At 41.5% G+C, this 144,179-nt stretch overlaps 1 protein-coding gene across 2 annotated transcripts; it reads left to right on the forward strand.

Annotated features, from left to right (window-relative positions):
• The first annotated feature begins 9,625 nt into the window (after positions 1-9,625).
• fat4 (FAT atypical cadherin 4) lies at positions 9,626-109,108 on the forward strand. 2 transcript variants are annotated; one of them, XM_026183531.1, is made up of 17 exons: positions 9,626-15,189; positions 60,826-60,957; positions 66,422-66,683; positions 67,308-67,658; positions 70,072-70,994; positions 73,069-73,243; positions 84,051-84,231; positions 85,968-86,218; positions 86,443-90,792; positions 92,377-92,481; positions 92,883-93,190; positions 97,493-97,578; positions 99,185-99,364; positions 99,822-99,946; positions 101,941-102,158; positions 103,776-104,037; positions 106,824-109,108. In XM_026183531.1, exons 1-17 carry the CDS (start codon positions 10,087-10,089, stop codon positions 108,731-108,733), a joined length of 14,922 nt encoding a protein of 4,973 aa, XP_026039316.1. In that variant the 5' UTR covers positions 9,626-10,086; the 3' UTR covers positions 108,734-109,108. The 2 variants fall into 2 exon arrangements, with proteins under 2 accessions (XP_026039316.1, XP_026039324.1); XM_026183539.1 differs by lacking the exon at positions 92,377-92,481.
• The last annotated feature ends 35,071 nt before the right edge of the window (positions 109,109-144,179 follow it).

Here is a 144,179-nt window from a genome sequence, read left to right on the forward strand (position 1 = left end):
GCAAACTGAAACACTCCAAGTTGGTGACTTTTGGAGATTTGTTTCCCTGGATGATTGAGAATGCATCAAGATGAAACAAAAGGAAGCTCACCGCTTTTAGCAGCTCCCCCACCCCCCCATCCACACACCCCCACTCCCCTCCCTCCAGAATTCCCAGGTAACAACCCAATTTACATATGAATGACTAGCCAATTTAGCTTCCACTTGCCTGAAGCTAAAGCTTAGCTAAAAGCCTACCAGCCATTTGGCTGCTCTCCGGGTTTTAAAGGTAGAAAGGTAGAAGCCTGGGCCTTCCTAGTGTTAAGTGGTCTTGCTTTATTTGGCTGAGAGGTATCGGCTGTGTAGATTTGTGGCAGATTTTAATTGTCACCTGAACGTCTGTATGTTGCTGTTTTTACTAAGAATCAAAAACAGAATGCAAAAAGACTCTTATAGTGCTATCCTGGACATTTGTCTATAATTGTGTAAAAGCATCATTGTACATATACTAGCAATCTTGCATTATGGTAATTATAGTTTAAAGCAGTGCGGATCTCTAAATGAGAAAGGAATGAAGTGACATTGTCCTGTTTGTTTGTGGTGTGGTCAAATACAAACCAATACAAAAACATTAGGCCCAAAAAATGACAGTTGACATTTTCATTTTACAGTTAGGGACATGAGGTTGTGGACACTGGTTACATTTTTTGCCTCTGTATGCTACCATGGTGCATTTTAAATCAGGCAGTTAGGATTGGCGTGTAGACTTTCAGCTTTATTTCACGGTGTCAGACAAACGTACTGTCTAGGTATTGCAGCCATTTTTTACACAGTCTCCCATTTTCAGTGCCCCATATGTAATTGGGCTATTGACCAATAAGCAGTTTCTTGGCCAGTTGAGGTCATACTCAATAAAAATTTAACAAATGAAAGATGTGGAGTGGATTCCAACTGCTGTTGAGTGAAAAATTCATTACGAGGTCCAAAGTTACACTAATATGCAAAAACTTTAAGAGTGATGGTGTACAGATGCTAAATTTAAAATCTACATATACAGTGGCTTGCAAAAGTATTCGGCCCCCTTGAACTTTTCCACATTTTGTCACATTACAGCCAGATCTGGAATTTGACTGGGCCATTCTAACACATGGATATGTTTTGTTTTAAACCGTTCCATTGTTGCCCTGGCTTTATGTTTAGGGTCGTTGTCCTGCTGGAAGGTGAACCTCCGCCCCGGTCTCAAGTCTTTTGCAGACTCCAAGAGGTTTTCTTCCAAGATTGCCCTGTATTTGGCTCCATCCATCTTCCCATCAACTCTGACCAGCTTCCCTGCTGAAGAGAAGCACCCCCAGAGCATGATGCTGCCACCACCATATTTGACAGTGGGGATGGTGTGTTCAGAGTGATGTGCAGTGTTAGTTTTCTGCCACACATAGTGTTTTGCATTTTGGCCAAAAAGTTCCATTTTGGTCTCATCTGACCAGAGCACCTTCTTCCACATGTTTGCTGTGTTCCCCACGTGGCTTGTGGCAAAGTACAAACAGGACTTCTTATGGTTTTCTGTTAACAATGGCTTTCTTCTTGCCACTCTTCCATAAAGGCCAACTTTGTGCAGTGCATGACTAATAGTTGTCCTATGGACAGATTCCCCCACCTGGGCTGTAGATCTCTGCAGCTCGTCGAGAGTCACCACGGGCCTCTTGGCTACATTTCTGATCAGCGCTCTCCTTGTTCGGCCTGTGAGTTTAGGTGGGCAGTCTTGTCTTGGTAGGTTTACAGTTGTGCCAAATGTCTGGAATCATGTATGATTTTCATTCCACTTCTCACGTGTACACCACTTTGTGTTGGTCTTTCATGTGGAATTCAAATAAAATTGATTCGTGTTTGTGGCTGTAATGTGACAAAATGTGGAAAAGTTACTTTTGCAAGCCACTGTAAAAAGCTAAAATCCACTAGAGGTAACACTATATAAAAAGCTTATGTAAACCCCAATAATGTTTCATCTGTCTAACACTAATGATATGAAGAGGAAGTCCAAGTAGTAACCCAAAGTTACTATTCCTATAGCAGAATTCAAATACAGATGTAGAATTTAGAATAGGTTCATTATTTTTATTCATTTTTACATAACTCATATCGCTGTAAACATATACTTATCCGTGCCTAATGGCTGGGACCCACTAGAAAATAGGATGGCAACCTCCTTGCAACTAGGAAAAAATCATGGTTGTTTGGTGATTGTATGACATTTTTTTCATTCTGCAACCAATTACAAGTATTTGCGATGGCAATTTTCAAGTTATATATAAGTAAAGGGTAAATGGACTGGCTCTTATATAACCCTTTTCTACTCTACCGGACCACTCAAAGTACTCTATACAACTTGCCTCACTCATCTGTTCACACCCCTTCATACATATATATAGGTGCTTTCCATCTAGCATTCGCATTCACTCGTACTGTGATGGATACAAAAGAAAGCAAAAGCAAGGTTGCCAAGCACCTAAATCTAGTTAAATCATTTTCCCACAGCAACAACATTTAGAGTTGCCGTTTCACATAATTTAGGTTCTGGTTGGAGTCTGAACGTAAGCAATTAATATGAATTTTGATTGTGTCACAGGCACCAGCTACTGTTTTTCTAGTATTACCCGAGCTTCAACCACCCCCATGCATTTCCACCAGAAAGATTGGTGCCTTTCCCAAAAACCTGGCACCAGCTTGAAATTAGGTTGCAGCCTTTGACGTCAATGGCTACTGCATGACATTCACAGATTTCATCCTGAGATGCAGTCATTAGATTCTGTCTGCTATGGTTTTCTTCCCACAGAACTTATCCAAACTTCTGTTATTAGATTGGTCCTCAAGAAGCACTAAAGCAGATCTGCATCAGTCAAGTACCGACAAAGTGGTTCTATCTTAGCAGCTAAAGATCTAGTTGATAGAGGGCAAAAACAGAGCTAAAAGAGTGTGGATGTTAGACTTGCATTCACCAGTTTGCCAGAAACGTAACTAAAACTGAGCCAATATATTGCTCCATAACAACTAGATGCATGAATAAGCTACTGTTTGCCAAGTTTTGTTCACAGTTTTGATTTTTATGACCCCTAAGTGGCAATTTTTTTTCTCTTATAGGTTAAAAAGACAAAATAAGGATATGTAGTTGGTTTCCAGCATAAGGCGCAACCTAAGAGTATGAGTGAAGAGCAAGAGGTAAGTGGAGTGGTGGTAGCTTCTTTTGTTTCATGAAAAGACTAACAAAAAGGTGCATTACTGAGGTCTGCCACTGATGTTATGTGATAAAGTTTAGCTCTTAGGTAGGCTGACCATATTTTCATTTCAAAAAAAGAGAACACTTGGCCCAGTCATGAAGAACTTTAATAATACTGTTTGCTTAAAGAAAATTTTAACATATTTGAATTATGCCTTCTATGTGCGGATAATGAATGGTAAAATAAAAAATGTCATATAGGCTTTTACAAGTCAACAATTGCAAAAAAGAGGACAGCTGGTCACTCTATCTTAGGTAAATTTCCTATAGTTATTTAGCACGATGAAAACCACACATGCAATATAAATATAAATTTTCTTAAACTCCAGCATATATCATTAACCCACGCTTTCCCCATCTGACTAAATCTGGTATGAAAATATTGAAAAAACCTCCTGCACACTTCATCGGTGAGGTACACTGCAGTTTACAGTCCTTCACCCCACAACGAGACATTTTGGTTTATTTGGCAAATGCTGGTGAAAATGACATCTCATTTCTCACTACCCGTTTATTTCCTCTTCCTGATATTTCTTCTTGACGAGCAAATAAGGGAGATGGAAAATGGGATGAAGTGAGCATGCGAGGAAACAGCAGGCCCTCACATTAGACTCAGCAACAAGGAGTTACTGGGAAAACTAGCAGAAAACCAGGACGACAATTTAAAACCCAGAAGCAAGTTAAACAACTACAGACATGCAATAGATCGGCTGTCAGCATTAATGCTTGGCCGTTTCACACACTTGTTATTAGAAAAGAAGGCAGTGTTGTTTTGCTGGCTCTGGCTTCCCCGAGGCATACAATAACCTTTTTGTAGCTCGCTTTTTAAAAGCCTATTCAACTCCAGCCCCTGTTGCCTGCAACCGAAAGCAATGATTTGCTTGTTTAAAAAAAAAAGTACTATTCTACTTCCCTCTTCAACCTGGTTTCTCTACATTTTAGCAAGGATGAGACACGACTGACCCTAAGGACTGCAATCAAGTGTCGGTGAATGAAAAGATGATGATTAACATTCCATTATCTGTCCTAATTTTTAATTTAACTCATGTTCAAACTCGATTGCGCTTTTTGCGTCAGTTCATCCAGGTCACATCCCGTTTCTGTACCCTTCAAGGGAGACACGACGCAGTGCGTGAATGGCTGCTTTGGATTACAGCAGCCCTTCATCTTCTCACTGATGCCTGCGTTTGATCTTTATGACCGGGCTTTGACTTTACAATATGTTGATAGATTTTATGAGAGTAGGCACTGTAGTTGCACTGAGCTTTTTTAAGAGTGAAGGAAACAGCCTTTGAACGTCTGAAGTAATCTTATTGAGGGGATTTCACTTTTCTGACATCTGCCTGCCTGAGCTAAATGTTTGGCTAACAACAGCACCAAGTATAATTTCATTTCACTTTTATTTTATCTTTCTCCCAGACTTATTTTGCATGCAGCTATCTACAAGGCATCAGAAAAAAAATTAAACACTCCATAAGCGCTCACCATTTTATGTCTAATTATGATCACAAAAGTGCAGATGCCAGATTTTTGCATTAATGAACTAGTAGAACTGGTGGTTAGATCCCTGCATGGCTTAACTTGCCCCGCGCATGTGGTGATTTCCCCAAGCAGAGCATTGGCCCTCAAATAGTTTATAAGGCTCTACTTTATGTTGGAAAACATTCAGGAGAGAACTGCTTACTAAACAGTATAGCTGGATTTCATTAAGATATGACGAAGAGCGACCTGTATTCATGTGTTGTGTCTTGTCTATTTCTTTCCTTTAATGTCACCATAGTACAAATGTTGAGCACAAAGACACAATTTGCTGTTTGACTGAGGGAGCTAAAGGAGATCCTGAAGATTTTTATTTTTTGGAATGCCAATATTTTTCCAAGTCTGATCAATTGTTTGATTCAGCTTTGTCTTGATTGTTTCTCTTTGGATTCAGTACATTCAGAAAAAATCTACTTAATCCATGTAGACCTTACCACAGAGTTCATTAAATTGGAAAAAAAAATCTGGATAAGCCATATGGAATAATCATCACCTTTCAAATCAATTATGCCTAACCAGTTTTGTTATTTATGGTTTACTTTACTCAAGCATAATTAACATTTCACATATCATTGACTAAAAATTCCAATATTGGAAGAGGGATAGATTTATCTCATATAAGGTAATATATACTCATTGCCTTTAATATTCCAGTTGGCCCATTGTAAGCATTGGAAAAACCCTAGGTGGCGTACCCCAGATGTTGGATTCAAACCCAGGACTTTCTTGCTTTAAACTGGACGGATGGATCAATGGATGGATAGATGAAAAATGGTCAGATTTATTAAAACTAGGCACATGTATGTGTTGGTTTTGGATAAAAAAAGTATGTAATTAATTTCTGCTGCCCTTTTTTTCCCCCTTACGGCGCCACCACATCAGATTAATCTGCATATTAGAGCCCAATGCTCTTCCTGACACAACTGTCCCCATTTATGATGACTTGAGACTGACACTTGAGAAGACTAGCTCACTTGTTTTGGTTAAAATATTAATACATACTGCAGTTTAACCATGTCTGACAAATTCATGCAAATGGATCTTTCATTTGACCAAAGCAGCTGACAGCCACAAGGCAAAAACCTTAAGATAAATAACATAAGCAGATGAGTGTGCTGGCATAAAGAAAATTCGGAGAATATCTTCAAAAGAACCCAGTCATATCTTCTTTTTAATCTTAATATGATATGATGGCAGGATACAAAGTTAAGTTTTGCTACTGTATTTGCATGTGGTTCACTTTAACGTCAAAATTAGGCCTCGGATCAGTGACGGCGCATAAGAAACCCATCAGTCAGTATAAGGGAATTAGCTCAAACATAACAACAACTTGATATTTCTATCAAAAGCATCCTGCAAGCTCCTGGCTTAGCTGGTGTAATCAGGTTAGCTAAACATCTCCCGTGAGGAAGTAATCTACTTTGATGCTGCCCGTCTGCTACCGAAACATTAAATTTCTGTCAGGCTATACAGTCTGAGCAGCAACCGCCAGTCCAGCCCACTCTGTAATTCAATTACATATGTTGACTCATGTCCTACTTAGCGTCCAGGCAGTCAACGGCCTGATTACGGAAGCCACAAATTGTCAAATACCAAACCTGAATAAACATTTATGTCTCTCAAAACCAGGAAGGTTGTAATTATGCTCTGTAACGTTATTTCAGAGGACATATGAAGTGTGGTGCAAGAGTTCAGCAACAAACTTCATTTCTCAGATCATCTGCATGGAAATTTGAACAGCTGCTGCAGTTCCAATTCTCAGTGAACTCATTGGACCCTGAACTCTTCCCAGAAGCTATAAACATTTAGCAAATAGAACAACATCAATCCCTGCAAACACAGTGTTTGTTTGTAGGATTGGTTACAAAAATTATTTTGTATTTTTTTTAAAGTATCTGGAATAAGCTGGATTTTTTTTTCAATTTCAACTGAGATTTTCTACCATCTATGTCATGCAGTTACTGAATGTACAGTATGAACACTGATAGATATCCGAAGTGACCATAAAACTTTTATATACAGCACAGCACATGTGATGTATGCAAGTTAGCCACAATATTAGAACCGCTAACTGAAGTATAGGAAATCATTTAATTACAGTTTATCAGCGCAATCCCACCAAAGCTGGAGCGACCAAATCCCAACAAACTAAATATAGAGCAGAGTATCTTTTTGTGGAAGAATATGGGAAATTCCTTATGATGACAGGTAAACACACACAAACTATTTAGACAGATCAATCATGCTTTATTCCATCAGAATATTTTTTTTTCTTAATTGTACCCTAAATAACTGCAATTAGTATTAGTGGAGGTTAGACTTTTTTTGATTGTCTTAAGCAATAGTCTTTGTACACGTGTGTGCTCCCTTTTTCTATAACAGTAATTGTTAAACTGCTAACTGTTACTACTAATGTTAAAGGATTCACTCGGCTTCAACATCACTCTGGGTTCTTGGCTAGCTGTCGGTGCAGATGCTTACAAAGAATTGAAGTTGCGTTAGCAGCATAATGCAATTGTTTCTATCCAGGATGCAGTTTGCACTTCACAATCGGGCTCTCATCTTTTTGTGCAATAAAAATAAAGTAACACTAGCGTCTATGTCCCCGCTGTAGACTGTTACACTATTTCCTCCTCTGGCACAGGGACTGGACAAGCTGATTGCAGAGCAAAGGCAAGCAGACTAACTATTCCAAGAGAACTTAATCAGTTCCCGATTCCCATCCGTAGGCCCCACCCCACAACCCACGGCAAAGTCCCCACTTACACAGGTGCTGTTTCCATGCTTGTGAGCCATTTTGGTAGCAACTAGTGTACCTGTTCACAGTAATGGTTGCTTTTAATGTTGAGATTGCTCAGTGTATATACATTGGTGGCAATCTTCTTCTCTTAAACTATGCATACGGGCCACATAAATTGACTGATTTTTATATAGTGCTTTTCTACTTTAACTGAGCACTCAAAAGGCTTTAAATTACATGTCTCATTCATCCAGTCATACAAACACTAAGTGCTTTCTAACATCGGAGAACAACTAGGGGTTCAGGATCTTCCCCAGGGATGCTTTACAATGCAGACTGGAGCAGCCAGGAATCAAACCACCAGCCTTCCAATTAATAGATGATCTGCTCTGGACTCCTGAGCTACAGCCAGTCCCAGTACAGGGAGACATACATGCGAGTTTGGTCTGAAGGGAAATAGACCATAAAAATAAGAAATAAAAATAAGAAATGCAATTTCAATATTTTGCCTCACTGTTTCTCCATTCAGTCTGTCAACTCTGCTCCCTCTAACCAGGAAAACACAAGGGTTTGTCTCCTTGGTGTAACCATGTTACTTTTGTGTGCTGACATTAATGGTTTGGAAAACCACTCTCATGACACAATTCATTCTTAAAAACTTCAAAAATTGTGCTCTCCTTCTCTGCAGTTTTCACACTTTGAAAAGCAAACCACTGAGCCAGACAGGATGGCTCACTGGCGCCTTTGGCGAGCTGGTTCTGACCCGTGGGCCGTATGTTTGACACCCACCAGACTGATGGAGCAATTATGGCGTGACTGAATGTAATGTAACATAAACTTACACAGCAAAAACTCTATTTGTGCAGTTTTTATACAAACAGCAACAGCCTGCCTCCTGAATGACCACATTTCCAGTCATGTATCTGCCAGTAATTACAAAATAAGTATTAATGTTCTGGTTCATGAATGTAAAATAATATGCTGTTCATGTTGTCATTAATTTACTTATTTGTAACCCTTAATTTATCCAAATGCTGTTTAACCATTCTATAATTATTACCAGTCTATACTATCTGAATTATATTTCTCTAAACAGAGTCATTGAAGATGGAAAATTTTGCTTTAATATTCTTATTTTTGGAGCATTTTTGATGTATTGGTTTCCACAGTGAATTAATTCAAGTGTTGCAACCCTCTTTCTGAAATATTAAAATCAATTTGTGTACTTATTTTATATATTTTTCAGGAGTGGCTTTGTCCCGTATTCACTATAGTGTTACAGTTTGTTCGGAAGTACCATAATCTGGCCACTAGATGGAGCGACTCACCTATGACTTGGACGCTCGCTGTACCTTACATTATATGCAAATATCTTACTTGATCGTATGATTCAGTGAAGAAAAAAACTTACTAATAAAGCTCTAATAAACTCTTAATTATAACATCTTTCGAAAGAACGTGGCCTTAATATATATAATATAAATAAGAATTATTTTTTGTATGTTAATAGTTCTTCTGCAGTTCAAACGCAATATGTTATTTAATAATGATTCATCTGAATTGTCATTTTAATTCAAGCAGCTACTTCCAAAGCAGCTTGTGAAATTTCGACATTTCTTTAAGTTCGTGCAGACTTTATTGTGTTTTGTTCACCATCTTTATATTTGAAATCGTTTATACATTCTGAAAATGTGGTCTGGCATGTCAGAGAGGACTTTACAGCGCCCTGAATGGTTTTAAAATGATTATTTTGAAGAATTTCACCTCGTTTTATGCAAAGAATTTGTTAAACTATGCCTTTACTGTATACATTTATATTCTATATAAATAGTTTATGTGGTGATCACTGTCTCCTTTTTTCTGCAGAAAAGATAATATGTCTCATATTATTTGACAATTAAGATCTCTTGGGGCATCCTTACCTGTCGTGTTTGACTGACGTCCTCTTCCACAAGCGGGGATAGCGAGCTGTACTCCACAATAGAGGAGGAAAGGCTGTGGGCGGGCAGGCAGGAGCACCGCTATCCAATGGGACTGGGGATGGGAGGGAGTTTGGCGAACTCCGGCTTTGTTCTAACTTACTGGGACTCCAGCACAATATGACTGAAGCGTCTGCACCGTTATTCTACGGGACGGTGCGTAGGCTCGCTCGCCTGCATACACTTAACACCGCTGACTTGCGCTCCAACTTTGGATAAACTTTTTTTTTACGCATCTCCAAGGAGTCGGGAACTTTTATTTTCTTTTGTCTTTCATCGGATTGTCTGATTTCTTCTTGAAAATTCTATTTAAAGAGTTGAAATGAGACTTTCCTGAGCTGCAGGAATCATTCTCTCCGTTTAGAGGATCTTTTTGCAATTAAACGGCGCGGTGCGCAGGATAAAATAACACTTCTGGAGCACTTTGGTACACTGACTAAGCGTGGAAAGAGTTTCTCGTTGAGTTTTGTCTGCACATTTTCTGGAATACAATGATTTAGTGACTCGTCCAAACTCAGTAAAGTTGATGCATCATAGGCATGAACTCTGTCTGAGAAAGGTGGACTGGCTAACTGACCATGGCGCTCACAGGTATGGGCTCAGGCCGGCTTCATTTGATTCTACTGATGTTATGGACTCTGTCGCGGTACTCAGCATCCAGCCAAGTCCGTCAAGAGTTTCAAGTCCTAGAGGAACAGCCCATTGGCACCTATGTGGGCACGATAGGGACCAAGCCCAGCTTCACGTACCGCTTCAGCGAAAATCACAAACTTTTTGCAATTAACGCCACCACGGGAGTCATTTCCACTTCATCTGTGATTGACAGAGAGGTTTTGCAAAGTGATGTCATCAACGTTGTGGTGCTGTCCAGCCATCCCACCTACCCTACTGAGGTCAGGATAGTAGTTTTGGATATTAACGATAACTCCCCGGTGTTTCCAGACGCGTCAATTGTCGTGTCTTTTAAGGAGGACGCCAGCAGCGGCAGGCAAGTGATCCTGGACACTGCTACAGATTCCGACATAGGAAGTAACGGAGTCGATCACACCACGTACAGAATAGTGAAAGGCAACGAGCAGAGGAAATTCCGCTTGGATATTACAGTCAATCCTAGTGGAGAGGGGGCATTCTTGCACCTTGTTTCAACCGGAGGCTTGGACAGGGAAGTTACTCCCTTCTACCAGCTCCTGATTGAAGTCGAGGACAAAGGAGAGCCGAAAAAGTTTGGCTACATGCAAGTAAACGTCACTATTCAAGACATAAATGACAACCCCCCGATTTTTGAGCAGGACCAGTATCAAACCAGTGTTTTTGAGGATGCAGCTGTAGGTTCAAGCATCCTGCAGATTACAGCATCAGATCAGGATGAGGGAGCAAATGCCGAGATCAGGTACTTTTTAGATGATGGGACACCTTTCCAAATTGACCCCAAAGCAGGTACTATTATAATAAAAGAAGGTTTGGATTATGAGAGTAAAAAAGAATATTCTCTGACTATTCATGCTGTAGATAATGGGGTGCCCTCTCTGTCAGGCAGAACAGAAGCCACTATCAAACTTTTAGATGTGAATGATAATGACCCTGTCGTGAAATTCCGTTATTTTCCCACTACTTCTAAATTTGCCTCTGTAGATGAAAACGCACAGATTGGCACAGTTGTGGCTTTGCTTACCGTTTCAGATGCAGACTCCTCTACAGCTAATGGTAACATATCTGTTTCAATCTTAGGAGGCAACGAGCAGAGGCACTTTGAAGTGCACAAATCTCCTGTGCCCAATTTAAGTCTGATCAAAGTGGCCAGTGTGTTAGACAGAGAGAGAATTTCCTCATACAACTTGACTGTGTCTGTGTCAGACAACGGTAAACCGATGGCTAGGTCTTCTTTTGCTAGTCTGGTTATTTTTGTGAATGATATCAATGATCACCCACCCATATTTCAGGAGACGGTGTACAGAGTAGATATCAGTGAAGATATACCAAAAGGCAGCTACATTAAAGGGGTTTCTGCAACAGATGGTGACTCTGGGCAGAATGCCAACCTGCGCTACTCCCTTGTGTCTGGAAATGCTTTGGGCTGGTTCTCCATCAGTGAAAACAGTGGTCTGGTAACCAGTGCTGCTTTGCTGGATAGAGAAATAGCATCTGAAATTGTGCTCAATATTAGTGCCAAAGACCAGGGGCTGCAGCCCAAAATGTCTTACACTAAACTGATAGTCAACATCACAGATGTGAATGACCAAGTGCCTACATTTACACAGAGCACCTATCATGTTTCACTGGTGGAGCACGCTCCGGCCGGCACAGAACTGGTGGTGCTGTCTGCCTCAGATGACGACCTTGGGGCCAATGGAACTATCCGGTTTTCATTTGATGCAGAGACGCCAGCCAGCGTCCAGGAGCTGTTTCGCCTGGATGTCGTGTCAGGGCGATTAAGCACAGGCGTGGAGCTTGACAGGGAGGATCAGGCCTCCTACTTACTCCACATCCAGGCAGCAGATGCAGGCAGCCCCCCTTTGCACTCTGTAGGAAAAGTCAATATCACCCTTTGGGATATCAATGACAATAGGCCAGTTTTCTATCCTGTACAGTATTTTGCAAATGTGAAAGAGAACGAGCCCTCTGGTTCTTATGTAACCACGGTTTCAGCCACAGACCCCGATTTGGGTAGGAACGGCACAGTCAAATATATAATTACAGCTGGAGACTCTTCCAAATTCCGCATTAATAGCAATACAGGCAAAATTACCACACTGGTGCCCCTGGATAGAGAGGAGAAAACTGCTTACCAGTTGCAGGTGACAGCAGCAGATGGTAGTGGCCTGCGCTCACACACACCGGCCATTGTGACTGTAACTGTAATAGACACACAGGATAATCCACCAGTGTTCAGCCAGAAAGTGTACAGCTTTGTCATGTTTGAAAATGTAGGTGTTGGGACAGTTATAGGGACAGTGTCAGCAACCACAGTTGATTTAAATACAAACATTTCATATCTGATCACCTCAGGAGACCAGAGAGGGCTTTTTGCTGTCAACAGTGCAGGTCAGATCACAGCATCAAGCCAGATAGACAGAGAGGAGCAGGGCTTTTATCAACTCAAAGTTGTAGCCAGAGCTGGGGAGATCACAGGAGAGGCCTTTGTTAACATAACTGTAAAGGACTTAAATGATAATGCTCCTCATTTTATTCACGCTGTGGAGCATGTGAGCGCAGTGGAAAACTGGAGCACAGGTCATGTAATATTCCAGGCCAAAGCTTCAGATCCTGATGAAGGTGCAAATGGCATGGTGGTCTACAGCCTCAAACAAAACCCCAAAGGACTGTTTCATATTCATGAGAAGCATGGCCTCATCACGCTGACCGGGCCGCTGGAGATCACGACAAGTTCCTATGAGATTGAAGTCATTGCATCAGACACGGGAGTCCCTCAGCACACCTCCAGCCTCATCCTCATCGTCAGCGTATACGACGTCAACGACAACTCACCTGTATTTGACCAGCTCTCATACGAGGTCATCATCCTGGAATCTGAGCCTGTCAACAGCCGTTTTTTTAAAGTGGAGGCCACTGACAAAGACTCCGGTCTCAATGGCGAGATTATGTATGACATCGCTGGTGGGAACACAGGTGATGTGTTTGGCATTTTTCCAGACGGGCAGTTGTACATCAAAGCGGAGCTGGACAGAGAAATCCAGGACAGATATAACTTGGTGGTTACAGCCAAAGACAGGGCTGTGGAGCCGCTGAGTGCCACTGTAAATGTAACAGTGAGTCTAGATGACGTAAATGATAATCGTCCTCTCTTTAACAGCACCAATTATGTGTTTCATTTTGAGGAAGAACAGAAGAGAGGGTCGCTTGTTGGGCAGGTTTTTGCTGAGGATAAGGACTTTGGCCCAAACAGTGAGGTCAGATACACATTTGAGACTCCACAGCCCAACTTTGAGCTGAATGCCATCACAGGGGAGTTGACGAGCACTTTGCAGTTGGACCGGGAGTCACTCATGAGACAAAGAGGCGCCGCTGTGTTCAGTTTTGTGGTTGTCTCGTCAGACCAGGGTCTCCCCAAACCCCTTAGAGACCAGGCCAAAGTGCAAGTTTACATACAAGACATCAACGACAACCCGCCCAAGTTCACCAAAGACATATTCCAGGCCTCCATCTCTGAATCAGCTCAAAACATGACACAGCTGCTACGGGTCTCTGCCTCAGATGTGGATGAGAACAAAAATGGACTGGTCCGCTATCACATCGCTGAAGGCAACGAGGAAGGCCAGTTCACAATCGATAGTAGCTCTGGACAGGTGACTTTGGTTGGAAAACTTGACTATGAATCCACATCTTCATATTCACTAAAAATCATAGCTGTTGATGCTGGGGCTGTGCCCTTATCCTCCTCTTGTATGCTTAGCATTAGCATCTTGGATGAAAATGATAACTCTCCCATCTTCCCTAAATCCTCACTGTCGGTTGACGTCCTGGAGAACATGAGGCTAGGGGAACTGGTGGCCTCTGTGACCGGCACCGATGCAGATTCGGGTCAGAATGCAGACATAACGTACAGCATCACAGCCACAAACAACCATGGCACTTTCAGCATCAGCCCTAACACTGGCAGCATTTTTTTGGTTAAAAAGCTGGATTTTGAAACGCAGTCATTTTACAAACTCAACATCACTGCAAAGGACAATGGCAGAACTCCCCGCTCCTCATCCATTCCTGTGGTTATTCGTGTCAGGGACTTTAATGACAACCCTCCCATATTTACCGCTGGAGACATTTTCAAATCCATCCCTGAAAATCTTCCTATCTCTGCCTCAGTTATGACCATTACAGCTCAGGACACAGATGCAGACATAAACGGCCAGCTGCAGTACTCGATTATTCAGCAGATTCCACGGGGAAACCACTTCAGCATTGACCCAAGCACTGGGCTTATATACACCAGCAAGGAAATTGACAGAGAGTTCTCAAATCTCTTTGAGTTGACAATCAAAGCCACTGACCAAGCAGTTCCAGTTGAATTTCGTCGCTATGCCCTGAAAAATGTAACAATATGGGTCACGGACATTAATGATAATGTTCCCACTTTTGTGTCCCAGAATGCACTTGTGGCTGAGCCTAACATAGTCATCGGCTCCATCTTGACCACAGTGGTGGCCTTTGACCCGGACGATGGTGCGAATGGGGAGGTGGAGTATGAGCTTGTGGAAGGTGACTCGGACACTTTCATCATGGACAGGTACAGTGGGGATATTCGCCTGGCGTCCCAGCTGGTTCCATCCCGACTCATGTACACCCTCACAGTGTCAGCCACGGACCACGGCACTGACCGCAAGACCTCCAGAACTGAGCTGACCATCATCCTTCAAGGAGTGGATGGACCTGTTTTCTCCCAGCCCAAATACATCACCATCCTCAAAGAGGGCCAGCCACCGGGCACCAACGTCATCTCCCTGGATGCCTCGAGTCCTAGAGGCTCTGCAACCAAAGTGGAGTATTTCATTGTGGCGGTGCGCAGCGGCGGAAAAGCTGTGGGTCGCCTTTTCACCATCGGCCGACACACAGGAGTGATACAGACAGCTGCAGAGCTGGATCGAGAACAGGGGTCTGACCTCTACCTGGTGGATGTGTACGCCATTGAGGCAGACGCCAGCCAGCCGAGAACACAGCGTGCTGAGGTAAGGACACTGCTGACTTTTCTATTCTCTGCAGGTACTGGAAAGCCACCTTATATTTTGCACTATTGGTCTACTTGATCTGTTTGGCAGGAAAAGGGCATGAACTCACCCACTGGCACTTGTTAGAGACATTTGGATTAAATAAATGTAATAAGCAAAGTTGGAGGGTGGGTGACTGTCCAAGTCACACATAAAACAGAGCCACCAATTGCATTTGGGTGTGCATTCATTTTCTTTTTTTTTACACACACACTTTGCATTATATTAAATCATAATTTTGTTGGACACGACTAAGAAAACCTTGTTCTTTGGCACGATAACTTTATTGTTCTCGTTTCCAAAGCATTCTAGCCATAACAATTCATCTTGAGTGTGGCTCCTCTAATATTTGAGTCTCGGAAAGGAAATGAGCATTGCATGTCTTCTGCGGAAGCTCCTCTAGCGCTTTCCTGAACTGAAATATTCTTATCAGCAGGTTATGAACTGCACAAATCAAAGAAAGACCACTTTTTAATTTCCCTACAGTTGACATAATTCATTCAAGGCTGCTCAATTTCAAGACCCACAATGGTTTCTTTTGTGTGTGAAGCAGAAATGAAAAGGAGAGCCATTCATACGGTGTTCCAGTACAGGTATGCATCATCAGCGCTGGTATTACTTTGAGCCTTTGGGCCTAAGGCTGTTTTGGCACTGGGGTGGTCTTTGGGTGCCTTTATACCACCAGAAATCGCTCCACAGGCAATAAGTGACCATTAAAATTAGTTGACCTCTTAAGACTTTGTAAAAGGATCAGGACAGAGAGAATGAAATTTAAGCTTTCCATTGATTTTCTTTGCATTATGCGATGCACTGTTTTTAGGTTTTCTCTGAAGGAGATGGAGTTAATTCTCTCAAGTGTCATGTGGAAACCCTAAGGCCAGTTTGGTTGACTAATACCTAGCCGCTAGTCAAATTAAAAGCAAATGTGATTCTATATATGTTTTTGAAATTTTAGCCAGGGCTTAAAATACCATGTTGTTACAGACTCGATGACACACATACCTCATATATTTAAAGAAAAAATGTGTTTCGTGTTAGTGCATTTCTGAGGATGCCTGATGCAAAATGATTTAGGAGTTTAGGATTAGCAGTTCAAGCTTGATGCCTTTTCAACCAAGACGCATATTGAAACTGAAATCCAATACAGCAATCTGTTATTTGGAGACAAACTCACATATTATTGAAATCAAGGATTACTTGGCAAAATCGTGTTAGCAGAGTTAACTTAAAAGTTTGCCCAGGCCAAATGGGAATATCAAATGTTCTCTCACTTTGCCTGCAGCAAAGATGGCAAACTACTTTCCTGCAGACTCTGCTGTCGGGCTAATGAGAGAATATAGTGCTTCACTGCTTCATTCCCAAACGTTAAACTCTAGATTGGTTTCATGCTAAGTTTGAACTTTCTCACCCCTTGGAGAGATGACTTTACCATACCACCTGGCCGAGTAGTCAATCTCTCCCGTTTGAGAAGCGTGAGATCTAATAACGTAGTGGAATTCAAATGACCGTCCACATTTGGATACACGGGCTGGTTTTTGTGCTGCAAGGCAATAAGCAGTCGGTTTTATGACCACATTTTTTTAACAGCACAGATGAACAGGTTCTGTTCAGACTGTTTGGGTCTCCTCTGTCAATGGGACCTCAATGCACAGTGTGGTACAACAATGTAAACCTTCTGACTTAGACTAATGTTTTTCCAGTGCAGTGTTTATACACCAGATACCCGGTAGCAACTTGGGGAGTATTTCCATCCAAGAGGTTATGACCCTTTCACATTCTCCATTTCCCATTTTCCCCATTGATTGGATGCATGAGAGAAAGCTGGCATTTTCTCCTGCACTGTGCACCACGTGTGATGTTTTGGAAACACTTAAACACAGAGAATCTAGTTGGACATGCTTTATCAGTGGCTGCAATCTCAAACAGCTCGGGATGTTTGTCAGTAATTGTTGGTTGGTGCCTTCTGGCAAACATCTGGGTCATATGTAATATCCAGTGAGGTCTTCATTTAACCAAACAGCGATTCTACTTAAAGTTTGTTAATCGTATTTTTGCTGTTGTCATTTTGCATTTGGAAATGTTTTTCCTATGACTTCATTACCCAGAGATCTGAGTTTCTTTCTCCTGTTTCCTACTTTGGGTAAATATGCTGGGGAAAACATGTCTTGGCGGCAGCTTTATCTATTGTTGATGAATTCATTGAGTGTTTAGAAGGATGTTTTTCATTTGAGTCAAAGTTTTGATTCATCACATCCTGGAATGTACGTGTTTACAGGCGAAGAAATATGTTGGTTCCACTTTGGGCCATCGGCAACATGACAGGAGGTGTTTATAAGCTAGACGAAACACCTGCAATTAGGGTTTATATGTTAACCGCCAAAAGTAAAATGGCCATTACATGCAAATGTCACCTGCCATGTGGCAGTGGGGCTGCAGCAGACTATTGTTTATTATTGTTCTTTAGAATGGCAAAAGCATCCATCAAAATGACCCAGAAACCGTGTCTTGTATATTAAAATCATATTTCGGCATTACTCAGAGTCATAGCCTTTGATCAGTAAACGCTAAGTGACTGAACAGTTTGCTGGTTCTTAGAGGAGAAATGAAACTGTAGTTGCAAAAGCAACTCTGTCTATCTCCACTGTCTGTATTGTACTTTCTGGGTAAAATATGTCTTTGTACCCTTTAAATGAACTTAAGCATCCTAGACATGTCACACAGCTTCCATTTGTGTTGGCAGTTTTTGCAGACTTTTCATTGCCACCTTTCAAAATCTATTTTTTCTTCTTTTTCAAGTTGCATATTTGGTTGGAGCATTCCTTTGCATAAAGTAGTGAATGCTGTTGTAGAAACCAGAGGTCTTACTGGTCTCTGTTTCTTATCCTCTCTGCACACTCTCCCTTCATCAGCCTCCTCCTCACATTCAGATGCATCAGCCCCTATACAATGTAGTGCTACAACTGTTTTCTTAACTCACTGTGAATCAAAATGAAGTGCTGTTTTTTGGACAGACCCTCAAGTGCCACGTCAGGCCTTGCCCCCTCCTCCTAAAGGCATTGTTCCCTCCTTAAAAGTAAACACAGTCGCAGTGTTGAACAGGCCTTCCTTTGTTTTACTTTCGCGGATAAAGTGTTGCGCTGCCCCGGCCGCGATTCGAGAGGCTTTTATTATTTTTTTGTCTGTGCCAGCGTCTTTCTTTGGCAGATTTAGGCATGTGTATGGATGCCCCTGTCAGCCAGCTTTCCTCCCCTGTCTGCACCACTGAGCGACGCACAGTCAATCTGTTTGGGCTCATGAAACTGAGGAAAGAAAAGAGTGTTTTGGGAGGGTTGTGGACATGTCAGACGGTATTATTGGGAGTTGTGGGAATAAAGGAAGAGGTGGGGTGACGGGAAGCGTTATTAGGAGGGTGTTCGAAGTGCCAGACACAGGGACCCTTGCAAGGACATGGGAAGTGAGAGGCACAGTTGTGGTCCAGGATCATGTTCCAAGCAGGTTCAAGAAAGAGGGATCAGTCTGCTAGCAGGTTTTGGACATCATAGTCGGGGAATGCAGTCAGATACTAGGCTCAAATTAGTGTTGGTCTATTGTTATGGATAGTTTGAACTCCATTACTGTAGATTCATCATCCCCTCCTCGTTAAAGCTGTATATCTTCATGTCTTTACATCTCATTTGTATCTGCGTGCCTGTTTTGTGTCTCTGAGAAACTGCTTGTAGTCTCACTGTCAGATTCATAAATCTCAATGGTAGCAAAATGTCAAAGTCCTTTCGCTTTCTCCATATTTCATGATGCTGAAGCTCCTCTAATGTGAATTCTGAGGGAAATGTGATCAGAGGCATCGTTGGGGTTGTAGAGAAGACAAAAAAAGCCTCCCTGAAATACAAAACCTGTAAAGCCATCCAGGTCAGCGAGGCAGGAGAACAAGGTCACGTACATGATGATGTGATATGCATGCTGGTTCTTCTTTGTGCATTCGTGTCGTTTTGTGAGTGTAATAAAGGCTGAAATATTGATGACTACAGTTTCCACAGAAAAGAGGGAATATTATTACCGATAACTCCAGCTGTGCATTTAAATTTCCTGCATCAAAAAAATAGGAAAAAATGCTTTCATTAGATTTGAGTCATATGCAAGTTTAGTATGAAAATTTCATGTTTCTCAGAAGGCACATTTTACAAGAACTGGATGAAAAATGATGCAGAACAAACTGCATCCTTGTGTATTGTAATTCATGCTTTAATTGCGATATTTTGCTTGTGCACATGTGCTTGAGAGAGGGTGGTAATACACTATTCTAGCCATTACCCGGGTTGTAATTCACCCCGTAATCTGGCTGGACAAGCGATTTAAAATGGTGACCGAAGAGGTGACGCATCTGCTCAGCTCTCCTGGTAGGTGGTCTCTTCGGGTTTTGGGTGAACCTGTGAGTGAACTGGTGTTGGGGAGTGCTGGTTGTCTCAGAGCGTCTATTCGTTTTAACGAGACGCAATCGCTATAAAAGCTGAATAAACATTCACTCATGCGTAGACGCCTGCAAGCAAATGCTGCCAGAAACACACACACACACACACACACACACACACACACACACACACACACACACACACACACAATCTCACACAGACTCATGAGCAGAAATATGAAATGGTAGCAACAGTCAAAATAATTGTTTAATTTTAATTAGTATGATTATGTTACTGTCAAATAAGATCATTGAGAGCTCTTTTCTGCGGATTCAAAGTCAAATTTATGTCGGCCTTTTATTGTATTGAACTGTCTGTTTGCGTTTGCCTTTTATTTTGTGCTTTGCTGAAATTTTGCTTGTTTTACGTTCTTACAGATGCTTGTATTAGTGATGAAGATCAAAAATACTGTGCTATACATTTTTTTCTGAAGAGCTCTTGTACGCTAGAGTAGTTGCTACAGCAGGCCTCCTCAACATATGACTTTTTTCTCATAACACACACTTATGAAACTCGGGCCTGAAAGGTCAAGACCTGGATCATATTGTTCTGCTGTGCCATGTTCTATAAAGTTAAGCCAACCATCGCATTAGTAATGAAACGGCTAAAGTAACCCTTTTTTTGGCACAGAAACTGGTAAATCCCACAACTCACTTTCAGTTTTTCACCTGTTAAAATGAATAAGGAGTCAGATTCTTTAATCATGGTATAATCATAAATGAATCTCCATGTGTTGTGTAGCAGTTAGGCTTGAAACTTTCCTTTATGTTATAGTTGAATAGTTAGAGTTAGAGCTGGATCAGGTAACTCTGAACCATCCATTAGAAAGGCGGCTGTGGGTTCAGGCTCCTGGGGGACGTCCCATGATGCACTGAGCATTTATTCTCCACTTTGTCTTTTCACTCACGTTGTGTATGTATGCCACTACTGCAGCGGTCCCCAACCCCCGGGCCTCGGACCGGTACCGGTCTGTGAGTTGTTTGGTACCGGCCGCGAGAGTTGAGGCTCAGGTGTGAAATATGTGGTTTTCAGGGTTTTTATCGGTTTTCAGCGTTATTTTGTTATCGTTTTTATCGCTAACTCGGTTTTCCTGGGTCTCTTCACGTGTGTTATGAATAACTCTTCTTTTTTTCAGTTTCACTAGTTTTATTTTGTTGTATTTTTCCGCGACACCTTAAAGGCCGGTCCGTAAAAATATTGTCGGGCATAAACCGGTCCGTGGCGCAAAAAAGGTTGGGGACCGCTGCACTACTGCATGTCATTACCTTTTTTTAAAAAATTAATAGTTGTGTTTTGTCCTTGTCTCTCTACGCTTGTATTTTTTTCACTTTGTCCTTCCCCTCACCTTCCAACCATTAAGAGGAGATGGCTGCCACTCCCTGAACAGGGTTGTGATCTCTTCCTGTTAAAAGGGAGTTTTTCGTCCCTACCATGCCAAGTGCTTTCACATAGGGGAATGTTTGATTGTCTCTAATATTTTAAGGTTTTCCTTGGAATATAAAGTGCTTTTCCTAGCTCATAAAAGTTCTTAAATGTTAAATATTGTGCAAAAACAGATAATTAAAATAAAGTTCAATCAAGAAGTCAGGAACAGAGTCATATTATGTATCTGACCTGCAGTTCAACTCAGTCTTTTGGTATTTGGGAATTTGCAATGGTGCTTTGGACACATGTCGAATCCAGTAAAATAAACTGACATCCAAGTAAACGACATCACTGTTAAGATTTCACTGGCATTGTCTGAACTTTCTAACACTCATTGTATTGTCTTCTGCGGGAAACTGAATTGTGCTGGTGTGGTAACCCTGCCCTGTTCTACTCTAAACAGGTTAAAACAAAAATTATTTACATATTCTATTTAAAAGAAAAAATGGCTAACCGCTAAATTATGTTCGTGAAAGGAATGTACGTGTGTATTAAAAGAAAAATCTTTAACTCTGCAGTTGACTGTCCGCAACTTAAAAAAAAAAACCAAAATAAGTTTTTCCCCCTGCTCTGCCTCATGAAAAGTCAATGCAGGACCTTCGGTTAGAATAATAAATGAATGCGGCCAGAGCTGTGCATGCTCTGCAGAGTTTTGCATCATTGCGTTTATTTTCACTTCAGAGATTCATTTCTCTTGTTGTGTGACTTTGATTGTCATGCCTCATTTGGGAGGGGGTCATTCCTCTGTCTTAAGCACACATGCTCGGACCAAATGTGCGACTGAAATAGTATTAATCTCCGCTGGGAATGCCTTTCTCCTTTGGTCTGCAGGATCTGGCGTGATCAAAAGGGAGACCTTTATTGTTTGGTACTGTAGCAGGTGGGATTTCTTCAAGTGCAATCAGAAAGGTCGATGTGAAGCTGTGATCTAAAGTTTCCAACCTTTCCAGTCACTCAACCGCAAAAAAGTTAGATTGGGAGTAGCTGAAGTGGGAATGATCAGGTAGAGCTATGATTTGGTTTGTACATTTTGCCTGAGCAAGTGCTACATAAGGATATAAATCTTTGAGAGTATGACTACATCCCTGTGATTTCTTCATCACTCCTCTCTGCTCTGCTCTGACTGTGAAGGGACCATAAAATATACCCAAGTCTCTCCAGCTGAAAAAAAAATGTTCCACTACTTTCACTTGTAAAACGAATGGAGTTTGAGAGAGAGAGAGAGAGAGAGAGAGAGAGAGAGAGAGAGAGAGAGGCAGAGTGGTGGGTTGATTTTGGCACATATTCTCAGTGGTAATAATGGATCCCAGCTACAGAATGATTTGTTCTTCCACGTGACTTACCGAGCTCTCTAGCATCAACAAACACTCCACATGCAGAAATACACACAGCAAATTTCCATTGTTTTCAGAGCTCAGACTTGACTGTGGTGCCTGGTTGACCTGTTCGTCTGCTTTGTGTCCCAGAAAAAACAAAAAAGAGCTACTTGCTGCTCTTTTTGCTCATCTCACTTCCCTCTCCCTCACGTCCATCAGTGGCACCCCTTGAGTGACATTTGGTGCTTTTGGCTCACTCACAGATCCTCACATCTTCAGGGACATCAAACAAAAAGGACACAGAGAAGACTTCTGCTGTGCATGCAGAGTTCTCACGTGCACAGCAGAAATGCATAGCCCTCATCTCCCCTGCTTGCGGTAAGATGAGTGACCCGCAGGCAGGAAGGGGTATCTCCCACAGCCTGGGCAGATAATTTAGGATCTAGAGATGGAGGGAAGTGAAAGGAGGAGGGGTAAGGGGAGTTAAGGTTGGAGCTGGGAGAAAGGGAGGGAGGAGTGGAGTAGGACTTTAGTGTCAGGAGAAGGAGACAAGCAAAAGATAGACTGGCACCAGAGAGCAAGAGCTTGTGTTATTGTTATCTCCCATCTTATTTTACGAGTTTTCCATCAAGAGAGTCACTGTAGCTCATGCTCTGCGTGCGCCACACTTTTAACTTTATTAAGAGGTTAACCATACCGTGATTTAGAGTCTAAGCAGAACTTATTTTTTTATGTTTTGTAGCTGTGTTGTTGTGATAATATTACTTTTCAAGCTTGCAAAATCTTTGCAAGCTTTGTCTTGCTCAGTCTGCTGTGCAGGTCTTAACTCAAAAAATAAGCCAAGCTGCGGTTGATTTGCAGCTGTTTTCAATTTTAGAATTGAAATATTTCAGCTCTCAAAATGTCCCTGCATGACTTTTCCGGCACTCAATTTCTGTGCAAGTTGTTAGATTTTTAGAATCATGCAATGGAGTGTTAGTCGTAATTCTGTTCGTGCTCTTCATTTGACAGCTTTTTGGACGTTTCTTGGACTTTGAAAATCCGCTGACCAATCTAATGTGATCTAATGGGTTTTCCCCCCATATTATAGCTGATTTTAATGTTTTGTTTCTTTTTGTTTTCTAATCCTTTCTTTTTCTCCTCTTAGAATTGTGTACTGTGAATATTATGGAGTGCTACTGAGGTCATTACAGACTCACGCTGTGCAGCCAGACATTGTTTAAAACCACATCATAAATCAATATATCAGCCTTAATTTGATAGAAATGTGTACAATGTATTTTTTTTTAATAGCTTCAGCTGAGGAACCGAAAGAACAGCCTATGGCTGAGTGTTTAAAGGGTTGGTTCACCTAAAAAACAGAAATGTTATCGTTATTTGATGAACAAGTTAAAATAAGCCTAGAGAGAGATTAAAAAGATATTTATGTTTAAGGTTCTACTTAACTGACAGGTGCCTCTTATCGGGTGTTTCTGGGCAGATTGATTGCTTCTGAACCACCTTACAAACAATCAGAAAACTCAAGCTGCTTAAATTCCCCATATACATCCTCCTCCACTGGGTTGTTTTGCTCAAACGCTGTGGTTGTTTGAGCACGTAGTCGAGTGCAACGTCCCGGGAAAATTGCTCGTGGTCACCAGGACAATAACTGGAGAGTATGAGCTTCACTTTGTAGGATTATTATCTCATTGAAGGAGATTCTTGGATCCGAGTTGTCTCCGTGCTGGCGCTGGTGCGCTGTATTTCCAAAGCAATAATCTTAAAGCATCTTTGATGGTGAAATCTCACAGAGTATGCTGGGTGCACGCTTCGCCTTCAAACGTTTCCGTCTTGCACGGCATACTGTGTGGCTCTGCATGGCAGCTAGCAAATGCTGGCCCTCGATAGCAAACAAAACACAGTGTTTACACAAATTTCGAACAACTGATCTGCTGTCAGAAACAGAGCAGCAAGAACTCCTGGCTTGAAATAGCTAACCATTTTGGTGAGCGCGGCCCTGCTCTCCCCTCCTTGGTTGGTCAGTTTAATTGAAACCAGCTGGTGAGGGTTCTGGGTAGCGATGCGCAGGGGTCGACTCAGCGTGACTCAGGCTTTTACCTGAGCTGCCCCCCTTTTGCTTTGTTGTCAGACAAAAGTTATGTTTTAAGTTTGTGATATCTCATGCAGCAGACTAAAGGAAAGTCTGACTGTTTTCAGCTCCTAAACGAGAGGGGAAAAGCTGTGGTTCTGGTTTCGATTACATTCGTTGACATTGTGCTATTTTCGCTTTTTTTTTTTTTTTTTTTTTTTTTTTTGCCCACTCTGTGATTTTCCTATGCAAATGGATGAAGTGGCCTAATTTCAGCAGGTTCTTTTGTGTCGAGGTGTAATTTAACAAACTGCTGCTCTCAAAGTTGACTTTATGGTCTTTCCTTTCAAACACTGTTGTTGACTTTGTATACATTTCTTAGTTATATGTGTGTTAAAGTGCAGATACGTGCCTGATTGCTCACATGCACGCGTCCGTATGCATGCCTTTAACCTACTGTTCTTGCATACTTTTTACCAAATTTTTCTGAAGTTATCCTGCTCGCTGTCTCTGGCACTGACATGTAGTTCACTGAGATGGGAAAAAAAAAACTAAACAGCCCACTGAACAATGAATCATCCGAAACATCGTCTAAACTTGGCTGGCCGGCTGTTGACAGACAGATCATAATGAAGTTTCCCTCCCACGACACTAAGATCTAACGGTATTACATAGAGGGTGATCAGATATTACATTATGTTTCTATCTGCTCCGGGGGTCTTCTGCTATTGAGGGCTTCACTTACAGTGAGGCGTGCAGACTGAGCGCAGATGCCTGTGGGTGTATGAGAGCAAAATAGCAACAACTCAACACTTACAATTCAAGCAAATCGAAATCTGCTCACGTTCTTCTTAAATAGCCAAAAAGATCTATTATTCTTCTCATTGAGTCTTTTTTTTTTTTTTAAATATTTGAGTCTCTTTGTAATCATTGTAAATGCCATACTGAGGTAATCAAAACAAATATTTATTCTAGGAAAATGTGAAGCAACTGAAGTGAGCTGAAAACAGTGCCAGCTTGCTCTCTGCGTTGTCAGTTTCGTTTCACTAGATGAAGGACTTTAAAAAGAACTGCACCTTTTTTGCACGTTAGCATTTTGGCGCACGTTTTCATGCATCTAACTGATGAATTATCAAATTATCAAGGCTATGAATAAGCTTGGACTTGACTCCTGGAGTGTTTGTTTAATGATCAGTCATACTAGAGTACCAGCGTCTCACCTGGAAATACCATCAACGACCTGCCCAGCACCCTGCTTCACACCCAGTGTCAGCTGACATTGGCTCCGGGGCCCTGGTTGGATAAGCTGTTAAGAAAACAGATTGATGGAATTAATGTAAAAGTATAATTGAATCAAGGAAACTGACATTTCTGAGAGCATCAATATATCCAGTGTGTGCCTGACGGCTTACTTAATGAACTCTGAAATCACATAACTGAGCTGTTCAAAGGTGCAGTGCTTTTTTAGAGATATCTACTATTAAAGACACTTACATTAGTTTGCATTTTATTGAAATATGTCTCTTGTCAGATATTAAAGTTTATTGAAATGCAATATACAAGTGATGTCTGCATTCTTCAGGCGCGCCAGCTAGCTCAGTGCTAATCCGTCCTCCTGCAGATTTACACATGATCCTGCACAGGTTTCGTGCCATTCGATGCAGCTATTTGATAAAGACTCAGTGATCCGATGAAATGCGACACTCTCAGGATCCTTCCCAGTCACTCTTGTGACCTTTGACCCCACTTGGCAGAACTGGAACGGAAGCACAGCAACATCTCTTGGCAGCTAAACAGCCAGCTATGTGTCTGTCACAGTGTCTGTGTGAGTGGATATACTCTTATAGAAAGTGCGATTGTGTTTCATCAGGCCGAAAAAACACTTGTGCGTATGTGTGTGAGAGCATGTTAACATGTGACAGAGTCCTGCAGCGTGGTAGACTGGCAGCCTGAGCATGAACTCTGCATGCTTTCTTTATGTCTCTGACGTCTGACAAGGCTGAGGCGCTGTTGGTAATGATGTGGTTATTACTTCCCATCATGCCTCACTGCAGGCCGGGCCGTAAAACAGTGCGGTATATTCACTGTGTCCCTCACCGACTGCCTACTGTGGCCAGCACTTTGTGGCTGTTTTATGAAGCGTTTTCCACTTAGGGATACACTCATGGGACCTCGTTCACCAAACTGCTCTTCAATGTGATATCATCATGTTGTGTAAAAGATACAATTATAATTTTATTTGCTTTTTTGTCATGTCTTTGAGACAGTATTTTAAAATTTGATAGCTGGGAGATATTCTACATTAATAATAAAAAAGATACATTTCACATATGAAAAGTTTGAATATTTTGTTGATGTGTTGTCTAAAGTCAAATGGCAATGCAGTCTTCAAAGGCTATTTGCTAACAAATATATAATATAAATGGTTGCTTATAATAGGGAACAGACACCCGACAAAGAACTGTCAACTGATTTTGCATTTTTCCTCACTTATGTCCCTCAGTTTTATAAATCCATAATCAATAATGAGAAAGAGAAGTATCACAGGAAAAGTCTAATTTTCAGGGCTTCCGTTACCTTTTTTCCACCTGCGTAGTGCCCAATCTTGAAACTTTTCCACAGGTTTTGACAAAAAACAAAAGACTGGTGCCAGTGCCAGAAAACTAGCACTCGGCATGCCACCACGGCAATTACTGGGCCCAAAGTTGTAACCACTTACATTAGTGGCTCTGGGAGGGGCTACTGCAAGAATTTAAACAGTAATTCATAGATGTAGACTCCAGATATCCATCTTCTGTGACTTTATTCCCACAAAAACTACTCCAATTTCTCCCATATAACACTACATAACATTAGGTGCTTAAATCGGACAAAATGTGGGCTTGTCTAAGGTAGAGCTGGCACCACCACTGGTGGAAATTAGGCGTATTGTTAAATTGACTTACATGTGGTCATATCAAGGGATACACTATGGAGGACAGCTTCAAGAGCTGAGTGCAACTAGAGCAACTTATTCACTGAAGCTAGGATTATCTTGTTATTCTTATGACAACATATTCATGCCTTAAGAAATGTTCAAAGAAGATTGTAATGACACATTTTTTTATATTTAATGGCTTTATAGTTTTTACAGTGTTTTCTTTGTCTCGCTTGAATTCAGGGTATTCTCTTTTGGGAATTATACTCTCGCCGTGGAATGCAATCAGTAAAAGGGGCTGGGCATCGGATTTCAAATTGTCTTTGAAACTCAAGATTTATTCACAGGCTGCATACATAACCCCCGCTGCTGAGTTGCACGAGCTCTCTACTTAGGCTGTGAGGAAACCGTGGTTGCCCCGGGCCTGGAGAAATGCCAGCTGTGGTCATATGGAACCAGTTTGAATCTCTAACTGTCAAATTCTCTGCGTTTCCCCCAGCATATAACTTCATATAGAGGATGCATGGACATGGTGCTGTTTGGCATTAACAAAACAACGACGTCAGTTTCTCACAAGAGTTAAGATTGTATCCAGCTTACCTTAATGATGTATGGGGTGCATTTGAGAGTGATAACATGATCATTTTAATTTTTTTAAACCTTAAACTCACTGCACATTGCTCGGGATAATCTTCGGAATGAAATAAATTTTAGAGTTCACAGTGGTGAAATCCGTTAAATTTGCACAATCTTGAGTTCAGTATCCTAAATTTATGCTAAAAAAAAAGGCAAAAGAAGGACCAGCATCCCTTCTGCGCCATTTAAAATCTTCTTCAAAAAAGTATTTGTGTCTCCCTCATTAATCTTCCTCGTCTCGCAAAATTAAATTCATATCATTATGACACAAATTAGCCCCCTACAATGATTACCCTATTGTTGTGTTGTTTACATTGTTATTTTTCCGCTGCTCTGCATACATCAGTTCGCTCCGGTTTTAATTAATTCTTGCACAGAAATGAACATGGGAGCAGTCCCGGGGTGATTCATTTAGGGTGTATATGATTAGGACCGACCTCGAAGATCAGAGGTTCTTTTTATTCTGTGGCATTGATGCTAATTCATTTACCAAAACCCCCACAAGTCTCCTCCTTCTCGCAATCCTTTCCTGTCGTGTTGAGGTTTTATTCTTTCCGATCATAAGAGTCCCAATTCCACTGCGCTGTTTGTGTTGGATGGAAATGAGGTCTGTCCATTTCTTTAGGGATGGGTAGATCAATGGATGGGGGTGGAGGGTAGAGAAGCTAGTGTGCAAGCTGTCTCTCCAGGTCTCCATTGAGATGAGATTACATCGTTGGTTGGTGGCTGCAAAATGCAGCACTCTGCTGGCAGACACCAAGCAGGACTCACAGGAGTCTTTTCAAATCTCACCATTGTTAGCGAGGGATTATTCTTTGGGTTGTTATCCCATTATGCTGTAATGGTAGCAATTTTCTGCTTAGGAATTTGGCTTTTTCTAGGGGGAAATACATGCCAGAATGTTTTTAAATCAAGCATTTATCATGTGCAATTTGTAAAACCTGTTAAATTGTATTTCCACAAAGAGTGACATTTTAGACAACTCTGAGTTCTCTGCTGGATTTATTGGGGAAATATTTGTTTACACTGATATCCTGATATCTTGCATTTCAGCATTTTCTTTTAGTTTAGCTGAAACCTTATATTGTCTTACAGAAATACTGTAAAACGGGACAACGGTCAGGTTGTTTTTAAAGTTCCTCTCTGCACAATGCTGAAGTCAAATTCTTGAAATATTTTGGGTATTAATTTTTTTCCTGACGTTAGGGAATTGTCCTTTCTTTAATATGGGATGGGACATCAACAAGGCTTTTCAAAGTAATGCTCTTAACAGGTCATTAAGCTTTTTTTTAGTTTTTCTGTAAGTTTGCCCAAACACTAAAACCTTGTGTCTTTCACGTCTGATTAGTGACACTTTAATAAAGTCGTTTAAAGTTCAGCGGACTGAATTTTCCACCTTTTCTAGTGTTTCTATGGTCACAGGGAAACGACCTGCATTCAGGCCTGTACGCAATCTTTTAAATGCAAATCCTTTAAAAGTAACTGTGTAATTCTGTCTATGGGGACTCTCCCAACTTGGCTGTGAGAGAAAGTGTTCTTTTTATATAAGGCAACCACGGCTGTTTTTCTTTCTGTCTTCTTGATCTGACAGCAATTGACTAAGCCAGTCCTTAAGGCATGACAAAAGCTTGGCAAAATCTTTACATTTCTTTTCCTCCTCTCTCCCCCCTCTCTCCCTCGCTCTCTCTTTTCTAACTTTTCGTGGATGGGCCAAGGTAGACAAAGCCTGTCTTCTCTTCCACTTGATTGGGTCAGAAGGCTGAGGTTAAATGTTTGGTTCAAAATTGTCTTAGCATTCCCAGCGTCATGTTTTTTCTTTCCTCTTTTTTAATGGCGCTCGGGGAAGCTCGGAATACTATGTCGAATCGGCCACAATCAAATCATTTACGGTGAGCTCACAACGAAGGAATTAATGCATTTTATATGAGGATGCCGAGTCTGAGGTGAAGTCCCCTCAGCAACATGTGAGAAAACGCTCTCTCTCTCTCTCTGTTTTACTTATTGAAATTATAGCTGTCACCCATTTCACAAGGAGGAGAGCTAAGGGGAAGCAGGTCATTGACTTGATTTTCATGGGAAGGCTGATTCGGCCATTCAGGGTCTGATAGGTCCAGTATTGACAGCCCTTTGCGCGAGGGGAGGGGAGCATGCCGCCTTCATTGTACCCACGGTTTGCTGAGGAAAAACAAGAGAACGCCTGGGAGACAAAGACCTCAATGGGAACAGTAGCCCCTGTGTCCCCTTGCTTCTGACTGCTGCTGCTGGGAGGCTTGTGTCTTCCATTCTGGCCTCAAGTGCTACTCCCACCCTCTCTCAAACACCCCGCCACCCACTTCTCCCGCTCTTTTTTCATCCTGTCAAGTGGCTGCAGAGGTGTTGCCGTTTTATCCTCTGACCCTTGACACCCTCCCTCTGAGTCGTATCGTCTCTGGGTGCAGAGGTTGTTTGTCATCTTCATTGGACGAAGAGTACTCTTCAGATCTATTTGTTGCCGACCGTGCTAGGAGCATTACTAGGGTTCTCAAGTGGGGCTTTTGCTGTAACTGGTCACAGGTGTAGGCCCAAAAAAACAAGACCATATCGCACCCTTATTACTTCAAATGTTGTACTGCACTTTCTCAGATCCTCAGTACTGCACCAAGTTTGTGGTGCACCAGAGGAATGATTGTCGATATAGCAAAGAACACAAATACATGCAGAGGTTTTGTGTCACTCCTTCTTGCTTCTTACCTTTCATTAACCTATTTCTTTTCTCAATAATGTATGCAGTCAGTGGGTGTTGGCAGCAGTTGTCCAGCTGCTGTCATTTGTATTCACTTCAAATCCTGCTCTCAAGCCCTTGCTCTTGTATTAACAAGTTTGTGTCAACCAGAGAGCCTTGGCCAGCCATCAGAGTGTAGTACATTGGTCTAGGTTTAAGGTTATCGGGTCAGTCTTATCGAGCCCTCTCTTTGAAGTAATCCCTGGCTCTGCTTCCCTTCTGATAAATACTGTATGTGGGCTTTGTCTGGGCAGGCGTCCAGCATGTGTGAAGGATGGAATATTTGCTGGTAGTGCTTACTTAGAAGTGTTCCAAAGCCCCAGCTAATATATTACCAAGGTTTGCCAGATATAATTTTAAACCTGACTTGGAGCTTAAGAACGCAGTTGTTGGGTGAAAACACATTTGAGCTCCTCTGAGTTGTTTCTACAGATGCAGAACTCAAGCTAATCAAAACAGTTTTTATTTTCCTTCAGTCTGATATGATCCTAGGTTTCGTCATTGTCACTCATGCTTACTTATCTCATGCTTTTTCACAGCTAAATCTGTAATCTCTCACACCAATTAAAAGAACACACTCAACAGAAGGTGTTATGCGATTACAGAAAAAGATGTGGGTCAGAAGCTAGCTTTTACCAGGGTTTCATGAGCAGGGAAATGAAATACGATTGCACTTTAACCCTTCCCGACTTGGCATCCAACCTTTAGAGCACTTTCTGACCTCTAACCTTTGGGCTAACCCAGGAAATTGTCCCGACTCCCTTTGACAGCGAGTAAGTACCATCTTTCCGACGTTTGTTGAAAAGAGTATAATGGGAACACAATGGAGAGTAAAATCATGCTGTGGTGACAGTTGGAGATCACAGCCCATGAATTTTTGGTTTAAGACATCAAAATGATGATAAGCCAACTGGTAACCATTAGGCCTGTATCCTTCAATGAATTTCGAGAACACACACATCTTGGCTCCCTTCAGATTTTTCCTTTCTTTTGGTTACCGCAGTGGATCGGCATGGTAGACTTTGTAGGGGGACTCTATCTTCCACACATCCCACACACCCTCCTGCTCCCTTTCCCCCTCAATCTAATACTGGCTTCTTTTGAAGTGAGGATTTTCTGGAGAAGTGCTTCAAAGCCCCTCCCCGCCACCCCACACCCAAATCTGTCTATTGAAGTATGAGGGCCCCAGCTTTCATATGGGGATATGGTCCTTCGATTTTGGGTCGTGAGCTCTTTATCGTAATTTACTGTATCAGGGAGTGCTTCTCTCCTGGTATGTGGAGATTGAAAGGAATGGTCATGTGCTGAACTGATTAAGAAGTTAGCAGTGACCCGAGGTTAAACCCTTTGAGTGGAAGGGGGGCTGGGGGTGAGAATACAAAAGACGAGTTGGAGTGGGCATAGTGGGTGGAAAGAGGTGGTAAAAGATGGAAAAATTATCCCAGTTCCAACTATACCACTCAAGAAGTGAAACTTTGCAGGAACTAAGGTCAAGGATTCTTTTCACTCGCTACTCCCAGTGCCTACACCCTTAAAGAATTTGAGATAATGCCATTAAAACTAACCTTTCTATTGTCACAGTGACTTGTTTTGGTAAGGACACATTTTCCTTATCATGTTCCATTAACTTGACATTACCTCACTCTTGTCTCTCCCCTCTCTGTAGCCTCACTCCTTTTCACGATTCAAGGCACCACCAGACTGTTTTTGTAGCTGGCTTGTCTCTTTGGAGGACCGGAGTAAACTGAATGGTGACAGCTTTGCCTGCCAGGCGAGTTGTGTGGCGCAGTGTCTGTATTGAGTCTAGGCTTGAGTTTTTTTTCTTCTCCCTCTGCCTCTCCCCTTTCTGTGTTTGATGAGAATCAGACAGATTTAGCCGAGGTTTGAGCAAGCACAGAGGCCGGCCGGCTCTCCGCGCACCACTGCTGCCATGCTAATAGTGGCACAGCCTGGGACCGCAGAGATTATCTGTTACCAGGCAGAGATGTCACAAACCCAGGGGGTATTTGTTGCCTTCAAAGAGACGCCTGGTCAATCTTTCCCCTCGTTAGTTATCACACTGATTCAAATGAAAACAAAAAAGGGCAAAAACAGGGGAAAGAAGTTGTGAACTGTGACACATCTCATCAGCCAGCATTTCTAGTCTTTCTTTTTCCATCCCATTATACAGTCTATTGACTATCCTAGAAGTTTTTATTGCAGGATTTCCGCTTTTCACTTTGACAAATAATTGAGGGCTGATGTCCTTCCTGGCAACGGATTTAAATTAAAATGCTCTGACCCGTTTTGATGGTTAACTTAACCCAGCTGAGCAAAGCTCGCTCCAGCAATCAGATGTAACGGCATATTGCGTTTAATTTGGAAAAAGTGTGTTAAGGAATCTTTTCTTTGAGCCTAAGTTGCCTTAAAGGGAGGGCGGATCGGAAACTTTCTATGCCAAATCGGTGGTCAAAGTCACAGTTTCTCTGCTTCAGCAGCGTGACAGTAGCCTTATCGAACTTTAACAGCTCTCCCACAGAAGTGAAGATGTCTCAATGCTGTCTTTGTAGCAAACTCTGTCAGTCAGTGCTCAGTGAAGACCGTGCAAAATTGAGCTAAGTGGAATTAATGAGCGAATTTTACCCTGGAGACCTGAGCTGCCATTGTCTTTGTTTGTTAAAATGAACGTTTTCACTGCAGTCCTCTCACCCTTGCATTGGACTTGCCAGGATTGCTTGGGTCCAACAGGTAATTCCCAGACATTTCCCCTTGTTTGGCTAAGGGAAAAAAAGGAGCATCCACCCGTACTACCCATCCATGTATGTAAAAGTCATTAGCCATCGGGAGAGGAAAAAAATAGAGAAGAATTGAGGTTGATGTGTGCAAGAGTGTCCTTAATGCTCATTACTTCATTCAGAAAAGATTTGTCACATCTTGGGAAATGTTTTAAAAATGGAGACATTAAGAAAAAAGGAGAGAAGTGGCTTGTCAAGTTAGGGTACATTTTCTACATTTGTCTCAATGCATTTAGCTTTCAGTAATGGAACAAAGTTTACTCAAATATTAGATGTCAGTTGCCAGGATTTCCATTTAACTCTGCATATGTCTGAAAAAGAAGCAGTACTTTTAATTCTGCTAAAACGTGAACTTCCTTAAATGAAGCCGTCTTGAAGTTTGGTTTACATAAAGCTTTGACAGTTTGGCATAATGGAAAGTTCAGTATGTCTCATTGGGTTCATGTCCATGATACTCATATCTCATATCTCTATTCTTTTTTTTTCAGCATGCACTATACATACTCATTTTTGATGATGCAACATGTGTGTGTGTGGCAGTTTCAAAGCAAACTAATTGAGCTATCGGGACAACAAAAGTGACAAAGAAGGACAAAAAAGCCTGATTTCCAAAGATTTGTTCTGGCCAGATCTTCCTGTAGTAGTAAATCACATCCTCGTTTTCTTCTGGGTTGCATTATGGTGTGTAATTTAATGAATTCTTACAGTATCTGATAATTTCTGTGTCTATAAGGAGATAGCCATGTCATGCATCACTACTACAAAGCATTTTCTCTACAAGAAGAAATTAAAAATCCAAAGATATCTGCTTTATTTTCACCTAACATAAAGAAAAGCAATAAACTGTAACAATTTCAAAGCTGTAAGTAAAAGACATTCTGAATTTTTGCAGTAAAATTGGTGATTAATTGGTAATAATTGAATTTCTATGAATGTGTAAGTATTTGTGAATGTGTATTGGCGAGGGGCTTTGTGGGTCTTAGTGGGGATCCTCTCGGGCCCCATGGGAAAATGATAAAAGCCTTGTGGGCACTGAATCACCGGCCTTTGAGGATTTCCACAGGCCTGAAAGGCAACTGTGATAATTCAGGGACAATCCTATCCCGGTGGTCTTCCCACTGGCATCCCTTAATAACTATATTAGCAATTAAGAGAGGACGCTGAGCTGCACTCGGAGCCTATAGATTGTCCCGTTTTCCCTCATCTCGGTCAGCTGTGGCAAGGCTTAATGGGCTGTGAGAAGACATCATCCATGTACTCTTTAACCCTCATCCATTATGGTCTCACCATAATAGATAACAGACTTAAGATAATGTCACTTGACGATATAACACTATATGCGGTGTTTATTTTCAGTTGCCGTCCCTCGACGGTTGCTCAACATTATAAATGAGCAGATTGTAGAGCAGCTGAGGGTGACTTAAATTTAGAGTTTGAGGTTACAGATATGGGAATTTCTCCCCTGATTTCAACACCTTCAAGGAGGGTGAGTGATGTGGGGCCCAGGCAGGATCTCATGACGGATTCTGGGTAGCATTCTTCTAGACAGGCATTAATGTAATGTAATGTAATTTTACCTAATTCACCAAGAGGATAACCCAGCTTTCATTCCATAATCATAGTAAACCTCACATGTGCACATTTCTCGGGGATGATTTGCAAACCTCCCCTCACAGCCCAGTGATCTGTCAGCTTACCTCTTTATGAATCTCCCCTGAGGGTTCATAGCATGTTTGCATAGAGCTGTTGTTGGATGAAGCCCACATGTAAGATACATAACTGGGCGCTATCATATTCAGTGCATACTTAAAATTTGAGCAAGCCTTAAAATGTTACAAATGTTTCCTAATAAATCTGTATTATATGTCTTATGTGAGAGACCAGTGATTTATGCCCCACTATTACCTTACTGGTTTGTGTCATTTAGCTAATTTTTTAGTCTTTGGTTTAGTTTCCAAAATTGTGCTTGTCACTACCGTTTATTTTTGGGTCGATGTACATCTGTAGGTAATATTTTGGTACTTCATTATGTTACCCACCCACCACAGAAATGAGGCTTTAAATATTGTTACATACTTTGTTTTTTTTTTAAAATTTAGGTTCATTTTGATGGTAGTGTCTTTTCTTGCAGGTTTTGTTAATCTAAGGGAAACTACAAGACAAGCTCAAGCATTTTTCTGTCCAAACTACTGACTCAACTTCATAATTGTGGCAAACTATAAATAATCCATAAACTGCAGTACTTACCAGTATATACATTGCCTCATACAGAATTGTTGTACTGTATTTGAAAAAGAGTTATCTTGTAAAACAACAAAGGAAAAACTCAAAAAATACAAACATAATTTTATCTAACGAGAAGTTATTCTACATTTTGCATGCTCTGAGATTTACTGATCGGGTCCAGACCCTAAGGCTTGGAAACAGTTTTGAGTTGATTATTTACGGCATTTTATCGTATTAAATTTCTTTCCTTCCTTTATCTTTCAGTCCATCTAGATAAAATATGTGTGTTTTATATTCCTAAATCAATACTATGACTTTAATTTTAATTGCAAAATGGTCAACAATAATAAGTAAGCACATTTCTCAGCTGATGGATCCGTGTGAGTCACAACCATTTCTGTGTGAAGAACTAAAGAGCTTGTGTGTAGAGCTCAGGTTGTATCATAGCGCCTGGAAGAGAATAGATGCTGTGAATTATTTGCTGACAAAAAAAGCTAAATTTGCCATCAAAGTTTAAATAAGTTTCTGTGTAAGCAATTCTTTTTTGGTTTTTATTAATTCTTTTTTCTGGCATTTGCTACCTCGATTTGCCTCCTCTTACCGCACAGCGTTTCTGAAACCCTGTGGTCAGCGAACGTTAAGAAGTTATGGATAAGCATACTGATTCTGCTGATGAGCAACACTACCCCCCCCGCCCCCCCCCCCATCCTTCCTCTATTCTGTCCTAATAGGAAACAGGGGAGATTCATCCTCCAATCTGCTGTCCACCCTCGGAGGCCCATGATTGGGGATGTGTATGGTGGGGAGAAACCAGGGATGACAAATAAAGGCTGAACTCTTGAATGGCAAGGTTCTGCTTCCCGTGGCTCTGTTTGCAGCGTGGACCCCGGAGGCCATAGCCCCTCCACCCGGGGGGTTGTCAGTTACTGATGGCACTGTTGTTGGTTCCAGTGTGAAGGGGGCCGAAGAAGCCCCACCACAATCCCACTTGTTAAATAGCATGAATTAATGAAGTGGCAGAGCTGGGAACTTCCTACCCCTGAGCGACTTGGGGAAAAAAAGAGGGCCACTTCCTTAGCATTTCTATGGGCCCCCAACTTCTTTTCATCCTGTCGGCTTTTTTCCTCCCCAAAACCCTCACCCCCACCCCACCCTTCTACACCCTCAAAAAGTTTTTTTTTTTTGAAGTCCTTTAATCCTCGGGATTTATTCCGGGTTGGTAACAGCAACTGATAAGCAGCTTCAATAAGCAAAAAATAAAATGGCTTTTGCAGAGTCGTATATGTAAATGCAAATGTGAACAGTGGTCATGGCTAACGGCACGGAAAGTCGAGATGAAAGAAAGTTGCAAATGTGAATGTTTGTGTTTCTGCTTCTTCTTTTTTTTTAACTCCCTGACTGAAACGCATCCTGCAACTATTTTTTCTTGTAGCTCATTTTACAGTTCATGTTCCAACTTTGTCTCAAACTTTGTCTCTTCTCACACCAACTGCGCTTCTTTAAATATCCTTTCATAAGACTGCAAAGAATAGAAATTGCCTCAGCAGCAGGACACCATTCCCATGGAGCACCGGTCTCTATTTTTATTGCCAGCCTGCCTTCTTAATATATGTAATTTATGAAAGTTTCTCAGACTTAGTTTCTGGTTTATTAGCCTTGTGTTACTTGTGATGTCAGTTTCTACACACCTGATTTACAGACAGGCAAAGACAGAGTAACACTTTTATAGAACTGTAAACTGCTCTGGTGATGCTGATGAATAGCAGTACTACAGTGCCTTTAGTGTTGTGCATGACCACAGGGGCAAAATCCCCTACAATTACAGATTCAGAACAATATTTATCAACTCTTAAGTAGAAAACTCCAAAGAAAAATCCCACCTTTTTAGATATGCGTCAGGCTGTTCTAGATGAGACTGCTATTCTTAATGGTCCGTGAGGCTCATACTTGTTGATTTAATGCACACTTGAACTGTAAAGGTTCACACAGAGCAAGTGTAGGATTGCTTTGAGAGGCGACACACATGGATCCAAACACGCGGACATCTCTTGTTCTTTCATTTTGAGAGTCAATTTTATGGAGATAGATTGGCCTTTAGGCCACGGCTGCACTGAGACCTGGCTCGTCTCAAAGTTCTCTCCGGCAGTCCCCAGTGAATCACTCGGACTCAGGCCGAGGCTGCTTTGCAGATAACACAGATCACTTTGAGGTAAAGGTTGGTTGGCCGCCAGTTCCCTAATGGGAGCATGTTTATACTTTGAGTTTTTATCTGCTGTTAAGAGTGCTCTGCCATACAAAGGCTGGAATTCCTCTCATAAATGCTTGGTACCGCAGCGCAAATCATGTGAATAAAAAAATGAAAGGGCTCATTCGTCAAGGTGGGTGGAAAGGTAGATGGATGCCTATTGTTCACATAATGAAGGGGCTTCGATGTGCGATGATATCTCCTCCTCTGCCCAGACATTTACGGAGGGTCCACAGCCTCAGAGCCTTGGTTTGTTTCCTTTTTTAGGGGCAAAATACTTTAAAAACTGTGATCCTGAGCTTTGATAGGGAGTTTTCCACAATACCTTTCTTCCAAGTGAGCACCACTTTGGGACGGCAGCTGCTGCAGGCAGAGTAACTGATGTAGACATGTCTGGCTGCACCAATTTCGAAGGCGGCCATTTAGTGTTGTTATTATTGAGTGATTATAGTTGGCTGTTTTGGTAATACACAATTATTGTTAATTCATTGAATGTTATTTCAAGCGTATTCAGTCTATTTTCAGCTTCATGTAGAAGAAACAACTTCCATGGTTGGCAAATAAACATTAACACTCTTGTGCACAAAGCCAAATGACTCTTGTGTGAACAAAATGCAGTTCGGCCAAAATTAGAATCTGAGTCACTTCACTTACTAAATGAAATAAGCACAAGAGAAATTTGTTCTGGCAACACTGGTGCATGAACACATAGCCATGAATATAATTCCCTGGACTGGACTCCACTACTTATTTATAAGTCCAAAGTTTTAGGATATGAAGGAGCTTTAGTACTAGTGCTAGTTAGCTTTACCGGCTAGTTTAGGTAGCTTTTAAATGTAGCCATTAAAATTCAGAATAGACTTAAAAAAAGAGCTGGCAGTGTATTCAGTGGATTGTTTTATACACAGAAGAAATAGTTTTTAGTTGTACTTGGTAGATATGTAGTGCTAAAATATCAGATTTAAGTGAGCCTAGTAGTAGTTAGCCTATATTTATTAGCATAAATATATTAGCATCTCTTTTTGAAAGTTTCTCTTGCTGTAGCAGTCATGTGTCAAGCTAACATTAGCGTGTTAGTTAAGCTTCTTTAACTATGTAAGGTGACAAGTACTGGGTGTGACTAATTTATCTCAAAAACTTTCTCTACAACCAATTTAAATGTAACATTTGAGTTAATTAAGTAGTTTTGAAGCACTAATGCACCAGGCTTCCTAAATTCTATTCCTATAAAACAAAACGCAGGCAGTGTTCTGTTCAAATAAACCTTGCCAGGCACGACACCAAATGTGCTCAATTCCCTGACCGGCTTGTTAGCTATGATATCACGACAGCACCCCAGGTTGAAATAATGAGCAGGTCATAGACTTTTTACCATAGACAAAACACTGAGAAGTGACCAGCTTCGCTCTGGGCTCAAAGGTCTCCCCGTCTGGTCCGCGCAACGTGCCCATTATCTCCGTGCTGTAGTTCCCTGTGAAGGAACCCCCTGCAGTCGCTGTCTGACTCTCATCCCCCACCGCCACAAAGACGCGAGGATCTGCAGGTAGCGATGCTGAACTGGCTCCTGTTTTTTCAATTAGGGCCTCTGTGTGCACCCCTTTGAGAAGTTTATGAAATTAACCAATTAGGACCTGCAGGGTAGTGAGATAGAGACAAGAAAAGAGAAAGAAAGAACCTTCTCTTTTGCTCCCTCTCTCTTTTCTCACACACACTGCCCACTCTCCCAAAGCCCAGCATGGATTAATCACTCTGTCTGGGCGAATGAATGGCCGTTCACATCGCCGAGGCCTGTTATTTACAATTAAGTAGTTAGACAATAAAAATTACGCCACAGAGTCTGCTCAGTCCTCAATGGCTTGCTGTGAAGTACTTTGTCATTTTATTTTTTTACCCTTTCTCATAGTTTTCTCAACTGTTCACACCCCCTTTATCATCTCTGATTGGTTCTGTTTTTCTGCTACTTTCTTTTTTACTCTTTCCTCTCTCCATCTACATTTTGCTATTTTTAATTCTTTTTCTTTGTTCTCTCCTATTTTTCTGAGAAGAAGCAGAACCAGATAATGAGGCGAGGAAGGGTCCCGGCCCATTAGTTTCCGATGGAGGATAGCATCAGATTTGTATGCCTCTCATGTTTTTATGGAGTCGAATCACTTGAGTCAAATCGCTCAGAAGTAAACATATTGATATGCTGACTCATGTAACCGTAGACACGTCAGAACATATCTGCACCGCAAATACTCGGCATGTGTTTACTTCTCTGTACCCCTGTGTATATATTACCAGCAATTGTGCAGTGCTGGCTGCATATTTTTAAACAAAGTTTCAAGTAATTTCTTTCACTGAGAAATAAATACAGATAAATTGCTACTTCTGAGTGTAAAGGAAACAAGAAAGAAAAGCAAGGATGTTGGGAGCTTCAGATGAGTGGAAACAAATTCAAAGCGCTGCACTTATCCACAAATTCTTCAGAATGGGTTCAATACCGCAGAAAATGTGAATTTTTTTGGATATTTTAATGTCTATTATACGACGGATTTTGTTAGTGTTTGAATTTCTGAAAGGCAAAAAAGAGAGATTAATGAGAGATTTTATTGTTCATCCTGGCTGCTGTGCCATCATTACTTCTATTGTATGCATGTGTTTTTGGTAGATCTGCATCCGTTTGCAGCACTGCTCTTCACTAAAATTTTCTGAATTCCATACAAGCAAATGACCATATAAAAGTCATTAATAATGCATATGCAAGTTGACATTCATTGAAAAATGTGAAGCAAAAACAATAAGCTGACTCAGAAACAGCGAGTCACGGCACATTCAATTCTACCCGTGCATTCACATACATACGACCATATGTCTACTCACACGGAGTTATGCAGACAACAGTGGCGGTCAGAAGACAAACGGCGACTTGTGTCCAGCATTACGGTCACTCATATCCCCCCAGAGAGTCAGCGTTTACTACAAAACAAATAACAGGAAGCGGCGCTGGCAGTGCTCCGAGAATTCCAACAATCCCCACCCTTGTGTTTCGTTCCTTCCCTTCTGCTGCTGACTTAACTTTATGACCTCCTTCAGCCTCGTGTCACCTCGGTCAAATCTGGCCCAGAGTGGTTTGACACTAGGCAGTGGCACTGGGTATTGTTTCAGTCACATTGTGACTCAGAGGCTGTTTGTTTGTCCAGTCACAGTATAATTTAGAAGCAATGACCAAAAATGGAAAAGAAGTGGACGGAGTGTGTTTACGTGTACATACATTGTTCTTCATAGAAATGGCGCTTAAAAAAAACCAAAGCAAAACAAAAAAGAGAAACTATCTGAACTCTGGCTTGTTGCAAGCTTTGTGTGTTTCGGGCTCAGCTGCTCTTCGTCAGGGTATCATTTTCCTCTACTATGCTGTATTTATTCTAACTGCAGAAGTAGAGTTTAACTTGGATATGCTCACTTCCATCTTAGATCTCGCTCACTTGAGGCAACTTTTTTCCCCCCATGTAGTGTTCCTCCAAGTAATTTGTAAAAGTAGTCCACTAAAAGCTTTTCTGCCTTTGAAGCTCATGTTCTGAAATGGATAAAGACGCCATTTGAAAACTGTCACATTTCCTCTGATTAAATTACTCCTGAGATCACAGTAAATGGATGAGTTAGTGGTTACTCTGTCTACTATAAACAGCCCTGTGATTGATAACTGAGCCAGCTGTTGTCCCAAAACTTTCAAATAATATTTTCTTAGAAAGTAAGTGCAGCATTTAAGCTGTTATTCCTCGCTGTTAATCTTCACACGTATAGTATGTCGTATATGAGCATATAGCTTCCAGTGGCGAATACAGTGGGCTAGGTTGTAAATCCCACATACTTGTAGTCAAGCTGATTAAGAGACATAGGAGCCACAGTTGGTTACATTTTGAATTAAATCTGGCTCAGCCCTGTTTATCTTCTAAATCTGGATGCTGGAGAACCTTTAATTACTGTCAGTAGTGGTTTAATTATTCCATTTGTTCTCATGTCTTATGTCATGGGCAGCATATATACATTTGTGTCACTCTTGTGGAACACATGAAAAATGATCTTGATGTAGTACCCATAAATTTGACATCCCCCCTTACTCACCAAATAGAGCCTGATCATCCTCAGAAAAGCTAATCATTATTTACTCCGTATTTATCCTGCTTTGTATTTCATTTAAACAAAAAACAGGCCTTTTCTGCCAGAGTTTTTAATCATAATGTAAGAGTATGGGTTTGAGAGTCTTGATGTTTCATCCTTAAGCATGAACCAACTTTGGACAATGTCATCAAGATAGAAATAAACAGCCTGGCCGAGTGAAGGCGGGGAGGTTTGGAAAACTGATTACAGGCCTTCGATTTCTAACCCACATTTGCCCAAAGAATCAACATATTTACTGTATAGCATTTCAGGAATAGATGAGAAGAGAGAGCAAACACACACACACACACACAATAAAAATAAAACGAAAGAGTGTTTAACAGAAAATAGCATCACTCGATAGGATTGCCAGCTACAGAGCATTTGCCAATAACAACATTGAGGGGAGTCTGTTGCAAAAAGGAGTGCACTCCTTTTGGGATAGATTACATTTACAACCTCTGTTGTAAGAAAGAAGAAAGGAAAAATATAACCACTGTCAGTCTTTTGGAAGCTATGGCAGCATGTTGCAAACACTCTGCTTTTATCTGCTCCTGAAAGCAGCGATACCACATTTAGAGTGTTTGGGGGTACGTTTTACCCTCTGTGCATTCGCTTTACTTTTGCCTTGGTTTGACTTATTGGGGATATATGACGTCTGTAATCGCTGTTTGTTTTCATGCGTGTGTGTGCGTGCCTGCTGGTGTGTGAGTGTAGGTGAGATAATGCGGCATACATCAGCTGGGGCTTAGATTAAGTTTAGAGCATGTTGAATGATTCACTTCTGGGTTATCTTAATTCTTTAAGATAATGTGGACAGTTCTCAGACTCCCACACTCTCGCTGCTCCACTGTCCCCGCTGCCTTGGATCCTACCTGTAATGCAAATTAATGGGAGCAATGGGAATTTGCCATTTATGCAGATAATTGGGCTCAGAAAGCAGCAACATTTGGACAGCAACTTGATCCGTTCAATCAATTAAATTTTCCAGATTGAGCCAGAAAGCTCACATATTACGCAGCACTCACCAGGCAAGAATTACGTTCACATTTGGGTTTGATTCCCATGCATATGCTACATTGGCCTCAAATGGCTCCTAGTCAGGGCTCCAGCCAATGATCTATTCTCCAAAGACAAATGGCAAAACTGTATACCACTTATTTTCTTAACCCTAGCCAAAGTATAATGAACATCTGCAAAAATTACACATCTTAATAAGATTTTCCAAACAGTTCTCCATGGTTTGTTTGACGTCACTTCACCTCGTTTTCATCCCGTTTTTACCTCGAAATTCACAGTTCCTTTAAGAAGCAGGCGTTCCCACTCTCAGTGACAGACATCATTCATTAGTCGCCCATATTTGTCCATGCTGTTCAGCCTTCTCTAAACAAAGGAATTGAAGCAAACACCCAGGAGTGTCTAATGGTCTCTCCAGCTGTTGATACACTAATTGCGGAGGCCTCAGCTCTCAGCGTATCTATCTTAGAGGCTGTGATGGATCTTTGAGAACAGTTGCAGATCAAATTGGTCGGCAATGAGACGACGCATGCGGGGTTAGCATATATCGCTCCCCATTTTTGATAAATCATTTCCTTTCAAAAACACAGCTGCCTAGTCAAATTTGGGCCCGTTTTTTCCCCTTTTGCGCTGACGCCCCAAGAATAATGAAGAGGTTTTTATAAATGTTACTGTCCAGCACACCTGAAATTGCTCACAAGCGCTGTATGGGATGGATTATCCATGTGTGACTCTGCAAGACCGTTTGACCATTCTCAACCATAACTCATCAAGAAGTTGACATGCCCTGAAACCCTAAAATTATTTTGTAATAGAGATGTGAAAATGTGCAGAAATGTGTCAGAAAATGACTTGTTTTGTTGTTGTTTTTTTAATTATTGAACACTACACTTACAAAAGATGAGAAAATACAGGATAGCAAGTATAAGTATGTTGAAAAATCATACATTTGGGGATCTTTGACTCTTTGTTTCTTTGTCCTCGTACTTGAATTCCCACATACTTGGTCCCCTCTGGTATGCAGTAATAGCTACAGAGTGTAAAGCACAGCACTTGATGCCATTCGTCATTGTTTGAGAGGTTAATCCCAAGCACCTCACAGTGCCACGAGACCTTTATAAACTTGGCAGTGTGCATGATATACTCTAATCTCACAGTTATGTCTGACCACAGTTACAGAGTGATACAGTGAGGCTGGAACCCATGCTTATTCATCAACACTGGCAGGCATCAGGCATTCCACACTGAAATATTGTGTAGTGGGCAAAATAGGAACCAAAGCAGAAAATAATCCAGAAGGGTGGAGCAAGAAGACGTAATGATATTCCATGACTGTGGTCCCAGCCTCGACAACCAGCCTCTGCAATACTGGATGGCAAGAAGCAACCTTTTAAAAGCAACCATGCTACATCACTGGTGGTAGAGTAAGTCGCAAGTTTGTCAACCAGCAGAAAGTGGTTTGTGGCTTCTTTGTAAGCTTTCTCACCACGTTGTTTTCATTCGCTGTTTTGTTTCTTTTTCATTGTACTTTTTCGCTGCTTGGCTTGGTTTAGGCACCCAAATGTTCTTCATTAGATTAAGGCAATACAATCCATTGGTTGTGTTTGGAAAAAGATTCTGATCTGGGTTAAATCATGACACCTTACACCATAAACATGTTGAAAAATGATGCTCGCAAGTGCTTTTGAGTCTAATGCAAAGGGGTCCTTTATATTCGGAGCGAGACCCATCTCACTATCTCCAAAAACTTAGTGCTTCGTGTCACTGACACCAAAGGACATCTTGTGTGCATCTGTTTAGTCCCAAATGCCCTGGGGTTAGGAACAGGCTGGCTTTACACATGAGTGGGTATCCTACTGAGTGTATAGAATAGTCCAGCTATATTATAGCTTTCACTCTTCTATACTTTCACACATTCAGAATTCAGTGAGGGGTGGATGAATCTCCTGCTGTTTCATTGATGTGAAAAAAAGACAAAAACATTCAATATATTCTGTAGGTGGTGCTGTTGCTGGAGTAACAGAAAACTATTTAGAATTTTGCCTGTCAACAGTACACTCACGAAGAGATGTTGTGGCTCTTACATTTATCTATTGAGTGAAGATGGGATGGATGTGAAATGCAGATAAAACTGGGAGAAGTGTGTCTGTAAAAGAAACGTACTGAGTGAGAAAGTCTGTTTGTCTACGGTCAGCAGATAAGTAGAGGGTGAATTAGACACAGTTTTGCTATGAAACCGATAGGCGTGCACTTCGCATCTGCTAATGCTATCAAATAACCCTTCGTCTGCTCGCTGCTCACACCTAACAATTCTCTCGTTAAATTTCCATTCCTGGATCAGTCCAAACAGACATTTCTCACAGTGATCTTTGTCCGGTTTGGAGCCTTAGTTTAGCAGAAAACAAACAAACCACTAAGTTGTTGGTGTGAGATTATGTCAAAATCTTCTCACGGTGCGACAAAACCCTGAGTCCATTTGGTGTTTGTTTCACGTGAGCATGTTTGGCTTTCAAATAATGAGCCCGATCTTTAAAGGTACTCAGCAGGCTGGGGAGTGCCTTTGACAATTCCATTCCCCGCCTGGCTGACCTTAATCTGGATTAGTTGATTTTCTTTCCTTGGATTAACAGCTTGTGGTTCAATTAAACATCACGCAGCCCAATGAGTTTGAATCATGGCTTTACACAGTGCTGCAGGGAGCTTTAAGCGTAACTGAAAAAGCTCCAAGCTCAGTGTTTCCTCCGTGGGAATCCAGACCTCCACTGTCCGGCCAAACCATCTGGCTTGGAGAGGTTTTTTTGGTCTACCAAGTCTAAGGGATGCAGTGCTATGTAAAGGCATTCCTAGACAACGTGGAGACATACAGAGCAGCAGTAGCTAAAGAGTTAGAAGGACTAGTTAGAAAGGGAGTTAATGAGAACATACCTTAGAAGTATTATTGCTTGAGTTGAACCATTATGGACAAAGACTTCTTTTTTTTTTAGCAAGCTTTAGGTTCAACCAAACCATGTTAGCCTACAGAACACTGTGTAGAGTTTGCATGTTCTTCCTGTGGTTGTGTAGGTTTTCTAACTTCCTCCCACAGCTAGGACATTTATGGTAAGGCTTGAATAAGAAACACTTGCTCAATGTCAAGCCTTTAAGTGTCCTTGAGAAATCAACTCATTCAAGCTACATCAACTTCAATAAAACTTCCGAGGTACCAACAGTAGATGGCTGTGTTAGCACTGAGCAGCTGAATGTGTGTAGATTTATGAGCGTGAAGCAGACTGTACTTCAACGTCTGCACAGCAAAGCCTCCCTGGGTAGAAAGATGAGAATTCAATGGTCCACTGATGAACCAAGCTTGGTGTCAGATGGAAATTATATCACGCTAATAGAAAATAAACCTCTTGCTGTGTGACAGTCTGGTGTGCTGAATTTCACACAGTGAAGCCATACAGTAGTGTTTATTGTCTTAGAAGTATTCTTAGAAGTATTGTTCTCAACTTTTGAGCTATTGTTCTGTCAGGTAGGAATAAACAGTTGGGGTTCAGAGCTGGATTTACTTGAAACCTTAGCTGCGTGTCAGAGGAACCTCAAATGCAAGAGGAGCTCTTGTGTGCTGTGAAAAAATAGAAAGTGGAATCAAGAATAGAGTGATGTGCATGTGAGCATAGTGGATGGTTTTGAGATACACAGTAAGACTTAGTTTGACTGATAGTGGACGTGGTTAATATATCTTCTGGCATTTTCACAATAGCTTACAACAGCTGAGATTTTCTGCCTTACTTTGGATGTCAGATCCTATTTATGGTTTAGTTTACAATTAAATTATTTTTCAAATGCCAAAATAATCAGCTTAAGAATTATTTGCACATCTGTAACAGGACATGTACTAAAAAATTAACTTTTATTAGGGAAACTTGGCTTAAAGTCTACGCTGTTTAGGAAAAGACTCCTCCAATAAATTAAGCATATATAGTTTAGAGGTGCTGATTTACCCTTAATGTCTTTATAAATGCTGTTGTTTGCATACACCCACTCTTGTATACAAATGGATGTTTCTGTTATTGAGCCTACCCTAATTAGATGGACAAAATATTCAAGATTAGCCAATTTAAAGGTCGCATGAGAAGGTATTACTTCCTCAATTTGGTCTTTTTCCTGTTCAAACAGGATGCGCAGGCAGGATATAGCACAATGAAGGATCAATCTTGAGTCCAAAACAGTCTAAAATGGGAGGTTATGATGTTTTAGCGTATGTCTAGAAGTGGAGGATGAGATCACCGCTATAGAGTAAGTGGTTACTTTTATTCGAGGCGCCGAAAGGTCATAGCAGTGTTATTGCAGAACGGTTTGTACTCTAATAATGTCTGCAACTTTTTTTGAGGAAGAACATCCCCCATATCCGGATATTTAGTGCATCGCCTCAGCTTATTGGTATAACACTACGCTGTAGAACAAACCCTGCAGGACAGCTGAGAGACAGACTGAAATAAAGTGTGTATATGTGTGTGTGTGTGTGTGAAGAAGAGGCTAAGAGGAGGGGAGCGTAAAGGGAAAAAAGGCGCAGAGAGGGGAAACAAGAGGCCCGATTGACTTTAGGGCCTCACTTGTCTTTTTCTGCCTTCTCAATTGCTGCCCTCATTCTCTTTTTCCACTTTCTAAGCCCCCCCTTTTCTCTCAGTCCCGTCAAGCCAAGTGGCTGATTTCATCCATGCATGCCATGCCACGGCTATGGAGGGGGTTGGATGGGTGGAGGTGGAGGTGGTGACTGCAACTGTCGGTGACTAGATCATATGTGACACGGTAAGCCTTTTTACCCCGCCTCAGCCCTTCTTAAATCCTCTTCTCTGCACTGAGTGACAACAACCAGACGTTCTCCGGCTTAGACGTTAGGAGCTCTTTTCCCTTCTGCGTTTCATGACGTGCAACTGTCAGTCCGGCATTTCGACTTTTTGACATGCACCGCCTGTTGCATGGTAGTGATACTGACGCAGTTTCCAATCACACGCTTTGCCCAAATCCGCAATGAAGTCATGAAAGGGGTACTGACAGTTTGTGGGTAAACTCTGGCTTCGTTATGGGCTCATCTGTGACATCCCGTTCGAGTTTCCCAAACAAAAAAAAAACCCATATCTGATGTATAACATTGTACATGCCCAGGATCAAATCTTGCCCACTGTGTATTTGTGTTTTCCAAAGCCACTCAGTCTAAACATATCTCATAAAGATTATGGTTCCGAGGGCAATCCGCCTTTCCCTTTGTTTAAAATGTTGTATAAATGTTGAATTAATATGCCACTTCTCAGGCTCTGTTTGTGTGCTTGCCTGGGTGAGGAGTGAGTTCTGGACACGCTGTATATGTTATGTTTCATCTCCACATTGCTTGCCACAGATATTGATAATGACATTTGAATTTTGTTGTTGCTGTCTTTGCTAGACTAAACAATTTCCCCACTAGTAAACATCAACGTTTTTTTTCTTGTTCACCGTTGTATGAAGTCCTTTGTTTGAATGCTTGCTGATTGCTGGTTTCACTTCCCAAGTAAAAAGAAGAGAAGAACAGCATTGCTCTTTTGTTGTCTGAGTATTTATTTCTGTCAAATTCCCAAATACCCACAAGTCCTGTTGTCTGGGCAGTCTGTCTCTTTTTTGAGGTAAAAGTCTGGAGGATTTATTTAAAGCAGCAAGTGATAGAAATGAACAACAGAAGTCATGCGCTCTCCCTATCCTTTTTGTCTTTCCCCCGATCGACAAAATGCTTGTCAGAGCCGCAAGAAAGGTCAACTAACAAATGACACCCTTGTACTAACGTGAGCTTTTGACCCCAGAGTAACCAAGAGCTCCCACAATGCAACTTCTCAGCGGAATTAATAATAACCTCCTGACCTCGTGCTCTGACCCTCTAAACCCTAGAGAAAACCTAAAGGTGTTATGGATAATAGTAGAGACAGCTAAAACTGACGAGGAGATTGAGAAAAAGAGTCCCAGAGTATGAGGTGCTTCCTCTCACATGGGGCGTGTATGGGGCCTTTATGAGTTGACAATTAATAGCCTCTGTAGGCGTCCTGAAAGCAGAATTGAGACGAATTGTCTCTTGGCTATTCAGCTGCGTTCAAGCGTGCCGCCAGACAAAGAAAAAGAAAGAAAAAGAAAAGAAGAAAGCAATGGCTGTGAAGGCAGATTACCCATAAGGCTGTTTTTGAGACATTTCCTTTTTGTTTTCCAGACATAGGCCCTATGGGAAGACCCCATGCACTCAGACGCACACACCACCCAGAAAAGTGACCATTTCGAAAGCCAGGCATCTGCTAAAAAGGCGCCACTTTAACATAGTGATCTTTCAGCGGCTCTTCTTATTGCGAGCCGTAGCTTCAGAACTGGTGAGAGAAAACAGATCATATCGAGGCTGACGTTTGTTTGTTCGTGCCTGACGTCTAAAGGCAGAAATTATATTCACTCGTTTCGGTAGCCGCAGAGCGACATGCTATATACGTCAGTTGCTTTAACTTTACAGACGGCGAAGGCAGTGATGTTAAGGCCGGGCTGTAAATCAAGAGGAGAGTGCCTCAAATTATGTTGAACTTTAAAGGAATGAGAAGCAAGGCTCTTGCTGCATGGAGAAAGTTTTGGAGCTCATTGGTTAAAAAAGCCCCAAAAACCCAGAGGATGAAACTGGGAATTGCCACAAACAGTGGGAGATAATGAAATATGCAGGCAACATGGGAAGGCCGTTAAAGGCTTTCTTTTTTTTTGTTTTTTAATCCACTAATGATGTCTTAGAGCTCTAGAATTCGTCTTTGGCCACAGGATTTCTTCCCATGCTGCTTTGTCGTGGGGGCTGAAGCGCATACAAATGGCTTGTTAATTAAGATGGATGGTATTTCTAAAAGGCCCATCTTCATCATAATAATAGGGAGTTAAACATGTGAGGCCTTGTAAGACCTCTATAATGTGGAAGCGGAGGTATGTGTCCGGAATAAAGGGGGGAAGGGTGGCCATCACGCATGTATGAATGAGCATGTCACGGCCTCCTGTGTGATCGGTGCAGAGTCTGCATTTTCATCTGTGATTGTATCTGTGAGTGAGAAGAAGAAAAGAGAGGCAGAGCTGTCTCCAGGCCCTCCAGCCCGTTTCCATGAATGACTTCAGCAGGGGAAACTGTCCCTCATTGTCAAGTTATTTGGCAGAAGACTTTTTTTACACCACCTCATGTTAAATTCATCAACATTTCTCCGTCAATTTTTTTCCTTTTACCCCTCAGAATGTCTTCAGATCAGGTTTTCTTGCCAAGCTGTTTCCTGCTGAGGCCTAAATGACCGAGGCAGATGTATAATACACCAAAATTACATTTCATGGCAGTGAAGCAGGAATAGGAATAAGGTATTTATAGGATCAGGAATAACACGGTCAAATATGTGACGTGGAGCTGTGATTTTAAGAGCTTTATTAGTGTGGTCACTGGGCAACTGGTGGTCACTATTTTTTTAATGTTATTACATGATCTGGTCAGTAGAATCAGAATAGAGGGCAAAGGGGCCACTGTTATGGCTTTTAGCAGTCGATTTTACAGTGAGGCTGAGGCTTAAGTGGGATGAGTTACTGTGTGATATTTTTGTGTTGAAATTGTGCCTTTTTTTACAATAATCGACAGGACATGATACATTTAGCTTAATTTGGTATACAGATGACTTTTCCAGGAATTTGCGTACTTTAGCTTTAAGACCAAGAGCAGGTGGAAACACTGATATAATCAACGTATATACATTAAGAAAGGTGTTTGTTTTTTTTTAGGTCGTTTCCCGTTTTTTGGTGTTTTTTGATAGAATGCAGATGTTATGCAGCTAACAGAAGTCCTAGGTGGATGGATAAACTTGCTTGTAGTTACAATACGTAACTCCCCATAAAACCACAAATTGCCGTTTTTACATTTCAGTTTGTGTTTCCATTTTATGGTCAGCTCAGCTAACCGCTGCCCGGTTCAGGCTCCATGCGTAACACACAGACGTGAGAGCGGTGTGTGTCTTATCCAATGCTCGGTAAGAAGGAAAATCAGATTTCCCGGAGCGCTATACACTGAAAATTCCCCATATTTATCTTCAACGTACTAAATGGCGTTACATTTAAGCATCACACAAGAATAGAAACATCTAAGACCATCAAAATGTGAAACCTAAACGTCCGCCCATTGTTCCAAATTATCACTTAAGCTACCATGTTATTTTTCATTTAATCAGCAGGACCTTGGGTGGCAGTCAGGCTTCCTCCTGGAGCACAGGTCAGCCACAAGTTGACTACTAGAGCTCCCCCACATTCACACACACACACAAATATATCCACTCTACCTACCCCCACTCTGCTGCTCCTCTGCACTAATGTTTTCAGGGCTTTTTCACATAAACAGGGGCTGCAGGGGGTGCCTGCAGCTTTTCACACAACAATCCAAGTCCTGTTTTGGATTAAAGCCGGTTTCTACACCACCGCTCACATAGACACGCACAAAACCATATGTGTACTTATATTCCTGACCCTTCCACTCATGCACTTTTTTGTGTTTCGTTCAGTTGATTTCTTTTTATCTTTTGTAACTTTACTTGCAAAACAGTTATTAAATATAGACCCTCTAAGTCAGTGGAGGGATACATGCTCTGTTACTAACAAACAGGTAGATGAAACGTCTGGGAGGGAAATTTCCTTTCATCTTCTTCCAACACGTCACCATGATGGAAGTCAGATCTAATGGACAGATAATCTGATCAGTCCTAAACATCATTAGCATAGGCTAATTGTTTAATTATCCTCAGAAGTAGCAGACTGCATTGGGGATGAAGGGGGAGAGTGTCATCGCAGATTTGATTTATTAATAATTAGGTCAAATCCAAACAGAGATCCTTCGTTAATGTGTTTTTTCATTCCCTCAGCTCCTGTAAATCTTATGCATTTATCAGTGGGTGACAGTAACAATGAAACTGATGCCATAATGGTCTTTAAAGCCTCGCACAGACCTTCCAGAAGTCTTGGAAACCAACGCTGGCTTTAGAGAAAGATGCCTGATATCTACTGTATGTCACTCAGATTGAGCATTTATCTGTAAAAATCTCACTACTGCGAGGTCTGTGATTACGTGCATTACTTGGAACAATTTTCCAACGGCTCCAGACATATTGAAGCAAATTTGCGTTATTAGAGAAAAATATTACTTGGTCCTTTTTTTGAGCACCGCATTGAAATAATAGTTTGTTCATCTAAAGTAAAAAATGTACAAGAGCCTTTACTGAAGAACCTTCCCATTAGGTGTGTTAAGTAGTTTATGTAGTAGTTTGTAGGCCCTGTTTTTGATGTTCTAAGTGATCCATTTGGCACACACTCTGTCTTCATTACTGTTAAAGAATTTAATCTGTGGCAAAGCATTTGACTTTACTGCAGCTACAGTACGGGATGAAACATGAAGCTTTGTTTTTCCATTATTTTAAATCAGTTTATGGATTACAAGCTCATCCACAGGCTGGGAAATATTCTCAAATCTCTTACCCTTTGCAAAAATGTGCTGTCATTAGGAGCATTTTTAAACAAAGCAGTATGTTAACCCTTAAGAAGTAAACAGTAGGACTAGATGCATTATTTTGCTCTGAAACATAGTGCAAAGTATCCAGAAATGATACTGAGGCTGATGAAAAAGTCACTGGTCACAAGTCGTTTTCTATTAAGCTTTAGGCACGTTGAGCCATTTCTACAATAATTAATGGCTTTTTTTTTTTACAGAAATCAGTCCCAGAAATGGTTAAAAATCTGAACATAGTTGTGTTTTTGATCTATTTTAGGGGTAACAAAGTGCTGTGTTTCTCATTTGCTCTGCTTTCCATGGTCTGCACGGCTTGAATGCCGTGATTGGAAGTAATTGTAGCGAGAGCGAGTGAGAGTGATAAGGCCATAGACTCACGCAGAGTCAGTGGCACCAACACCGAGACAGGCGGCCATTATGGTCTCCTTCCATTTTTAAGAACTCCTTCAAAAAGACAGACAACTGATAAAAACAAAATACATTTCTTCTCTTATATCTTCAAAGCATACTTCTCACAAATAGGCTAATTATTTTGTTTTTTAACTTTCATCTCACCAGAAGGAGAAAATGCTTGTTTTGATGTTCTTCTAACCTTTTAATCCATGGATACAGAACGCGCTGCAGTTAATAGGCTATGGTAATTTCAGCGATGGCTTTGAATTGTACTCCAGCTTCAAGGAGAGCGAAATCTTGTCTCTACTCTGATCTTGCGCAAGGTCTAATTAAACTTTCCATCTAACTCTCCCAGGTAGGAATAATGGAGAAAGAGTTATGGCTGTTTATAGTGAAGAAGAACCCCTGTATGCGCTGCTCGCAGCCGGATACAAGACCATTAAAAATAGCAATCCATCACAATTTTTTTTCACTCTGCTGTGTGCAAAGATGGCCCAGAGCCTGGGTGAAACAATACGCTGGCCCACATGACCTGGAAGGTTATTTGTTCTGTTGGATTATACAGTATATTCCGCTCGAAACACTTGGAGGGAACCTCATTTGGCAAGAGTTCGCAGGGGGCTTGAAGAGGCCTGCTGTAGACAAACAATCTTTTAACAGTTGGTGAAGTGGTCCACCGAGAGCAGAGTGATCCCTTTTATTAAAACCACTTGTCCAACATCGTCTCTCCCCTTGTTGGTTGCTTATGGCCGAGGTGCTCTCTGATCATTTGCAGACTCTCCTGGGTTTTTTTGTGTTGTTTTGTCTCTCATTTTATTCCTTAGTGTTGTTCTTTTTTCTTTTTTTCATGGGACTGCAGAAAATTTTAGGGGGGACTTGAGGGGGATATGATCGTATCCTGACTTTTCCCTTACACTGTGCGTTGAGGTTTGGCTGACATCCAGCTTTGTCTGCTTTTTCCCGGGCACGTTCCCATCTCCAGCAAATTCCTGTCTCCAGGGCGCGCATGCACTTTGCCGAGCCTGATGACTGCGGTTGGAAGATGAATTACTCTGCAGGCCTTTGTTTGACAGATGGAGCCAGTTGCGATTGTACACGTGTTAAAGAAGCCGTACAGAAGAGCTCCATTTGACCTTGTCTTAATTATTTAGTTGTGTTTCCTTTTGTTGTTAGAAGACTGAACCACTTTTACCAATATCCTTGACCCACAGAACTCGTGACTTCTTTAGCTCCATAAATCTGGAGCCAAGAGTCTACGATGTTCGGTCTAAACAGCTGAAATAACCACAAGAAGAGCTAGAGGAGGAAGTGAAGATGAAGTGAAATAATGCTGGTCTTTGTCTGTGTGTCTCTAGAGCTGCGGGAAATGTATCATGTTGAATGTGGCCTTCTATCATTCAGGTCCTCTTTACAGTTTCTCTTTATACATAGCAGGGAATTCATCAGATGCACATGGATCATGCCATACGGTTTTCAGATTAAGTAAGGCAAACACAGACACGGGCCTGGGCTTTTTCTAGACGGTCGGTAATCCATTTCAGTTCAGAGATGACAGATTCCTTCATACAATACAGTGCCCCTTATATAGTGCAGGAAGTGTGGAGACTCCATGATTTTCCAGTATGTTGCGAGTTAGTTCGAAGTTCCTGGAAGTTTGATGCTTTGTCGAATCAGTTGTGGGAATTGTTTCAGATGTCCTTACTGACCTGCCTGGGTGTGGTTCCTCAAAGGTTTCCCAGTTAGTGGTTGGAAGGGATGTAACCTCTCAGAATATGAGAAGGCTCACTGATGACTCTTCTGCTCCTTTTTGGAAACGCAGCACTTGAAGTATTTTTCAGCTTCTGTTGAAATACTCAGCTAACCGCCACGAGCTGTACCAACCTTCAACTCTTTATAGTCCTTGCATTATACCAGCTGAAGTGTTAGATAAACAGAACCTTAGACGTCCATCACGTCGCTCTAAAGAGACAAACATCGATGGAATTCATTTTGGTTATTTATTTCTTACACGTCATCATAATCAAAGGCTTTTAGTGTCAACTCTTTTATGGCTTTGCAAAAATCTCTTTGTCCAATTTAACAGTTTCGACTCGGCCAAAAAAGCCTGAATAACTTTAACAGCGTATGATTCTGGCTCAGACTCTGTGATGAAGTGGAGTATTTTGGATTGCTTTGTGATCCCAGTTTTTAACACATTAGGCCCAAGTTGATCTTCGTGCACATCAGTGAAAAGCGGATGATGCAAAGTGGAATCGTTCAATCTCAGAGGCCGAGTATAATGAGCACGGGAAGTCGGTGCTTCCCCCAACCCTTGACCCCAAGTCGTCAACAGCATCTAATGAGACATTTAATCATTTTGAAATGATTATTTCCAGCAGGAGGCGCACCCAGCTCCAGCAATTTTTTCTACTTTTTTTAACGATCAGATGATCTCAACATTTACAGGCCAACTGTTGCATCAGTTGCACTCAGAGGTCACATTTTTTTCAGCGAGGTTGGAAGAAACGTTTGTGCTAATGATGTGAAGTTCACCCTTTTCACTCAGAGGTTCGTGGCGTTCAGTGGAGCAAGCATGCACTGCATTACTCATTTTTAATGCACACCATTGCTCACTTAATTATCAGACTCTCTACTAGTTATTAAAAACAACTGAGTCGCTAACTGACAAAATGTGTGTGCAGTGTACATGGGACCGGACTCAAATAATACATCTTTTGCTTCTACATTAAATCTCCCCTCTGCCTGTGTCTGACTGTCTGCAGTGGACCTGGCAAGAGAGCAAGTATGAGATTTTTTAAGTGGGAAACATATGAAAACCTGTGCAACTTCCACTTTTTAGATGTGGTGAAAATGGCATTCAAGGACGCAGGTGATATATATATATTTTTTTCCAGCTGTAACCACAACTGGTTCCTTCTCATTGTGGAAAATAAAATGTGGTGGAATCGAAGACGTGTTCTGGTATATGCTGTTACGCTTGAACTGAATTCCTTTACTTTGATATTGCTTTTAATCTACGAGCAAGTATTTCTAAAGATGGATAAATGTGGAGTGTTGGTACCTGGAGGCAGCCTCTCGTGTTGAGAAACTGAAGCAATATGGAACTGCAGCCAGAAGCTGCAGTTCCTTGTATTTCCACTTTATGTCACGCTCCAAAAGTCAATCGACCCCCACTATGTTAAAATTCCCAAATGTACAGCAGAAATAAGCATGTCTACAACCTTATGCCAAAAGCAGTTTGGGTTTCTATGGCTGTTTTATCTCTTTATAGTAACTGTATAGGGGTTGAAGTTTTTTCTTATAAATGACTGATTAGAATTTATTAAGACCCAAAGTTAGGGCCTTTTTAGCTACTGGGTGTTTGTTAGGCTTCACCTATTAGGCAGCTATATGGTAAGATTCACTTACAAGCCATCCAAGTTGTTGATTTTATGCATTTTTGATATATTGCTTTGCAATAGTTTTTAGTTTTAGTGTAAAGTGGTCATGAGCAATAGTTTTCTAGACTTTCTGAAAGAAAACACTTGCAGTGGAAATCTACCAGTCATGGATTTGCCTCGCCACAGTGCGGACCTCAACATTATTGAAGCAGTGTGCTATCATGTTGACAGAGAACAGGACAAAAAAACACCCAAAAAAGGCTTTGAATATCCTACTTAAGGACTACTTAAAGAAATTACAAGAAAGTTTAGGCTGTGTTGAAGAATAAAGGTGGTCACTCCAAATATTGACTTTAAAGCTCATCAGAATTGTACAAACTCTGTTTCCATGTATGTACCCACATGCTTCAATAAATCTCTGCACCTTTTTCCCATTTTCGTAGCAAAATGTAAAGAAATGAGGTGTGGCTCAAGATTTTTGCACAATACTGTGCAGATTTTATTTGTGATGATTTTTAAAGTTTCAGTTCATCATCTTTAATCGTCCCCAGTGTTCTGTATTGGTAGAAAGAGTAATGTTATATTGTAACAGGGACATTTGTACTAGAAATACACATTGCTTTTGAAATACTGAAATATATCATTTTAAAGCTCTAAGAAAAGCAAATTTGACAGTTCCTTCACTCGATCTGTGTTGGACTCGCAATCAAAACAGAGGTCGGTGAGAAAAACGTCTCTTGTGGTTTAAGGTGAACTTACTCTTTAAATTTCAACTTTATGCGCAAGAAAAGAGATTTGATTACATAACATGAGCTCAGACATCTAAATTTTTCCACCTGTCATTTCTGCATGCATCATACAAGCTCTGGGAATTTTAGATGAATTTATCACTCCTGAGCTCTGGTCTCAGGCTCTCGGACAAATACTTTCCATAACTTACGGTCTTATAATCGACAGCACTCAGGAACCGCTTGACACCTGAATCATTCATACCTCTCCATAAATAATAAAACTCTGGCAGCCAGTTAGCAGCACCTGCAACTTGAAACAGTAGTTCGTGAAACACAATCTTTGCCTTGTAAACTAATGTGTTTCACCTGCCTGGGCCACGGCATCTGGGTTAACCGCCTGCTCGCCATGAGCAGCAGACAGGTAGAGGGAACAAAACCTCTCTTCCTGCCTCTCTCAGCCTCCCTCTCCTGACCTCGCTTCCTCTTCCTCCGATGAATTTTTCACCAGAGCGCTTTGATATGTTGCTGTCCCGTGGGAGCCTGGGTAATGCAAACTGGAAGCATAAGGCGTAATTATTTCTCAAAACTGCACTTCTACCCTAATTAGTTCACTCCTCAGAAGTGGGCCTTGCATTATTTACACATCAAGGGGACACACAGGGTTGGAGATAAATATTCATTGTTTGTTGACTTTGCCCCGGTCCCTCGGCTCGGGCGCAAGTTGAGTCGAGAGCCGCTGTCATTGTGGTTGTTTATGAGACTTCTGTATTGCCGGTGCCCGGGACATAATCTGTCTTGTTCTTCTGTAATTATCTCCACTCATGCAGACAGACAGACACCAACTCAGAGTGGGTTTAATAAGTGGACAGCATCCTGGCATCCAGGCAGTGTTAAGCGACTGGATTCATTCTAATTGTGACCTTGCTCAGACTTGCCCTCGCGGTGTCACATTAGTGAACAGCAGAAGAGTATTTTATTCAGTCAGGCTGTGACACTATTTCAGCCATATCCCCCATCAGGCTTTTTGTTCTGGGTCAACTTTAATTAAACTTTTCCCAAAAGGCGTCAGTGGCAGCTGTTATGAAGCGCTTCCTGTTTCTGTTGGTTGCAAAGCAGATTTGTGGGACATGTGAAGGCCGCTTTTCCTGTAAATAGCCCAGTATGAATAGACCGCTGTGTTTAAGCCCCCCACCTCTGTGGTCATACGGCCTTGAGGCCTGTTGTCTGCTCTATAAATGCCCACTGGGAAACTCTTGTTACCTCAAAAAAAAAAAAAAATGCGGCACCCACTGTAGACTTTTAACAACTGTTCTTTTCCCATTTCTTTATATCATCTCAGTAATGCCTCGCTGCGTGCGCGTGTGTGTTACAGTGATGCCTGGCACAAGAATTACCATAATCACTGTCAACATTAATGGAGATCCTATCACTGGAGAATTTAAACACGGCTTTTCCATATTTATAGAAGCAATAAACAGAGAATGCGCAGCAAAATGTCTGTTATGATTCAAAAGCGAGCCATGTTTACTGGCTTTGAAATGCATATTTGGGTTAGTAGATGAGGTGGAAGGGATAGCAGTTTAAGTTGTGGGATGCGAGTGGAAATGTAATATCACCACGCTAGACGCAGAACATCTGAAGCCATAAATGTGTCACTCTCACTGTCTCCAGGGTTCCCACTTTCCCCCTCAGACGGGGTCATGTGACTGCTCATACTGTGCTCCTATACCATAGATGGCCTGCATTTGTATAGCGCTTTTCTAGTCCATAGAAAAGCGCTATACAAATGCAGCGCTTTACACTACATTCAGTCATTCACACACACATTCACACACTGGTGATAGCAAGCTACATTGTAGCCACAGCTGCCCTGGGGCACACTGACAGAGGCGAGGCTGCCGGACACAGGCGCCACCGGGCCCTCTGACCACCACCAGTAGGCAAACACGGGGTTAGTATCTTGCCCAAGGATATTTGGCATGCAGCCAGGATGCAGCCTGGGATCGAACCACCGACCTTCTGATTAGTGGCTGACCTGCTCTGCCACCTGAGCTACAGCCACCCATGGTTGAAAGCAAAGCAGTAAACTTATTTAATAATAATAATAATAATAATAATGGATACTTTATTGATCCCCATGGGGAAATTACTTGTTTTTCTCTGCATTTGACCCATTCACTCAGTGAAGCAGTGGGCAGCCCACTAAGCAGGCGCCCGGGGAGCAGTGTGTAGGGACGGTACCTTGCTCAGGGGTACCTCAGGGTAGCCGTTAAGTGGATTCGAACCGCCGACCTTCCGATCATGGGGCGACCACTTTACCTACTGAGCTATCCCTGCCCCATTTAGATGCACAAACCACTGAAAATCCATAATGTGCATGTCTGTTGCTTCTACCTTGTTGGATTTCATTCAGTTTTTTTTGTAAGAAGACCTGGCTCACGGTTAGCATTCTAAATTATCGATGGAGTACCGATTGCTTCTTTATCATCTGCGTTAAGCTTTATCAGTGCGCGTGCTGGCTAAGTTGAGCATAAAAGATCATCAATTCAAGAGTTCCTTTACTATGAACAAACAACTTGTCCAATCAAAAGCACAACAACAAACATTCTTGAAAGGGACGTCCACACATGGAGTATTAGCTGCAAGCCGGGATGGTGGCGGAGGGTTCTCCACGTGTGGTCACAGAACGTTTGTGCTCCACATGGTCTTGAGTGAATGAGCAAAAGCCAACGGACGCTTTGATTCACTTGAAATCGTATAATTTCTATAAACAACTGATCTAATCATAGGTTTCACTCTTCCCACTGTCGCATCTGTATTAGATTTAATTTATTAGAACAAGTATTTCAGTGTGGGGGGGCAAAGTTTTTCCACATGGGGGGTCCGTGGTCTACTGTAATGTGTGTTTATTTTGGTTTGTAAGACTTGAAAGTGAAAATCCCTGCGCTGCAGTTAGTTTGCTCTACTGTTACATTTGCTGCGCGTCTCTGCGGAAAAGAGCCTCAAGTCAATTTGTAAATGATACAGTTTCCATGAGCTCCAGTGACAGTGGGGTATATGAGGTCTACCATAGACCCACAATGCACTTCTCTAGATATGTTGGTTTACAGAAGCTTATCGTGGGTTGGTGTCGCACCTAAAGCAGCACCAACTTTCAGAAATTCACTTTTTCTTTGAACTATATTTATCATCACATTTTTATAGAGCATTCACTCTCGAGCAGTTATATAGTTCTGTCAGTTTAAGATGTGACTTGTTCTGTTAGTAGATCGAAAAATACACGAACTTTGGATGGGAGAAAAATTCAGGCTTTCTTGTTTGCAAGCTTTCACGGCAAGACTCGCAGCTGATAATTTCACACTTTTTCCTCTCTATACCCCGTGGAGCCAGAAAATGATAAATTTCCCTGCTAGTGCAGCTTCTTCATCTTCTGAAACCCGAGACGACTCAGACGGGGTTTTTTTCTTTACAGCGATCTCAACAGCTGTTGCAGACAGACTGTAACAGGTTGGCAGTACTTTAATGGAAAGTGTGCTGTTTATTCTTCCTCCACAGGTGGAGATCACGCTGCAGGATGTCAACGACAACCCGCCCGTTTTCCCTAATGACATTCTTGACGTGACCATCGAGGAAAACGTTGGAGATGGCTTCAAGATAATGCAGCTAACAGCCACGGATGCGGACGAGGTAATGGCTCGGTGTCTTTGTGCTTTTCTTTGCCCGTTTTCCACTTCACCGCTTTCGGAATAGATATCCTGGAAGCGATTTGAATTAAAAACGTGCTCTAAATTTTTGTTCCTACAGTGTCAAAACCACTAAAAATTCAAATGTTTTTTAAACATCGTTGTCAGTTGACCATTTTCATACCAAAATTGCAAATATTCAAGGCAAAAAGAAATGGAAACAGTCTAGACTGCATGTCCCTGATTGATTATGATTGTGAATTCATTATTATTCTGATAAGGGTAGTATTTATTTTTACAGCAGTTCTTAATTTTACAGTCGCTGTCATTGGCAATAAAAGTCATAACCTGGTATATGGAAAATCTCAGCAGTATATTACCTCAGGATTAAAAAAACATTATTGTCAATTTTCTGGGTTTTTGCTGTGATTTAAAGATGTTGCCTTTAGCTGTGGGAAATTGTAATTTTTACTATCATCTATAGATATTGCTAATTATTTGATTAAATTTCATTAAAAATAGGGAATTGCCTGTTGTAGAGTACAGCGTTAGTTGAGTTCAAGGTCAGATGTGCACGTGCTCGCGACTCCACACAGTGACACAAAGCAGCCAAGACAGTTTGGGAAAGCACCATCCTTGCCTGCCTCAACTCTTACGCACTACCACAAAAGCATAAATCACCGCTTTGTAGCAATTAATGTGCTTTCCCCTAAGACACACGCACATTTAGAGTCTGCTCATTTTCACCCTTAAATGTTGATGTTATCTGAGATGTCTTGAGTCCGCTGGTGTCGCAGAAACATCGATTGATTCTTCGTCCTGTCATCCTGATAGTCCCTCCGCGGTCCCCGTAGTTCACATTACATCAGCAGTATCACTCTGAATTAGTCAAAGGCTCCATCTTTGGCTGCTTTCGGCAGGATACGGACATTAAATCCTGCCGCGAGCAAAAAGCAGGCCCTGCCGGCATCTCAAAGGTCTGCGGTCCCTCGCCAAAGCCAAAGGACACAGTTGAAGTGAGTGGAAAGACTCGGGCCATAGAGGGGCGAGAGATTAGAACGCAGGAATATGGACTCAGATTTAATGTTAACTTATGAGGCCACACGTTTTTATTGCACAGCTGTTACCTCGCTCCCATCTCTTTGCTCTGAATGTGAGAAAAGTCATACAAAGTCCCACTTTATGCCATTTCTCTTTTGTCAGAATACTATATTGACTGTAAATCTCGGACCTGGAGGCAAGTCAGTCTTTTCAGTAGGGGGATTTAAGGACTTTATTTGATTATTTTCTTTTTTCAGTTCCAAACTATTCACAGTTTTGATCTTGAAAGGCTTAGCATATGGTATTGAAATCAAATTGTGCAGTTGTTCACTTTTTCCACATATCTGAAGTTAAGAGAAGCTTGACCTGTGGTGCTTAGGCTGAAATCGAAGGCTTTTCGGTAATTTGTAGAAAATTAAGAGTTCATTCTTACAAGCACGCATATGCATATGAGCCGTGCTTGAATTACCCACCTAAAGAACTTGAATTCAAGAGAAGTCACATTTCGCTTCCAAGCAGGGATTCAAATGAAAAAAAGAAGCACTTAAAGAGAATGTAGAGGAGCCTTTTTAGGAATTACAGATTCTAGTGATGTTTACTCCAAACTTCAGCGCTGCCATGAATAGGCTGCTAAATAGAAGCCTGTGCTTCATTCCAGCTCTCACTCAGAGCCAGATATGAGGCCAGCCAAGCTTTTGCCCACATCCTTACGCAGGAAACTTAAGTTGCGCTGACACTAAGCGTACGGAACGCATTGGAGCTCTTGTTGAGAAAGCCACATGTGTGAGCCAGCGCAGAGTAGCCAAGAGTGCAAGCTGTTGGCCAGCTGACGGGCTGAATTCAGACATCATAATGATCCCATCCAATTTAACAGCGCTACATGTGGGATTCATGTGTGAGGGTATTAAAATGCTGTTTCTACCCATCCGCTTTTCACTGTGCCCATTTCCACCCCAAAAAAGGAGGAGGGGATTGCAGTGGGGTTGAAAGGAAATCAATATAAAACGCTGCTCTTTTGTGTAATGCAAGTTAGGCCTCTCTGAGAATGTTTCTCACCTCATTTAAAAGAAATATGCAGCCATTTGTGCTTTTGGAGAGACTGTGAGCATTTTATTAGAATTCTGACCTTATGTGGAAAATATGTCACAGGTAAAAAAAAAAAAGAAAAAAACTTTATTAATGAAGAAAAATGCAACAATAGGGGTTTTAGGAGAGATCCCTGCAAGGAAGCACAGGCTCCAAGTGAACAGTAATGCATTCCAGAGGCCTAAAAACCCACAACAAGGAGATTTCTGGCTATTTTGCACACTTGTAGAATGGATTTACACACCAGCAGCACAGACTGTTGGGTCATCCTTACCTCTCTGTATCTGTAGCTGTTAGTGACAACACATTGCTTGTTTTCCAAGAGTCTATGTTATGATTGGCTTGCTGTCTTGGTGCTGTTGCATACAGGAAGCTTGCTATCCCCACCGGCGCTGTCTGCTTCGCACCTCTCGCTTCTCATAGGAACTGCGTGCTCCCAAAAGCCACTCATCTACTAAATGAGTTTCCTTCTGCCCCTGCCTGGTGCGCTTCGCTCCCTGGAATGCTGCTGTTTAATTGGCCAGCCTTCGTTTTTTTTTTTTTTCCTTTTCCTCCGAACAACCCTCCGTGTCTTTGGAGAGCCGTAAAGTAGTCAGACTCTTGAGTGGAGGTCAAGAGGGCGAACAGTGTCGATGTGAGTGTGTTTGAGTGCGTGTAAAGATTTTACGAAAAGAGAAAGACATGGGATTGTTCAGCAGAATCAAACAGTTTTAAAAGAGAATAAACCTATTTTTAAATGCATGTGTTTATAGTTTTTGTTGGTATGTGTGTGTGTTGGACTGAAGCCTAGATGGACCCCCATCTCGGCCTCTCCCACCTTCCTTGCTCTGCCTTTGAACCCTATCAGAAAATTAATTGGCAAACCATGGTGTTGGGTTCCGGACTGCGGCCCAGGTGGCTAATGAGGTTGCCAGATCTGGAGCCACTGATTGATGACAGCAGGGTCCTTCGATGAGCAGAACCTCACTCCGTCCTCCTCATCGCCCCCATTTTTTATTGGGCCTGGATCTCAGACCAAGTCTGGTAATGCAATGAGAGACGAGGTCAATAAGACGTCAATAAGAGTTTTTATCTATCATAAAAAACAGGCCATGGGAAAGAGATAAGAGCAAGTAAGAGAAGTTAGCCCTGTGATTATATTTACTCTGTGTGTTAACTGTCTGCTTTTAGGCACAAGGCCTAAAAGCAGACAGTTAAAAAATAAAAAGTTAGACAAGGGAAGAGAATATTTTATAGTTTCTTGTGTTTTTCTTCTGTCAGACATGGCCAAACAGTAAAATCTCCTCTACATTCACTTAAAGTTTTTAACCTTTCAGAGTTCACTGATTTAATGACAGGATCACTTTAAAGAATCCTACAGTAAAACATTACATTTGCATTTGACTATGTACTATATGTATAAATAGTTTGTTCAATCCCACATGCATTTTAACAGTGAGCCATTTAAACTGTGATTACCTTTCAAATGTCTTTCAACATCAAAAAGTAAATAACAAGTTCCAGAATTCTTAAATCAATTGAGGGATACAATCAATAAGATGTGGCTCTGTGGTGTAGAGGGGAACACACATATCAAATCCGGTTTGATTCCAGGAGGAGAGATGGACTCATGTATTCCTAGTGCCAGTCCCAAGCCCTGGATAAATGGGAGGGTTGCCTCAGGGAGTGCATCCAGCATAAAATCTGTCCCAAATTAAGCATGCAGATCCATTCCCTGTGGTTTCCCCTTGAGAAATAAGGGAGCAGCTATTTTCTTACACATGCAATTATATGCATTATAATACTGTAATTGAAACCAGTTAATGAAATAAACAGTTATAAATAAATATTGTTCATATTAACAAATGCAAGTTCACTATCTGTTCAATAGATTTGGAAACGTTAAAAACCAAAACAGTGATCTGATCGACTTGAAATTCTTTAGTTTTACAAAAATATTTGTCTGAAGACTGCTTTACTGCCAAAGAGAGGTTGAATCTGTAAAACATGGAGGAGCTTTATACCACAACGGCCAACTAACACATCATTCTCCAGCTGATTTTACCATGAAGCACCGCTGCGTACATACAGTTTATTTCAACACAGCTTATTCACTTAGGCAGTAAATGTGTCAATACGCATATAAAAACCAGCTTAATGCAGCACTTCTACCCTATAAGCCTTTCCATTGTTCCAAGGGGATCAAAAAGCATCACACAAACATCAGGCATAGCTGAAAGAGTCTCTTTTAGCTTAGCTCTTAACCAACTGTAACCGGAGCCCTCGCTTCATCTCGCTGAGCAGCAGTAGCTTTTTGATGTTGCTTTTGCTTTTTTGGCAGAAGACACAGAGTGAGACAGTTGTCTGATCTCCTATTGTCCCCAGCACAAATGTAAACGTCAAGCTCTGTCGTCAGCCTCATTCACAGGTCATAGTGCATTCAGTCCCCGTCTCTGATTCCAAAGCCTCTCGCTATAGTGATCGCATGTGTTATGGCGCTTGTACTTGTCCGATGTAATAGATGATCTATTAGTTGCATTTATAGACGAACACTATACCCCCCAAAAGTTCAAAGAGGAAGCGCAAGTCTCTCGTGAATATCACCACTCAGCTCTTGTGTTTCTTCGTATTTTTTTCTGACTCGTTTGACCTATAATCGTAAAAAAGGCCATTTAGGTTTATCAGCTTTCCAAAAATCTATTATTCCGTGTCATTTATGCTTATAAAGGGGTCCTCTGTGTTGTTCAGCAATGTTGCCTTCGTCCAAGAAAACCTGTTCCTTCTGTCTACACTGCTAGACATTTTCTCTTAACATAAAATCTTAATGGTAAAGCAACAATATTAAGGTCCTGATAAGATGGGTGGATTTCTCATTAGCATGCTCAAAGCTTGTTTGTTTGTGAAGGTCAGTGAGATGTAATCCCTTCAATTCAGTGTTTTCCCACTTGTGCTTTATTTGGTGTCACTATCTTGATCTGTGATCTTCTTCATGGCCTTTTTGAAATCACAAGACTCCACTTTATGGACTGTCTCTGTGGAAAAAGGCCATGTTAGGGGTTTCATTCATGCTAGACAAGCAGATATTTTGTCCTAGAGACATGGCATGCTAACATGTAATAAACAATCTAATTTCCTAGTAGATAGATTTGCTTTGATGCCTGATGGTCTTCCTCCTGTATCTGAAGAACTTAAATTTCAATCATGGTTCAGCACAACAAATCAAACTGTTTTTATAAATCCTCACTTGCAAGTAATGAGTTTGGGTTTACTAGGAACCCAACAAGGAAAAATCATATTGGAGTGAAATAGATGACTCTATCCCAACTTGTTGTTTGGTGTTATCGCATTCTTTTTAACCTCAGGGTCCCAATGCTCTTGTGACGTACACGATCATCAGTGGGGCAGATGACAGCTTCCGTATCGACCCTGAATCCGGAGATCTCATCGCCACCAAGAAACTAGACCGGGAGAGACGTTCAAAATATTCCCTCCTGGTGCGTGCAGACGATGGAAAGCAGTCATCTGACATGACGCTGAACATCACCGTCAAGGACGTGAACGACCACACACCAAAGTTCTCCCGTGCAACGTACTCATTTGATATCCCTGAAGACATGGCGCCCGGTAAGATGTCTTTAAAGATTCAAGATTGCAAAGGCAGACAAGCAATGTTTGATCTCATTCAAAAGCCCTTCAGACTAGACTTCTCTGTTAAGCTCATCAGTTACAAATTATTGGGGGTAAATTCTTTGTAGTATTTTTTTTTCCTGTGCATCTTCCTTCAGGGGGAAATCATGAGTTTAATGGGTCAAAGTGACAGTAACTGATATTTGATTTATATGGAAATCTATCAGCAACAAGCAGGATTTACTACAGTACTGACAGTTCTCTGGCCTCGCGTCCTCACTCCTTTCTCCACTTAACTCTCAAGAAAAAGACGCATAACTTTGGTAATCAAAGATTAATGAGGGTGTCATTTAGAAATGTTTCATGTAAAGCTCTAATAAAACACTTAATGATTAGCTGTGTGCTCAGCCTCAGCTGTAAGCTGAAAACATCAGCGACTGCTTTTAGTCCAAAGCAGAACAGGCCAAGACATTAAAAAATCATCAGTTATTTTAGCAACTGGCGCAGCAATAACTGAGTCACTGGTATTAATAAACCTCTCTCTAACCCCCTGCAGTTAGTTTTTTTTCGAAAGGGCCATAAAGAACTTCTCGCCTCTGTGTTACAACTCGTGTCTCACAGGCTCCATCGTGGCAGCAATCCTGGCCAGCGACTCTGACTCAGGGGTGAATGGAGAGGTCACCTACTCGCTGGAGGAAGACGACGAGGACGAGACGTTTCTCCTGAACCCCGTGACGGGATTTTTCAACGTGACACGTCTGCTAGACTACGAGACTCAGCAGTACTATATTCTGACAGCGAAGGCTCAGGATGGTGGGGGGCAGGCCAGCACAGTCAGAGTGTACTTCAATGTGTTGGATGTAAATGACAACGCGCCTGTTTTTAACACTACTGCGTACAGCACGTCTGTCTCTGAGATTTTGCCGCCTGGATCCAGTATCATCACCGTGGGAGCCACTGATGCTGATGATGGTATGTATATATAAGAATTTACATAGGATATGGTAATGTGCTAACACCTGACTAGTACTTTTGAGCTCATCCAACCACAGGACCAGCATATCAGTCTGAGCAGGTTCACATGAGCACAAATGTGAATGAGTCTGGAGATGTTATGATGAGCACTGCAGTATGTTGCCAGCGTGACTGGTTTGGTAGTGGGTCAGTGAAGGTGCCCTTCAGACCTCCACATGCTAGCCAACAGTACCCTGACTTTTGTTAGGTAGTAGGACAAAGTCCCAGTGTCAGACATTATACTGGTGCAGTGGGTTCCTCCTGGTGCAGGATAATATCTGGTGGCCAGAGTATCTAGGCAATGGTGAAGGATGATGAAGGCATTGATCCCAGTGACTGGCCCTCACGTTCCCCAGACCTGAATCCAACAAGCACCTGAGGACACATTACTGAGCAACATTATGACAGAACTTGGATGAACCTGCGATTTCAATATTTAACCTTGACTTTGGCTGTGATTTTGAGTCTAGGTCTCAAAGGGTTGATGATTTTTTCTCCCCTGATTGTTGGTATGTCGTTCAATATTTGGAAAAAAATGATAAGATTTACATCAGTAAAGATTCTTTCGTTTGTCAAATCAAGGTGTGATTTAAGTATTAATTTTACATATACTTGTATATATAGTGGAGTGTATATATAAACACATACGCTGCTCACGTCATTGTGTGTAACCATATTAAATATGACAAAAGGGCAGGGATACCTCAGTAGGTAGAGTGGTGGTCCCCTTCTAAAATAAGCAATGTGGAATTTTCCCATGCTTTGATATATAGTGTTTATAATTATATATTTTTTTTCATTTCTTGTAAGCTTAGTTTCGTATTAAACATCACTTATCAGACAAAATGAGAAATACTAGTGCAGCTGTGGCACTGATTTCACTCTATGCAACAGTTCAGATGACTTAAAACTGATATGCCACTAAATGTTTTGCTACATTTGGAACTATTTGGCACTTGTTGAAGATAAATATGTCTGAAGATGAGCCTTTTTTAACTGTACTTGAAAACACAGTCGTCAAGTTAAGTCCTGGAAGTATTCCGGTGATGTCAGTGTACTTAAAAACGCTGCTCAGTGGGCATGTTTAAAGCAGTAATGTACTCTCATCGTATAAATCAAGTGTGAGCTAGCCTTAGTAGATTAATTTAACAGAGGCCTGTCACTTTGTTATGACAGCTGGTTACACAGAAGCTCTCAAGCCTACATTTTATTTTTCGTTTTTATTTTGAGTCGCACATAATTGATTTGATGAAATACAACATCTTCACCATGTGATTAAGCGGCTGGAGTTATTTCTGCGTTTCAGGTGGTGGGTTTCATGTCTGTGAAGAAGCGTGTGGTATTTGAACGGCCACCGCTACTCTCCTCTGCTGTAATTATCGCTTCACCCGGGCCTAATGTGGTTATTGTGACCTACATTCCTGGGAAATATGCTGCCTAGTTCTCAACCAAAGTCTGGCTTCTTTCTCCACTGTCCACATAATCTGACCACGTCGTCCTCTCAGATATATAGCTGCCGCTCTGCACTGTCAAAACAAAACACCGCCATTGTTAGCGCTTCCTAAGCCCTGACCCCTGACCCCCAGACTTTGGCTCTAGACAGCGTAGCCAAAACTCAGATAGAAGTAGCACTCAAGCTTTTGATAAGAGATTACTTGTAAACTGTAAATGCACACAAGAGTGTGGGAAGGTGGCGGCGTTTTCCGCATGAATACCCTGTTGAGTTGAATTACAGATGCTCAATTTAAGCTTGTTTTAACCCCCACTTCCAGAGCGGTTGTACAGATTAGGCCAGATTTCAAGGTTGGATAGTTTAGTGCATCCATCCATTCATTCACAGACATTGTAGTTATGTCGCTTAAAATAAATATTTCAGTTCAGAGGGATTTTCCAAAACTATCAGTTGAGGAAGTGGTTACAGTGGTATTTCTTTCTGATAGCAATCTGTCATTTTACATGAATAGATTGTCTACTCGGATGATAAGAGTAGCACAGAGCTGTTGCACATGCACAATTTGTGGAAATGGAAGTTGATAATGTATATAAGTGCCTAATTCAAAAACATGGAGAATATCTAACAGTTATATCTAGAACAATGGATGTCAGTCAGAGTTATCAGTATTTGACCTCCACCATGCTGTCCTTTCTGTTCAAGGCCACATCAAATAATTTCATTTAAACTCAATTTAAAAAATCAGAGTGTAAAATGAGGTCTTTTAATTTGAAAGAAGTAACTGCATGGAAGATGATATTTAGGTATTTTCAGTTATCATATTGGTTTGGTGCAGAAAATCTAACAGATTAATCTAACTTTCACCTTCCTGATATTGTTTTTATCTTCTAAAGACCTGCATCTTGCCATGTTTTTCAGGCCAGAATGCACAGCTCCTCTACAAAATCGCATCTGGGGATCCCCAGGGCCACTTTGTCATCACCAAAGATGGGGTCCTCCAAACTAAGAAGTCTTTGGACAGGGAAACCCAGTCTTTCTATAACCTGGTAGTCACAGTAAATGACCTAGCCCCACCTCCCATTACCCGCTTCACCAGCACTGCCCAAGTGTCGATCATTCTTCTGGATGTCAATGACTGCCCACCGACCTTCACTTCTCAGAAGATGACTTACATCCAGGAGAACACTCCAGTGGACACAGTCGTGTTCACGACCCAAGCCACAGATGCTGACAGTGGGCCCAACAGCTACGTGGAGTACTCCCTCAGAGGCCCGTTCGGTAACAAGTTCAGCATTGGTACAATAGACGGAGATGTCCGGTTGATTGGGGAACTTGATAGAGAGGAGCTTTCCAACTACACGCTCACAGTCGTAGCTACAGATAAGGGCGAACCGCCTCTCTCTTCGACAATGGATGTGACTATGGTGGTTTTGGACGTCAACGACAATACCCCGAGCTTCTCGCAGAATATCTATGACATCGAGATCGAGGAGAACATCTTGACGGGGACCGATGTCATCCAGGTGTTTGCTAGCGATGCTGACGAAGGCACCAATGGGCAGATCCGTTTCTCTATCTCTGGGGGAAACACCAACTCTGATTTCCGGATCGATTCTGTCACGGGGGTGATCTCAGTGGCCAAACAGCTGGACCGAGAGGCGCGTTCATCCTATTCATTGGTGGTCCAAGCTGCAGACCGTAGCAGCAGCCCCAGGGTGGACCGAGCAACAGTCAACATTGTTTTACTGGATGTTAATGACTGCTCACCTGTTTTTGAGCTCTCTCCTTACACTGTCAATGTTCAAGAGAACCTTGAGAACCTACCGAAAAACATTCTGCAGGTTAGTTTTTGGGCTTTATTTATTTTCATATGCCAAGACATTAAGTGAAATTCACAGAAAGGTCTTCCAGGGTGAAAAAAGGTTCTAACAAGCTTAATGCCTCAACCAAATTCGTAGTAGTTAAACTAACTTAATAAGTGCAGGTGTGTGAGTGCTATTAGGGCACTAAACCACTAAGTTTGGTGATCTTATTTTGCTAAATGCTGCAGCAAATACTTGGGTGAAATGATAAAGAAATGATATACAACTATCATTTGTTCTGCTCAATTAGGGCTTTATAGGATTTCAGCGAAATATGAAACTCAGCTAAATTGCATGACGAGACGATTAACATTCTAACCACCCTGATGACTAAATGAGCCATACATAAAAAATGGACTGGAAACGCAGATTTCCGGTGACAGAGTAAATTGCACTTTCACTCGTGTACCCAGTGAGGAAATGAGGATACAGTTATGGGCCCAGGCGCAGTGGGTTTACCCACAAAATGTAGCTATACCTAACTGATACATGCACAGGAAAGCCCACAATGCATCTGGGCACACCAGTGAGTAGTTGCAGCAAAGTACGATTGGCAAATAGTTTTATACTTTAGAAACCATTAAATAGATGTCTGTCTGCAATTCCCACAGCAGCCCACAGTGTGTGACTCTGGTTTTCTTCTTGGTGGATTCCCTTTGAAAGTCTGATTCGACAAAGTGAATAAGTAATGATCTTCCTTCCCTCAGCAATTACCTTCATGGTGCCGCTGAACACCGTGAAGGTAATTAAGCCTCAACTGTGAGATTCAGTGAGGTCCGTGGTTATGCTGGGTTACTTGCAGACAGGGTTAAATTGATGCAGCTTTGTAAATCAAGCTCCCTGGGATTAGAAAAAAAGGAAAATTGAAGTTTGTTAACAGCTTATTTTTGATTTTAAGAATATAAGATCTTTTAAACCATGTAAAACGGTCTATTTGCTCAACACACTGAAATGTCAAGATTATTTATACAGACCAAGAAACTTTTATCTGTGCGTACACACAAAACCTGTACCTGAACCTAATTTTACAGAACTTACAGAAATAGATAACTTTTACCATTATCCTGTACAAGACATATAGGTTGAGAGGAATTATTCATCACTAACCTCATTCAGTTAATTTAGCTGCATATAAATCTCAGTCAACATGTTTTATTGCTTTTCGTTCATAAGAAGAAGGTGTTGTATCTTCTTTTAAAAGGGACACTGTTTTACTTTAAGTATTTATATTTTACAGTTGTATTTTTCTTTCATTTGCATTCTGATAATGTGCCCAAAGCCTGGAATAAGAAGTTATTTAATAGATTTAATTATGTGGTTAAAATGAACTCGTCTCATAAAGCTGCAAAATTGAAAAGTTAACACATAATAAAACACATACTAAACACATAATGAAAAATTAACAATAATTACAATCTTTTCTTACATAAAAGAAGAAATATCAAATTAAAATAAATGTTACAAAATAAAAAAGTGTGTTTACTGAAGTAAAAGAGTATTATTAGTAAAGTTTAGTTCAAAATACTGACTAATGAGTCTCTCTGTGTGTTGTATCATTACTAATAGAGTAAGTTTAATGATCCAAATGCAATTACAGACTTATTTTAAATTCATTGACTGCCATATACTGACTAATCTGTTAGCATATGGCTCATCTTTTTCCCCTTCTGCACCTCACGTTTACATATCTTATATAAATCCTACATTTAAGATGTTTCAGCCTGCCCACAGACCACTGTCTCTGCAAGCTACTTCACAACCCACCCTATCAATTTCATGTCTGTTTTGTCTCAGTTCTTACTTAGTTCAATTTTATCTAATGTTCTCATGATAGTAGTAACAGCAAATCAAATCTAAAAAACAAATGTAGTAAAAAGCATCATGCGATTTCTCACCGTAATTGGAATTATGGCTGGAATTTGTATAAAAAACGAACACAAACTTAAATTACTTTAGAATGATCCATTTTGTACTTTTCACCTTTTGCTTTTTGTATTTTTTTTTACATTTTTTCTGTTTGTTGTAAATAAACATATTTTTTCATGATTTCCAGGTTATTGCTAGAGACGATGACCAAGGTGCAAATGGTCAGCTAAGCTACATGCTCAGCGGCGGGAACGATGAAGGCGCGTTCACCCTGTCCTCCAGCGGTCAGCTGAGCCTGACCGAGACGCTTGACCGGGAAGTGCAAGAGAAATACATCCTTCTGATCACAGCCACCGACTCAGGTATGACTGCATTAAAGGTTTCGAGCCGCGAAGGCAGCCGATAGCATCTTGAAATGTTTGGCGCTTTTTAAGCAAAAGATTATTTTATGCAGGCTCAGCCGCCTTATGTTTCAGTATTCCAGAATCAATTGTTTACATCTGAACTCATTCCACGTGTAACGTGTTCAAGTTATCATCCATGATCTGGTTTATCTAGTGAGCTCTAAGTATTGCATATGTCCCTATATGGACATTGTTGAATTTAAGCAAAGCACAGGCAATATTTTGTAATCAGCCTGCAAAACACAGCTGAAAAAGAATATTGTCATGAAGTAACAGCAATGTCAACAAACAGCATTTTGATTTCATAGTCTGCTCCGAGGTCTTTTTGTGTGGCACAATAACCCAAACAATCTGGAGTTTTTAGCTTGCAAACTAGTGGGTGTTTTTTTTTTTTTTTTTTGACCTAATCCACAGAAGTCTTTTCAGCGGGTTCAATTGAATAGCATCCTCTGTTTATTTGGATACTGCGGTAGAGCTTGTTATAGCCAGATAAAAGGTTAACTTGTTATTGCATAGAGGCCAGTTAATGTGCAGTTAAAGCAGTACATGCATATCCCCGTTGCAGCCAAATCACATGGTATCCCAGTTAAATATATGTTTCCCTGAGCTCCTCTGGTGCGGCCGTCATGGTCTCAGGGTGGTTCCGTTTCATTCCTGGATTGACCATGTGACCGTTCATAATGCTGTGTATTTTTGACTTTATGCAGAGACTTTGGTGAGAATTGGCTCGGTGTTGCCTGGAGTATCTTGTTTTGAAAAACACTGAAGCAGTATATTCATTACCTCATCATTTAATCATTGGAATATTAGAATATTTATTATAAAATTGTCTATAAATCAAGTAAAATCAAGTCCCTGCTCAAACATCTTTTTTTTTTGTTTTTGTTTTTTTTTGTTTTGTCAAAGTAAGCTGTTGTGAGATCTGTGCCACATGGAAAAAGTTGCTTAACAAAGTGAACATGCTAATTAAGATTTGATCTCATTTGTACCCTTCACGCTGCGTCCATATTTAAAACCCTGACAACAATTCCAAAATATTTTGACAGGACATCTCAGTACAATGCCAAGGCAGAAAGAGGGATTTGGGGTAGAATATCTAAATATCAAAAACACCATAATCATAGTACAGTCCAAATTACCCAGCAGCATTTTCTCACATTTTTGAGGCCTCAGTCAGTGGAGGGAAATGTTTCTCCCAGGCGCTATCTGTCAGGAAATGTTTGAAGGTGGATGGGGCAGACATGTCTCCAAGTCTGCCGTCTAACGTGACCCATTTGCAACCGCACGCATTCATCTTTACATGTTAAAGCCCGCTTTTGTCTGTCGTAACATAAAGAACATAGAGAAAAATAAATCCAGAGGATTTCTTATGCAAAGGCGTCCTATTCTTTCAGAAAACGTCTCGATTGTCTGCTTGCTGAAAAACTGGTGTCATGGTTGTTATGTAAAATCCAAGGGAAAATCTCCCTGCAGCCATTGTGCCCTAAAAACTTGATTATGACTAAGAGAAACTGCTACATCCCAAACTTCTTCTTTCTTTCTAACTCAGCTTTTTTCTTTATACATTCTATAAATAGATCCTAGTCTTTTTCTACACGGATTTCTAGAGCTGTGTCCCTGTGCATTTTTGATTTAGTGGTCCCTTGTCATGTGAACTCATTAAGAGAACTCCTGTATTCTCCCTCTGTTGTGCTAACGGCGAAATCTGTCATGAAATGGTTGGAAACAAAGGCGCCCACTGGGTGCTTCTCATAATGTGTTCTGGCTCGTGAGAAGAACACAATTTGGTAAACTTCTGCAATTATTTGAAAGTCTGTGCTCAGCCCCCACAACTTGTGGCATCCATACAAGCTGCGTAAAGGTGTTTTACAAGGCATCATGTAGAGAGGAAATCTGACACAGAATATTTCTTCTCCTTTTTTTAAGTCTCCCTTCCTTGTTTATGGGAATTTGTTTTGTTTCTGCATTTTTGAGTTTACTAGTTGTGCAGATACATGAAGATATTTGGGGTTTGGAGTACGCAGACCCGGACTGTTGTTTTTACTCAGCCAACATCTGGGATCAGCTGCAGGCAAGTCAGATTTTCAAGCCACTGCTTAGTAATGTACAAGTTTTGCCTGCTCGGAAGAATGCACAACAGTGAGATCTCCCACAGAGTCGCAAATGCTTTTGCAAAACAATGTTGCTGTTATGGCTTTAAGTAGGCATCTGTGGTTGTGGAGAACATATTTTCATGCACACGGCAGTTTGTCGGGTTTGAGGTGATCTGATCAGCTTTAAAGTTAACCCTAATGCTTTTGATTAATATAATCTATTTTCTTATATTGTTTTTCCTGAATCCATGAATTTTTGAGACAGTAATATAGCCAAAAGCTTCTTTTTTCATACTGGAGTTTCTTGCTGTCTGCCTTGCTTTGTTAATCTCTTGGATCTTTTTAAAAGTAGGTATTCCCACTTGAACTTCCTCTTTTTCAATGTTTTTGGAAACCCTTTCAACTAATAAAAGTTATAAAAACTGACCTAATTTGATTTACATTAGCGATTAACTGATTTGTTGCGTGCTTATGCTTGTGTCTGCAGATTAGTAGACACGCAATGATTATTTGTTCATACATATGTTTTTTTGTGCATTTGTGTGTTGCCTTCGAGTTTGTGCAAGTCTGCGTGTGGTGGTGAGAGCATCCTCGGGGCGCATTGACATGCAGAGCGTTTGACCACATTTATTAAAGAGAAGGCACAGTAAATCCCTTGGCCCATGCCTATTATGGCGGATACGAGCGCATAGAAATCCCATGTCTTTCACATCCCTCCAGCACATCGCTCCATAGTGCCGCGCTGTTTGTATATGGTCTTTTGGCTGGTGGGTGAGGGGAGAGTTTTGGGGGGCTAAACGACCGCTTAGCAGATAAAGAATTTTAATGACCATGCCTATTTAAAAGCAGAATCCTTTATGCTCTTAAATGGCTCCCATGAATCTGGCGTGTAAACCCTTCCGTATTCTTGAGTTTTCTTTCCCCTGGACTTGTTTGGTTGAATAATGATCTGTCAATCTCCAGCCTGTCGTCAGGTTTTGAGCAAAAAACAACAGAGAAAATTTAATGCCAGCATATATCCATCAGTCTTTGTCATATTAGGCAAACATGGACGGAGCAAACAAAGTCCTGCGCGTACGCTGATAACGTGGCGTTAAAACGTGGCCGAGACATCGCTAGATCACTGTCCAACACTTGCCATAAAAAATCTTTAATAGGGTCCATTTCTGATGGTTTCACCCAGTCTGCAGTCTAGTGGCAACAAAGGACTTGGCCAAATAAAATATCAGGTTCCTCAAATGAACTTTAACAGAGCAGTAACATTCTGGATCAGCTCTTAAAAAACTCTGCAGTAACAATGTGGTCTTGCAGAGTTTTTTCCTATCGCCTGTTTTCTCTTTTCCACTCTCTGGTACACACTAACATTTGCAGGATCTGAATGTTTGTGTAAATAGCTTTGGTAAGTTGTGGAGGAGGGAGAAGGCGTGTATTAAAAAGGTGGTGTGGGCTGAATGATTGGTGCTTCGGCCTGGCAAGATCCACTTTTTAATGATGTTTATTCACCGAGGAGCCTGGCTACCACATCACTTTCTCACAAAAATAAACCCATCAGAACTATATGTGGCCATTGCTAACGCACTTTTTTTTGCTTACTGAAAATCTGTGTAATATGTATGTGAATATAAGTGCATGCTTTCGCTCTTAAACACTTTTCCAAAGTCATATTTCAGCTTTATGTGGCCCATGTATGAACATTATAGAGTTGTGTTATGAGCAAGTTATTCTGGCAGTATAAGTTTTCCACCTCTCACACTATGTTATGATCTGCTGGTATTGCTGTGTCACCATAAAATGGAAAGCAGTCACTGAATGGTGCACAGACCCAGTGCTAGATTGGGATTTCCAAATATTCTTCAACACAGCAAATAAAAGCACCACAGTAATAAAAACACAAAAGGCAAATCACTTCATTAAATTTCACCACGGGCCCTAAACTATGAAAAAAAGCTCCGCTCTGTGTCTGTCGATAGGGTTTTTGTTTTTTTTTTGCATGCTTGCAAACCGCCAACCCGTATCTGTAACATATGTGGAAGAAATTATGCAAAAGCATTCAGACGCAGCACTCCATAAATAACCAGGGAGCTGTATAAGATTCTAGGTTTAATTTGATGGATGCCACTGACATTGCCATATTATTAGGAATATTCTAGCTCCCTTTATGCTGGGTAGCAGCTTTGAGTGTTCTGCTGAGATATCCCTTTCACTCTGTTGCTTGTTAACTGTGAGAAAACCTCTGTTTACTCTGTTATGTTTGGCAAACTGTGCAGTGGGACAGCTTGCACCCTGCTCTCGGCTCCACGAGGTCTTTCATGGGTGCCGGACAGGGTTGCATTAAAAGAAGCTTTGTCGCAAAGCAACAGGTTCTCAGAGGCAGAAAAATGTCAATTTTGGCTTGTTGGCAGCCAATTCTCACCCCCCCTGAGTAATGATGTGTTTTATTTACGCTGTCCCTTAAGAGCACAATCTAGCCGCAGTCCATAAACCGTAATTAACCGTTTAGCCTTAAGCTTCAGGCTACAGATGGGCTGTCTCATAAATTTACACATTCATTCGTCTTCCCAAAGTCAACCTGTCCTCAACTTCCCACTTTAATGAACCTGGCTGTTTGGACATCCCAGCTTTGTCCTTCCTCATTTCTTTTTTCGATAAAACATCAGGCAGTCGTATATTAAAGGAAGAGATTATCTCTTGTGCCAGCACAGACACTCAAACCTTCTTCTTAGCACGGCTTAAGCTGAGCAACTCGGGGTGACTCGCAGCTTTTCCCAGGAGGTGAGCGCTGCTGTCTCCTTCAAAACCCCCCGTGAGGCTCTCACAGCGCCGTGCACCCTCATAGCAGCTGCGGCGGTCAGAAAACACATAGCTTAATCATCATTAACACGTGTATTTGTACCCCCTCTAGTTCAGAAAGTATGGCCACAGCACCTTCTTAAAGGTTAATGTGATTTGTCCAGCGGTAATGTACACTAATAAGGTGCTTAGACCCTGCCATATGTTTTTGCTAGACAATGCTTTCTGACTTGAGAGGCTTATGGGGAAACCTCTCTGTGGATCTCTTCGATGGAGGAGGCTACAACAGATGGTCAGTTGGTCTACTTTAGTCAGAAAGCTTGTTATTTTGCACACTCCTTCCTTGGGGTTATTCTAGGCTTTTCCAGTTTCCCCCAGTTGTGATTCGAACTGAAAGAAAGCTCTTAGATGTGATCTCAGATGCAGCAGTGAAATATTAGTGGGAAGGTTTAAGTGTCAGTGCCATTGCCAGTTTAACAAACACTTTAAGTTCTTTTAGGGTTATTGTGAAATATCAAACAGAGGACTCTGTTTTAGTTGTCACTGATCCAGCTGTGTCATTCCTAGATCTGAAGGGGATGCGCTGCGTTTAATTAAATGGTAATGGTGCATCGAGATTCAATTAAAGCAAGGAGGAATCGGCTCGAGCACTTTGAGCGCCCCTTTGTGTGCACTGACGCCTGTGTCTTTTTCCTTTATCCTGTAGTGCAGCGGTCCCCAACCCCCGGGCCTCGGACCGGTCCGTGAGTCGTTTGGTACCGGGCCGCGAGAGTTGAGGCTCAGGTGTGAAATGTATGGTTTTCAGGGTTTTTATTGGTTTTCAGCGTTATTTTGTTATCGTTTTTATCGTTTACTCGGTTTTCCTGGGTCTTTTCACGTGTGTTATGAATAAATCTTCTTTTTTTCGGTACCGATACTAGTTTTATTTTGTTGTATTTATCCGCGACACCTTAAAGGCCGGTCCGTGAAAATATTGTCGGGCATAAACCGGTCCGTGGCGCAAAAAAGGTTGGGGACCGCTGCTATAGTGTAATGGCTGCTCACGGATAAAAACCTTTTATCTGAACACCATCGGTCTGATGTCTTGCATTGGAGAAAACCCTTGAACAGAAGGCAGAGTTATCACATCAGAACTTAGTGGCTCTGGTACAAAAACACCTCATGGAAACATGGTGCCAGAGAGTTCACTATTTTCTTTACTGATTGAGGCAGCACACTCCTCTCGGCTCAAACCTCGATTCCTTCTGTGCAACAATAAATAATACTAGTGGCAGTAGCTTTGAAAGCAATTTTCTGTGACATTTGAATGAGATTTTAATGAGACAGTGCGTAATAATGCGAGGTTTTACTCACCAGAAGTGTAGTGTCAGGGGGGGGGGCAGGTTTGCTTTCCTAAATGACTTGAGATTAACCCCTGAAATAGGATTACGCTCATGGCACAAACATCGGCAAGAGGTAAGGTAGTGCCTTGATTACCTTATCTGTCTTATGGCTCTTAAGGCATACTGGTGCTATGAATGCAAACAAAACTGATCACGCTTTCCTAATATCAACTTGAATATGCTAAATATGCTGGTACATATGTTGTTGAATATTGTCTTGGATAGTTTTTGTTTCATGGAGGCTAATAGCATTAGATTACCTTTACAATGTCTTTAATGTCTGTGGTTAATGCAGCCCTATAAAAGTTTAAAATTTACCTTAAGAACTACTGCTCACATAAAAGAAAGGGTCTGGGGACAGGACTTGCCAATGGAAAAAATATTTGTCTAACCGCAGTGCATGGCTGCCACTGGTAGGCAGCTGACTTCCCGCTGCAAGTTTCCACCAGTTCTCTTTCCATGGTAAAATGATGTCATTTGTCGTCCAGCGGTGGGCCAAATTGTGCTCTGCCAGATCCAGGCAAATTTCCTCGCCATATCCCTGCCGTGCACGAGGTGACACCCGCCTTGTCTGCAGTAATCTAAATCATTGACCCTGACACTCTTCCCTGTGCTTTGCCAGATTCCAGCGAAGACTGTTTGGAGGAGATGCTGGCATTTCTCAGCACTCTTGGAGAGCATTCCTCTCCTGTTGAGTCACTCCCTCCACAGAAAGAAGAACTGGACGGAGATTATTTTGTACGTTTAAAAAAAATGCTCTGGGATTGATTTCTTACTATTACAGGTACAGGATGCAGAGGAAATTTAAGAATCGGAAACAGATGATGACTTACTCGACTGCAGCGCTGACCCTGTTATTTAGTCTGCCGTCATATGAATCTCAACAATGTCTCACACCAGCCATAACTATTTGAAACAACTGTCATCTACATACATTTGCATACCTGCCAAGATATAGTGTTCCTTTACTAAATCTGTCATCCCACGCAATGTAACAAGATAGATCTGAACTATTTACACATCGAACAGGATGCTTGGAGGGGGTAACAGCTGCCAGGGGGTTATGTGATATCAGTTAGCCCCATGAGGCCAAGAAGGCACGTTCAGAAACTGCACGGAGTTGCATGATGCTGTGAGAAGTGATACACCAAGAAAGATGTGAAAAATCCTCAATTTGAGCCCATGCCTATCATCTGCTGGGTCAACGCAGGTTCAGCTTTGGACAGAGGAGCGTTAGAGGGGGTGGGGTGTCTCTGTTCTGTGCTTGCTAAGGATTAGCTGGTGTAACAGTGCCCTGGGCCCCAGAGTCCCTGATGTGTTGGGTGACAGAGTCTTTGAAGGTCCCAACAGAGAAGGCTGACCGTTCACAGGCAGTAAACAGGTTGTGACATCACATCCTGTGCAAAAATGAAATGCCTAAAAGGAGGGCGGTGTGCTCCACATACACATAGATGCACACAGTCGGTGCTAGCGTTTTAGCTTGGCTGGCTTCCTCTCTTAGTGAGGGGAACAATGCTATTGAAATGCGACTGCTGCGCTCGGTCGGTATCAGTTAAGTTCAGAAAAATACTGCGGTGCGCTTGATATTCAAAAACAAATCATTCCTGCATTGACTGCATTGGTAGACAAAGCCACTTAGCTCTCAGAGCCTCTTATCAGCCATCAGCAGCTCCAGCCTGTACAGAACATCTTTGATCAACAGCAGTCTTAGCGAGTTGCTGACTGTCAAACACACTTTACTTACCACCTGCGGCTCCTTGCTGGTTAATTTAAAGTGATACAGACGCCTTGCTGACTTGGATCGCTCCTCAATTAAGAGGATCACCTGAGGAGGAGCGAAAGCTGCTCCAATCTATTGCTATAACAACCTCCTGAATGATGATTCATGTCAAATGAAACTTGCTGAGACAAACGATACCTCGGGTCCAAGTATAGGCGGATTAGAAAGCTACAGTAAAGCATGATGTTAATTAAATAATCTTGCTGACACATGTTGTGGTTATTACATAATAAGTCTGCGATGAAGCTATATAGAGGGGATTGGTTTACATTTTATGCTCAGATTATGTTTCCGCCACTGTTAATTCTTTGTATTTGGCACCAAATTTGTGGTCAGATGTCCCGTGTAACTAGCTGCAGAGAATGTTGTTTATAAGCGGATTTTTCATAATCACAAATATTTGTAAAGGTGGAAATACAAAATTCAACATTGCCTATGTATGGGTATAAACACGGGAGTCAGTATAGCTAGAGCAGCAGAGGGCTCTTCAGTGATTCGCTTTGGTAATGAGTCACTAAAGATTAGTGTTGTATGGTTTCTGGGTCTCTTTTGGGATGAAATGTGTTTACTGTCACCTCTTTTTGTGTCATTTATTTTGCTTCTGGAATTCAGCTCTGTTTATTCTGAATGCCAATGTTAGCCACTTCTGTTCTGACCAGAAAACCTGGGTGCATTACAAGCCTGAGGCCAAATGTCTGTTTATTATCATAAAGCCAGGCAGTGAAGTGATGTTACGGTAAACTATCACAAATCTCGTTTTTTGAGGAATCCCCAGCCCTCCTGAAAGAAGTGGCTGCGGTATCCAAGCCCCACAGTAATGTTCAAATTTGTTGATGTTCACAGGGAAAGATCTCTTTTGTGCTCTCTGCCCGCAAGGACCCAGAACTCAGTGTCAGCAATTCCCAGCTGTAGAGCCTGTGGAGGATTTTCTTTGTGCTCAAACACACAAACACACACACTCTTAAGTAGTTTGAGCATAGTTTGCAGGGAGCGCCGATTTGCATGTAATACACAGGTCTCTAAATTATATTGCTTTTAATACTGATAAGGTAGTAGCAATTGATATTCAGTTTTATTTATATAGCGTGAAATCACAACAACAATTGCCTCAAGGCTCTTCATATTGTAAACTAAAAAACCCACAATAATACAGAGAAAACAGAGAAACCCCAACAATCAGATGACACCCTGTGAGCAGTCGCTTTGGTGACAGTGGGAAGGGAAAAACTCCCTTTTAACAGGAATAAACCTCTGACACAACCTTTTAGTGGCGTATAAATATGACTGAAAAACATCATTGTGTCAACAGCACTCTCGGGAGACTGCAGCAGCAAAGATGTTTCATCTGACTTCCAAATGAGAAGAACTGGTGCAAAATATAACAGCATGTTGGCCTGATTTCCTCATATTTATAACTAATCCATGCTGGCTGCGCAATAAAGCCATAGAATCCCTCTAGCTTTCTTTCTGACCCTCCACCCCTCGGCACCCACTTTTCTCTGATTCTTTATTTAAGAGCATTAAGAGAGAATCTTGGTGGCCACCATCCAAATGTTTTTTATTATCTCTTATTAATCCAGGCCTCCACGGTACACAAGTTCAAGCATCTGATGTTTTGAGCAGCTGAGTACACAGGGACATGAGACACAAGATCGGGATCGTGTATGTTTTTATTTGGTTGTATTATAGTTGACATATTCACACAGATTCCTGAAGAGAGCTACAGGAGGGAACAACTACATGTAAGAGGTGGGAAAAATAGCTCCTACGGCTTTCACATCTCAGCTTTTTTCAGTCCTCAGGTGCTCTCTGTCCTTGTATTATTCATACTGTAAACCATATGGAAATCATTAAGAACTCAAAATAGCATCAAGCTTTTAAGGATGTCTCCAGATCCCATATTGTGACTTTCAGTAACAAGCCTGAAAACTCGCACTTATGTTTGGAATATAGATTAGCCAGTTCGCTGTGCCTTTTAGGGATGGATTATAAAGGGCAGCTCAAGCAAGGCAGATGCCTGAATGTCTTTTTTCTGTTCAGGTTTTTCTGCATTGCGGCTCGTTTTCATCTGCTATTGATTTAAATCCATCCCCCCGGGTCGCAGCAAACCGTGTTTCGTCACCTGCTCTGGGAAAAAAAAACGGTCGGATTTTTGCTGAAAATAGCACTTCTTCTCGCTCTAATATCTCGCACAGTGCCGCGCACCTTAAAATAGATACCTCTCTGTGGAGATTAAATCGGTGAGCGTCCAAGACCCCAGGAAGGACGCCTGAAAGATTTGGTTTCAGAGACATTGAGCCCCTTTGATGTGTTTTTCACTGATGTGCGTTGATGTGACAGTACAACCCGTGGAAAGTGCATACCCACGACTAAAGACATTTTCTTGAATTAAATGCAGCAGGAACAGTGTGGTCGAGCCTTTGCAGGAATGTGAATTGCTTCAGTGTGGATCTTGCTGCAAATGACAAGTCGTGTACAATAAATCATGTGTCCAAAGTCAGAAGGGGACTTAATGGCACTCACGTGTCCCCACAAAAACAGAGTTTGTAATTCTGTCACTTGGAATAATCTCCATATTCGGTTTGCTGAAAGGTTAATGAGTTGTTTCTGTCCCAACAAGTGAGTCAGTTTCTCCTTCACTTCTCTTTAAGGTGATCACTCAAGGAGAAGTAAACTGCTACTGTCAGTCATGTTTCTTTTTTTCTTTCTTCCATCTCCAGGCACTCCATCACTGAGTGGGACAGGGACGGTAACAGTTATGGTGGATGACGTTAACGATAATGTCCCCGTTTTCACTTCTTCTATCTTTCACACCACCATCATGGAGGATGCCCCAACTGGGACAGATGTGCTTTTGGTCAACAGCTCTGATGCAGACGTGGGAGTTAATGGTGTTATAAGGTATTCTTTTTCATTTTCAGTTGTTTATTCCAACCAGACTCCAACTTATTGCAGTCAGTGGGACCCCTGGTATGCTGTAGATATTCTGATCATTCAAAGTGGGAAATGGCTCTTTTGAACAGGATTCATAAAATGAAACCACTCAAACATATTCAGATAGTTGAAGTTTGAAATTCCCTGAACTGACTTGGAAAATCCGAGTTTTCCCAAAGATCTTTTTCTAAAGAACATGAAATATCAAATAGAGTAAAATAAAAACATTAGTGTCCACACGTCACTGAAGCCACTTCTTATAAGATGTCACTCTATATGGTCCCAGGAACTACTGAGTTCCACAGTCAGGCCAGCTTCAGTTTGATTTCATGCTCTGATTTTACACCCTGGTGTGAAAATACCCTTTTGGGGCCATACAGTAAAACTCTTTAACTCACTTCCAGCTCTGTAAAATTCCAGACCAATGTTGCAATGGATGATAGAAATTTAGTCACGGAGTGTAGCGTCATAGTCAAAACCCAAAGTCATTGTTTTGGGGTGCGATTTTCAAGCTTTTTCACACTCACAAGCCCCTCCAGGGGGAAGCTTGTAAGAGTTTCTGGCCAGTCTCTCTCAGGCCGGACACTGACTCAAGTCCAGCCCCCTCTCTTTCTTCGGCAGCCCCACTGGGTACACATTTGGGGGTACCGCAGCGTGCTCCAGTTTCCCAAAACATAGTAATGAGGATGTTAATTGTCTATGACAGAACGAGATGTACCCATCAGGGGTTCGGGGCCCAGAACTGGTTACAAATAGTTATTAGTTTTGATTTTCACAGCCCGTTAAATGTAAGTCCCGAGCTTGGACTTGTCTCTGGACTATGTTCTGACCACAAGCATCTGTGGACAGTTTACATTGTTTTCAATGTCCAAATAAGCTTTGCACCAGCACTGCATTCACACATTGTTCTGCAATTTGTCATCCCATCTCTGGAGGGGGATGCTTTTTCAAGAAACCTTTTCAAAATATGCACTGGTGTGTACATGTATGTGTCAGCTTACATTTATGTCTGGGTCCTGCTGGAGACTCGGGAGATACAGGGTGAAACCTGATATTTGTTTGAAAGCAAAAGATTTTAGCCCCCTGAGTGTTGACTTGATATTATGTATGTTTTGTTTGCTTTCTATACCATGTATTTTTATAAATATTAAAATTCTTGTCATTTTTGGATTACACAATAACAAATATAACAATGAGGAAGATAAATCAAATGCATGATTCTGGAGAATGCAGCCTAGACCCCACAGAGCATGAAAGCAAATGGACACTTTAGTTAAATATGTCACTGATTTGATGTGACCGCAGTGTAGTGTGGGGACCATCTCTGACCATATTCCCCCCTCACTGTGCTAATGTGAACCTTGAAACAGTGCCCTCTATAGGCAACTTTGTCGCACTGAACAAGGTGCTTCAGTCAGTGCAGAGTAGCAGACTACATAACTACAGTCTATATATATGCAAGTATTTGATGTCAGAATCAGAATACTTTAATAATGCCCAGGAAATTATGTGTGGATGAATTCAAAATTGCTGTTTCAATAAAGAATAATAAAAGATATCCAATAACACCAAATGAATAATATTGATTTGTATTAAAGATGACTGCAAAATTCCTGATACAGCATCATTATCATCATCAAATTGCTATGCAGTCTTTGTTTTTGTTTTTCACTAAAACATGTCCTTCTGTGTTTATCCTACAGCTACAGCCTGACCGGAGGACGCGGTCAGTTCTCCATCAACCCAGCTACAGGACAGATTATCACCAGCTCCCTGCTGGACCGAGAAGACAGGGCCAATTACCAGCTGCTGGTAGTGGCAACAGATGGAGGCCAGCCCGAGGGCTTGTCCAGCTCTGCTACTGTGTCCGTGACAGTGGCCGACATTAATGACAACCCCCCACGTTTTCACCACCACCCCTATGTCACCCACATCCCCGCATCTACTGCAGCAGGTGAGCACATGCATTAAAAGGTGCTAAATAAAAGTTGTGGTGTGCACCTTTTCGCTCTGTCATTGTACTGTGTTATTAGGCATAGCTTAATATTTTAACTATGTCAGAAAATGCTAAAATTAACTAAAATACTAAAATAAACTCTATTTTTTAATGTCTACATAAGTAATTAGTCTGCTAAATCACTGTGCCAAAGACTCATTCATTCACATTTATGTCTTCAGGGTCCTTGGTCTTTGCCGTTACTGTCACTGATGAGGACTCTGGTTCAAACGCCCAGCTACACTACTCCCTGATGGGCCGCAATGCTGAGAAATTCAAGATCGACCCAGTCAGAGGTGCCATCACTGCCAATGAGAGGCTAACTGGAAATTCAGAAGTTACACTTACAGTTCGAGTAAAAGACGGCGGAGCCAATCCCAAAACAGATACGACTACCGTGACTGTTCGCTTTGTTACTGGAGGAAACTTCCCTGTCATTAAGTTGAGGGAACGTGCGTTCACATTCCCTGAAAGCCAGCCAAGCAACCACATTGTTACAACTGTGACCGGGTCTTCTATGAGAGGCGGGCCGCTGTCATATTACATTGCCAGTGGGAACCTGGATAATGCTTTTCATATCGACCAGCTGTCAGGCAAGTTGTCTATCAGACATCCACTGGATTATGAAAACATACAGAAGTATGTCCTCTGGATTGAGGCCAGAGATCAGGGCTTCCCACCTTACTCCTCTTATGAGAAATTGGAAATAGCTGTGCTGGATGTGAATGACAATCACCCAGTATTTGATAAGGATCCCTTCCATGCTGAGATACTGGAGAATCTTCCACCCAAGGGGGTGCTTATGGTCTCTGCCGTTGATCTGGACAGTGGGCCAAATGGACAGCTGGAATATGCCATCATTGAGGGCAACAAAGAGAACAGTTTCAGCATCAATCGAGCCACCGGTGAAATACGAACCACCAGGCCACTGGACCGGGAGAAGGTGGCTCTGTACACTTTGAAAGTCAAAGCCACTGACCGCGGTTTGCCACCCAAAAACACAATAGTCAAAGTACTAATCAACGTACTGGATGTGAATGACAATGCCCCCAGGTTTTCCAAGATCTTCAGTGCTACAGTGGCTGAAAATGCCCCTGTGGGTTACACTGTCACCAGAGTCACCACCACTGACGAGGATGCCGGTTCAAATGCCATTAGCCGATATTCAATTACAGATACCAGCCTTCCATTCAATATTAATCCAAACACAGGAGACATAACAATTAGCAGGCCACTCAATAGAGAAGACACTAATCACTACATTGTCAAAGTGTCTGCCCATGACAGCGGCTGGACAGTAAGCACAGATGTCACCGTATTCATAACTGATATTAATGATAATGCCCCCAGATTTAGTCGACCGTCTTACTATCTGGACTATCCTGAGCTCACAGAGGTGGGCTCTCTGGTCACACGGGTGTCCGCCACTGATCCCGACGAGGATTTCAATGGCAAAATTTTCTATTTCATCCGATCCCAGTCAGAGTATTTTAGAATTAATGCCAGCACTGGAGAGATATTTGTAAAGCAGCAGTTAAAATATCAGAACTCAACAGGTGCTAGCAGTATAAATATAAACCGCCACAGCTTCATTGTGACAGCCTCGGACCGAGCACTCAAGCCTTTGATGAGTGAGACAACAGTTATTGTGAACATTGTAGACAGCAATGATAATCCCCCTGAGTTTAATTCCCCCAGCTACTTTACACCTGTCACTAAAAGTGTAAAAGTTGGCACCCGACTGCTCAGGGTTGTAGCTCAGGACAAGAAAGATTTTGGCCTTAATTCCGAGGTAGAGTACCTAATGACAGGTGGAAATAGCTCTAGTAAATTCAAACTAGATAAAACAAGTGGATGGATTACTGTTGCCTCTTCGCTTACATCAGATATGAATAAAATTTTCCAGATTAAAATCACTGCAAGCGACAAAGGAAATCCTCCGTTGTCTGCACAGACGACAGTGAGTATAGCAGTTACGGAGGAAAACCACCACACACCCGAGTTCTCGCAAAGCCAAATCTCAGCTACTGTACCTGAAAGCCTTGCTGTGGGAACAGCAATAAGGACCCTGTCTGCAAGAGACAAAGACAAAGAGATGAATGGCCTTATCACGTACAATATTACTTCAGGCAACGACAAGGGTCTGTTTGCACTTAACAGTAGAACTGGAGTGTTATCCTTAGCTCACCCTCTGGACTTTGAAGAAAAGCAACAGCACGAGCTTAGGGTTTCAGCCACTGACGGTGGTTGGATTGCAAAAACAAGCTACATCTCAGTCACAGTACACGTGACTGATGTGAACGACAACCCTCCTGTGTTTGATCCTGATGAGTACTTCCCCATTGTGCAGGAGAACGTTCCCAGTGGCACCACCGTGATCAAACTGAATGGTACAGACCTTGATTCGGGAGCTAACGCGGTCATGGCTTATGTGATTCAATCGTCAGACAGTGACCTCTTTGTTATTGACCCGAACACGGGCATCATCACCACCCAGGGCTTCTTGGATTATGAGGCTAAGCAGGTCTACCATTTAACAGTCAAGGCCTTCAATGTCCCAGACGAAGAGCGCTGCAGCTTCGCCAACGTCAACATTCAGCTAAAGGGAGCCAACGAATACGTGCCGCGCTTTGTCTCCAAACAGTACTACTTTGAAATCTCAGAAGCTGCTCCAAAAGGAACAGTGGTAGGGGAAGTATTTGCCAGTGATCGAGACCAAGGAGAAGATGGAGTAGTTTACTACCTCATTTTTGGTAGGAGCAGAAAGAAGGGCTTTGGCATCAACAAGAGGACGGGCCAGATTTATGTCACAGGTACTCTGGATCGTGAGAAAGAGGAGAAGGTTTCACTGAAGGTGTTAGCCAAGAACGCAGGAAGCATCCGTGGGGCAGATATTGATGAGGTGTTTGTGAATATCACTATTCTTGATGCAAACGATCCGCCTGTTTTTACTAATGAACTTTATGATGTCCAGGTCAGTGAAGGTCTCTCACCCGGTGGTCTGGTGACTTTTGTGAGTGCTGGAGACTCGGACTCTGTCCCAAGCTGGAGCAGATTTTCCTACTCCATAGCTCCTGAGTCTGATAAAAATATTTTTACAATCAACGCAAAAACTGGCCAAGTGTCTGTGGCTGCAGAGCTAGACAGAGAGACAATTCCTGTGTATAATCTGACGATTCTCGCTGTGGATACTGGCACACCTCCCGCAACCGGAAGCACCACGGTGATTGTGAATCTTGAAGATATCAATGATAACGGCCCGACTTTAACTAAAACCTACGCTGAGGTCATGGAGAACCAGAGAGCTGGCACTGCAGTCACAACATTGACAGCCTCTGACCCAGATCTACCACCCAACCAAGGCCCCTTTCTATATAGCCTCCTCAATTCTGGCTCTGCCAAAAGCTACTTCAGTCTTAGTCCAGCTGGAGTCTTAACCACAAGTCGGGAGATTGACAGAGAGCAGATTAGTGATTTCTACCTCTCTGTTGTGATCAAGGATTCTGGCGTGCCGCAAATGTCCTCCACGGGAACAGTTCACGTGAAAATAAATGATCAGAATGACAACCCTTCAGAGCCCAGGTCCATGGAAATCTTGGTCCACTACTTTGGAAACATGTTTCCTGGTGGTTCTTTGGGAGACGTTAGACCCCAAGACCCGGATATTCAGGACAGGTTCCACTGTTCCCTTATACCTCCATCTTCAGGTCTGTTTAGTATCCCAACTGGAACGTGCAACCTCAACTCTAAAGCTCGCTCAACAGATGGAACGTTTGACCTAACCATCCGCAGCAGCGACGGTGTCCACGGTTCAGTTAGTAACACAGCCAAAGTCCTCTTCGTGGGCTTCAACAATGCTACGGTGGATAACAGCATACTCATCCGACTCCACTCTGACGGAGTCAAAAGCTTCCTCACCAACCACTACCTCAGCTTCCTACGCATTGCCAACTCTCAGCTAGCAGGACTAGGCACAGGGGTGCTGATTTATGGAGCATTTGAGCTCAACAATCAGACTTTCGTGATGGCAGCTGTGAAACGTGGCCACGGACAATATGTCAACCCGAGCGGCGTGGCCACATTCTTCCAGAGTATCAAAGACATTTTATATAGACAGAGCGGGGTGCAAATAGATGCGGTGGACCATGATCCTTGCACACGCAACCCGTGCCAGAATGGAGGCAGCTGCAAGAGGCGTCTCAGTGTCGGGCCTGATATTAAGACAGAAGAAAGCGTCCCAGTGATCCTTGTTTCCAACCACCCCCTGCAGCCCTACGCCTGCAGCTGCAGGCCAGGATACACAGGAGCTCTGTGTGAGACGGACATCGATGAGTGCCAGCCATCGCCCTGCCACAATGGCGGCACCTGCCATAATCTGGTGGGGGATTTCTCCTGCACCTGTCCAGAAGGTTTCACCGGCAAGGCCTGTGAGAGGGATGTCAATGAATGCCTTTCCAATCCCTGCAAGAACGGGGCGTTGTGCCAGAATTTCCCAGGCGGTTTCAACTGTCTCTGTAAATCCGGCTTTGCAGGTACTACACACGCAGGAGTCACATTTTATGTTTGACCTTAAAGCCACTCGTGTTAGGCTTGGAAAAAAGCACGCGGGGACACGCACACATGCGCGCATTAAAACTCCCACAATACTGGAGTCACACAGATGACTTTAGGTCCAATGAAAATATTTGCTTCTGAATGTTTCCAGGAGGTGTTGTAGCCATAGCATACAAGCATCACTGCCAAAAACAGTTTGATTTTTGGATTGCTGTTTGGGGGGCGGGGGGTATCAGCTGTGATGCATATCAGCCCGCCATGTTTGCTTTAATAAAGAGGATGATGCGAAGCTGACCGTAGTCAGGACTTGAGTCTAGGCTCCACACGCAGTTCACCACTATCGCATTTCATTGTGTGTGTTCATGTGCATGCAACTCTGGCCACACACAGATACATTTCTGATCCAACTGTATACACAGGGATTTCTTAATCAAGGATTTCTCATTTGGCAGGGTTTTGAGCTGCATGACAAATGAGCAGCTTTATAACAGATCCAATCAGGCCTTTTAATTTGGAAATGTAATGAATATGCTTCATTATTACCCTAGATAAAAAGGGAGTGGATTTTAAGTGGAATTACATTCAAGGTCATTTGGACCTGTATGTTGTTCAGCCTCTGACTGTAGCATCTGAAAGGCATTTTCAAAGCGGGCTGTAGCAGGCAATTTGCCTCAAGTCAAGTCATTACTGTCCTTTTTTATTATGATGATAAAAAATGAACACAATTCTTTAGGTTTCATCAAGATAAATGACCCTCCTGCAGAAAGGCACCTATTGACTTACAGTAGTTTGCATGCCCTCCTGGTGAACTCTCAACTTCCTGTTTCCACAACTGGTGTTTGGCAGCAGAATCTGTCTCCATTAAGCAACTTGTCTCAAGATTTACAGCATAAAATGCATTTTCAAAAGTTCATTGTCAATCTTTTTCTATTTAACCACTCATGAACCGTTTGTTCTCTCGGAGCCAGTGTATTATTTGTATTATCAACGTCGCATTCCTTATCGTGATGTTTAAACTTCATTTATATGTTTGTTTGTATGTATGGTGGCCATTTGTATACATTCCAACTATTTGCCTTTCTGCCCTGCAAAAAAAAAATCCCACACAAACAAAACAAAACCAAAACCAAAAAAAAAACAGCCTCGTCCAAACATAATTTGCAATGAGTTTGAAAATCTGATTATTCCTAGTGAGAGGAATCTGCCAGTTGAATGAGATCATTTCGTTTTTTTCCTATAAAAGTTTCAAGATGTTGTTTTTGGTCAAATGATATCATCTTGGGCAAGCAATGCTATTTCCAAAATAGCTTTGTGAAACTGCACTGAAACAGGTGAACTTACAGTTTTCACTTTTATCGTATTGTTGTTTGAGCTTGAATGAGATTTAAAGGTGTAGTACGTAGTTAAATGGATCTTTTTTTTGCAGTGCATTTCTCAGCTGTGAGGCGATGAAAGGCGTGCATGACTTGGCCTGTGGGGAAAGTGAACTGTGTTCCCTTTGGGGTTTTCCTGTGTTGTCTGCCACCCCATCCATTTTAATTTGTGTTGTTCTGTGAACCCAGGCAAAACGTGTGATTCCATCATCAATCACTGTGAGTGTAACCCGTGTTTTAATGGCGGGTCCTGTCAGAATCGAGTGGATGGATATTACTGTCATTGTCCATTTGGTAAGTAATAGTAGGAAACTTTCAGGGTATTACAGAGTCCCGCTAAATTGAAAAGCAAGATGGACAAATTCAGATGTGCACTCTCCCAGCAGCTATTTCATTCTTAACCTTTGATTTCTTAAACAAATGTGGAAACTGTCATTTCATTTTTTGTCTCCATTTTTCATGTGTTGTATTGCTGTCCTCAGTAGTAGTCTCCAGTTGATGCAAGAAAAAAAAAGTCTTTTGCAAGACTGTGATCGCACAGCTACGATATCTGCTTTGTTACTTCTATATACAAAGCAGATAATGCTGCTTGATAAAGATTCTGTTTTATCTGTAGATATTTTTATCACAGCAGCACTGTGAATCATTCATTGGCTTCCTCCATGATTCCACTTTCGGTCTGTTTTTTTCCTCAGGGGTTTTCGGCAAGCACTGCGAGTTGAACAGCTATGGCTTTGAGGAGCTCTCCTACATGGAGTTTCCGTCTCTGGATCCCAACAATAACTACATATATATCAAGTTTGCTACCCTGAAGAGCAACGCGCTGCTTTTATACAACCACGATAACCAGACCGGAGACAAGGCGGAGTTCCTGGCTTTGGAGATCTTCGAGGGACAGATGCGCTTCTCTTTTAACTTGGGAAGTGGAACTTATAAATTGATGACCATGATAAAAGTTTCGGATGGGCAGTTCCACACAGTCATTGCCAGGAGAGCTGGGATGGTAAGAATTCCTGTTTTTTTACGATAGAAAATATCTCATACTCTAAATGTTTCTCATCATTCGCTCTTGCTTTAAGTGGCATATTAGTTTTTATGGGTCTAGCAGCAAAAACATTTAGGAAAATCAGAAAATGCTGCATAGTTGCAAAGGGACTGCACATTCAATAGCATTTATGTCCTGAGCTTTTATAGCTGAAGCTGACTCCAAATTTGGCCTTATATTCTTTTTTGCACCATCAGATGATAATTAAACTTCCCCAAACCACGGGTAGCTCAGCTTATGGTTTTCATGGTTTGTAATTATATTTTATTGCTAGTTGTGATTTACAATACCAGGATCCAAAATGGCCATGAAGGTTGAAATCCTGTCTCCTGTGCTCTGAATGAGAGGCTTCTCCCTGCCAGCAATGCAGTGGCAAGGCAGGAGGAGGAAAAAAAATCCAGCTAGGCCCTGTCAAGCCTTCTATAATGTAGCTCTCCTGCTGGACTTCAAATCTGTCATTTCCCACCGTGCACTGGGAGTTTCATAGGAAGCTGGTAAAATCGTTAAATTGTCAGTTTTGAGATGGTGCAGAGTGACGGGTGTAAAGGAATACAGCACACGTTGAAAGCTGTGATTCTGTCTGCAAATGGTACCCGGTGAATATTATGCGAAGGTGGTCGTGTTGGGGCTGTTGAAGAATGAGAGAGAAATGTGAGTGTGTCACGCCTGAAGTGCCAGCTCCCTTGAGCGGTGTAAAGTGAACCTGATCACCGTGTTTGCAAAAGGTGCTACGGGTCATTTCGGTGGCCAGGCTTGAGGTCTGTTCTGCGTTCCTGCACCTAAATTCTGAGCCAATCCCGAAAGCAGACGCAAACCACGGACACGGTCATGCACTGCTTCACCGTGAAGGCTCCAAGTAATCAGAGGGAGCAGAGAGTTCACAGATACTGCAACCATCTCAGTTACTGTCATCTCTGCAGGAATTAGTTTTAATTGTCAAATACCATAAATGTTAGGCAAATTGTCTCAGTCCAACGAGTTACAGTGTACGAAGACGTCAGTTTTAAACCACAGTAATGGAAAATGTTAATAGTTAAAGGTTCAGTGGAGAGTTTAAGGAAGGATGTAACTGTTTCCAGCTTTAAAGCATCCAAAGCATCGGTGTCAAAATTCAAACAGCCATATTGCCTTGTTCCAAGTGAGTTTATCTTAATGTCGCGTCCTTTAATATATAATCTACAGTACCATTAACTGTATTTAGCAAAAGCATTTGAATGCAACATCAAAGTGCATTTCATAAAGTTTGACATGTTTCTCTTTGCTTCTGTATTCGTGGTTAACACTGCAGCTATTGGTCCAAGTGCCATAAACAAAGAAAAAGAAAAAGTCATTTCTAGTGTAAAATGTGAAATTTCTCAACTGTTACTCATTAGCTCCCAAACAGAACCATATCCGTGTCAGATTTAGCTTATTTTTTTAACCTAATGAAGGCCAACTGGATTAGAGCTGTTTTTGAGAACAACTACTTCTTTCGGCTGCTCCCTTTAGGCGTTGCCACAGTGGGTGATTTGCCTCCATCTCACCCTATCCCTGGCATATCTTTGTGTCACAACAGCCTTGTGCACGTCCTCCTTCTCTACATCCATTAAACGTCTCTGTGGTCTTTCTGCCTTCCTCCTGCCTGGCAGCTCCAACTACAACATACTTGTCCTCGTGTTGCCATGCCGGACCATCTGCTCTGCAGTCTGAAAAGCTGATCAATTTCATTTTGCAGAGTTTGTAGTAATCTTTGAGGGCATGAAAAAAAGAGGAGTAGTGGTTGAAACTATAAACAGAAATCTCCATGGAGATTTGAGAATACAAAAAAGGAAAAACCTTGGATGAGTCATTCTTGTCAAAGATGCAGTGTTTCTGTACTCTTAGATCACATTTTGGTGGTGAGTAGAAGAATAATAAGCATTATTTGGATTAAATTATACATTAATAACAATTACAGTGATATCGTGTGAGAACAAACTCAAATCTTCTGACAATGATGTTTCAAATTCAGTTTGACAGTTTAGGACTGCCGCTGATTAACACCAGCAGCAAATCATTAAGTTTTGGATTAGGTGAGTTATTTGTCCTAGAAACAAGCACAAAACAAATGTTACTCAGCTCATGTACCACAACAGAGAGTAAGGTTGTGGTCCCACCCCCCCACCCCCCACCCCATTGTATTAGTCATGGGGAAAACAATGATCTCCTGTGGTGCTTTCTTCAAATTTCCTCCAGTGCTAGCCAAGCTGAAAAATACACTCCTCATTTTTTGGGGGATGCATTTGCTCTTCATTTCTAAGGTTTCTTTTGAGAAATTATTCCTCCTGCACAGTTCGTGACAGTTGACAGTGAATGCAGAAGCATGACTGCAGTGCCTTTGATCACAGGAAAAACATTAATAAAATGTTTATGTGGTTCTGATGTTCTTTATGGCGCCTCGGAGTCACAAATGCGTTCTGTTGTTCTTCGACTCGTTCTTGTCTCTGTAGTTTTTTCTCATTTGATTATGTGTGTTCGTGTGTCTGACTCGGGTGTGACACGAGTGTACTAAATGAACTCTGTGTGTGTGTGTGTGCCCGGTGGGTTGTGGATGATTTGTGTCAGAGATGCAAGCCAGTGTGGTCCGTATTTACTTAAGCTCCACGAGAGGTGGAGCGTGATTGCCCTGGTTTTTCAACACGTTCACACACTTTTCCGGGCAGTTTCCTCACCAGCCCATTTTTATTATTTTTTTCTAGCAGGGTCGTTTCTTCTCTGAGCACAGAGGGAGAAAAGAGAATAATCCACATCTGGCCAAAAGCTTTTGTCCCATTAACGGGAAACGGGAAACGCTTGCTGTAATGTATGGCATTTCTGTGCCCCTCTCCCATTGAACACTCATGAAATAAAGAAAAATAATGTGACTGCATGGCTTGTGGTGAACAAAGCTCACATTAACCACTGAACAAGACTTAGGAACACAAATGTTCAGGAACATATACTGTAACTCATCTGAATGAAGTAACCCTCAGCTTATGGTGCCAGAACTCATGAGTAAAAGATATGCCAACGGTGCTTGAGAAAATATTTATTTATATTCACACATTCTGATGGGTTTTAGGGTTTAGAAATTTGCCTTTAAATACTTCAGGCAGGGAATCGGGAAGGAAATACAATTGGTTTGAGGATTTTGTTCTCTTGTGACAATAAACTTTGAACAATAAGCATATAGCACCCATCAGGTTGCTCTGTCCCTCTGTCGTTCACTGTCACAATATGGGGTTTAATTAAACAGCTGTTGCCATCTTTAGAAGAAAGAAAAAGCTTAACATTTTTGGAAATACTTATTCACCATCTGGTATAACAGAGAGAAAATTAATACCGCTTTCATATATAAGTTGGATATGATTTTACCAGCACACAGCTTAGCTTAGCACAAAATGGAAAATCTTTTGAGTACTGAACTTCAAAGATGATGCTAGCTGGATATTATAACCCTCTGACAGAATAAGTCTGTACCAGGTTTTGTGCTAAGCTAAACAGCTTACGGCTATAGAGGTCGTGCTGACACGTGAAGCCAGTCATGGCGACAATTTAGGATCAAGTGACAGAAGCCTAAAGACTGGTCTGCAACCACCTGGCAACCACTGGTTATGAGGTGAATATGAGTATTCCTTGACCACTTGTCGGTGGTTGTTGGATGCTGAAGGCAAGAATTTAGCTCAATTTTCCACAGGTTGTAGACTTTTGTTTTGTTTTATTTTAATGAAGATATAGTCCAAAATATATTGAATTGCTCCATTAATAACATAAAATTAGTTTAGTTACTCAAATATTTTATTTAACCTGCAAAGAAAATGGTTTAGCACTGGTGCCCTATTTTGAGCATATTTTTAGCATGTGTCCCTTTTTTACATGGGACTGTCTTTAAACTGACCACTAACAAAAGGAGTATAGATACATTTGCTAAAAAACAATTTGAAATGCATCCTGTGTTTAAGCCCCAAATGAAAAGCGCGGGGGGGGGGGTTTCCACATTCTGGAAAAACACTCTTAACAAAGAAAAAGTGACTGATAGACTGATATTGACTGAGTGTTTTATGGCCCACCCCCACCACAAATAACAGTGAGTGACACATGTTGTTGGTGTTTATGTCAACCACACTCTTCCAGAAACATTTTTTTACTTAAATGTAATTTCCTCCCTGAACAATAATTGTGTGAGTCAGTGTAGCTTCACAGCTGTTTCTCTTAAAGAGAATCACACGTGACAGCAGTATGTGTGTTCTTGTCATCATGCAGGCTGCATCCCTGACCGTGGACCTGTGTGGTGATGACCAGGAACCAGGCTACTGTGCTGTGAGCAACGTGGCAGTGCACACTGACTGGTAAGAAAGCAGCACACACACACAAAAACACATATATGCATGTATTGCCCAGTACGCTGAACAGCTGTTTCTATGATCCGTAGAAACTGTGAATGGGAAAGCGCAGTTGACAGTTTCACTTCTGAGGACTGGAAAACTTGATGAATATTTTTTCACAACTGTAAAAATAATGGAAAGTCATACATAACCAAAAGGTTTTGTATACCTGGTGTGAGCATACTTGTCTAATATTTTACAGCTGTTGCGTTGCGCTCTGCAGTGAATCAACACTTCATAATCAAGAGGTTTAATTAACCACATATTGTCCTTCTCATCAATGGATGACGATCCGTGTTTTCCAACATTTTATGGCTTTAAAATGTTGCTGTATGTGCAGCAGCTTGCACAGATGTTCTGTATCCTTGAACTTTTCAACTTTTCTAGAGGTTACCTTAGAAGACTCATTACTCTGCCACCTCCTTAGTACAAATTCCATTTAATGTCCAAGTGTGTCCTTGAGGCTCTACTCAGGCACTCGTGTAAACCAAACTGTGTATTTCGAGGACTGAGAAGACATCTAACGCAACATCCAAGGTCTCGACTGTATTCCTCTGACATTCTCAATACACTTGTCAAAGTTTACATCTGAAAATGAGAAAACAGCTTACGTTTCAGCTGCCATTTCTCAGGATAAACTTAGCATGGTCTATTTCCCTTTGCTTAATTTAGATATTTTGTGAGTTAAAGGACCCACAAGATGATTCATAAGAACAAAGTGAACTTTGTTAGGAAGCTTCATAACAGTAAGCAGCAATTTATATTTTTGTCTTGCCTTAACTGTTTTTCTTTAAGCAGTACTTTAGAGATGAATTGCAGAGGTTCAACCTTTAGTTTCACAGTGATGCTTCCAGTTCTATTAAGTGCTAATCTCTAAAGTAGAGAGCAAAGAATGAAACTTTACTTTTGTTCAAACAAATATTTCTATATTTTTTTCTAAATTTTTATGGCTATTCTGGTTAAAGTGTTGACCTTTAATTCTTTTTATTATAGTGAAAATTCCTTAATGCTGTAGTCAAAGCATTGTGACCTTTACTCCTGTGTTACTGTCTAAGTCTTCCGTTGTATGCAAATTGCTTAAAATGCCTTTCTCTTACATATTTCTACACAAATAACTCAAAGTCAGAATGAAGTCATCTGTTGCAAATATGTGATATATGATGTAAACCGTCATTAAATTACTGGATGACCAGTGCTGCTGCACAGAGCCAGGCCCTGTGGGGCGAAAACTTTAGACTGTGCATGTTTTCCTGTGTGTTTTTCGCTGTGTGTGTGTGTGCGTATTTTATATGTGTGTATGCGTGAGAGACAGATTTGGCAGATGAGGAAAGGCCACAGAGATCAGCAAAGGTTTATTTTGCAAGGGTCTTGGGACCATATTGTTGTGAAACTCGCTGACCCACGTTGTTTTTCTGTGTAAGCTTGTGAAAATGTGCGTGTCTGTGTGTGTGCTTTGAATACTTGAATGCATTTTTTAGCGTTTGGGTTTCTGCTCATATGTTCCTTTCTGTCGTGATCCATTTTAAGTCTTTGTGCACTCCTGTTCATCTATCTGTGTGCGTGTTTGTAGGATCCTCGATGTGCAGCCCAACAGGCTCTCTGTGGGAGGCGTCAGGTCAATAGAACCCATCCTTCATCGGCGCGGTCAGGTCGCCACCCACGACTTTGTCGGCTGCATCATGGAGTTTGCTGTCAACGGCCGCCCGCTGGAGCCCAGTCAGGCGCTGGCATCGCATGGCATCCTTGACAGGTCCGCATCCCAACCTCTCCCCCTTTACTCCCGCTCCCAGCCTCTCTCCATCTCCTTTTTCTTCTTCCCATCTGTCCGTCTTCTCTAACCTCCTTGACTCTCGCTGTGGGACATCTGTTCACACTTTCAAACCCTCTCGGGAGTTTTTAAAAAGATGTCTTCTTTTTTTTTTGAAGTACAAATGGAAGATTTTTGATGGGGGAAACCAATTGCAGAATTCCAGAGAATTTTTTTCCTCACTGTCTTCCTCGTGAATAGCGAAGCGAGGACAGATCTTTTAATATGCTAATTCTCTGAGGTTCTTTATGGGGTTTTTTGTATTGCCGCACGGGAAGAGAAATCACAGCTCATCTGCTCCTGTTTTTGGAGTTTCCTTTTTCCGCGGACCCCCCGTCTGTGTGGCTGACTTGTCAAATTCACTGTCTGATTGTCAGTTTGTGTGTTATTGTGTCCGTAGATGTCCGAGACTGGAAGGAGCCTGCACCACCAGCTCCTGCAGACATGGGGGCACCTGTGTGGACCACTGGTCTTGGCAACAATGCCAGTGTGTGGATGGCTTCACTGGCAAATTCTGTGAGAAATGTAAGTATGTCTTTGAAGTCTCTCTTTTTGCTGAGTTTGCACTTACTTAGGAATATTCTGCCATGATTATTTATGAATTATCCCTCCTGAGTCATCATACTGCACCATGTAGCTTAATATAGACCACATCGGTGGGTTCTGAGCTTCATTTCAAAGCATTTGTGTACTTTATAGGAGATAAATTCGACTTGCATCAGAGACCTAAAAAAATGCAGAAAACCCTTTGAGACACATGAGAACTGACAGAAACTTATAGCTACTGTGTAAGGTGCAACATTGTGTTTTGCGGTGTTACCGGTAATTATTACCAGATTTTTTTCAAAGACTTTGATATTGTTACTGGAAACAAACAAGATCATTACTGCGAGCTTTTCCCTGTTTGCCATCAGGTTTGATTTTGTGGGAAATCTGCTGGTTTGCTTACTGGCACGAAAAAAAGGATGAGAGACATTTTCTTCTAGCACACATGGAGCAGAGCAGGCTTTCTTAGTGCCATATGTATTGTTTGCTGGAAAGAGAAAAGAAAAAAAATAAACAACAACAAGAAATGCCGTGAATAAAATATGTCATGTAGACTCTAGGGCCCTGGTTAATTTAATTTAAAGAACAGATTGTGTAAAGATTTACATTTTTGAACCCTGTGAATGTGGGACAGAAACATTCATCCTCAGATAATAAGTGACACGACAGACTTGTGCTACAGTCCTATTAGAGAAAACAGTGGTTGGAGTTTGCGGCACAACCAAAATTATTGTGATTTGGTGCATTGAACATGCAATTTTGCAACTTTGTGGAAATTTTTTGGAGATAATATGCCAATTAACTGTGATAAATTAGCAAGAAAAATCCCATCTACTTTCACAATAACTGCTTACATTCAGGGTCAAAATCTTACAAATAGCGATAGTTACTGCAGAACGGTGACTTTGCTACAAAATGACATAGGTGCTCAGCAACATTGCTCTTATTTGGGAATAGAACCAGAATACAACCAGCCGAGTTGAGTCCCCTGTTGCAAAGAGACCCATCGCAGAGAAGTTGCACCCATTAGCACAGACTGACTGAGACTGATTGCAACATGTTGGGAATCTGTCTGGATCAGTAAATTAGACGGCAGTTGTCTCAGATGGAATGTAGTTCAAGTCAGACTACAGTTGTCTAGACACAGGTTGCCTCCCACACCTGTCCAGCCGTGCTCGTGCAGAGGTTGAATGTGTTGCAGGCTCAATCTCTCGGCAGGAACTGGTCACTGCAACTACTTGCAGTCAGTCTCTGACAGTAAGAAAACTCACCAACACCAATTTTTCTGAGTCTCAGTGACTGTTGATAAATCTTATAATTTGTTAAAATTCTGTTTCATTTTCATCTGTGCTCTTATTTCTAAGCACATTTTAAATAGAAAACTTAAAAGTGACTTTTGAGCTTTTTTACCTTTTTCCAAAATATACAAATATCCTCATAAATACACTGCTTTCATGAAATAATCACATCAGTATTTTATTAACATTCATATGGCTATTTATCCTGGATAACATGCTAATCTTTTAATAGTGTATTAGCAAGAGGGCTCATATTCATTATAGTAATAATGAAATATGCCAAAAGGCTTGTTGCTTCTTGAAATGAAATGATGCAATTAGCAATGCCTCAGGTTTATAGTTAACATGCACACAAAATTCACGTGCCATCCCACTAAGTAATAATGAGATGGCTTGCAGTTTTCATTTCAGTTATTTTCCTACTTAATCTCTATTAGAAATCATTATCTTGCTCAGCGATACACGGGCTGTTCTGAAAACTGACTCGATGATGTTATGGGAAGATATCAGTAATCGCTGGTAAGAATGGAAGGACCGATTCGTGGTTATGGCAGTCGGATTAGGAAAATCATTTGCACCTGACCGTCCGCCAGGAGCAGAGTGGAAATGGAAGTTTAAAAGCCGCCTGCGAAACTCGTGTGAAGTCACAAGATATTTTCTGTCTTTCTCACACAGACATGACAGCCGACACCGCTCTGTCTCTGGATGGTACTGGCCGCCTGGACTACACCCTGAAGCAGGGCCCAAAACGTGACATCTTGCTGAGACGGTCTCTGCAGGGAACGACCTCTGACCCCATGGGTCCCAGCAACTTGAAGGTCAAGTTCAGGACACGCAGCAAGACCGGCACTCTGCTGCATGTGCAAGAGAGCAGTAACTACACTACTGTTAAGGTGAGGAAGGTTGCCTTGTGTGTGAGTTTAATGAGTTGGCAATGAAGAGTAAATTTCACAATAAAAGCTTTCCAAATCATGCTTGTGAACAGTAAATAAGTAGCTATGCTTAGAAAGGGAGGCTATTCACTAAAATTTAAAGCCCTGGATCAACTCAGGTCTAGTAAAATGAAGCTTCTGTCTTTGATGTTTCATAGATTATCTATGAAGTTACTATGTAGATGATATTTTAAGCATCTACATACCAGCTTCTTTTGGTATGACAGAGCTGTAGACCAGGCAGTATCTTGCATCACTAACAGTATTTACGCCACAGCTCCTGATACACTGTTAAGACACCTTGAACATTTGTATCCTAAACATGTCTAGGTAATATATATTTCTGTGTGTGCTACGTTCCACTTTCATTCTAGGAAATCTACCCCGTCTTTCTCACCCACTTTCTTTTACTCCAGTCTGTCTTTTCTCTCTTCTCGTCCTGTTCAGTACACCCTCCTCCCTTTGCCTGACCGTGGGCAGCTGCCCAAGGAGGCCTGAGCGTTCATTCATCCTCTTCAGTTTCCATGTAGACACCCTGCAGTCTCAGCAGCATCAACCCGTTCCCACTTCAGCATCGGGCTTTGTCTCTTATGATTTTGTTTTCCGCCACTGAACAGCTTCTGGTGCTCATCAAATCACCACTGCGGCTTCCTAAATAGTCCAGAAAAGTATTATAAGTGCTTTGAAACCTAAAAACAAAAGAGCAGTAGGGGAATACATACTGTGGGTGTACATATGTTGAGAGAGAACTATATAAACTGAGAAATGAAAAACAAGATGTTTAATAGATAAACTCCTTGATTGGTTTTCCAGCTTGAGAGCTCTTAGTATTCTTTGGCTGGGGAGACTTCCACTTTTCCCTTTTTACATCAATTCTTCCGGAAGCGACTTATCACTGCTGATTTTGGGGGAGGTGGGTAGGATTACTTTTCCATCGAAGTCGGGAGAACACATGCGATTACCATACACAGTGTAAGCCACAAATTTGCTGTGCGTGCCAAAGCCAGCTTGATTAATTTCTTTTTAAAGCACAATCGTCGTCCCTCTTCAGTAAAGAGCCTTCTCTTGTGGCCGTTGGAATATATGCGCTTTCCCTAAATTTGTCGTGCTTGAGCTTCTGATCATCTTCTGGCTGAGTGACTGTAGCTACACACACAAGTTGTGAGAACATGATTGACTGCAGTGTGTCCCAGTGGGAGAAAGATTTATAGTATGAGCATCCAGCTGCATTTTTGTTTTCGATCTCCGACCATAGTCTGAAAGCACTGCTGTGGTAGTTTTGTGGGGACTGAGACAAGACTTCCTCTCATCGGTCATGATTGATACTGACACGATAACTTATTGCATTAATCTAAAAAACTGCAGTTTTAACCACTGTTTATCTCGACTTTCTTCAAAGACTATTTTTATTTTATGCTTGACATCAGAAATAATGGCAGTTTGCAGATTCACATGATTGTTAATGTCTTTTATATACTGTTTATATGCATGTTTTTACCAAAGCCAGCTAGATCCGGTTTACTCTGATCACTCTGAGCTGTGAGCGAATAACTAAAATCTAAAATTTGCTTCTCTTAGCTGAGGAACGGCAACATCCACTACATCTCAGACGCTGGCGTTGCGGGGAAGGTGGAGCGCACCGTGGTAGACGCAGTGGTTTCAGACGGCCAGTGGCACACGCTACAGCTGGTCAAGAACGGCTCAGCCACTGTGCTCCAGGTGGACAACGGCCAACCCAGGGTCATCCAACATCCCACACAGGATTTTGGAGGTCTCAGCGTTTTAACCTTTTCGCTTGGTGGGATTGGGCCGGGGCCAGCTCAGCAGAAAACTGGAGCAGGTAAGCCTGGACAGTGTAGCTGTTACCTGTCATTTATTGGGGGGAAGAGTAAAAATGATGGACATGTGGACATATGGGCATTTGGGGTGTACATTTTCCTGCATATAATCTTTACCAGCTTTCAGTTTGGATTTGGGAGACAGACACTCTCTAAGATTAAGATTAATCTTAAAACATTTTCCTTTTGGTAAAGCTTATAGTTAAGGCTGGAACAGGCCTTCCTTAGTTCCTTAGTTATGCTGCAATAGACTTAGGATGCTGGGGGCTTCCCATGATGCACTGAGTATTTCTTCTTCACTTACTTACACCACTTTGCATTTAATCATTAGTTATTATTCATCTCTGTCCCTTTTCCACAGTATGCTTTTTGTCCTGTCTCCCTCCCCTCACCCACAACCAAGTCTCAGCAGATGGCCACCCACCCCTGAGCTTGCTTTTGTCTGAGGTTTTTTCCTCATAAAAGGGAGTTTTTCCTTCCCACTGTCGCCAAGGGGCTTTCTCTCTATTCTTGTAGGGTCTTTACCTTACAATATAAACTGCCTCAAAACAACTGTTGCTGTGATTTTCCACTATTTAATTCCAGAATTTAGTTGGAATTGGCAGGAAAACTGAAACTTTTGGAAAAAAGCTCCATGCAAAATAAAACCTTTTCTTCACAATGACATACCCTGTCTGCGACCAGACACCTAAAATAACTTCAGAATTCCAGGGTTTGAAAAGGACCAAGATGATTGCCAGAAGTTGATCGAGAGAAAGCATGTTGTTCCTTGTAACAGAAGGTTTTGGTTAACAGTAGTCACTCACACATAGTATTTTTTGCTCTCTACATGTTGGAACAATCAATATAGCTTAACTAGCCAAAGTTAGTGGACTAAGAAGTAGAGAGGCTATATGTAACATATATATTATCTATATAGAATAAATAGTTAAAGGTTAAAAATGGAAGACATACAATAAGTTTTCTTCCATATAAGTTTTATTTATCAATATACAGGGTTTGCTGCCTATAATCACTAGTTAAACAACACATACTGCTGCCACTGTCAGAAAACTACACTACACACTGTTGCTATGACTTGACGCTGCAGAACTGGTGGCAGAGTGGGACGGTGAAACACACCATCCGTTTGCCAGATTTTCTTGTAACTGGCTGCTAAGAGCTCACTTTAATGTACTGTGACTGTAGTGTTGCAGAGTTGAACCCCCAAATTACAGGACAAATTTGAATGGGAAAAGTTAGAGAGGGGAGTTTGCCCTTCCTTAATTCCACTACAGATCCTGACACAAGACTGTTGGTGTGTCTAAAGAAATCGCATTTAGTCAGAACAGCTCCTGTGCCTCCTCTTCCTCCTCATCCTCCTCCTCCTCCTTCTCATTAAAAAGGCTTTTTTTTTAAAAACGCATCACATTTAGTCAAGAAAATCAAATTTTAGATACATGACGGTCCAAGTGGAATACAATTAACAATAGTTTCACACACATGTTAATGATTTTGAAAAACTCATTCACTCTTTACCCAGCGTAAGTTACACATCTAGCAGTGTTTTTACATGTTATGGAAAGCTTTTCTGCAGACTAAAGGCGTGTGCATGGACATATAGCACAAGTATGCGACAGCACACGTGAGCTCATGAATCTTTATGAATTCAGTACTCATTTTTTTTTCTCCTGCATATGAATTAATAGTCTGCTCTTTCAATTGCTGACCATATTTGGTGGCGATCCAACAAGACTGAGTAACTGGCCTGAAATCTATTTCTATTTGACACTGCGAAGATTTAAAGTTATGAATTTACGGTAGTTAAATAAATGTTTCTTTATCAGAGTATCATTTATGGACAAAATAACTAATTATAATTTAATCTGACTTCGCCTTGGAGCGTCTGTCTGTGAAGCCTCATCGACTCTTTTCTTAGTTTAGATTTAAATCACAGATCAGATGTCCTCGAGCATGAGTTAAGAACAGTTTGGAAAAGGTGAAAGAGAGGGTTTCCAGGAGGAGGTAATGCAGCACAGTAAATTTCAGGGTTTCAGGGGAGGGAAAAACTAACCTAATACTATGGACTAATATGGTAAAAATGAGCAATTTGGATGATTTGTCAACCTCTTTTACACAAAGACTGGGGCATATTTCAAAACAAACATATCCTCAGCACGCAGATCTGTGGCAGACTGTTTGTGAACCCACCCCCTAACTCAGTGTGTATCTGAGCATTTGTGTAGCGCTGTGTACTCGCTTTCTGAGGGCTAATGAAAAGACACAAATGGATTTAATCTGCACTGGGATAAATTCAATAAAAATGTAATTGCACCGGTGAGGTAGCACTGTTAGGCAACACACAAAGCAAGAGATTAAATTAGACACAGAGACGTTCATCCAACCCAGATGGATGTCTTGAAGCTATAATGCCTCTGACGATGGATTCTCTGTTAGAAAATATTTCATATTTCTTCTCTTAAATTGACCAGTGATTTATTCTGCCAGTTTTTAGAATATGATTTTTCTATTTTTTCATTGGAGGAGGTGCTTTCCATGATGAAAATCTTTTTATCCTAAGCTTGAACCAATTACCCATCTAAACAAAATTCCTTCAGCTCTTATTATAGTTGCCAGTTCCTGGTATTTATGAGGAAGCAATCCAGCTTCAGCAGACGTTTTGAAAAAAAACATTCGGTCTGGTGGCAGTCAGAAGCAATTCCCCTTCAGGCCACTGTAATGTCCCTGTTAGCTGCTGTTGGCTGTTTCTTGTTATCTGAGCCCTTTCTTTTCTTCTTTTTGTCCACAGGTTTTGACGGCTGCTTGGCCTACGTGAAGTACAACAGAGAGAACCTGCCATTTATGGGAGAGCACAGCCTCGTCACTTTAACCAAGACCAGTTCATCCGTCAAAATAGGCTGCAGAGGTCCCGACCTGTGTGAGAGCAATCCATGCTGGGATGGCCTCATGTGCGTCAACCAGTGGTACACATACCAGTGTGTCCCGCCTGGCGACTGTGCCTCTAATCCCTGCCAGAACCAAGGCAGCTGCGTGCCGGACCCCCACTCTGGTTTCACTTGTGTATGCTCCGAGCTCTACACAGGCAAGACTTGTGAGACCCTGGTGGCCTGTCTGGGAGTCGAGTGCCCTCAGGGTACCGTGTGCAACACGGCGAATAATGGTGGATTTGTCTGCAGCCCCAGTCCCACATCAGAGACAATGGTCCTTCCCATCTGGGCGGTGCCAGCTATTGTTGGCAGCTGTGCCACTGTCCTTGCCTTGGTGGTGCTCAGCCTGATCCTGTGCAACCATTGCAAGGACCGCAACAAGACCAAAGTGCCAAAGGAACCCAAGGAAAAGAAACCCAAGGAGAAGAAGAAGAAGAAAAAGAAGAAGGGTAGCGAGAATGTAGCATTCGACGACCCAGATAACATCCCACCATATGGAGATGACATGACTGTACGGAAGCAACCGGAAGGGAACCCCAAACCAGACATCATTGAGAGGGAAAACCCTTACCTGATCTATGATGAAACAGACATTCCTCACAACAACGAGACGGTCCCCAGTGCTCCCTGTGCCCCCTGCAATGCCCCAGAGGCAGATATTGAACATTATGATATAGACAATGCCAGCAGTATTGCTCCTTCGGATGCTGACATCATCCAACACTACAAGCAGTTTCGCAGTCACACGCCCAAGTTTTCCATCCAGAGACACAGCCCGCTGGGCTTCGCCAGGCAATCTCCCTTACCTCTCGGAGCAACAAGCTACACCTACCAGCCCCAGTACACCCAAGCACTGAGATCCACCCCCCTCAGCCATTCCCACTCAGCCTGTCCTACTCCAAACCCTCTCTCCAGACACTCTCCAGCCCCGTTCACAAAGCCCTCCTCCTTCTACCGAAACACTCCCACCAGAGAACTCAACCTGGCTCGTCGTGAGGGCAGCCCGCTGGATCTGCACAATGATATGTGCCAACCGCCACCCATGTTCAACTACGCCACCCGGTTGGGGAGGCGCAGCAAGAGTCCACAAACCATGGCCGGCCACGGCCACACCTCGAGGCCCGGCAGTCGGCTGAAGCAGCCGATCGAGCAGATCCCGTTGGAGACGGGGCCTCCTGTGGGGCTGTCCATCGAGGAAGTGGAGCGGCTTAACACTCCACGTCCACGCAACCCCAGCATCTGTAGCGCTGACCACGGGCGCTCCAGTTCAGAGGAGGACTGCCGCAGGCCGCTGTCAAGGGTTCGTAACCCCGCTGATGGCATTCCTGCCCCAGAGTCCTCTTCAGAAAGTGACTCACATGACTCCTTCACCTGCTCAGAGATGGAGTATGACCGGGAGAAGCCTGTGTCCTACAGCTCCCGGGTCCCCAAGCTATCGCAAGTCAACGAGTCAGACGCTGACGATGAGGACTACGGCGGGAGGCTTAAACAGAGGCGTTACTCGAGTCGGAGGGCAGAAGGAGGGCCTGGCGTTGCCCAGATGCCCTCTACTGACCAGCACTACACCCTACCCCACAAACTGGGTCAGCAAGCCGGTGGCTTCAACTGGGACAATCTGTTGAACTGGGGCCCTGGCTTTGGGCATTATGTAGATGTGTTCAAGGACTTAGCCTTGCTTCCCGAGAATGCGGCAGCAAAAGACATTGAAATGAACAGTGGAGATGGCTCAGTGACCATTCTTAATGAAGGAGAAGCTGAGCAATATGTATGAGACTATTTATTACAATGTTGTACAATATGGTGTCGTTCTCCAATTTAAAAAAAAAAAGAAGAAGAAGACTGTACATTTCCAGAGAACATTGGACTTCATGTTTTTTGCATAACTCAAAATAATAAGACGACTTTTAATGCAGTAAGGCAGAAAAATGGCACCTGTAAAAGAACAGATTTCATCATGAGCCACCTTGGAATGGTTTACCAGTCTTTTCTAGGTTCAGACTGTACATTCGTGCATTCATCTCTCTGAGGCCTCATTACAACATATCCACTGACACTGAAGAAAGAAGTCCATGTCTGAATTCAATTTGGTGACTGCAAAACTCCATTCACATTATCTTGATTAAACACTTCTGTTCTTTATTACCAATACTGCTTCTCCTTTCCAGAACCTTCTGTCACATTCGCAGCGGAGAGATAAGAGCGTAGATAATTTAAAAACTCACAGGAAGAGAATTCCATAGAGCAAGAGAAATCTCCCAGTTTCTGTCTTTTTAGGATCATTTTTCTAATTTACTTAAAAGGAAGCATGTGTGTTTGATCTAACTGCACCTGTAGGTGACGGGACACAGCCCTCAGTGTAAAAGTATGAACATTGCTTTGCTCGCACGGTATTGCAGACCCCACCGATGTTATGATCCCTCTGTCTGTCCGTCTGCCTGCCCTGGTGTGTTTTCTTAGAGAGGACTGGCTAAACGCTCCAAAAGTGAGATTTAATCAAGCCCCCTGCCTTACAGACATTTGAGGATTTCAGTACGGGACAGAACTATTCTGGTTTTTGGGCCCAAGTTCAGGAAGAGAGGAGATTTTTCAGGAGGGATGATGGTGAGGGTGTCGTTAGTCACAAAACCACATTGTCAGACAAGCCAAGTGTTTTCAGGCAACGATGATGATGATGTATGAATCCTGTAAACATGACCCCAACTAAAACACTATGAACTTGTGTACATTTTTTTTTAAATTCATGAGCAATCATGGAGTCATTTGTCTTGATGTTGGCGTCCCTGTTCATTATTTTGACATGTATGGTTTCTACATTTTTGTACTGTTTATTAACTTAAATTACTTAAGCTGTGTTTTTATGAATATTTTCATATGCTGAAATGTATGTTCTTACTTTCGGGGAAAGTAAGATTGAAGACTTATTTTTTACATTTGTTACAAATGTAACATCAGTATTTTCCACTTTTGATAAAACTATAACATGCTGTATGCTTTGTACCTGTAAAAAGCCAATAACAGAATAAAAAAAGTATTTATTTAAATGTGCTTTGTTTCTCTTTTTCCCCTCCTTTCATTTAGATGCATGTATGCGTTGGCAGTTTTTAAAAATAGCCACCTTCATGCTCAGATTACACCCCTTCCCAAATCATTCGGGTGGTAAGTTATGTATTTTTGCCTCAGTCTGTGCAGTTTTTCATTTGTGCAGAGTCTCAACTAAACATTTGAAAAGGCAATTCAGGACCTGAACGAAACTGAGCCACCTCACTCGCAGCCAAACAAAACATCAAGCGGACTCCACGACGCAGGGCCCTATATTGCTTTCAACAATTATTTACATCTGTCTTATTGAGCAGAAAGGCTTTTTTTTTTTTTGTCATAGCTCAGTGATTCGGCATGCAACATGCTTATCTGCTCCATCATCGAGGGGAGAGAGGCCACGAGAGAAAAGGCAGGGAGCCATGAACCCCGTGAAGAGTGACAGCCTGAATCTGGGTAATATACCGCGAGGAGCTCGGTCTTGCAGAGAAATCTGTTGACCAAAGCCTCTTTGAAAAGGCTCTACCACTACAATGCTGAGATAATAAAACAATGATAATGAGGAGTTGGTTAGGTAGTGGGACGAGTGAGTGGGAGATGAATTCAAATAAACCTCACAGTGTCTTCTCTGGTGTGACGGTGGGGGCTCTGAGACATCGGGCAGAGGCAACTTCAGGAGCAAAGTCCCCCCACCATCCTCTCTATAGGTAAGCAGAAGAAGCTTGTATACCTAAAGGGAACATTGTTCTACAGTGCACAAGGACGTAAAACACTCATGAAAACTGACATGGATCTGTCTTCTTGATTTTCTTGGGGGTTGGTTTTGTGACGTGATGTGTGCGCGTGTCTTTTTGGGAGGGGTGTCCTGCTGTTTTTGGATGTTTTCCAGATGGCTCCTTGACTTTGGTGAACAGCAGAAGCTTATGATGTGTTTAAGGATTAATTGTGGCATATGTCTTAAGTGCAAAAACTGCATGTTACATTATAGGACGTGGCCCTTAAGAAAATACAGCATCTGTTACTCCTGTCAGCTCACCTGCCTGTTATTTCAGTAAGCATTAAGCTATTTGTGTTAGTAATGACACAATTATAGAATACGCTACCATGATTGCAACTCTCATTTTGGAAAGACATGCAGCAAAGAAATCACGTGTGTGCAAGTCAGCCATAATGCATTTTGCAGAGCTTCACATGAACTCGAACGAAGGTGTGAAGGAGGCGTTGTTGGATTTCCCAGGGAGTTCCCCTCCTTTTTTTTTTTCCTCACACATGTCATCAAAACATGATTCCCATTAAAATGATTTCCATGTTGACTCAAGAGTTTCACTTATGTTTATAAAAGGACATGGCACTGAGCTCTGAGTAACTTTCTTAGAGCAGCGTCTCACCCCCACAACAAAATCCTCCCGAAGCTTGTTTATAAAGATTGATTAGTTTGAGCTTCAGTCTCCTGATGCAGCAACAGTGCCTCCAAAGGTTTGAATTAAAGGGCTCATGATAATTAAAAGCACATTCACTGCGGGATCAAAAAACACATGTCACTCCTTTTCTCATTAGTCGATGCTAATGGACCATGAGTGTGGATGTGTGCTGGACAGACGCTGAGGGTGAACAACCCAACATCAAAACAACTTTAAAAAAAACCCAATGAAGCTATATCTCAGAGGTATGGAAGCCCGTTTCCGCCACTAAAAAAAAAAAAAAAGCTAGTATCCATAACTCGAAATTTCGAGTTATTTTCTCGAAATTTCGAGTTATTATCTCGAAATTTCGAGAAATATAACTCGAAATTTCGAGTTACTTTTCTCAAAATTTTGAGTTAGCTCTGCCAATCAAAAATATACGTGAATGAGGTCGCTTTCTTGTTACCCGGAAGCATATGGTGCAGGACCGCGCACTCAAAAACGGATCCCAACAAATTAAAGTATGTTTGCTGATAGTAACACCATGTGATTCAGCTAATAACACAGGGATTTCATCATTTGTGAAGCCAGGCTGAAAACACTCAGCAATCTGTGCATTCACGACTGGATGTAATACCAGTAGCTTAGCTGTAGCATTTGTAGCTGAGGGCTTCAGCTTCCGGGTAACATGGAAATGACGTCATTCACGTAGATTACTAACTCGAAATTTCGAGTTGCTTTTCTCAAAATTTTGAGTTAATATGTCGAAATTTCGAGATAATAACTCGAAATTTCGAGAAAAAAACTCAAAATTTCGAGATAATAACTCGAAATTTCGAGAAAATAACTCGAAATTTTGAGTTATGGATCCTTTTTTTTTTTTTTTTAGTGGCGGAAACGGGCTTCCATACAGAGGGAATGTGTCCTTCAATAGATGTAAGTGAATTATTATGTTCGGTTGGCATATCCTGGCTTTCTCCTTGCTTTAATTCCCCCTCTATGCTATTTAAACTAAGACAAAATTGATGCAGAATATCTCCTAAAATGTGAGAAATCTCCAAATCAAGCATGTTTACCAGGAAAATTAAAGAAGATAGACTAAAGAAATAAAGGGGGAAAGTGTCTTTGGAAGGTGTTGGCCCACTTGAGGCTGATTTCAAAATGTTTTTGGTCTTTATTGAGGTTTCTCATGTGACATCATGCACACATTGCTCAAAGAGTCGGCTGCCATATTGGACAAAATGCAACCGCAGTTATATCATGTATTTGAAAAAGTGTGTATTCCCTGATTAGCTGGCAGTAGTTGCTGGACATGGCTGGCTTTTGCTGAGTGAAACTGGTTGCAAAGAAGGCACTGCACCAAAAACCTCCCTATGAATCTTTGGTTGCTCACAGATTGTCATGATTGCATGTAGTTTTCATGTTTGTCTGCAAATGCTTGCTAAGTACAACTGTATTAGTAACATTTGAAAACATATAATCCGAATGAGAAATGGAGAAGGGTCAACTTCAAAGTAAAAAGTTGCAAAACTTCTAGTTGCAGCTTTTAAAACACATTGACTGCATTACTGAGGCACCGTCTCCATTTCCAGTTTGCATCACAGTGTTAAGAGTTTCACTGCAGCTTGGAGAGTTGCTGAACTTTGTTTTGCAGACAAGTCTGTCAGTCTGTCTTCCCTTCCAACCAGCAGCGCAGCAATATGCCAGCGACCAAAGTAATCACAGGGAAGTTTTTGCCACCTGGTTGAGGAATATATGTTTGTTGCAAGGGAGTCACTGACCGGTCTGTAGATCTGCATGACTTGGACTGTTGGCAATTATTTTCCCAGTGACTGCTATCAACCTCCAGCAACCCTTCACAACTAGTTTAGAAAGCCTCCCTCATGACTGGTTGTTGCCAGATGGTTGCAGACCAGTCTCTAGGCCAGTGTGACTTGGTCCAAGGTCCTTGGACCCTGTCAAACTTCCAAAATATTGCACAAGTTAATGTGTTTAGTGGTCACAAATCTGGTCAAAATGCAACATTTTCACTCCTTACTTTTCTATGTTTCCTAAAATTTAAAAACTTCTAGGTTAAAATGCAAAAACAAATTTCATTTATCTATGTTTAACGTAACTGTGTCAGTTCTTTTATTTATTAGTTTTTAGAAAAAATGCAAATACTCAATAGTAGCACATTCATACAGAAATGTTACAAACACCACTGATGGGACAGATTTTTCTGACTGACTGGTCACGTTGCACCACAGGCGTGTGTGGCTGTGCTGTGCAGGACGATGATTTGTGCATTGTTTATTTACAGTTTAAGTATCAGACATGGTTCAATACATTTGATTTTGACGTACTTTTGAAATATATGCAGAGACAGGGAAGTTAAGATAGCAAACATCAGAAATGTTTGGAAAAGCCGGATGTTCTCGATTTTGTCATTGCACAGCTGGGATTCTCAGGCCGTGTCTTTCGATGGCTTTTCTCATGCTGCATCACATTTGGTGCTTTCATGATGGTGGTGATGACTGCCGTCCAACAAATCCATCTCCTTTAAATGTTCAGTTCATGTTGAGATGTGATGACTGCAGAGCCTGTCACATGATTTCATACTCATCAATCACTTCTCTGAGCCTTCCTGAGCCAAATTGTGAAATGAAACCTCTCCAATTAGGACAAAAACATATTAATCAGAGGACTTGCAGTGATTTACACAGATTTTTCAGACACAAAAGGACAAAATCTCACTAAAGACACTGTATCGCTTTCCTGAAAGGTTCAAAGTTTTTAATTAAGGGAAATTTCTACTGCTGAACTTTTGCAAGCATTTTTACTTAAAGAAACACCTAAATAGCCTCACTGTTGTCAAAATCACCCCCCTGAGTCACAAAGCACATTGTAAAGGTAGTGTTGCAGGCTGAGTAAAGCTCTGACTGATAATTAAATGGATCTGTTACATTAATATTGACAATATCGCCATTTAAAATAATCTAAAAGGTGGTTGTTATTATGTGCATTGATGGTTCTATTGAGCGGTTTTGCTGGGCATGAATATATATATAAGAAATGAATGACAATTAGTGGTTAGATTATTCACATCCTCCTCTGTTCAGTATCCTCAGTACCCATCGGACAACTCACTACATCTCCCCTTGTTAGTCAGGTCTTTTTTCTGCAGCAGTATGGACAAATCACCAGTCAGTCTTCTGAAGGCTTACACGTGAAACAACACTGATGCTCCTCAAGTTATGCCCCAATCTTTGGGGCTCTCTCGTTTCTCATTTCACATCTGCATCAAAGCTGCGAGGCTCGCCTTCGATAAGTGTTCTTTAATGCTGTGTGTACTGCAGCCAGCTGATGCCTTTCAACACACATGAAAGCTTCTGCGAGGAGTCTGAGTTGTTGGGAAATGAAAGGGAAAGATAGATGTTTGTGTGTGGTTGTGTGAGGAAGAAGATGACTGTCCCATCTTTGGAAAAGCTCCTTTCTTCCTCGGTAAAACCCTGCGGTTTTACTCCAGCACCGAGGGCCCTGGATTAAACTCGGCTCTGGTTGCCACCAGCTTGAGAACATTTATAGAAGTGTGTGATGGATGCTAAACAGACGATATTGTCACCAGGAGACCCCTGGCTCGAGTGTCACTGCACTGTCAGGGAGCCACTCTGTCAGGCTCTGCAGAAGCAGCACATCTGTTTGTGATCCCAAGTGTGATATTCTGCTGCTTCAGCAATTTTTGACTTTTGTTTTGTTTTGTATTTCAGGAAGATGCTGCTGAGTTAAGTGCCGGTTAACTCACTGCATGTTTGGCAACCATCAGAGTCATACATATAACTCTGTATACACTGTTTGAGTACACACTGTACTCCCACCAGTTTCTGTGCTCTTAAAAAGCATATGTTGGTATATTTTACACCAACTTTGGTTGGAATAAAACACAACTATTTAGAACATTATTGCACAAGACCGAATCAGCCTTAAGTATGAGTACAAATGTTTTCAAACATCATAAAACTGATTTATTTTGTTAAACAGTAACAGTTAATTTTTCCCCTCTATTATGAATTGTTTGCTCATTTGCTATACAAATGTTGAAAATGATGGTAGGAAAAAGTGCAGAAAAATGAAAACCTTCAAATAATGGAAAGTACTTTCATCGCAACTGAGAAAACTCTGATAACGAGGATCATGTGATGGGGTTGTAAGCTCCAGAATAAGCAATCAGCGGACTTTGAGTTTAGATGAGCTGCTTGAGATGTGCTACAGTTCCGAAAACACACGAATCAAATAAAAATCTGAATCTGTAATTAATCATGGCAGTAATTGGAGGTCCAGCACTGAAATGAGTCACAAGGTTGCAACTTGGTCCTCACTAATTTTGGCTTAAAAGCAACATTTGATGCTTGAACTAAAATTCAGCAATGGCGGAAATCAGTTATTTTCTTAACACATGAAGCAAATGTGCGTTAAAACCCTTAGATTTAGTTAGGACTCTGATATTTAGTTAAATAATGTCAAACTAACTGCAACTAAACTATAGCAACTCTTACCTGAGTTTAAATGTAATGGTCTTATTCACCCTTTTACTCTGATCTACACTACAAGCTTCATTCACAACATTTTTTCCTATGCTTTTCTATGTAACATTTACAAATGTTCATAATCTGATTAATGCATCAACAGCATCTTGGGACCCATCAGATTGATCTTTTTCTCATTTATTTGTTATACTTCCTGTTACAGTGCAGAACTTTCACTCAAGGGCACAAGAGAATAATGCTCACCTGGTCACCTGTGGTCCCCATGTGCCCTATAAATATTACCCACAACTCACTTCTGCTTCCCATAAGCCGTTGTTTCCTCCCCTCACCCCCAACTGGTCACAACAGTTGGTTGCCCCAACGGTTGTGAAAAGGGAGTTTTTCTTTCCCACTGTCACCATGTGCTTGCCCACAGGGGGTCGTCTGATTGCTGCAGTTTTCTCTGTTTTCTTGTTGGGTCTTTATCTTACAATATAAAGTGACTTGAGGTGTCTATTGTTTGGCACTATATAAATACAATTTACTATAATTATGTCATTTTAAATTTATGTAAATATGAAATTAATTAAATGGACTGCACACACTGCCAGAATGTAGTCATTAAACTCCAACCTCCACCTCTGCCTCACTGTTTGTTCCATTTCCACAAATACAGTGGCTTGCAAAAGTATTCCGCCCCCTTGAACTTTTCCACATTTTGTCACATTACAGCCACAAACATGAATCAATTTTATTGGAATTCCACGTGAAAGACCAACACAAAGTGGTGGACACGTGAGAAGTGGAACGAAAATCAGACATGATTCCAAACATTTTTTACAAATAAATAACTGCAAAGTGGGGTGTGCGTAATTATTCAGCCCCCTGAGTCAATACTTTGTAGAACCACCTTTTGCTGCAATTACAGCTGCCAGTCTTTTAGGGTCTGTCTCTACCAGCTTTGCATATCTAGAGACTGAAATCCTTTCCCATTCTTCTTTGCAAAACAGCTCCAGCTCAGTCAGATTAGATGGACAGTGTTTGTGAACACCAGTTTTCAGATCTTGCCACAGATTCTCGATTGGATTTAGATCTGGACTTTGACTGGGCCATTCTAACACATGGATATGTTTTGTTTTAAACCGTTCCATTGTTGCCCTGGCTTTATGTTTAGGGTCGTTGTCCTGCTGGAAGGTGAACCTCTGCCCCAGTCTCAAGTCTTTTGCAGACTCCAAGAGGTTTTCTTCCAAGATTGCCCTGTATTTGGCTCCATCCATCTTCCCATCTACTCTGACCAGCTTCCCTGTCCCTGCTGAAGAGAAGCACCCCCAGAGCATGATGCTGCCACCACCATATTTGACAGTGGGGATGGTGTGTTCAGAGAGATGTGCAGTGTTAGTTTTCCACCACACATAGCGTTTTGCATTTTGGCTAAAAAGTTCCATTTTGGTCTCATCTGACCAGAGCACCTTCTTCACATGTTTGCTGTTTGCTGGCTTATGGCAAACTGTAAACGGGACTTCTTATGGCTTTCTGTTAACAATGGCTTTCTTCTTGCCACTCTTCCATAAAGGCCAACTTTGTGCAGTGCACAACTAATAGTTGTCCTATGGACAGATTCCCCCACCTGAGCTGTAGATCTCTGCAGCTCGTCCAGAGTCACCATGGGCCTCTTGGCTGCATTTCTGATCAGCGCTCTCCTTGTTCGGCCTGTGAGTTTAGGTGGACGGCCTTGTCTTGGTAGGTTTACAGTTGTGCCATACTCCTTCCATTTCTGAATGATCGCTTGAGCAGTGCTATGTGGGATGTTCAAGGCTTGGAAAATCTTTTTGTAGCCTAAGCCTGCTTTGAATGTCTCAATAACTTTATCCCTGACCTGTCTGGTGTGTTCTTTGGACTTCATGGTGTTGTTGCTCCCAATATTCTCTTAGACAACCTCTGAGGCCGTCACAGAGCAGCTGTATTTGTACTGACATTAGATTACACACAGGTGCACTCATCAGGCAATGTCTATGGACAACTGACTGCACTTAGACCAAAGGGGGCTGAATAATTACGCACACCCCACTTTGCAGTTATTTATTTGTAAAAAAAATGTTTGGAATCATGTCTGATTTTCGTTCCACTTCTCACGTGTACACCACTTTGTGTTGGTCTTTCACGTGGAATTCCAATAACATTGATTCATGTTTGTGGCTGTAATGTGACAAAATGTGTTCAAGGGGGCCAAATACTTTTGCAAGCCACTGTATGTTGTTTATTCTCATCTCAATGATCTCAGGCACTCTCCTTTTCTCATTTGACTTATACTACAGCACAAAGTTGATATTTCTTCTATCTTATTCTGTATAAATGTTACCTCCATTAACCCTGGCATACTTGATCTGAAAAACTTTAAAGCAGCACACTAAAAGATAAAGCTTTACTTTGTCATTGATGAAGGCTTTGAAGCAAAGTAACAGTTTGCATCATCTTTATAGTTTTCATACTGTCATCTTTACCATTTCTGTTTATCTACTGTTTACAGAGTGAAGCTTGAGAATGCCCACATATTCTAAAACAAATTTCATAAATGTAGAAAATTTTCAGGAAATGCATTACAGTCAGGCTCTGGCTTTTAGAATTTATCATCATTTGGGGTTATTTATTTTGTTGTGCGGCTTTTCTCTGTTCTTCTGCAAAGCAGTGTGGGATTTTTGTTTTGAAAAACAAAGGTTGCTATCATACTCATGAAACAGTCAGGTTTTCGTTTCTTGACTCATACAGCAAAGGCGAGCAGCGATGACACATGGCAGTACGTATGACCAGGTCCGCGAGGGTGGATTTTCTCATATAGTCTTCTTCAGAGTTTTTAAACTCTGCGGCTGCAGCGCTTTAATCACACTCAATTTGTTTGGACCACAGCTCCGGCTCCATGGGAGGGGTCTGCCACAAATTAATCATGCTTACACACAAAAACACTGCATACATGATGGTCAACAAGCAAATCTTACAAGCACGGCCAAAACTCAAGGATCGGTATATAACACGACACGCATAGAGGTCTCCATGTGGCCAAGTATGCCTGGTGTGGGTGGACCGGCTATCTAAATGTTTACTTCTCTTTTAGCCATTGATAACAGCCACTTTGAATACCTCAGCTGCACTTTAATGGGAGAATAAAAGGGAAAAAGGCTTTATTTTTATATAATGTCGAAGAGTTCATTTCAAAGCTTCAGGGCCAGCAATTATATCTAAAGCTTTAATGGTTACAGTGCAGTTATCTCAATCATGATTAGCCTTAGATTGATGAAGTGGATTATTTAATTACACTTCAGCAACTACTAGGAAATGAAACTGAGTGCTTCAGTTTCAAGTTTATTGACACCAAATAAAATTAGTGCCATAAGATCCTCCGTTATTGAGTGTGCTTCTCTTTGTTCTGCAGCTTACCTCAGAGCTGTGTGTGTGTGTACGTGTGTGTGTGTGTGTGTGTGTGTGTGTGTGTGTGTGTGTGTGTGTGTGTGTGTGTGTGTGTGTGTGCGCTGCAGATTCGGTCAGGACAGTAGTATTTCTTTTATTGTGCTGAGTAAAGGAGAAGCTTGCTGAGAACAGAAAACAATGCTACTTCTGCTGCCAGGATCTTAATTCAGCAAAACAAACATCCGTGATGAACTGAGGGAGGTTGTTGCTGCTTGGTCCAAACCACAATCACAAACCATCAGCAGAAGAGTGGAGGAAAAAAATGTTTATTTTCTGTAGCAGGGTAGTACAGGGATACCTCTCCTCAGATTTACATTACACAAAAACCATTCTACTGCCATGTCGCACACGTCGTAAATAAGACTGTGTAGTTGTCATGCAGACTTTTCTGCCTTGGAGAAATTGAGAAGGACATTGTTAATATATTTATATGTGAATGCTGCTTTCTGGATGATGAACACAGGGATTTATGACTACTGAGTCTCGCGCTATGCTTTGTATGTTTGTGTTATATGCTTTTATGCTTCTGGCTACAAGGAAAAATTTCCCCACAGGGACAATAAAGATGAATTGAAATCGAGAGGATCAGAGCGCAGAAAGGAGCAGCAGCTTTGAGCTTTCAGTTTCTTGCTGAGGGTACCCAGCGGAGTTTTCACGGTAAACAAACAACGTTCAGGGTTTCACACCAAAACACGTTGCGCCCATCCTTCACGAAGAACAAACGTGCTGAATGCACTGACGAAACCTTTAAAAAGGAGGTTTTATGTTATTAAATCCTGAAAATTCTAAGCTGATTTGCAGCAACTGTGTTTTCTTTTTCTGCTCAACTGCGAAGCTACAGTCTCTACGTTAAAAACTAGTCTTACAACTTTACTTTCTGGTACAGCTTATAGTTACTGCTCAGTCAGATGACCCCAAGCTCTCCCTTAGTAATGCTTCAATAAGCTTGAGCTGCTGTGGCCGTGCAATGTTGAGTGTTTGTCCTTCACACATCTCTTTTTACTCTCTGTGTATTTTATGCCACTACTGCATTTATTTAAGAAGTTATTAAACTCTGGCTCTTCTCCCATAGTTTGCCTTTTGTCCCGTCTTCTTCTGCTCTCATCTTCAACCGTTCCAGGCGGATGTTCGCCTCTCCCTGAGCCTGATTCTGCCGGAGGTTTATTTCCTGTTAAAAGAGAGTTTTTCCTTCCCACTGTCGCCAAGTGCTTGCTCATAAGAGTTCATCTAGTCTACTTTATATTTACGCTTTATACTATTGTCTCATTTCTGGCAATGTGGTTGGCAATATATCTATATGCAGGTAAAACCTGTGGAAAGTAAATTTATTGCCATAATAAGAGCCGATTCCAAGAGCAGATTAAATGGCCTTCATGCTAAAAGTCAAAAAGCTTGAGGTTGTGGTTTTGGGAGTAGTGTGTAAATACATTTCTTAGGACAGAATTAAACTTGAATTGAAGAGTTCCAGTATTTTCTGTAACCTTTGTAACTTTTTTATTGAGTGGATTATGTTATTAAACTGAACAAGTTTGGTAAGTGCTTCAGTTGTTTTATTTCTCTAAGAGCTTGTGAATTCTGTGCGACTTTCTATGGTTTTGTTGTTATTGAAATGAAGCCTTTTATGAGTTTGTGGAGCTGGAATTTAGCATTTTCTCCTTGTAAATATGTTCTCATTCAATTGCTTGTGGGTTTGGTTCCTGGTTTTTTGATTGGGTTTGGAGACCAAGTGACCACAGAGAAAAATTGGACAGTTCTAAAACACTTATTATGTACTGTCGATATGTTTCTCCTCAGGCATTCCATGATTTTTCTTTTTCCCAAATGGAGCTGCATGGGGCCCGTGGGAAGTCAGAATCGATGCAGCACTGAAAATTGTCCTTTCAAAAAATATCTCCTCCTTTTAAACATAGTTTTTTCTCTTTGTTGTGGCCAAGTCCTGCCCATAAGAAGTCAGATAATGTTTAGGTCTCTCTCTAATGGCAACCTTATACACACACCAGACACTTTATTAGATACACCTTGCTTGCACCAGTTTGGGGCTCTCTTTACCTTCAGAGCTGCTTTAATTCCTCCAGCATCAACAAGACATTTTCACCCAAAGAACTGCTGCTCACTCGACCTCTGAAACCAGCCATGTTTTTTTAAGCAGTGTTTTTTTTTTTAAGTCATCGTATATTGTTCAATGACAAATAAAAGAACCTTGAACCTCGAGAACAACAATCAATCCCCATTCAGAGTTACTTAAATCACCTTTCTTCCCCATTCTGATGCTCAGTCTGAACTTCAACTTGACTATGTCTACGTGCCTAAAAGCATCAAATCCATTGAAAAATTGTCATGTAATTTAGCCAGGGCATAACTGTGATTATCCTATAATAAGTCCACTATTTTCTAGTGAATCCCTTGCTTTTGATGCAGTGCATCACTCAGGTCCCTGGTAAATGTTAATTAGCCAGCAATAACATTGCAGACATCATAAAAATGAGTCAAGCTGGTGTTAGCTTTAGGCTAAAGCCTTATCTTTCTAGTTTTTTACTATCATAAAAGCATTAAGGATCAATCTTGACTTTGATTTAATAATAACAGTAAGTTAGAATAAAACTTCATCAAATGAGTACAAAGTCAGCTTGAACCCAAAGTAAAAATTTCTCAAATATGCCACCCATTGATTTTAATTGTTTAAACTGAGATTGTCTCTCCCCCTAAACCAGACACAGTTTCGCATCGTGGTTATTTCTCAGGCTGGGCTCAGCGACCCACACTAATGTGAAGCTGAAGTCTTCTCTCAGCGACAGCACATTATGAACCACAGAAACAGCTGCTCTGCACTGTATGCAATTACCACATTTTCTCTGCAGCCTGCTGTTGTGATGTTTATGAAAGCCGAGTGTTTCTGCGTGCACGCTGCTGCGAGAGTGTGAATGTGTGTGAAGCACGTACGTAAACTCTCTCTCGCACACAGAGGTGCATGAATACACATGCAGTAAACAGCTCTCATGCTGTTTACACAGAGACGGCTGTAACTGCTCTTTTTGACCTTCCTCTTACTTCATCTGCACTCATTTCCAGCCTGTAGCACAGGATGATTATTAGTTATGAGGTCTGGAAGTGAAACAAAAAATCCTAAATGTCCCAATCCACAGCACCAGTAGAGATAATCTATTTCATAAATTTGAAACTGACTATGTTGGGAGGATCGGGAGTTGACAGAATGACGTTATTAGGATAGAACTACAGATTGAATTTATCTGACCTGCTAATTTGGAATTCCTCGCAGAAAATGGAACAACATGTGAACAAGCGGCTCATTAAAGCAATTAGCACAATATGGGCCTTTTAACGGCACATCAGTTAGTGCAATCTAAAACAGATCCCCATTTCTGCCAACACCTGATGGAATTTTGGAGTTGAATAGTTTGCAATAGCCCCCACTTTGCCTGTCTTTCACGCTCCTGACAGACTGGCATCTATATGCAGAGCGAAACAAAAGTCACGTACAAACAAATGCCACTTTTTAGGTATGGAGGAATGTGCTCACACTTGGCAGCTGATAGGAGCCCATAAATTTCCACAGAAAAGAAAAAAATGCTCATTGCCTCATTGTCCCTCCTTTGCTCATTGGCTACTTTAGTGGCCTGCTTCCCTTTGGATTTTCCCATGCCCTGCTATCTTTTCTCAAGTCTTAATCTTTTCATTCTGTCAGGCCCACTCTCGGCAGCCTCCGCGCCATTTCCAAAGGTCTGGGCTTCATGCTAATTGTCTCTCAATGGCACGGTTACCTCCCACCTACATAATGCACCTTGTTTCCTCCACTCGGTCCGGGCTGCACCATTTTTGCTCATTCAAATTCAGGAGGGAGAGGGACTGTAAAAGCACTGCCTCAGGCTACGGCGGAGCAACGCAAAGAAAATACACACACACACACTCACACACAAAAAATTGATTTGCTTCCCTGTTTTTAGAGGGAAACTTCTGTGGGTGGGCTAACCGGCAGGACATTTTGAAGGATGAGTTGCATGTGATTGCTGTTGTGTTAGACAAAACGTAATTTCTCAACTACAAGTTCTCCGTTCCAACATTTATCACACAGTTCATCATGTTCCTGCGGCGGTGCTACCGAAGCATGCAGGTTATTTTTGAATTAGCTTCACTTTCAATTCAAGTGCTTGTAACGCATCTGCCAGCAATTTGATCTATAGTCCTCGGATGCAGCGGAAAGGCACAGAGAGGTAAAGGTTACGAAAATCATAGTTACAACATGAATGCTGATCCCCTCTCTTGGGTTAAACGGGAGTACTGTCGTGAAAGGCACACATAAATTGTGCTAATTGTGTCCACGTAGACCTAAATTGGCTGTTTTTCTTTCAATGGAGAGATCTCGGCCACTCAGGACTAAGACGACAGCCATGCACCATTAACATCTATTGAAGTGCGCCCGCTTTGATCTTCTCTCTCAGAAGGAGAGCAATGGGGGAACACAGGGGGAGAAAAATAAGGAGAAAAAACATCATCAACAATTCAAATGCACCCAATTATTGGACCATAAATAAAAGCCTAATTAGCATAAATTGCTTCCACATTGTTGCTATTTTTGCATCATTTCTTCTTCCAAATTTCAGGCTTGTGTATTGTGTGCGCAGGCTTCTGCGTTAGTGCTTGAGTTATGATGGAGATGCTTAATTTCATAGTGAAATTGCTGCGCTAATTAAAACTGGTGGATAAATATTTGCTCGCTGCACAGCACCCACATGTGTTTTTATTTGGAAGCACAAAAAAGCGAGCTGACCCCGACTGTCACCGCAGCAACATTTGATCCGTATCGCAAAACTGTCAATGCAGCATCTGCGACGCATCGAACCGATGACTTCAGTTTGCATCTGATGTCACGATCATCAACGTCAGCAGTTATGTAGCCATCAAAGGTGGCGGGTGGGTTGCGTGTAGTTGTCAGATAAGTTCAGGCTCAGTTGATTTTGAGTTTTCTAAAATTAGGAGCAGAGCGAGGGAAAGTACTGAAACACAGCAGCCAGAATTAGATTCACACGTTGCCCTGAAAGGTTTTTGTTTCCCAGCGTGATGGTGCTCATAAAGGGCGGCCTGTCTGCTCTGTCTGGTTTGGGTTATGAAGTCACTTTTCAATACAGAAACAAGACGGTGAGGATCAGGTTGGATAAAAGTTCTTTCCCAGCGTCTCCTCAAACATTGTTTTTGGTCAAATAGGCCAGGATCTCCAGAAATGGAAACAGTATCTCACCATTCCTCTCCCCTTTTAACCCTTAAGGGACACTTAGTTGGAATCAATCTCTCTGTGAATTCAAGGCACGGCCTGCTGGGAATTAAACCTGCCTTTTACTGGTCACAAATAGGTCTTTTTGACCAGTACAAAATGATTATAATGAGGTTTAAAGATGGCGTTCCCATGCAATGTAAAAACTAGCTCTCCTTTGCAGCCTCGGGGTTAAAAACCTCAACACCCAGTGATACTCCACTGTCTTCTCCCACACAGTTTCAACACGTCTGGCCAGCGGCTCGGCCTGCCATTTGACTTCAAGACATCTTTTGTTCTCTTGTGGTTTCTAGTTCAGTTTTTATTACATACTCCAATTCATCTAATTCCAATTTATAATTTCCATTCTCAGGCGTAGAAGGTTACAATAATAAGCCTCAGCTTCCATCAAGTTCGAATGTTTTCCTTGGTCACCGTTGATGTCATTGAGCCATTAAAATGCCAAAAAGTGACTTAATTGTAATTTCCATCCAAGTCGTGGAAGGAAAGCGCACTGATTTCCAATAAGTGTCCCTATAGATTAATGCATGTGGTTGTTTTTGGGGTGGTGCAGGTTGTGTGGTCAGAAAATAAAAGTAAGGGTCTTTTTTTGTTATCCAGTTTGGCTTTGTTAAGAAGTGGTGTCTTGAGGTCATTTCAGGCCCAAGTGGACACAAAATAGGGAAGTTCTTTTTTTTCTTCAGTTTGTCGGACTTTAACTGAAACTCATATACTATACATAGGTCTATAAACCATTTCTTCCATCTGTTTTGCAGCTGGGATAAAATGAAAAAAAAAATCAACCAGTATTATACATTAAAGTATTTTGTTTTATTTTTATACTCAGAAAACACATAAGCACAGATCCCTGAGCTTCCCATTAACTCTGTGGAGCATTTTAGTGTCTTTGAGTTTATTATTTTGGTTTAACAGGTGACTGGTTTCCGCAAAAAAGACCCAATAAACTCACCAAACTACACCTGCTCAGCAATAAAAGCTTTAAATTTTGATAAATGCCTTTCTATTCAATTTGAGCACTCAAAGCACTTTCTAATACAAGCCACCTTTATTATCAGTATCAGGCAAGAAATACATGGACTTTTTCTTTGTGTTGTGCCACCTTTGAAAACTGACATAATAAATGGCACGATTAAATTTTTTGGCAAGATTGATTGAGACTGAAATCTGACAAATACCGAAAACATTGGACAAAATGGATAGCCTATAAGACCCATTCAACCCCATAGGGCATGGACCCCTCTTCGTTGGGATGTTTGTTTGTTTTTTCATTCAAACTGCTTCTGGTTTTTCAATTTCAATTTCAATTTCAATTTTATTTCTATAGCACATTTAAAAGTCACAAGTACAACAAAGTGCTTCACAAACGAACCATACTTGCAATTTCCAACAGGAGAAAACAGTTAACAAAGAATAAAATTATAAAATAATATAAGAACAGACATGAATCAGGGAAAATTAAGCTAAGTAGTTTGAAAAGCGAGCTTAAACAGATGGGTTTTTAACCGAGATTTAAAAGATTGGATAGTTTCCGACACACGGACATCAACCGGTAGGCTGTTCCAGAGTTTTGGTGCAGCGAAAGCAAAGGCCCGATCCCCCTTCGTCTTTAATCGAGACATTGGTTGCATTAGAAGCCCCTGATTAGAGGATCTGAGTGCCCTTGTAGGGATATATAGATTAAGAAGGTCAATCAAATAACTGGGTGCCAAGTTATTTAAGATTTTAAAAGTATATAAAAGAATTTTAAAAACAATACGGTATTTGACAGGAAGCCAGTGGAGGTCAGCTAGAATGGGAGTAATATGATCCTGTCTTCTAGCGCCGCTTAAAAGGCGTGCTGCGGCATTCTGGACTAATTGTAGGCGTTGAATAAGAGAGAGTTGGAGGCCTAAGTAAAGAGAATTACAGTAGTCCAGTCTAGAGGTTATAAAAGCATGAATGAGCCTTTCAAGGTCTTTATGTCGTAGGTAAGGCATTGCCTTCGAAATTTGGCGTAGTTGGTAGAAGCTGGTTTTTACCACTGCAGCCACTTGCTTATCTAATTTGAGGGAGCTGTCCAGCATTACTCCGAGATTTCTGACAGTGGGCGATAAGTGGCTGGCATAGGAACCTAAAGTCTCCGAAAGCTGTTTCAACGGCATGTGGCTACCAAAGACGATAATTTCTGTTTTGTTTTCATTGAGGGTGAGCGAATTATGCAGTAGCCAGTCTCTGACGTCACACAGGCAATTAAGCAACGGCAATAGCGGGGATTGAAGATCCAAATCCAAAGGGAAATAGATTTGGATATCATCCGCATAGCAGTGAAAAGAGATATTGTGATTTCTAAAGATTTTTCCCAGGGGTAACAGATAGAGAGAGAACAACGTGGGACTTAACACAGACCCCTGGGGAACACCGCAACGAAGGGGTGCGGGGGAAGAGGAGTGATTTCCCATAGAGACAGAGAAAAACCGCTCGGATAGGTATGATTTAAACCATGAGAGTACTTTGCCTTTAAGGCCAACTACATGTTCAAGTCTTGAAAGGAGAATATCATGGTCGACCGTATCAAAAGCAGAGGACAAGTCTAAAAGAACTAAAACCACAGGGCGCCCTGTATCAACAGTTACGAGGAGATCGTTAAAAACTCTCAGTAAAGCTGTCTCGGTACTGTGGTGAGGTTTAAAACCAGATTGGAATTTTTCATTGATTCCATTTGCCTCTAAGAAAGATTGCAATTGCTTGAGAACAATTTTCTCTAAGACTTTAGCCATAAAAGGGAGTTTCGATACCGGCCTATAGTTTGAGAGGACATTAGGATCAAGATTACTTTTCTTGATTACAGGTTGGATAACTGCATGTTTGAACACAGCAGGGACGCAGCCTGATAGTAGTGATGAATTCATTATAAGTAAAATCCAGGGTCCTACAATATTCAGGGCGTTTTTGATAATGCGAGAAGGGAGCACATCATGACGGGAATTGGAATTTTTCGTTTGAGCTATTATTTCCTTAAGGGTCGGAAAGGAAACAAATTCAAATTGTTCTAGTACCGACGAGGGTTCGGATGTTAAAGATGTGTCCTCAATGGGTAGATATGTGGATCTTAGTGCTATAGTTTTATCTGAAAAATAGTTTAGGAATTTTTCACATAAAGCTTGGGAGGTCTCGGTCTGAGTGGAGAGTGGATTTATTAACGAATTAAAAATGCCAAAAAGGACCTGCGGCTTATGACTATTAGTCGCAATGATCTCCGAAAGGAAGGAGGCTTTTGCAGTTTTAACAGCCTTCTGATATTTCTTCAGACAATTGTGGAGAATGTCAAAGGAGATCTGGAGTTTGTCTTTCTTCCATCTCCTCTCCGCTTGGCGGCATTCACGTCGGAGGGTACGAGTATAGTCATTCATCCACGGTTGACGGAATGGTTTAAGGCGTTTGGTCTTTAAAGGAGCTACAGTGTCTAAAATAGAAGTACAGGTGGCGATGAAGGAGTTAGCGAGATCATTAACCGGTGTAGCTGTATCCCAGTTAATTTCGCAGAAGGCAGTGTTGGTCAGAGCCATAGAAAACTGAGCAATAGTCTCTGAGTTAATCATGCGTATATTTTGCACAGGACCCTCACGTTTCAGCTCCATATTGCACACATTGACATTAAACAAAACCGGGAAATGGTCCGATATCCCAGGATTATAAATGTCCGTAATGCAAATGTCCAAACCGTGGGATAGTACCAAATCAAGCGTGTGGCCTTTAATATGGGTTGGTTTACTGACCCACTGAGTAAGGTTAAAAGAGTCTATAAGAGCAAGAAAGTCCTTGACCAGTGGGTCCAACTCACAACAGACATGAATATTGAAATCACCAGTAATGAGAGTGCAGTCATAATTAACCAAGAGGTTTCCTAAAAAGTCAGCGAACTCATGAATAAAATCCTTATTGACTTTTGGTGGGCGATATACCACCGCACAGAGGATCGAGGAGGAGCAGTTCAACTCAAGTAACTGCACCTCAAAGCTAGAAAATATGGCTGGGGGAAGCTGTCGCACACGGAATTTGTTTTTAAAAGCCGTGACTAGCCCTCCCCCTCTGCCCGAAGTCCTAGGAGTACTGACAAAAGTACATTCTGGTGGAAGAAATTCCGATAGGGAGACAGACTCACCAGGTCGGATCCAGGTTTCTGTCAGGAATAGAAAGTCTCGCTCGGAGGAGAGAAAAAAATCATTCAGAACGAAGGACTTGTTCGCCAGCGATCTAATGTTCAGCACAGCCATCTTGATCGTAGTCATCTCATCGCTATTTGGAGCACGCCTCAGCGGACGTAGGTTGCTGTGGTTCACGCCACCACCACGCGCCCGTATCCAGCTTCTAATGGGTTGGTGGACGATTGGTAGTTCCGAATTAGCGAGTTGTCGGATCCATCGATGGCGGAGTAATCTGATGGTGTGCTGGTCATGGAGAGAGGATAGGGGTTGGAGGATATCCGAAATGGCGTAGTAGTTGGTTACACCATGTAGTTTCAAATAAGTTTTGATGCGAATCCGGATGCCGCTCCGTTTTCCCCGTCGTCTGGGCCGTTTCTTGGCAGGGGGGAAAAAAGGCAGGCAATAAATGCCAGTAGTCGTGTCTATGGGAGACGGAATGTCGCTTCCCAATTTCAAAAGTGGATATGCTGGTTGATGTTTCAAAGGTCGGAAATGTTTCAGAGGTCGGAGATCCAGCAGCGTTTGACGGTCATAAACAATTAATGTGGTTCCATCCAGAAAACATAAGGAAAATAAAACAGCTAACAACAAAAGGAACTCGGAGGAGCGGAGACGGCTTGCCGTACACACTGGCGCCATCTTTTTGACCCTTTGAGGCGAATGGCTGGGCCCTGAGAGAATGGGGCCCTGCTATTTCCCACTCTGGGTTCAAATATGTTAAGACTGTGGATGGAACTGGACCTATCGGGGAGAGGACCAGACATCGGGCCCTGTCTGGCTCTCTTTGTGTGGATGTAAGGGGCGGTGTGGATGGTGTTTTTGGGACGGGATCGATAGGACGGTACTTTGGGCATACCCCGGCTGATAGAGTCCCCCCTCTCTTTACATATGTGTATAATTAGTTTTTTCTTCACCCCACAGATTAGGTGTGTTTCATCCTGTTTAGTTTGTTTCTTTTGTGTTCCTTTCGCTTATTTTTGTTTGTATGTACTATAAATTTGGAAAAAGTACAAAATAAAAAGTTGTTTTTTTTTAAAAAAAAGAAAAAAGATGGCAAAAAAAGTTGTACTTGTCTGCCTCCCTTTTCATTGTGAGTGGGAGTTTGTGTGTAGGTCAAATGTGTGTGTGTGCCTAAGCACCAGACCACCTCTCCGTGTTGATCAATCAAAGAAAACCAAACACTGCTCTCCCTTCGCATCAGACGCCGTGAAATCAGGCATGAAGAGGAGAAGCTTCTCTGCTCCAACAGATGCTGAGGTTCCGCCTGCTTTTCAAAGCTCCTATCGTGGCTGACCCGCCACTGAACCTCACGGCTCTGTCTCATAGTCACTGCCAATGTAAGCAGATGCCTCTTCGGAGTTTGAGCTCGGTCTCTTATTTATGCATGGGATGCTACCCTACATGTGATACTTCAAGAGAGGGAAGAGTCAATAACTAATGGAATTCATGCTTGACCAGCACTCCTCTTCCCTCTCGACGTACCACCCAGGTTTTCTGCTGATATGCTCACCTCTGCTGAGCATCGTCTTCGAGCCCACACAGTTTGCCACAGCAGCTTTAGCTCAATTACTGCTGGTCCTGCTGGATTGAGCCCTTTATATCCCCAGCTGGGAAAGCTCACTCGTCTAAACTCTGAGAGCTTTTGGAAATATCTATAAAATGACATCCAGAATAAAACCCTCCCTCTGCCTACGTACATGGCTCCATAATACAGGGTTTTAGAATTTGAAAGAAGCCATCAGCCTCCGTTAAGTCCTGCAGGTAGATACTTTGCAGGCAAAAAAGTTCAGAAAAATCTAAAGTTTGACTTCAGAGTGACATTAAAGTTAAAGGACACGTGTATGGTTTGAGGCTTTACCGCCTCATTTTGATATGACAAAATGCCCTCTATTCTATACATCTTATATATGGTAGGATCTCTTGAAATAAGAGGCATAGCGCAATATTCAGGTGATATTATCTCATTTAATTACCTGTGACTTTAGATCCTTATGTTTTTGTGGTTTCTGTTTTATTATAGAATCTGCAGTATGGCTCCAAAACCCAGAATCCATATTCATCTTTGTGATCTGTAAAGTGATTCAAAGAGTAAACGCTACATGATTTTGACTGAAACTGAGTGGATTTTAACTCTGATAAGTCAGTGGATATTAGTATATACAGTACATGTTCCTATCGAACACCATTTGTTTATTTAGTTGGCTGTCAAACAAAAAAATAATAGTAGAGCAATATTGTACTGTTGTCTTCTGGTTGCATGTGCATTTCTTATCCTACATAACGTCCTAAACGTGCAGTGCTTTGGTCTAAAACTGCCAAAAGGATTTTTAGTGTTAAACTGGCTTTGCTCCTTGTGGTTCTGATTCTTTTGTTTGCAGATATTGTTATTGATTGACTTCTGCATAGAAAATTATTGATGCCTCCAAATAAATACAACCCCATGAGTTTGAGTACTGTAACAGTACTGCAACACTGAAATGGCAGTAACTACCGTGTGACAAACTACAGGGAATTTTCAGCAGTAATTCAGTGTTCTTTGTGAATACTGTAAACACTGATGTCTTTGAATTAAAATAAATAAAAGTGTAAAGAATTGTACATATTTGTAGTGAAATGTAGTATTTTGTTCTTTTGCTGAAAGACTAGTGTAATTTCAGTAAAAGTGTGTTTAGGCTCACCCGTGGCTGAAAACTGTGCTAAAGTTGACTGTTTACAGTAAAGAATTGGAATGTTTGTCTAGCGTTCATGTTAAAATGTTGTTTGACATTGTGTCAGCAACAAACTGATGTCACTGATTGCAGTGGGCACAAATGAAATGAAATTTAATCCTGGAAAATCTAGTTAATTTACTGTAATTTAACAGACTTACAGTGTACATACTCCAGTTTGTTATATTTACTTTCTTTTTTTTTAACAATAAGATAAATACATAATATGAGTAACTATCTCAAGCAAGAGGTAATTTTCCGTATCCTGAACTTTTAGCTGCTAAAAAAAAGCTTCTGAGCTGCAGCAAAAGGAAAAGGTTTAAGTTAGCTACTAGTTTGGATTTCTGATGATCCCAGCAGAGGCAGGCATGCTGCAAAATGGCAACAAATCAAAAAACACAATGACTTTTGGAGTTGGTTGCGCACTGGCATGAATACTTAATGCACTGTGCATGTGTGCAGAGCCAGAGGTAATTTCCATTTTCAATTCCAACAATAGTTACATCTAAAAAGCAACAAACAGCACCTTCTTTCTTTTACAGCAGCTGAACGTATATGTTCAGTGACTGATTTTAAATTACGCACACAAATACGCAGCTGTAGTAACGGAGAAATTATCTCCCACTATATAAAATATATGTCAAATAGGCTCTTGAGCCCACTGTGAGCAAAGCATAAAAGGCAAAATGTGAGAGTTCAATAGGTCAGCTAAGAGGAGGCTTTGCCTGAATATTTCCAGGCGATTAAATTTGGTGGTGAGCGTCTTGTGAAGACCCTCCAAACTCTGCACCTGGTTCGTATTCCATTCTTACAGTCTGCTTTCTTTGGACCCTGCATCTTCCTCTTATTTGATTTCAGCTCTTTGAGATATAAAATACATGCTGATACTTAAAAACTGTCTTTGGGGATGAGGAGGTGAGGTGAAGAGACAGGCCTTTTGAGAAAAAAACATTTATTGAGATTTGGCAGCATGCTGCAGACTGAGACAGAAAGCTATACAGTCTATAGAGCAATAATTATAGGATCTATTAATGCTTCTTTTTTTTGTACCCACCATTTGAACAAGTAAATCTGGGATTGTGTCCAGGCATTTTTACGAGACAGTTCAAAGTACTTATGGCACCAAATTTTCTTCACATGCTTCCTGTTGCTGCTGAACAGTGTCAGCAAACACATCATCTGATCAGATGGATGCTGTAAATGTAGAAGCCTACACAGACCTCAGTTCACATCTGTGCAGCAGTAAGGATGCTCTACATTTAAGTTTTTATTACTTAGTGAACGGAGGAGGCTCCAAGGTTAACAGATAGCAGTAAATTCCTGCGCTTCATGCCATTATCTTGAGTAAGGGCACGTATAATGGATCATGAAGGGTTTACTGGTACTCCAAAGTCCTTCCTGGCTACAAGTATGGAAAGCTACTTCTGCTGGCAAAAACAAAATAATTCATCAGAGACATGTAGATAGTCAAGTAATCAAAGCTGGAGACAGCAGATGCCGGTGTCAGCATTACTGGTTTAAGTTGTGCAGAACAAGAAACTGACTGAGCTGTTTTGTAGCCATAATTTGCATTGATCCAATGTATGACACTGTGATGTCACACACTGTGTTTTTGATAACCATTTCTAACACTGTGACACCGCCATGTTTGGTTATAGAGCTATGAGGAATTGCACGACTGTTTGGGTAGTGACTGCATTATATCTATTTTACTCTAAACACTAAGATACAATATCAGCCTCACTGCATGTAGAAGACTTATATATCCAGAGATTGTCGAAATAAAGTCAAGAGGAAAAAGCTGACTGAGGCAATGAATTAAGTAAGAAGTTGGAACTTCTTTGTGGAACCAGGGAAGTTGCCCCCTGCTGGTCAGCATTAATAAATACAGGTTTCAGATCTGTCTATCTTTCATATTAAGTTAAAGGTTTTGATGAATGTGCTTTATACAGCCAGAAGTCAGACTCTATTCATTTCAAACTTGGATTCCCCCCCCCGCTCTCATTAGCCATGCTTGTGCCCATGTCAGAAGCACAGGTGACACATATTGTCTTAAAGATGGTTCACCTCCCTCAGAGGTCCTAGTAAACAATGGGTTGTCAGCCACGCTGGAACTGCTTCAGCTATAATGAATACAGTCATTCTTTTTTTATTTAGTCATCCCTTAGTTTTCCATCCCTTCCAATGCAGACTACTTAAACTGTCAGTGACCTGACTTCTGGTTTGGCCTTACACCAGTATGCTAACCTGCGGCCTCAGCTATGTAATCAGCTAACCCATAGTTTGGTGTTTACTTCTGGACATTTTGAGGAGGAATAATCTGTTTATACTGATGGTGGACTCACCTGCTACCCCTTAGGGGAAAAAAAACAGCCTTTCTGGTGGACTTGTTAGTAGGTTTGAGCTGCATATGCTTCCCTAATCTGCTGAGAGGCTACTGGTACACTTCATTAAGGTAAGCTGCCTGGTCTGTGCTGTTGTTGAAGTTGCTGTTCGGTGACAGGCTGTAGACTGATGCTACTAAAACTTAATTAAGGTCAGATGGATGCCCCCTGCTGTTGCCATTGCTTGTTTGCGGAGCTGCCAGATTTAACTGGTAAAAGCAGATACTGGCAGTGCCTGTTTGCTATGTACCACAAGTAATACACTGACAGTTGTCAGTGTATTATTTTTCTGCTGAATAAAACTTTAAAAATATGGCAAATCTACCACGGGATCTGCAGTTCCATATGATTTCTTAGACAGTAAATGTAATTGGAAGGTGTAAGTCACAATAAATTTAAACTGATGTGCTTCATGCGTGTTTTTTCGGGTGAGAGTTCTGGCTTTGGCTGCCTCTCAGTGTGTGGCTGGAAACCAAATGGTACAAAAAGTACCCAAACTCAAAGATAACAATCCACCCAAATTAATTTTCACCAACCCATTTATAGGAAAACATTTCCCAGGTGGGCAGAAATCCAGTCTGGCAGTCCTGATTATGTGTTACTTCATACTGATTTAATGGAGCTGATTTTATTTCCCTTGCTGCTTGCAGCCTGTATTGGGATGCTTACACGATACACATTTAGTAAAATGCGTAAGCCCACATTTAAGTGTTGTCTTTTAGAGTTATATGATATTGCAATTGCACTTTGGTGATATTGCTGATTGCTCTTCATGAGTCTGGTCCAAATGTGATGGATGCTTTGCTGTAGATTTAAACTTTAACACGGATGTCTTGCATCATAAAACCTTTCCCAGTGATGCCGGCCTTTTAACACAAGCTAACACAAACAGCAGGTCCATTCAGCTCTGTGGCAGAAATATTGGCTGTAGTTTTGTGTCACTTTGCATGACTGCTGTGTGGTAGTTAAAACTTTTACGTTCAATCTGCTGCCCATCATCACCATCATTCAGCATACTGTACATAAGTAAACAATTGCATGGGTTTTTTGCTATAAATGGCTGATATAATCAAAAAAGTCATTACTTTTTACTTTTAGCAGTTTACTTTATGATGGCTGAAGGGGTTTTGTTTTTGGAAATAACCACATAGTAACTGCAGCTGTCTAGCTCTATATTTTACCATGGTTTGGTGTTTAAACTTTAATTATTACCAAGACAGTCTCTTCTCTGCTGAGTTTGATGAATGCTTGCATACATATTTACAGCAAATGTAGTTGAGGAGCAGTAACGGACTTTAAACATGCTTTTTGGCATTTGGGTCTCTGCATACGTTTGCATTTGAGGTGGATTCTGGCTGGATTCAAAAGAGTAAAATATGTGCAGAGAAAAACAAAAAAGCCATATTTGTCATACTTCACATTCCTGCATTTTGTGGCTTCATGATAGTAAAGATGTTTTCCTGACTTATCCATTCCTCAGATTGTATCTGTGCAGACCAGAAGGAATGTAACACTGTAGGTTCATAGGCATTTGAAGCCTTTTAAAAAAATATATATATTACTATGTTGTATAGCTTTTTTGCCTTGTGTAGACAGCTATTTTACTGAGAAGTTCTTCACCTATGACAGTACATATGTGGGATTTTGGCACCATCATCTTCAGAATAAAGCATGCTTTCAAACTCTTTCCTTTAAAATAACTCATATCGTAAGATAATTAAGTGCTAACTATTTATTTTGCTCCACTTTCCCACCGTTTAGATTAGACTTTAATTGTCAACTGCCACCCACAACAAACTATCTGCTCTGTTATCTCAGCCGCTCTTACTCATCACTCCGCAGGCACTATCAGCTGTCTGCGAAAGTAATTAGATCATCTCCAAAAACACGGTATCAAGCAGAGAGGCTCAGCCTTCCACTCAGAGACGAGAGAGATGTTAAAAGACGTGTGCAGTTAGAGGTCGACCACAACTGTGATCCACAGAGATGCGGTCCAGTAATTGAGGATACTTTGGCTGACACTCAGTCCCTGAGATGATTTACAGCGTTCTGATGGTTTTCCCAACTCCAGGGCCTTGGCGTCACAGACAAAAGGAGTCTGTGCTGCCAGTCGTTCAGATGGATGAGACGTGAATGAAGCTGAAAAGGAGTGAAAGCCTGGAGTCTAAATCTGTAATCCGCGCTGTGTGCAGCTCATTGATGAGGTGCAGCAATGAAATGCTTCCTCTGTAGTGTCTCTGACAGCATAGGCTGTTTGTGATATCCAGAGCCAGGAGTTTTTCCCAAATGAAAAACTTTCCAATACCAATTATAGTCTCAAGTGACTTTAAAGAGCCCAGAACCTTTTCTGGTCGAGGACCTCTGGCCACTGGCTTGATTTTATTTTATTTTTTGAGTAGTTCAACATCAGTTTTTATCGACCTGAGAAAGCACTTTGTTTGCTGTGTCTAAGCAGGAGCCCTGTACACTTATCTGAGCAGTGGTAGGAGGCAGTGCACCAACAGAGCTCTGTGCGTTTGTGTGTGTGAGAGAGAGACGGAGAGTGGTTAGTGTTGGTCTGTACGTGTGTGATTTTTCTTTGAGTTTTGGGCTGGATAAGAGAGGCAGGACATTAGAGAGCAGCCAAGAGGGCCTGGGTTTTCCTGGCACACAATAGCAGGAAGTGCTGCCACGCTATAAATGGAAGTTAAAATAGTGGCAAAACTCAGTCAGCAAGGCCTTTCTGCCACCAGCCAATAGGATTTATGGGCTCATACTACTTCTTTTTTTTTTCCCCCAACTTCCACGCTGTGATAATGGAATAGAAAGGAGAACCAGGAAAGTTGTAGACTCAGGCCAGAGTGAGTTGTTATTCAACAAATAACTTTTGAAAGTTGACACTGGTGGATATGGTTTTGAATTGGACCTGCTAATGCTTAATTGGAGCCAAATTTCAGAATAAGCCTGACCACTTACTCCCATAAACTTTCTAAAGACGTTCTGGAGATTCATTGTTTCCTCCTGAAATGTGTTTTCTGGATGATGGAAAAGTTTTTTTTGGTTTTGTTTTATTTATTTATTTTTTAAGGCAGATTAACAACTTCCTGGCTTCATTTGTAGCTTTACAAAGCTGGCAAAAAATTAAAAAAAAAATCCAATAAACTTAAATCTTATCTCTAGCTGCAGTGTAATTCTGAGTAATTTGGCACAAATCACAGTTGAGGTTATTAAAAAGATCACATCCCCCGCCAAGTTCCTTTTAAATTACTAAATCTGAAAAGATTTATAAGCTCATCTCTCTTTGGCAGCTCAGCACAGTGCACCTCCTTGAAGAAATTAGTTTTGAGCAGATACTAGCAATCACTAAAGGTTCCTGTCGTGTTACAGCATGGAAATATTTAAAGGGGTGGTCAAAATTAGGCTGGTGACCAGTTCAGGGTGTTAACTGCCTCTCATCCAGTGTCAGCTGAGACTACAATGGTAAATGGCCTGTATTTGTATAGCGCTTTACTAGTCCCTAAGGACCCCAAAGCGCTTTACACATTCAGTCATCCACACATTCACACACTGGTGATGGCAAGCTACATTGTAGCCACAGCCACCCTGGGGCGCACTGACAGAGGCGAGGCTGCCGGACACTGGCGCCACCGAGCCCTCTGACCACCACCAGTAGGCAGCGGGTGAAGTATTTTGCCCAAGGACACAACGACCGAGACTGTCGGAGCTGGGGCTCGAACCGGCAACCTTCCGATTACAAGACGAACTGCCAACTCTTGAGCCACGATCGCCCCCGAAGTGGTTTAAAACAATTCTCACTAAGTTTAGGCACACAACTAAACTGTATTTTAAGAAATGTAGCATAGTTCCTTGAGCCCTGGTTTAGTACCATTTTGGCCCATGATAGGATTCAAATGGATAAATACAGTGAGATGAGAAACTGTTTTTGCATATTTATCACACTTACATGATTATCAAAACTGTTTTAATATTAGACAAAGATAACCCAAGTAAATACAAAAGACCATTTTTAAATGAATTTCTGTATTAATGGGGAAAAATGTATTCAAACTACCTACCTGATCCTGAGTGAAAAAGTAATTGCCCCCTAAAACTAATAACTGGTTGTGGCACTCTTGGCAGCAAGAACTGCAATCAAGTGTTTGCAAAACCTGGCAACGACTGTTTTACATCACTGTGGAGGAATTTTGGCTCACTCTTCTTTGTAGAATTGTTTTAATTCATCCACATTGGTGGGTTTTCTAGCGTGAACGACCTGTTTAAGGTCATGCCAAAGCATTTCATTCGATTTCGGTCGGGGCCACAAACCCCCCCAAAAAATAACTACATTCATTTTTTTGTTTTTTGTTTTTTAAGCCATTCAGAGCCATTTTTCCACAGTCTCCTTCCTATTGTTGAATCATAACTGTGACTTTAGTTGTACATTTCTTTAGATGCTCTTCTGGGTTCTTTCGTGACATCCTGGATGAGTCGTCAATGCCTCTCCTGGGAAAGTTCACTATTGTTCCAAGTTTTTTTCATTTCTGGATAATTGTTCTCACCGTGGTTTGCTGGCGTCCCAAAGCCTGAGAAATGGCTTTGTAACCCCTTCCAGGCTGATATATGTCACTGACTTTATTTCTCAACTGTTTCTTTAGATCATATCATGATGTGTTGGTTTCTGAGATCTTTTAGCCTACTTGACTTTAAAGCTTAGGGTAAGGTTTAGGGTAATTATCTTAGTGGTCTCCAGAAGATAAGGCGCTAGAAAATATATTTTGTTACCTTTGGACAGATATAGGCTATAATTTTCTCCTTTCTTTCAGTCTTTCTGTTGAGATAAGGTTACTGTATTCTCGGGACACTTTATTGAATATATAGACATGAGGTGGGGATTTTACAGAATGTCCAAAAACTGTGGTCACTACTATTTCCAGAGGATATTGGCAGACGGGTTGCTGTTTTACCCAGTTTTTATAACTCATAGCAAATACTCCTGAAATATAAATTAGCCTAATGCTGAACTATGAGGAATCTGCTTGGGCCCTAGGACCAGTTACTCTACAGCAGAGAACTCAGTGGACCTAAAATGTTGGATACAAGAATGTGGGCTTAGACACTAAAAGGATTAAGTATGCAGCACTATTTTATAGAGATCTGCAGATTAACTCAGTCCCAACAAAACATAAAAGGTCTCTGAGGGAAAAGTGGGTCACTGCAGTTGCAAAGAAGATACTATAAGTAAGAAAACTAGTCACAAGGTGAAGTTAAATTTAAAAGATGGCACAGACCGGATGACAAAATGACAAAAACAAGAAGCCACTGGCTGCCTGGCCTCACTGTAATGTTTGTAGACATTCAGTTTACTTCTTCTTAGGCATGCTGATAAAGAAAGTTTAAAATTCATCACTTCTGGAAAAGACATTACATCCCTCCCTGTCTTGTGCTGTGTGGCTCTTTCCCAGGAGTCCATGAAAAACTTCACAACCTCCCCTAAATGTCAAGGGTAAGCTTAGTGAGAAGAGCAGGCAGGAGGCAAGAGGGCAGTCAGCTAGGGAGCGCATAGCTGAACATTTTCTATCCCAAGTATCTCAGCAAAAATGTGTAGTCATCAGTTTGAGGAAACAGAGACTTCCCTTATTGATGTGCTATGAAATATAAGAACCTTATGTGATATAACATTACATGTGAGTCAGATATGCTCTGTGCAGAATATATGGAACACCTTGTCCATTTAACATTTATTTTTAGCTGCAGATTTTCTGTAAGTCAAAAAGTGTGTGGGCAGAGATCCTTCTTTGGACAGCAATCTTTAGAAGTAAATCATGTGGATTAAACTCCTACCCTCCGTGAAGCTGACAGCAGGGATAATGGATCATTTACAGCGCACTCTCTGGCTTCAAACTTGGACCTTGTTTTTGACACCGAACACAGTATTTCCTTCACATTCCTCTCCAATGCTCCCCTTCAGTCTTTATGTCAATGATAAATCATTTTTATTTCCTCAATTTCATACATTTCATACAATTTCACATTTCCATAATGTTCAATTGTGCATTTGTGATAACAAATTATCCTAGCTTTCCATAAGAGTTTCACACATGCACTGTACAAAAGCTGCTTTTCCATTCCACTGCTTTAGGAGCATATTTTGTCGAACTGTTGTATGACAACCATGCAATTGTGCATTAGGGCTACATGCTAAAGTCAGTTCTTCTCACGTTACAGGAAGACACTAACTCTTGAGAGAATCTGTATGCTAACAGTTCTGCCAGCTGATGAGAATTAAGATGTGGGCATGACAGATAAGGTTAAGAAGCAAGGAGAAGGCTGCGTACTTCTTTTTCTGGCATTCTTTATATTCAGGGGCGATCGTGGCTCAAGAGTTGGGTGTTCGTCTTGTACTCAGAAGGTTGCCGGTTCGAGCCCCGTCTCGGTCGTTGTGTCCTTGGGCAAGACACTTCACCTACCGCCTACTGGTGATGGCCAGAGGGGCAGATGGCGCGATATGGCAGCCTTGCTTCTGTCAGTCTGCCCCAGGGCAGCTGTGGTTACAACTGTAGCTTGCCTTCACCAGTGTATGAATGTGAGCGTGAATGAATAGTGGTATTGTAAAGCACTTTATAGCGCCCGAAAAGCGCTATATAAATGCAATCCATCGTTATTATTATTATCAGATGAATATTTCAAGCCGCTGTATGTTGCTGGAATGTGAACTTCTTCTTTCACTGGCTAAAGTTTTTAACTTTGCTCTTTGGATATAAAAAGTGTATTCAAATCATGTCAGAAGATTTCAAGAAATACAAACTTTTTCAGATGGTTATCTTTTGGCAGAAACTCAAAACATGCATTTACCAAAGAGCAGCAATCTGCTGTCTAAGCTGAAACCTCTCGACAGTTTCTGTCTGTGGTAAATCTCACCAGTAGCTGAGCTGAGCCAAGGGTGGGTGTGGGTTTGTGGGTCAGCCTGCCAAGCAGCGGCTCAGCTGGCATGTCAGCCCGCTCTGAGATAATGTCAGCACATCTGAATGGTAATAGTAACCAAGGACCTAACACAGCAGAAATTCTGATAACATTAAAATGTCAGTAGCTTTTTGTAAAAATTCATGCACCATGAAATCGATCAGGACACGTCAGCGGAGCAGGACAGAAGGAAATGCCACGAAAGATCATCTTCGGAATCAGAGTTTCTATTAATCTCTGGCACTTTTTTACACCAGTAACATTGTTATGTATTTATTTGAGGCCGCATTCCCAAACTAACATAGACAATTCATAGAACAACAACCAAAAGTCCAGCATTCACTGTCCTCTTGTCTGTCCACTGTCTTTGTAACAGGCTAAATGTACCATTTTATTCACAAACCACCTGCTCATTTTATCCTAATTTATCCTTTTGTGACAAACCTGCTTGATATCTACAACAAAGCCTAGAGCAATACCTTTGCCGAGATATATACTAGTCTGTGGTGTTTTTCCATTGCCCCACAGTTTCACCACCAAAAAACAAGTTTGTCTGTTTCCTTTGAGTCCATTTAAAAGGTTTCAGCAGTAGTAGAATCCAGAAATGCATAGGAGGAAACAGCCAATCAGTTGTGGCAGGCTGTTCCAAGTCAGGTTACAGTATAACGTTTCAGAAGGCTTTGACTGAAAACCCAAGGTACGACTTGTGGTGTAAATCTAATGCAGAAGTCAGCCTTGCTGGAGCTTTCTATCAAGTAGTTTGTGGCTGCTGTTGCTTTAAACATGACAATACCGGTGATAGTGAAAAATAATGGTGAAGTTAGAGGTGGCAATAAAATTGAGCAGGAAGATTCATTTATAACTGAATTCAGACAGGACAAGAAACTGTTGAGATTAAAAATTTCTTTTCCAGAGTATCCAAGGCAAAATTTCCCTAACATGTTTTTTTAATGGTGGGAGATACCGGAGCTCCCAGAGAAACCATGCATACTCCCAGGTTTGAACTTAAACCCTCTTGCTGGGAGACAACAGTGTAAACCACTGAGACATCTGCCTTCTGCTAAAGATGCTGAAAGCTCAGGGAGATGTCAGAATGGGGAAATTAATTTTTTTCTCTCTTTTATTTATTTATTTTTTTTACTACCGAGAATAAACTGAGAAATATTTTATAGAAACGTTTTGACATGTGCAGCCTTAAACAAGTAAGTACTGGTTTTAAACTTGAGAATAATCTCCACATGTATTTTCCCATGAAAATGTGGAGAGACAGAGCCATAACCGGGGTTTAGAAGACTAGGTTGTTTTTTTGTTTTTATGTATCATATTTCAAGTGCACTACCTGTGCTCCAGTGACAAGAAAAAAAAACTATAGGTGCTATAGTTTTGATACAGTTAAGTTTATTTTCTATATCTCCCTTTTTATAAGGAGCAACTGTGTATTCAGAATTATGAAAGAGCAGAGTGTTGTGTGTATAAAGCAAAATAAATACAGAGCTATTCCTTTGCTTCCAGTAAAATGGGACTGTGGGAAAGAGTTCTTCTGATTCACTTCTTGTGCCTAAACCAACCATCATAAACCTCATAATCATTCCTCGTGAACTATGTGTCAGCCTAACCCCTTAATCACAACCCAATCAGAGGCACCGTGGGGCAAGCCATAACTTCCCAAAGAGTCTTTTCAAAGTAAAAGCCATCTAGAGAATCCCACATTTATGTATGCTGATTTATACAGTCTTATTTTGGAGGAGGGAAAAAAACAAGACCTATGTGAGCTCATAGCTGGTTACGGTCATGTATATACAGGCCTGTGAACATTTAAATTTCCTATTCTGCACAAAGACCCTGACAAATGAAATTACACATAGTGAGACATAACAGAATGGGCTTTACATAAACAAATGAAGCTTTGGTGTAAGTCCTGTTTAAATTAGCCTTAAACCAACTGTTTTTGATTATAAAAACTTAATGTTCCAAAGCCATAAGGATGGTACTAATTTAACAGGTCAAATTAGTTAAATGAGAAACGACGCTTAACATTACGTACAGCAAAGACTGGACTGAATCTGCAGATGCGATAAAATCGCAGGTGTAGTCTCCGAGTTCTCCGACTTTCCTGAGATTCGCTCGCATCTGGGATCCACACATCTTGCCACTATTCAAACAAGCTGATTGGATATCTACACAAAGCATGACACCGTGATTGGTAATGTTGCTAATGCACTGCGAGGAATCTTGGACAGGTTGTGGAATGATAATCATTATGCCTGCTGTGACTCACTCAGGATAAACATTAGCTTAGCTGGTAGATATTTCTGGCCATGTGCACCTGTTTGCATGTCACAAGCTAATTCATAACTCTTTGAGCGCCGCTTTATGTAAGGAACACATTTCAGTCTTAAACATGTCCATATGGACAAATATTCTTGTTGGGAAGAGTTTGGTGGATTATTTTTTTACTCTCCGTGCTAAATTATCTCCATACCACTGAGGCTGCGAGAGGCTGTGGATCTAACACGAGCCATAAATTTGCACAACAGCTTGCACGAAGGATGGACATTCAAGTAAGGACTTAATAACTTAATTACTGCAACACCACATGCTGCTCAGATACATCTCTAGTGTTTCACAGCCAGGCCTTGTAAATCTTGTGTTTAATCAGCTTGTAAGGTGCTCAGGACATCAAAAGCTACTGCAGTTATTCTACCATGTGTGAACACCCGACTCCACACCGTACATTACTGGCCTTGTGCTCGTATAAATGACGACTGAGCTCATGCTGTTTTGTAACTCTTTGTTTGATTTTGTGCCAAACATTTCTATCATAAATCTTGTCCTTAATTTTAGTCCAGATCCAGTTCTAAATACTGTTTTCACAAAGATGCAATTTAAATCATTGAAAAATAATTTTAGACAGAGCCTCAGATACAGTACAGGCATTAATCTGAATTTCCTGTCATTGAATTGCCAATAAGACGGCATATTAGCACCTAAAAAAGCAGCTGAAATTAACCAACATTACCATTTGTTTCAAATGGGTTCAAACAAATATCACAACCCCTCTAAGGTGGATATGGTTACTCTAACATATTCATGCTTACACAATGCATTCCCAAAAAAGGCAGTGTCCTAAACAGACCAATACAACTTTTTAGAGGCTACTTTTTGCTCTTAAAAAGTTAAAAATAAAGAAAACAAATGTCTATGCAAATGTTACTTTAAGTACCACCACAACAATCAGGTCTTTTTTTTCATAAGGTTCACTGTTTAGACCATCCATCCATCCATCCATCGCTTATCTGGGGCCTTTTC

The sequence above is a fragment of the Astatotilapia calliptera genome, chromosome 2 (assembly GCF_900246225.1).
Source record: "Astatotilapia calliptera chromosome 2, fAstCal1.2, whole genome shotgun sequence".
NCBI classification, from domain to species: domain Eukaryota; kingdom Metazoa; phylum Chordata; class Actinopteri; order Cichliformes; family Cichlidae; genus Astatotilapia; species Astatotilapia calliptera.

What these genes read in the sequence shown, in the direction of transcription:
- fat4 (XM_026183531.1), top strand. Translation starts at nt 10,087, where the DNA reads ATGGCGCTCACAGGTATGGGCTCAGGCCGGCTTCATTTGATTCTACTG. An exon ending in GTGGCAGTGCACACTGACTG is followed by an intron (nt 97,579 to 99,184) that starts GTAAGAAAGCAG and finishes GCGTGTTTGTAG; the next exon opens with GATCCTCGATGTGCAGCCCA. An exon ending in TCAGCAGAAAACTGGAGCAG is followed by an intron (nt 104,038 to 106,823) that starts GTAAGCCTGGAC and finishes TTTTGTCCACAG; the next exon opens with GTTTTGACGGCTGCTTGGCC.